Raw genomic sequence first — 136,600 nt, 5'->3', positions numbered from 1 at the left:
TAAGCTTTTAATGCAATGACAACACTACTTTCAATGCAAATATTACCATATTTGATTTCTTAACCAGTGCCTCGGGGGCACCGGTTAACATTTCCCTTATATAAATATTGTTTTTTAATTGAGATATGAATTATAATTTTTAGCAAACTATAAAAATACTCGTACATTCATATGGGTCTGCTGATTTTTGTTTGATAGTTAAGGTAAACAGCTGATTTTTGTTTGATAGTTAAGGTAAACTTGTTTGATAGTTAAGGTAAACATTATAGGTATTTTGTCATGTCTTTTTTTTGTTGTGTCCATGGTTCCATGGTTCGAACCCCAGACCTTTGCATATATTATGCATTGTCCTTACCAATTGAGTTAAGCTCACAGAGATGTATTTTCTCATGTCTAATTATATATAATAATTTTTTTAAAAGTTTATAATAAACATTATTAAGATGTAAGTGAATGTTTTGTGCATTTTCATGTAAAAATTATTCAATCAATAAATTCATTTTATTAAAGCTATTTTCTTGTGTAATCCCACTTTTCCTGACAAAAAAAAAAGATATTTCCCGTGTCTAATTTTTATAATAAATTATACTACAACGACAAATATTTTTTTTGTGTTTTTAATTATCAAACTATTTGTCTCTACAGTGAGAAAAGTTGGAGTTCTTTTTTATGAAGTAAAAATTTGAGTCTTTGAGGCCGTAAATGTTGAAAGAAGAAACCAAAAGGTAGAATGGAATATTGACCATAATTAATTGATGTTGTGAACTCCACCTAATAGAGTGGTCTTCTTTTTGTCAAGTTGTAATAAAAGTCTTGAGGTTCTGCATTTACATTCATGTCTTTCGGTGTTGCTAGTTTACTTGAAAAATTATTTACTTTCAAAGCCCTCTTGTCCCTTATATCAACTTGTTCGTTTTTCTATATTGTGTGGACCCATTTATGGCTTGTTAGAAGTCGATGGAGCTTATCCTGCGGATGTCTTGATCATTTTTGCAGCAACTTGATTTTAAGGGGGGATGAAGTACATGAGTTTCTTGTTTTTTTATCTGGTCAAGACATTAGTTTCTTCTTAATTTTTAACTTTTTAAATTATGTATATACATCGAAAAAAATCAGTAAATTTTATAATTTTTGATTGATTATTTGTCATTTTCTTATAATATTTTAATTATTTATTATAAGAAAAAGACAAAATAATTCGTAGACGCTTAAATGTATTTTTTAGTATAAAATATTTTTTATTTTGTAGTTTCTAAACTTTGATAGCGTTCATGCATTAGAAATGACACCTATATCTTATGGTCTTGTTGTGACTTTTATGTTCACATAAACTGTATTATGAACTTGCTTAAAATAATATGAGTTAACTTGATTTGAGTAAAAATAATTAAAAACTTTTAAAATAATTAAGCCAGTACTTAATCAACAACATAACAACCAAATGAAATTGAAATCTAAATTTTAAATGTTAGGTAATCTCATAGATTGAAATTGTGTTTTTATGGGTTTGTGATTTTTTTTGGGTTTTGGGGTTTAGATGAATTTGATGATAAAGTCCTGAATGTGAGGAGAAAGATGAAGGAAAAATTTAGAGAGAAGGAAAATTTGAAGGAGAATTTATCTGAGTTTTGTGTTTTATGGAATTCAAGGATGAAGTTCAATGTGGTAGGTGATTTTTCTTGGTTTTAATTTTTTTTTTTTAAGAATTTTGGGTTTCGATTTTTATGGTTTTTTTGTATAATTTTTTAAAAAATTAATAATACAAATGACATGTAGAATTAAAAAAATTCAAAAACAATTAAGAAAAGCAAACTCAGCATCCCACATAAACTATTCAGCATCCCACATAAACTATTTTACACAATCACCTGACATGAAAGTTTAAAATGAAAGAATCTTGAAATGGTAAGGAGAAATCTACAAAAAAAAAAAAAATTACAGAGGGTAAACCAAAACTTTCTGAAATGGCAGAGGAGTAAACATTATTTAACCCTAAAAATAATAACCCAGTTAGCCGAATTTGGTAACTGATTCTTCCTTAAGGCCATTAACTCTAAATGTGAGACGTCAAGGATATGTGATGTAAAGCGCGAGAATGAGGGAACTATTTCTTTCTTAAGGTCATTAACTCAAAGCGTGGGACCTCAAAGCTCGAAACTAAGTCAAATACATAGTCGGTCTGAACAATGACATTTTATCTAGGATCCCTGCTTTCAGTGTCGATAACCATTCCGAGGAATGAGGAAAATGACACGTTCTATATATAGTGGAGTTGTGCACAAAAGGACCTCGTCGACGGATCATGCGGAGAAAATGAAGTTGAAGCTGAACGTGGGGCACCACGATCCCACTACTAAGAGATTTATCATGCAACATCCGTGAAAATTAGCCGAATAAGGGTTACGCATTGTAGGCCACAATATAGTTTTACTATAAATACCATGTTCATTCATTGTAATTAACATATTCAATCAATCGAACAAACTTATTTTCGGAATTCAGCTCTTTGTCTTTCTGTTTTTATTTATGCATTCTTTAGTGTAGCTCAAAAACTTAAAACAAACGTATATAATGCTCGACTAGAAACATAGTTCCTCCCTCAACGTTACTTGCTTAAAGCAAGGAAATCACAGTTAAGGAAACTCATTCGACCTTGACTAATTTCAGCTTTAATCAACAATTGTATTATGAAAATGATTCCTTTTTTATATGGGTGTCAACCTAGTTGAGATATCTATCAAACATATCGATTCATGTACATACTCTTAAAAATAAAATTAATTATAGTGTTTTGTAAGAAAAAAATTTAATTATGGCGTAAAATACTCTGATATAATATCCAAAATATTATAAGATATTTATAAAATATTTTACCCTAATAAATGTTCAGATGAAGTACTACAACTACAAGCAACAACAATAGCATCCATCATTGTCTTGAGTGTGTAATTTTTGTTTGAGAAATGATATTTGTGAATCGATTTTGCGATAATTTTTGTGACAACTTTCTCTCTCGTATTCATATTGTGTTTTTACTTGTTTTGGTTTTTGTGTCCATACTTACTTTTATTTGTATATTTTTTGTTGTCACCAAAGTTGTCCTACAAATAGATGTTCAAATAACATTTTTTGTTTGTTTTGGTCATTACTTTTTCCACCTTATGAGAATTTTCTGCAATTCAGATTCTAAAATATGAACTACATAGAGCGTGAGAGATGCTCATCTCAAAAGAAATAATTTTTTGTTTTTAGAATACCTTATCCTACCCCGTGAGCATAGCTCAGTTGGTAGGGATATCGCACTTTATATGCAGGGGCCGGGGTTCGAACCCCGGACATCCACTTCTCCACAATTAAATTGTGTGAGTTCTAGCCACTAGGCTACTTGACCAAAAAAGAATACCTTATCCTATTGAAAGGCTAAGCCCCTCCTTATGGTCTTGCTGTTCTAAAATATATATATTTTGACAAAAAAAAAAACATATTGTTTGTTGTTACCTCAATCATATGAGAGGCACCGACCTGTTACATAATATTCCAAGTATGTTTAATGACAGAAAAAAATGTTCTTATCCTTTTGATTAGGAAAAAAACTCAAAAAATTAATAAAATGAATACCGTAACGATGAAGTTGAAATGAAAGAGACATTTTTGTTTAGTCCTCAGCAAACCGCGAATCTCGGAGATCATATTCTCTCTTATACGGACATTTTTTATCGTACCGTTTTCTAATACTCAGTTTTGTTTCTTTCTGTTTTTTTAATACTCGTTTTGTTTCTTTTTATGTATAGTTTAGGTAGTTTAAATGTCCAATTTGTGTTTTAATTTAACCGTCATTTTGATGTTTAAATGTATAATTTGTTAATTATACTTTTTTTTAGGGAAATTATACTTTTTTTTGATTACTCATACTTAATCTTTTTTTTTTATAGAATTAATTTATCTATTTGAAAATTATAAGTTTGTATTTTTTAATCAAAGTTTGTTTTTTGTATTTTGCAAATTCAATTTTTTTTTAAAATAAAACTTTGTTACCTATAATAATAGTTTCATGAAGAATTGAAATTTTATAAATAAGATGAATAATATTGTTAAAAACTTCGAGTTTAAAATAAAACAACAATTTTGATAGAAAAATAAAAAAGCTACATAAATGTTAAAAAAAAGAGCGTAAGACATTTTGAAAGAGAAATAAAGCATGTGCAAGAGAGTTTAATTTAGCGTTGTTAGGTAAATGGTGTTGGAGAATGTTGGAGGAGAAAGGGAGTTTATGGTATTGGGTGTTGTGTGTCCGTTACGTGGAGGTTAGGGGGCGGTTGTGTGTTGGAGGGGGGAGGGGGTCGGTGTGGTGGAAGACGGTAAATAATATTAGAGAGGGTGTTGGTATGTTAGATGGGGGTTAGTTGACCGACAACATTACCCGAAAGGTGGGGGATGGGACTTCTACGTTGTTTTGGAAAGATCCTTGGTTGGATGGTGGGTCGTTGGAGGTTAGGTTCCATAGGTTATTCGAGCTAGCTAGCTGATAATAAGTTGACGACGGTGGCGGAGATGTTGACTTTGGGGTGGGGATTGAATGGCGAGGCTTGGAAGTGGCGGAGGAGGTTATTTGCGTGGGAGGAGTTGGTGGGGGTGTGTGTGGAACGACTTAATTCCGTTGTTTTGCAGGTGGCTTCTGAGGATAGATGGATTTGGCATTTACACTCATCTCATAGTTACACAGTTAGTAGTGCTTATAATAAACCGACGGAGGGTTTGCAGAACTCTACTCCTTAGAATTCTCAGGTTCTCTGGCTTAAAGTGGTTCCTCTCAAAGGCTCTATTTTTGCTTGACGATTGGGTTTGAATGGTATTCCTACTTAAGACAATTTATTTAAATGGAGGGTCTTAGCGGATGGCGAGCAGGGCTGTTCGGCGAACTGTGGATTGAACGAGGACATGGATCATTTATTTGTTCAATGTGCTTTTTATGGTAAAATTTGGCAGCTTATTGGTAGTTGGCTCGGTTCCTCTACAATTTTTCACGGCAATTTAATGGCTCATCTTATCCAATTTGGTGGTCTAGGGGGTTTTCGATGAAAGTTCGTTATTCCCTTAACATGATTTGCATCGCTGTTGTATGAGTCATATGGAAGGAGCAGAATCGACGCATTTTCCAGAATAAAGAGGAAAATAGTCAGGCACTTTGTTAAAGAGTCAAGCTTCTATCCTTTTGGTGGTTAAAGTAGAAATATGTTGCTTTCGACTATGAATACCAATTTTGGAGGCTTAATCCTATTTTGTGTTTTTTCTACTGTTATTTAGTACTGCCTGTTTTTCTGTTTTTTTGTTGTTTTGTACAATAAACTTGACTGATTGTATGTTTCTGTGATCTTGGTGGGTTGTTTTCTATACATCTTGTGCTGAAACAACTTAACCCTTATTGTTATTATATCATTCTTTGGCCTTTTCAAAAAAAAAAAAAGTATGTGCAAGAAAATAAAAAATTGTTGGATAAAGAATTATTTTTTTTGAATAAATTTGTTGGCTAGAGATAATAACTAACAATTGTTTGTTATGAAAGAAAGATAATATATCAAATTTATTAGAAAGAAATAATGTGTGCAAAAAGGAAAAGAGAATTTATTGATGGATTAAAATGAGAGAGAATATAATTTGAATATCTATTTTAAGGGAGTAAAATTATTTTTTTTTTTGAGGGAGGGGAGTAAAATTATTGTTATTTGTGTAGTTTTTTATATACCAAAGTTACCCTCGAACAGTTTTAACCCTGGACCTTGCATATACTATACATTATCCATATCAATTGAGATAAGCTAACGACGACATTATGATTTGATTATTATAAATATGTTTGTGTACTATTAACAACTCAATTATTTACTTTTTAAAAACTAACTAGAAATTTTAGTTAGTATTTTTCTAAACCAATTTTTCCTGAGTAGTGTAAATATTATAAAATTAAAATGAACAAATTGAATTAAAATCAATATATATATATATGCAGATAGATGACACATTAATACTCTCTCCACTAATAAAAGTATAAACTATATATGCTTTTTGTAAAAAATAAAAAAAAACTTACATACAGTGTTTTAAAAAAATATATCTACTATTCTGACTAAAATAACGATATCAACACACAAGGATTGAGTTTCAGTGAAGTCGAAAAATCAGTACAATCATGCAAAAGACAGGTTTGAAACTATATGATCAAAATAAAATCGGTGATTTGGATGAAGTCCATGAAGATTGAATCAATTCGATGATCATTCTGTGCAAAGATGAATCGATTCAAAATGAATCTAAAACTCTCAGTATTGTGTGAATCTATTGAGACCGTCATTATGACTTTTGAACCAATTCAAATACAAAAAACCTTTTTAAAAGATTTGAAAAAAAACACAACACAAAACATCCATAAACCATCCAAGGATTATTTTCAGCTAGACACAGAAGATTTTATACATGCAAAGAGTTTTAGTGCAAGGTGAGATGGTGCTCTAATCTTAAAGAGACAACTTACACATAATATAAAACTATTCTAGAACATGATACATCACTCAAAACGTAAGATAAAAACACATGAAACTACATAATATTCTTTTGAAATCCTTGCATTAAATTTGTCAAAAGTTAAAAAATTTTTTATTAAATTTCAAGTTTTATTTTCTAATTTCCAATAACACAGTTAGCATACTTATATAAAATGTATAATAGAATAAAATAAATACATTTTACTTTTAGATGAGTGTTATAGACATTCTTTTTCTAACACTCACTCTTAAAGATAAATGGGTTTATGCCCATCTAATTTTCTTTTTATATGTGTATCCAAAATAATGTACACCCTCCGGTCACTATTATAAGCAAAATTTTAGATTTTAGATTCATTCATTAAATGATGTATGTGGTCTTTATTAGACCACATACATCATTTAATGAATGAATCTAAAATGTAAAGTTTTGCTTATAATAGTGACCAGAGGGTGTATATGTTATAAATATGGAAAATGTTAACGAGTGCCCCCGGGCACTGGTTAAGGAACCTAAAGAAGAAAGTGAAAGTCAAAAAAGACACTTTTTAATCTTTTAATGCATTGATTACACAACTTTCAAGGTAAATATTACTATATTTGCTTCCTTAACCAGTGCCCCGGGGCACTGGTTAACAAGACCCTATAAATATATCTATTAGTGGATGTCCATCCATTACCCTTCCACATGTTTGTAACTCCCACTATCCATTACCCTTCCATATGCTTGTAACTTCCACTAATAAGTGGGTTATAATGTGATCTTTCATGTACCTATATGTGTCCTATAAATAGGACCTACATTACAATGTAATGACATACTTGTGAAGAGAATAATACAAAGTGTTTTCATCTTCTTCCTCCTCTTCTTCTTTAACCTTATGTTTTTGTTTATTTCTTAACGGTATAAAAGAAGTTAGAGACCTAGGAAATAATAGTACTTTTTCTTTGTTAGACCAAATCAAAACCAAGTTGTTGTTATCCTTTCTGGTACTAACCAAGTTGTTATTAAATTAGTGTCTCGATTATCCTTTTGTTACGTAGCATTATTTATCGATTGTTCAGTTGATCATTTTGGTCACAATCAATGTCGTACAGTCATAAAAAGAATATCGTACAAGGTACTAAACGTTAAAAAGAAATTACAATTTTTATTTAGTTAATATATGTCTCTTGTCCAAAAAAAAAAATAGTTAATATATGTCAACTATGATGCCACACTCCAAAATAAATGACAACATTTTTTTTTGTTTCGCATGTTTCACACTCGTGTTTTTGTTTGCAAGTTACCTTTTGTCAAATAAAAGTTGAATTGTCCGGGTATAAAATTAGGATGACGCGATCTCGACATTCATGCTAGCGACAATCTGGTACGATGAAAGATGAGCTCTGATATTGCGGAGGTTGTCCCTTGACAGTGTAGAAAGAAACCTACAAAATAGGTAACCGCTCCGACGCACAAGTGTGATGAGTGATCATCCTTGAGCGTGGTGGTGATGCCACGCTTATATAGATGAGCTCGCCGTATCGGCTTCCGTGAATCCCAACGTGAAATGCAAAAGTTAGCTAAAGATAGATTAAAGATAAGGATCATCTTAAAATGGTACTTCTTTACGGTAAGACACACAAGTGATCTTCCCTAAGCATCCTTAAGATGGTGTAACCGGTTCATGGACCTGATAAATTTGACCGTTGTATTGGTCGAAAATCAATCTGGAACAAGAACAACATTGACATCAATAGGGCTATCACCACCCACTACTAAGTCGAGTCAAATGCATGTGCCACCATGGACAGTGGCGATTCCACCCACCAGCTAGCCTGGGCTAGTGCCCAGGCTCAGCTCCAACTTTCCTTTGTAGCCAGCCCAGCCATTACTACAACTTTGAGCTTTTCCTGCGGATTTTTGGGCTAATTTCCTGCAGATTTTGCCAGCCCAGCCATTTCCTGCAGATTTTGCCAAGGATTTAGGTTCCCAGGTGAGGTAATACTAGGATTTTCGGATCCGCAGGAAAGATATATCCACAGGAAATGTGAAATTATCAGCAGGAAATGTGAAATTATCTGCAGGAAATGTGAAATTATTCGCATGAAGAAAGTAACGTATTTTTAGCTCAGGCTCTGTAAATTTTTTGGCTTCGCCACTGACCATGGAACACCCATTTCAATTACTAGATTACCCTGGTTGGATACTCCATGATCACTAGAAGACTTTTTTATTGTTTGAATTTTTGCTTGCCATTGAAAAGTCATGATATGACAAAACAAAAAGCGACAATAGATAGATTTTCAATCAAGTGTACTTTGAGAAGAAAAAAGTCAAATATTATGTTGTTATTTGAGTTTTTTAAGGCTGCTATTATTTACTCTCTCTGTCGCTTCTTAAATGATTTAGTTGACTCTAACATATATATCAATGCATATTTTTTATCTTTAATATCTTTAATTATCTATTCAAAAAATTATGAAAATTTAACATTTTAAAAATATTCATCGAGACGAAACCAACATCTTATATGATATTATTTATCTTTATATATTAATATAAAAATACCGTCAAAGTATGTCAGGTTAAAAGTGTACATTGTCAAACATGTCATCTAACAAGGAACAGAGAGATTATGTTTATTGCTTTCTTTTTTTAATTTAAATCACCTCTCTTTTACATAAAGGGTAATATGGTAAAAAAAGCTGTATTTCTTAATCTATATGTCTTTTACTAAAGTGACTTATGTTGTGAGGCTGAAAAAATATATAACTTTCACTTGTAAATATAAAATATAAATATATAAGACAATATACAAGTATTTTAAGAACGTAGACATAACTAGATTACCAAAGAAAATATGACCATAGTATTTTTATATATCACTCATCATGTCACCACCAAATTATGAGCATAGTATTTTATCACTCATTCTGTCAACACCAAATGTGGGTTGTGGGCCTAGGTACGGATTGCTTCAAACTTTTTTTTAATGGAACACCGTTTACGATAAAACGATAAGATAAATAAATTCAAAAATGAAAGTCTAAATGTGGACAATTGAAACTCATGTTTTAGAAACTGATTGATAGAATTTTTTTTTTGAAGGACTGATTGATAGAATTAGTTGGCTTGGCTCTGCCAATTGAACAGAAAATCAATGAGTTTTTTATTTTATTTTAATCAACAATGTTTCGGATGCTATCATATAAATTAGGGTTAATTACAATCACCTCCCCTAAAGTTTAGTTAAATGTCACATACCTCCCCTCTAGTTTTAAATATACAATAAACTCCCCTCAAGTTAACTCTTTTTACCATTCCATTTAGTTCCAAATACAAATCTGACATGTTTTCATAGCAATCTAATTATTGCAACCAATTAAGCATTCAACCAATTACCTTCAACTTGTTTTGGATTTTATACCAACTATCTGTAACACATATTTTTTTTCTTCCTATTTCTCATCCAAAGGGTCTCCGTTCCCTATTATTATGCCTTTAAACATGCTTTTCATTCTTGACATGGGGTACTTCTTTTTGTTCACTATCCGTTATCATTTTCTCCTGTTCCAAGTTTATAGTTGAAAACATGGGGTCTGTTTGGTAAGCCCATAAAAGAGCTTTTAGCTTATAAGCTCGTTTGATAAAAAAAAGTCCTGTTTGGTAACACTTTTCACCATGAGCTTATAGCTTATTTCACGAGCTTATAAGCTATTTTTCAGAAGCTACTTCAAGTAGCGTTTGAGCTTATAGCTTTTAACTTATCATATTTTGTTCCATTTTTACCCTTAACATTTTAATTAAAACCCACATTACCCTTTATATATAAAAACACTTATTATGTTTTCGCCTTGCCTCCATTTCGTTTCAGAATGGTAACTATTTCAATGCCTTACGCTCTGTTGCTCAACATTTCCATGAAGCAATTTAATAATTAAACCCACATTTGTTCACGTAACAATTTTTATTTCAAAATAAAATTTTATAATTTATTTTTTTTAAAGTATAAAAACTGAAATGGAATAAGTTTAAAATGAATCTTCAACAAAAAAAATAATATTTTTTTAAATAGAAAAAAATTAATAATATGTAAAATATATATATTAAGAACATAATTTAATAATTTTATTAGAATTAAAAATGTCCTTTTATGTCATTTTACATTTATCAGCTGGTTGAACAGCTAATTTTACCAAACACTCTAATTAGCTTATCAGCTATCAGCTATCAGCTAAAAGCCATCAGCTAGCTTATCAGCTAAAAGCTATCAGCTATCCGCTATTTTTACCAAACAGAGCCGTTATCTGTTCCAATTAATTTATTGGGTACATATGTTTTAAGTGATGATGGATCACAGATGGAGGTGAAAATATGTAGAACAAGAATAATAAGTCACTCAATGGAGGAATTAACGTAGTATTGAAATTTAGAATCACTAATTTGACTATTGTGAATTACTAATAGGTGTTGTGAATGTGTTGTCAGTGGTGTAACGTGTAGCGGATGAATGACTTCTAGCAGTGGAATCAGTTTTTTTTTTTTTTTTTATTACTTTAACAGGAGGGTGTTGGAAGAAGAGGGTGGTTTTTGTTTATTTAAATATAACTTAGGGGAGGTTTGTGTCTATTTTAAAATTAGAAGGGGTGTTTCTGCCATTTGAAGAGAATTTAGGGGAGGTAAGTGTAAATTTTCCTATAAATTAATTTCTTAAACTGTTTGATCCTTTATGGATGGTAAAATCTTCTTTTAAGAGATTTAATATTGTTTATACTTTTATGGTTGAATTTGAATTCATTATCCCCAGTTAAATTAAAAGAGATATCTTATCATCTTGTCCAATTGTTTTTGGACTAAAATCGTTCAACTTGTTAATTTATTTAACTATCATTTTATATTTTTTTTGCATTTATTGGAATTATATTTTTCATTTTTACATTTTTATTTTTTATTAGTCAAAAAGACTAAATAGAATTGGCTGGGAGCAAGAATCGACCAGTTTGATAATTTAATTTAATTTAACTTATTTTTATTTTTTGTTTGTATTTATTTATGCGTTGAATACATGGATCGAATACAAATTCAAATATTATACATTCTAATCAATTGAATATAGGAGTTTTTAAAAACAATTACTATTAAGTTTTAAAGGTTCTTAAAAAGTATTGTAAAAAAAAAAAAAAAAGGTTCTTAAAAAGTGTTCCACGGACATTCGTTATCATTTCTCTTTATTTATTTATATATTTCAATTGTATTTATTTTATATTTTTGATTTATTTTTTGTTTTATCTTCATTTATTAGTCATCTAAATTGAACATTATTGAACCTATTGAAGAAGTCACCCCGATTCGATCTCCAATCTAATTTTTTTCTTTGTTTTTAAAAATAAACTAACTTAATAAGTATTTGTACCAATAAAAAATAGAAAGAAATCTTGACCAAAAAAAAAAAAAGAGAAAGAAATGAAGGCTAATAGTTACCTCATAATTGTGTTATTCTTTATGCCTAGTTGGTTTATTGTTTAATTAAAATTTCAATTGACAAACTATAATTTCAAAGTTAAATGTATTTTTTTCCCCTAAAAAAAAAAAGTTAAATGTATTTTAAGATTAAGAAAAAAAGTGACAATTTTTTTATAAATTTTTCTTACAGCTTTAATAACTTCATATATAATTGTCAAAAGTAACTTTATCCATAACGACAAGATCTCTTGAGTCAAAAAATTAACAACTAGACCTCCAATTGATTTTTTAAATTAATACATTAATCTAATTATTTGTCGTATTACTAGGAAGATAAATTAAACATATGATCAACAAATTCCTCATATAAGTTATAATTAATTACTTTCTAAACATAAAATATCTTAATATGTTTAGGGCATGACGTCTTAAATAAAATTAAATACTTACGTTTGGTGTTTTTTTTTTTTTTTTTTTGCCTTTTTATGGAAGTAAACTCGTGTCATTTCACTAGGCAAGGATACAGCCACCCCTAATCTTCAACCTTAAATTTAACACTCTTGTCAACAATTTTTTAATAATTGTTGCCAACAATTTGTTGGTACAATTCAAAAATGACTTGATGAAACTGTCATAGCCTCCGCCTCTATTATGTGTAATCTAGGAGTGATCCACCCTAAACAAGCAAGTATGAAGCTTCCCATCATTACATCATATAATTAGGGGTGGCAATTCCATTCAATAATAATGTTACTCACCATCTATCTAATATATCTTTCGATCATAAATGCATACACCATATACAAAATAGTTAATAGATCAGAGATCCAATTCTTTGATAATAATGATGGACAGTACTGATCGTCCAACTATTGTTTTACAATCTAATTGGTCGTTTTTCTTTTTGATGAAAAATATAATGGATCAATTTTATGTAAAAAAGTTATAATAGAAAGTAATGGAAAATAAAATTTAGGTTTTTTTTTTAAGGAATAAAATTTAGGGTTAAATGCAATTTTGATCCTCCTTTTTTTAAAATTGTTAAACTTTTGATATCTTATTTTCAAAATCAATTTTCTCATCCCCTAGTTAGAAAGTCAACAAGCAAATTTGGTCCCCGACCTCCTATTTAGATGTTGTGGCAAACTTATTAATGACGTGGATCCTATGTGACATTGTCTATGTGGCACATCATTTCAACTTAATTAAAATTTAAATATAATCATAAAATTAAATAAGAAATTAATATTAAATTAAAAAAAGAATTGGGGAATGAAATTAGAAACCCAAACTACTCTTTTATTCCCAAATTAAAGAGAGAAAAATCTCAAAATGAATTAACCACTACTGCAGAAGTTAATTGTAATAAATTGTCCCATGATGAAAACTTTCTCACATGGAGTGTTGAATGCACCAAAGCTTCGAGCAGTACATGTGAAGAAACAAGGTGAATGTTATTGGAGTAATGTTTACCAAATCGATTATCTTCAATCATGATTCAAATGTTATGGTTTGCATTCTCACATTGTTGTTGCCTTTTCTTGTTTATGAATATTCAGAACTCTAAGGATGATTGAGTTTGTCCTCGAAATTTGAATGAAGACTCAAGTCGATAATTCGTCGCAACCATCTGGTAATTCAGAATCAGCACATTGGGCTTTTCTTTCCCTTTATTTTTGATTATATTACGTGTTCTTCAAAATTGAATTCAATTTGGGATTTTTCTTTCTTTAATTAGTTTAGGGTTTCTATTTTTTTTTCCCGATTTTTTTTAATTTTAATATTAATTTACTATTTAATTTTATAATTATATTTAAATTTTAATCAAGTGGAAATGATGTGTCAAAAGATGTGCCACATAGACAATGTCACATATGATCCACGTCATTAATGAGCTTGCCACATCATCCAAAGAGGAGAGGGACCAAAATTTTTTGTTGACTTTCTAATTAGGGGATGAGAAAGTTGATTTTGAACATAGGGGTATTAAAAGTTAACAAGTTTGAAAATAGGGGAATCAAAATTGTATTTAAGCCTAAAAATTAACCAAAACAAAGTTACAGTGTGGTAGGCATGGTTGCCCGCGACGAAAACCACATCAGTTGATGAGGTGAAGCGTGATGGTCAATCTTAATTTACGATGATTTATTTTGCAATCTAAAAAGACTTAACAGTGTAGCTTATTGTCTGCTTACTTTCTACTCATGTAATTTTCTTTATATATTTTTTTAATCTGTAATAAACATGTTCAATCCTAAAAAAAAAAAAATTATTATTATAAAATTTGTTGGAGTTTGTCTAATATAGACCTCCTAAAAAAAATTAAAGATGAATTTTTACCATTTTTGATAAATTTTAACAAAATATTAAAGAATAATTCTGGTTACACCGCAAAAAAAAAAAAAACGCTCACACCTCAAAATGACCAAAATACTCTTACAATAAAATAAATGATTCATTGTATTATTCAATAAACTCAGTCTATGTAAATTTTACACATGTCATGTAAACTGAGTTTAATAGCGTATGTAAATTGAGTTTACGTACTTGTCGTGAACACTTTTTTCTTTTTGTTGTAAAAAAGGTAAACTAGTTCACCGAAATTGACATCGAGAAGAATCGAACAAGCGACCTTGAGAGGAGCACACTTTAAGGTCACATGTCAATACTGTCAGACCAACCCAAGTGGCTTTATGTAAAGTGAGTTTACGGTAGTGCGTGTAAACTGAGTTTACACTATACCTCTAAAATAGGAAAGAAACAAAAAACGTGATTTTTTTGTTTACAGAAAAAAAAATGATTTCGAATAGAATGGAAGAACATTTTTGAAACACAAAGCGACAAAAAGATATTGAAGAAAAAACATAAAAACTTATAAAATGACCATTGAAGAAACATAATTTCATTGATATTGGTCACACATTGATGAATTATGAGAGAGCAAATGAGGATGCAAAGTGAGAAATGAAAAATGGGTTTTTAAATAAATTAGATGCATAATGGCAATTTTGGTATCATCAATAAATTCGAATAAAATTTGGGTGTAAGCTGATAAAAATCATTTTGTTAGAAAAAAATTTATCCAAAAAATAAAATATATCTATATTGGGGAAATATTAGCTTTTGAATAAATCACTTTTTAAGAGAATAGAGAGAGAGAGAGAACAAAGTTTCTGGTGTCTATATTTATTAACCATATTAACGAAAAACTATTTGAAAGTCTCTATAGAATAATCTCCACATTAGTTAGCAAAAATAATTTTTAAAATTTAAAACATATGGGCATGAGTAGAACTACAATAAATTAATCTTTAACAAAATCAGCAGGCAGACATAGCTGATCTAAGGGTAAGTTCCACCAACAAAAATATTTTTATTAGATTTTACAAGAAAAAAGGCCTCGTATATTCAACCTTATTTGAGTCCAACTTACTATTATAAATTATGAGACCGGTACTACACAAAGATTAGACAAAACAAAAGGTAGTATGATATTTGTGAACAACCATGCTCTTGATCCCTTTAGCTTTCTCCGAATAAACGCCGAAGTAGAAGTGTAGAACATGACCCGGTAACTGTTTGAGTAATATTAGTAAGGTAAGGCCTTCACTTACTCAGATATTATATTGCTAATCAAAAGAGACCAAAAGGATCATGCTAATTAAACAAAGCCTAAGATTTACCTTGGAGAAAGCACAAATCGAGAAGAATAAATATATGAAGTTATTCGCACCCTCAAACAAACTGTTAATCATGTCCCATAACTGAGTTTGATCCATCATTTCTTACTTGTAGGTTGTGACGCTTAAGGCTACAAGGACGAGGAGTGATCGCTGAGGCATGCATGTTCAATGGGCAGCTCAAGAATGAACGGACGAATTCACATAAGAATTAATGGGTACTGTCTATACCAAAATAGATGCTTGTTCTTTTTGGTAGTCTATTTTGTAAGAGCAATTTAGTTAAGTGTACTTGACTTGGTTCAATTTTGGAATGGATGATCTTTTAGAAAGTTTTAAGTATGTGAGTGGAGATAAAACACGCTAAAAAGACTCGTGTTGATTTGTGGAAGCATTCAACAATACTTAAAGTAGTCTGAGATGTTAGATAGGACATATATAGTAGAAGAACGTGAAAGTTAATTCATCGCAGTGGTGCAATATGGAGAACGATAAACTCCTTTCTAACATATGAGTTCTTGATTTACCGTGGGAAGACAATTTTAACAGATACACCATAAGAAGTTTTTAAAATTTTGAGGCATAAGTATGTTTTATAAACCATTCTAATCATGCACTTAAGAATCAACTAATGGGTTTTGAATTAACAATGTATACACTTATACGAAATTTTCACTAAGTGCTTACCTTATGGCACTAGTCGAAAGAAAATAAAAACATTACACAACGAAAGTTTACATCAACCGAGCAGATGTAAAAAAGATAAAGTGGAATTTTTAAAAATGTAGGTTAGAATTTTGTAATGGTGAAAATCGTATTTCTAACTCTTTTTAAGGTTTGTTTTACTTGTGATTTTGGTCCTTTTGTTAAGTTTTTAGGATCTCTTTATTTTTGTTTCTTTATTATCATTGCTTATTCATGTTATGTATGATCATGAGTGAGCAATCCCTAGTGTAGTCTTTGGAGGTTTAGGGAAAATCTAATAATTGAATCCTTCTAAACTCATATATTCTCTCTGCTTGTCATAACTTTGAGTTTTCAATTCAATCTTGGTGTTTTCGTTCATTGTAATGAACTGCATATACACCTAAACTTATATATTGATTGATTAGCGAAAGTAAAGATTAATATCCGATTAAGAATCGACACATGATAATAGTTTAGATTCTTTTGAGATGTTTTAGGATGATTGTGTTTAATGGATCTTGAAAATGATTTCACCAAGATAATATGGGGAGTTGTTGAATCAAGATGCTATTTTATATTACCTCAAAAATCATAAGACTATCAATGTTCATCTCATCTTTGAAAACTTGATGTTATAATTAAGAATGAGACTATGAGAGGATTTGGGATATTATTCAATCGTCACGATAGACCCTAAATCCAGAACTGCCTTTATATCATTGCATATTTTCTATTAAAATAAATCTCTTCTCACTATAAAATTGTTGTATTTGCCAATCAACCCTTAGAAGAGTTAATCAATATTCAATATATTCCAAGTATATTTCTTCAAAAAAAAAATATTCCAAGTATATCGATATTTTATTACGACGATAAACTCGTCCACTTGTGAGCGTATCAATTTGTTGTAACGTCAACCAATCTAGAAACTTATTTATTTAGATCAAATTAACTTTTTACATCATTTGTATTTATACCTAATGTAAAGAACAAATGCATATGTATTTTTTAAAACATTTGTACCTAGTTTTAACAATGATTCATTATTTAATTTATGTATGTTTTTCCCATTTATCTCTATTGGTTGCCGACCTATGGTTGGGGTTTCCATATCCATCATAGCAGGTGTTGGTGTGTCCTAGGGTATTGACCTAGTTGACCATTTGGTGGGATCTTCTACTCTTAATGGTGCTCAGGGTCATCCACCTAGGGGTGTGTCTGCTGAGGATCTCACTGTTTAACACAACATTATGTTCCCATAGTGTTGTTAATGAGTGGAACGAGTATAGGGTATTCTTTTGATAGAGTTGATGATATTGTGATTAGGGAGTTGGAGGAGCGCAAGGTCATTGATAGTATGGCCAAAGCTTGCAGGGAGTCTAGAGTAAGTTTGTCATGATTGTAGGTTCTTATAATATTAAAGGTCTAGGTTGGGAAGATTAAAAAAGTGAAGTACATGAGTTTGTTAGTAAGAATCGTTTATAATTCCTTGTTATAGTCTTAATTCCTAAATATTGCCCTCAGTCTATTGGGGAGTTTCGTTCTATCTATCTTCTAGGTTCTCTTTATAAGTTGGTTGCTAAAGTGTTGGCTTCAAGGTTGGCCTCAATGATGGATAAAATTATCTCGTCCAATTAAAGGTAGGCAATTGGTGGATGGAGTGGTGTCGGTCAATAAGATTGTGGATTCACACAAATGATCTAAGAAGAATTGCCTCACTTTCAAGGTGGACTTTGAGAAAGCTTATGATTTGGCGAGCCAGAGTTTTCCTAGATTATATGCTGAAGAGGTTTGGTTTTGATGAGAATCGGTGTGCTTGGATGTGAGGGTGTGTTTTTGTAGAAAATCTCTATGTGCTGGTGAATAATGTCCAACCCAAGAAATCAATATATAGAACCCATAATCAGGGTGATCCTTTATCCCCTTTCCTTTTTTTCTTCTAGTTGCACAAGTGTTATAGTGTGTCGGTTAGGAAGGCAGATACATTGGAATGTTTACAGGTTTTAAAGTTGGCAGTTTTTGGTTGTTTCTGGCGCATCTTCAATATGTTGATGATACTCTCTTTATAGAAAAGACGGAGGTGGTCGGTGGAGAACCTTTATGTCATTAAGACTATTTTAAGGTGTTTTAAGTTTGCCTCAAGTCTCTGGGTTAATTTTACTAAGAGTTGTATCATGGAGATTAATTGTTCTCTAAAAATATATTTAACAGTTAAACACTCAATTCAGTACATTAAAAAATAAATAAAACAAGTCTCGTAATTAACTTCCTCTCAAAAAAGTCTCGTAATCCAATTATCTATTAATTTAATCATTTGATCAAGATTACTATAACGAAAAATTGCAACGAATTGGTCTTTAACGTAGGAGAGTTAGAATCTTCCTTCTATATTGAGTTGAAGTATCCCATATATTCTATATTGAATATATTTCTTTGCTATTAAACAAAAAATAGAAGAAACTCTCTCAAACAGAAGAAAGTACTTTAATCGGGTCAGATTATTATTGGACCGATCGTGAAAAGAGTAAGAATCTTCGTTCTATAATGAGCTGGAGTATCCCATATACTCTCTATTGAATATATTTCTTTGCTATTAAACAAAAAAGCATAGATGAAACTCTGTCAAACAAAAGAAAGTACTTTAATCGGGTCATATTATTATTGGACCGATCGAGGAAAAATCGGATCAGATTATTATTGGACCGATCAAGTAAATGAACACGCCAAAATGAGAAAAACAAACTCCGTAACTTTATATGGTATATGACACAAAAGATAATCAATAATCAGATATGTTATACGCTACATCTATAAATGGCTCCACCGTTTTCATTGACGTATCAACATGTATAACTACATTGTTATGAATGAAATGCTTTAAATATCCTTTAATCAAAAAAATAATCATGTTTGTTATTTATTTGTTATACATATAGTATATATGTCCCAATCAATCACATAATCAATCAATGTTCATTACAATATAAACTAACAAGTGAATTAAAATGAATATTTTTAAAATTAAAAGATCACAAATTAACGTGGAACTAACCTCTAATTAATTTCTCAACACCTGTTTAACACTCTCTTTTTATCACATCATTAACATATCAAATCGACACATCACTCTTTATTTCTTTTTCTCTAGGTGTGCATATAACATTTTCCAAGATAACAAATTAAGCAAATTGTACATGCATGTCTGAACAAAAGATTGTTGAGTTAGCTTGTATTACATGAAACTAATTAAAATGCGTCTCTTAATTAATCATATAGTTAAGTAAATTAAGCAAATGGCATAACTATTTTATCAACGTGTCACATCCACCAAAGTGCATTATAATTTAGAAATTAAAGAGGCCTCTCTTTTTTTGAGTGAATCCAGCTCAAGCAACCTTGAGCTTATAGAGGGTATTACTACAATTGAATCAATTATAGAGCAAAAGGGTAATGAATCTTGTCTCAAAAGAATTAGCTTTTTATCTTTTTATTTGGCAATATCTCCAACAATATTTCCTTGTATTCATATCTTTCCATTTCATCACAAGCTTTAGTGTGATGTTTTTTCCTCTATAGGTCGGTGAAAAAGGACTATATATAGAGACTTTGTGATTCTAAAGAGTACTCAGTTTTTTAGAGTTGGTGAAAGGTTTGTGAGTAAAGAAAAATGACTTCAATGGAATTGAGGCAAGCCTTTGCTGGCCTTCTCACTCTCTCAATGTTCATAATGCTTGGTAATATGATCAAGAAGGACCATTTTGATTATGCAGTTGAAGATGTAAGTCACTCACTCCCATCACCTATGATTATAAGTTTGATTACTTTCTTTTTTAAGTTTTTCATTATGTATGATGAGTTGTCATTGTTTCCTTCTAAACTATATGTGATACTTTGAAATTCCTTTTTTTTTAATGTCAATATATTCTACTATGCATTAGAATATTTTCATTTACTTAAAGTCGGCTTGGAACTGCGTTGAAATTGCCATGACTAGATAAGCCGTGTTTTAGAACTTCGATCCAACAACATGATGAAAGGCAATGAATCGTAGTTCAAAACACGCTATATGCACTAAGACTATCACCTCAAATCTAGTAGTATATAATGGCTTTGTTCAATATCTATGAAAACCATCATTATGAACAAGTTAACATTTCCACATAGATATTGAACAAGTTAACGTCATTATATGCTACTAGAATAGAATGGCAAAATCACTATATGGTTAATCAAATTATAACTTGTCCATGATATAAGCTATTGTGTTCAAAATCTTATTATAATATTGAAAAACTCAAAATATTAAACGTCTAGAATAGAGTTGGTAAAATGAGTTGAATTATTTTGCCACGCCACTCTGATATGTCAAAATAGATGTGTGTTGTTGTTTTTTTATGAAAAATAAATTGAGTTAGCCAACAAAATAATTTGTCCTTATTTTATGATAGGTTTGCTGACAACAAGACTAAAAGAATAAAAAAGGATAGGAAAATAAATTTTAAAATAAACATTAGTTTCTTAAAGAGATGAAAAGAACATGAAAAATGTAATTGGTTTAAGCTTGAGATAATGCCTTTAAAAAGTTGAGATTAGGGAATAAAATGTATCATATATTATATTCATCTAATATGTTCATTTTATTGCATAGCCCTACACTAATTAATAGTTTCTTTATAATATTTTGTTGGATTATGTGATATTAATATAATGGTTATGTAACCCAAAACTAGATACGTACAATTTTTGGATCATTGAACAAAGTTACTTATGAATTTTTTGTTTGCACTAAACCATGTCAAGATTGAAGTTCAAGCTACAGAAGTTTCCCAACAAGACTCTGTAACAGTTACTCAAGAAAACATGGCAACCGTTTCACATCTAACCAAAAAGCCATTGAAGCAAAATGTTAAAGCACTAAAACCATGCTGGAACCCTCCTGCACCACTCAGTAAGTTTTCACCATTCATGATTAATCTTGGTTTTGTTGCTTATTGATCATTGAAGCAGTATGAAGTAGACACAACTAAGGTTTTAACTTTTAAATCATAGTCATAATCATGGTTTTAAATGTGGTTGCGGTCTCGGTTGTATGTGTCAACCGTTGTTTTGTGGCAAAATGCAGGTGACACATTCGAAATTGTGGTTGCAATAATGTTGCGGAGACTTGAAAATCTTTTATATTGTTGCAGTTGTGGACCGCAATTTAAAACCATGATCATAGTATACTAATAGTCGCATCTTTGATGTCGCGGCCACAATCGCATGGTTCATTTTTTAAAATTTTGGCACAAGGCTTTGCTACTCATGACTCTTTTTTATTTAACCTGCAGAGGAAGAAGACCAATCTAAAGGTTTCGTCATATTTTCCTTAACAAATGGCCCTGAGTATCATGTCTCACAGGTTTGTTGCACCACTTTTATTTTCTTTTGGTTAATTTACAAATTTCTAATTTGAATTTTTCCATTATTAAGGTTTTGTTTATTGCTCTTTCATTTTACCATTTCTTGAAATGATTTGCACAGATTGCAGATGCAGTGGTTGTAGCTAGATACCTAGGAGCCACTCTTGTGCTTCCTGACATCAAGAACAGCAAATCAGGAAATAGCATGTGTGTGCTCTATATCACATATAATTTTTTGATTGATATCATTTCAATTTTTATTAATATGTTTAGTAACCAAGAATTTTAATTGATGCATATATGATACGACTCATACATAATAGACATGCTAAAAAATTTCTATATGTTACAAAATAGAAGAAAGGTAAGTGTAATTGAGTAATGATTAATGTGTAAAATTTTAATACACGAAAGAACTACTGTAACGCATCTCGCACATTTAAGTACTAAAATTACTATTTAGCCGAGTTATTTATTTGTTATATATGATGTTTACATATCTGATTTCATTTCAGGAATCTTGGAGATATCTATGATGTTGAGAATGTTTTGAATAAGCTAAATGGATTGGTGAAAGTAACAAAAACACTACCTCCTCAAGTGTCTACTAGAAGCACACCAATTGTGAGGGTACCTAACAAGGTTTCACAAGACTACATTTTCAACAAAATTAAACCAATCTACAAAGCAAAAGGGATTGTTAAGATTGAATCATTCTTTCCCTCAAAGAACACAACAATTTCAAGAAACAATAACAACTTGGACTCACTTTCATGCCAAGCAATGTTTGGAACTCTTCAGTTGCAAAAAGAGATACAAGAAGAAGCTGAGTCAATAGTCCAAAAACTACAAACATGGAGTCAAGAATCAAATGGACTATTTGTTGCTGTGGATTTGAGAACTGAATTTTTTAAAAATGGGTGTGATGGAAAAGATGGAAAGGGAAGAAAACAATGTTATCAAGGACATGAGATTGGTGAGTTTCTCAAGAGAATTGGGTTTGGTCAGGAAACTATTGTTTATGTCACTCAGACTAAATGGAGTCCTGATCTTAATTCACTCAGACATATGTTCCCAAAAACATATACCAAGGTAATTTTTCTATGATCAAATTCTAATTATCTGTCAAGTTTTTTTTTTTTTTTACTCCCTACATTCTAAATCTTAGATAATTTTAACATGTGAAGCACAAACACGACAGTGTCACTATCACATCGACACTAGTAATATTTTGAGAAAATCTAATAACTGAATGTAACTACATGTGTCGGTGTAGTGTTGGACGGTGACATGTGTTAGACACTGGAGACACATTCAATCTAAAGTGTCACTGCTACATAAATTTCAACATTTATTTGTGTTTCAAATCAACTGATGTTTTAGAAATCGAAGATATATTTGACATTTATTTTGTAACTATCTTAGAGTATTTAGAATTTGAAATGCATGCAGTCAGCAATCCCACGCAGTCAAACACATCGGTAGTTGTTGGATCAAGATTGGTCTAACTTGAAATCCAGATCGTCCGATCACGATCCAACGACAACCAGTGTACCAATTGCGCGAGTGCATAGATTGTTGACGGTGTGCAATCCAAATCTAAGTATTTATGCACTCCTCATTAAAAAGTGAGAACTTGTAAAACAATTAACGATAAAGTAAGTTAAGGATATTTTGGTGAAAATATACATCATTTAAATGATTTCTTGTACTATGACCAAAAACCTTAATTTACCAAAGCTGAAATGGAAGGAGTAACTTTGAAATTTTTCCCTTGAAGTTCACTTTTTTCAATGTCATATTTGCTGAGTGAAGTCTGCATATGTTTTGCTGTAATAGGAAAATATAATGTCAGCAACTAAGAAAGAAAAGTTTCTAAGCTCAGAAAGCATTGAATTTGAGAAGGCCATTGATTTCTACATATGTTCAGAGAGTGATGTATTCGTGCCTTCAGTTCCTGGTCCCTTCTATGAAAATGTTGCTGGGATGAGAATTGTGTCAGGGAAAGATCAAGTAATTGTTCCAAGTGAAATAGTAAGTCCAGAAGCTTCGGCATCTGAACACATGTCTCCCTATGTGACCAAGAAGAACCATATTGCTTATAAATGCTTTTGTTGAATTAGCATTGCTCTAGGTTTGGCTATGTATAATATAATATGCTTAAATCAACCAAACTAGAGCTTTATGTTTAAGATGGTAATAATGGTTATTGTTATAATAAGACAGTGGCTACCAATATGTTCTATATTGTTATGAAAACATTAGTACTTAAATGTTTGAAAGTAAATTCACTTGGGGCTATGCGTTCTATAAATCTGTTAATGTGGCTTCCAACAAGCTTCACCACATGACTAATATAAGTTCAAATTGTCATTAGTTGTTGTTCGGTAAAAATCTTTATTATTTATCCCTGTTCTTCTCCCAATCAACTCATTTTCCCCGTGAGTTCAATTCAAGGAAGTTGTTGACATAAAATTTCAATGCTCTGTTGCTTTCTTTGGCCAACATCGTTGCATCCTCTCATGATCTGGTACCTATAAATCATGATGGCATCTTTTCATTCGTACACCTGAGAAAGACGTGTTGCCGTTTACTTGAAAAATCATAATAATAACACGACATTGTGATCGGATCGAGTTTCAGTGTTTAATATGTTAACTAACACTAATACTACATCACCATTAAATTCTGAAGATTTTTTTTATAATCAATGTAGTTAAATCCCTCGTCTTCTTTTGTTCCCTCGCAGGTCGTCTTCTTGCTCCTTCTTCTTCTTCTTCTTCCCGTGCTCTTCAATGGATCTTATCACTCCAAACAATCTTTTGAAAAGATTCACCCTGATTTTCTTATCGTTTGTCGATCAATTCCCCCGGTTCCATTTTCCTCTATAAATCGAGTGTACCGCTATTTCCATGTTCCTCTGTGTTCCGCTGATTCCGTATTTGAGTTTAATGTTGCAACTCTTCATTGCTTTGTTCCTCATATAAAAACCTAACAATTCCTTCTTTCAATTTGTTGTTTGAGTCCAATTTAGATGGATTAGATTCTAGATTTTCCATGGAGTAAGTTTTTGTTTCCAACTTGTATTGGTAATTGTTGTTTTCTGGTACTGATGGGATCTGATATACTAGTTGTGACATTGGCATTTTGTTTGATCATTCTGTTTGTTGGAAATTTCGTGGAAAGACTTATGAGTTACAATTGATGTGTTATTTGTGTACTAGAGACACCTCTTAGGATAAATCAGTATCTTATTCTACCATTTGAAACGGCTTGAAAGAATTTTCATATCAGAATCAAATATGGAGTGGCATTGGATTTGGTGGCTATATGGTAACCTGGAGGAGCTCCATATAAAATTAATTAAAATGATGCTACTGTTTGAAGACATACACTTGTGAACATATTTTGGTTAGACTATTGAAAAAGAAAGAAAGAAAAAAGAGAGATATTTTGGTCAGAGCTAAATTTTGTCAAGCTTTGATGGATGTAGAGAGTACAAAGGGAGGGAGAACCTTATGATATTTAGGAAAAATAGTGAGCATTTGGTTTTTAGGATGTCTTTGTTAAAGATTATCCATGTAATGTAATAATATTTACTCTTCTGCAAGTAACTTCTTTTTTTCATTCTTAAAAAAATCATAGCTTAAAGTGCAGTAGGAATAGTTCAACAATGATATTGTATGTTAGGGAATCATTATGAATAGCATTGAGGGAAAAGTTTGACAATGCTCATGTGGAAAATCATAGCTACTTGTTCGACAATGCCTATGTATACATTTCAATGTATGAAACTTGAAGAACATCAATTTGTGTCTTTCCAGTTATAATATTCTTAAATAATATGCAATCCTTCCAAATAACATGACAATCCATCCAAATGAAAATATCAATATTCTAATACAAGACAAAGCTAAAAAATTGCAAAAGCAGTGACTGAATTATGTCTTTATGATGATAGATGGCTAGCACAAGAAGTGCAAAAAGCCATGAATTACATAACAGTAGCAAGCAAGCGAAAACATAAGGAAAAAAGGCACAGGAGCCACCCATAAAAAACACAACCAGCACAGCAAACAACAGCTGCAATGCTGCAGAGCACTAACAGAAGGCTAAAACAGAAAAACCAAACTGTCATCCTCAAAAACCACCAAAACAGCAGCCTGTCATCTTGTGTCTCTATGGTTAAGAGGTAGGAAACACATGCAGAGAAACTTTTGTTTAAAGAGGTAGATAGTGGTTCCACAAACATGCAGAGACTATGAGACAAAGGCAAAATGGTAAGGCAACAGTTATGATGCAAATATGAAACTCTGCAGCGCGGCAACGAAAACAAAAACCAAGAGACAGTCGCGCAATTTTTGGGTGAGAGAGAGAAAGTCACGCCATTTGTGATTTTTCTTTTAAAACAAAAGATATGCTTTGCAAATTTAATTTAAATTAAAAAAGATGTAACCCACGTGCACGGCACATTAATTCGTGAATCCCGTGGAAATTCCTTCGTTAGAAATAGCCGTGCTGATAATACAAACCATACCTAAAAAAAATCCTTTTGGTTTAGTATGCAGATTCCAGCGCACACCCTTGGCAATTGGATCAAATAATATTAATTGTGACACTAATTATTATTTTTAAAGGAATTTTGACTCTAATTATGATTGTTGTTTTAAGTTAAAATTTAATTTAATTGAACAATTTCTAAATAATTGAATTTACTTTGAAAGCAATTGGTCAAAATAATATACATTTTTCCTTAAATCGAGTAATCGACATCTATATCAAGCGAGCAAACCAACAGAGAATAAGGGTCAATCCCAAATAGTTAGTGCAGCCTGAACAAGAACGTGAACAGCTTCACAGCTTCATTATAGATTCCACTAATAAACTGAACAATTCAATCAACGACAAAAGAAGACAAATCCTTACAATCAAGGATAGCAGGAGCAATCAAAATCCAAACATATAATCAACAAGAAACCGATTTTGAAGTGATATCCAATATCTACTGATTCCGTATCAACAAGCAGGACCCAAATCCGTGAAAGTATTGATGTCAAACAAATACACAATCAACAAAAACCAAAACTCGCTGAATTTCCGTATGTTTGTTAGAGCCTAGGTGTAAAACAATCCAAATTTCTCCTGAAATTAGCATGTTAACTGTTGGCTAGTAGCAAAAGAAACGTGTTTTGTAGTGGTAAACTATTTCCCTTTACAATCCATCAGTAAGAAGAGATATGAATTCAGTAGCACAATGCCTATTGAGAAGCCTCAGGTTGCCTATGTACGAATAACAAGCCTATTGAGAAGGCTCAGGTTGCCTATGTCGTCGAAACTTAAGCTTAGGGAAAACATTGTTGACGGGAGTTGCTGGTACTGGTATCAACTTCCCAACCACAGCAAGAGGCCAACTGAAAAATAGGAAGAAAAAAAAACAAAACAGGAAGGGAAATAATTCAGTTAGCATTTATTTGTGCACAACTAAGCTATGTAGTCTTTGTTAATACATTAGTTTTAATTTCTTTCAAGCACACCACATTCTTGGAACAAATTAAACTATCAATGGAGGCATTTATTGATTTAATAAGATGAAAAATATAGAGAGCACGGTTTGTATAATCGACTGACCCAATGAATCCAATGGCGACAGAAATAAGCCACTGCTTCCAATTAAGCCTAGTGGTTGTAGTGAACTTCCCAAGAAATTCAACTATGATAACCTGAAGAACAGAAGCAGTTATATAGCAACGTTAAAAATATTATACAGTCAAAGCTAAGCAAGAGAAGACCTGAAAAGACTAACCTGAAGTACGACAGTGAATCCCACTATCCCCATGAAGAGGTAGTTTCTAGTAACTCCTTTGAAAATGTTGAATTCATCTGGCTTGCGCGCATTAAATTCATTGAAGATCTGCAGTTTGAAAGTTCTCATCATTGACAAAATAACTTTGAAAGTTCTCATCATTGACAAAATAACTGAGAGAAAACAACAGTGGTAACATCCAACGACATAAGATCATATGGTGCAAAATGAATTGAGCATCATAATATCCCATATCATAACTTTTTCTGACATGAAAAGGGATTTAGCAGAAATAAAAGGAGAAAGATAATAACTTACTTGACAGATAACAAATGCATTGAAGATCAAAGTGTTTTTTACTTTGATTGCATGTTCAGTAGGTTGATGCTCCAGACCCAATATGCTTATACCTCTGAAATTGAGAACCAGCAAGACAGAAACTTGATACATTGCCTGAAAATTTCCAATTATTCTAACTCGTTAGATCCAAAAGAGAATGTTTAGCATCAACAGTTAGTAATAATGAAGCAATACAGTGTTTTTTTTAAATCATTTAGCAGGCGGCCCGTGGAAAAGCCAGCAGACAAGTTCCTCCAATATCCAACAAAATATCAAACAGGAATGAATACTAAAAAAATAAGAAACAGAACCCACCTGAATCAGCAAATTCCTCCACATAATATTTGTTATGAGAGGTTCCCTGAAAACATAGAAGACATGTCAACTACATCTCAAAAAAAAAAAAAACAAGCAAATAACCATCCCATCTTATTTTGATACAACTGAAAAGAAAATAAAAAATTGCCCCCTATTTCCGGTTACATTATGTAACTTCAAATTCACTGTCTAGATCTGCATGCTTCGCAACAAGTGTTTTTCATTTGATCATACCCTCGTGTTCTTATATTCTTTTTAGGTCATCTCTATGGTTTTGCAAAATAGACTCGCCGTCCAATTTATTGTGTTGGTTATAAAGCCAGAAAGAAATTGATCTATAGTTCACAGATGCATTCAGCAAATGCATGCACACACAAATTCAGCCTTCAATAGTTAGCAGCTCTGTGGCTATGGGAAACTATTTCTTTTTTCTGAAGTGTTATTGTGCAGCAACGCCAAATTGATCGTATTTCAAGGGTTATGGTTATACCAGCAGGTTTTCCATTCCCCAGCAAAATATATATTTCTACTGCTAAAATGACCCAAAAGTTTGAAACAGAACAAGAATTGGATTACCACCAATCATATTGAATCACTTCTCCGAATTTCCAAAGCACAGTGTTACCCAAGAATAACAACGATCCAAAGTACTGAGCAATAATACAAAAAATAAAATTCTGACCTTCGACCCACGGGAGTCCGGTCCATCAGGTGGTCAGTTGGCGGTTCAGTTGCCAAAGCTAGTGCTCCTAGAGTATCCATGATAAGATTCACCCAAAGAAGCTGTAAAGAAAGCAACAGTTATTAAAAACCGAGATATTGAATGTCCCATATTTGTCGGCAAGCACAAGCCAGAGAGTGGAAGAGAGAGTAGACCTGCACTGCGTTCAGTGGAACATCACCAGAGGAAATTGCAGCAACAACATTTATAACAAGAGCAGCCACATTGACTGTCAACTGAAACTGGATAAATTTCTGAATATTCGCATAAACAGACCGACCCCACCTGACAACCTAAATTTGCAGAAAGACATGAAAATTGTTGTCAGTTATGCACCAAATATCAATTTATAAACCAATTTAACCAAATATCCAAAACTACGTAAATATGTAATCGCATCAGAGTTCTAAACAATCCCTTCATTTCCAGTTGATATTGAAAAACTATGTTTGTACTTCTAGTAATAACATAAATAGCTTTTGAAGATGCTACGAAGAGCTAACTCATCATTCATTAAGAATGAATTAAATCGCCCAAATGCAAAAGGACTCTACCTTCACAACTGAAGCAAAGTTGTCATCCAAGATAATGATATCGGAACTTTCTTTAGCCACTTCTGTACCAGCAATACCCATCGCAAGACCAATATCCGCCTACATGTCAAATCGTAGATAATTACAAACACAAAAATACAAAATAGCTAACTTCATTGGAACAAAATCGAATTGGAATGTAGTATTTGTTTATGTCATGTACTAACTATTCCAAAAGATCAAGCTGTCAGATGACAGAACAACCTTAAGTCATTTCATTAAGCAAGTACCCTCAACCATTTTCATAAAGCATGTACCCTAAACCAACCGACCGACCTTTGGGAATGTACTGAATTTAATTTTCTATATACAAGAATGGGGCAACTAAGATCCATGCCCACTTGGCCATATATACTTGGAATGGATACCACATCACAAGCCAACTATTTGAAAAGTTTAAGCTCTTGGGAAAAAAAGAACATGGATTGTTCTACTTTAACAATATACTCAAACTACATGAAATTTTGGTGGGTTGGGAGACGGGGTTGATGTAATATGTGATTGCATTCTACAACATAGGATAGAAAGAGCAGTCACATTAAGATAGAAAGAGCAGACACATATACTCGTTTTAATGGTCATTTCGGTTTATATTATTACAATGTGTACTAAAGCTAGAGATAGCAAACAAATAAAAGGCCGAAAGAATAAGTTACACAAACCTCATGAAGTGCAGGGGCGTCATTTGTGCCATCCCCCGTTACAGCTACAACATGGCCCTTCCTCCTTAAGGCTTGTACCAATAACAGTTTATCATTGGGAGATGACCTTCCCATAACCTGTTAGACAATATTCGTTTATAATGTATATCACTGAGAGCACAAGAACAAGTCATAGTAGCTAGACCTACCGATATCGATTCCGCAATTTCTTCTCTCTCGGAATCTGACAAGGCTCGGAAGGTTTTTCCTTCAATGACACTTCTCTCGGTAACATCAGCAAGTGAACTCAGTATTCCACATTCCAGAGCAATGGCTTTTGCAGTTTTGACATTGTCGCCTGTTACCATCTTAACCTAGGATCAGAAATCCAAACAGCTAAGTTAAAAAATGATATGTAAAAAGTGCATAGGAAACTTACTTATATCTGATGAACGATTTGCAAGCTAAAAAAGTTATATATAAAAAGTGCATAAAGAAACATCCCTATTTCTGACGATCAATATGCAAGCTATTGAAAATCAAATGAGTTCAATAATGTGGAGCTGGTTCCTTACAGGGAACATTTTATTTTCAACGTAAGTGGCTAGAGTTATAAAGTCCTGATTTACATTTCACAATTTTAACATGACTTGCATACATCTAAGATTTCTACACCACCATTATGCCAATGATAGCATTTTGAAATGAAAACTGAACATGTATATTAAACATTAAGCACATTTTGGGACACTAAAAACATTCAGAACCAGAGATTATACCTTAACCCCGGCTTTTTGGCAAAGCTGTACTGAATCTTTGACACCAGGTCGACAAGGATCCTGTATTTCAATTTTCAACACAAATGAAATACCAAAAATAGAACGATTCAAAAGCCAAATAAATTCAACCAATGGAAGCATATTCCAGAGACGGATGCTCTCAGAAACTATAATTCATCAGCTACGTTTCTTTGTTAAGTCTAAAGATAAAAACCCTTTCATAAACTATAGATAGAAAATACTACAAGTATATAGTAATGTCAAGCGCAAGGAGAAAGGCACAACAAATAAAATAAACCACAATAAAAATCCCCAGCTGCCTCCCATGTCCCAGGTATATAGAAAGTATTCAACAAGAGTGTAAAAGCCATTCAGGAGCCTCAACTTTTTAAATTAGATAAAAACACAACCATGAGTAATAATATCATACATAAATAGGAAATAATAACAAATATGAAAATAATAGGCATGTTTCTAAAGAAAATACGAACCTTGATACCAACAATAGCTAGTAAAACAAGTTCCTCTTCTGGCAAAGACCAGTGAGCAAGTTGTTCCTCATTATCTGGGACTTTCTCCTTCTCATATGGTCTATACGCAATGGCAACACAACGTAGACTATCATTAGCCATGTCTTCAATCGCTTTCTTGAAAAAAGTCATCTGCACGCCCAGAAAATTACAAAAACAACAAAAATTAACAAAAATAACTGTTGAGCATCAAAAGGTCATCAAAACATCTAATTTTTTGCTTTGTCCTGTTCTATAAATGTCCAACTTTCAAAATCCCTGGTGACATAAAATTATGTATTGATATAATCCATGAAATGGAAAAGATACAAAAAAAAAAAGACATAAAGGGTGATTCTTATTCTGTATTTTGAATCTTATTTTGTGCTAAAATATTGTGTCAGTTAGTGTTTCTAGAAGCATCTGGTACACCAGAGAAAGTGACTAACTAAACAGAAAAACAGATGTACAATGCTGTAAAATACAAACAGAAGCAGTCGCAGTAACTGAATATCAATATTCAATATACAACAATTATATGTTTTAGTTTGTCAAACCTTCTCCTCATCAATCTCCACCAACTGATCATTTGCATCAATATAACCTGTACAGCAGGCTAGAACAATTTCAGCAGCACCCTTCCAATGTATATGAACATCAGAGTCAGCCTGCAAAAAGGTAAAAAACTACATCATTTGGCTGATAGTGTATCATCAAGCAATGTATTAGCTACCTAATATTGTACTAGTCTCTCTTCAGAAGTAAAATATCTACATAATTGAATTCAAATGCCAAAAAGATAGTACCGTCTGTATTGCAACTCCGCCTCTCTTTTTCTCAGAGTTGAATGGGAAGACATGAAGAATTGACGATTCTGACCGAGCAGTCACAAAATTCATCCCAACCTGATATTGATACGACAGTAACAAGTTGGTGTAAGCAAATAAATCACCCTGAAAAAATCGGAAAAAACTGCTTTTCCAAAACAGACCTGCAGGCCCCAATTTAATATAGCCTTTTCTGTTGGTGATCCTGAAACCTCGATGTCATTGGCACCCTGTACAGCACAGTATTATGCAATAAGTAAATGAACCATCTAACTTTTCTGCTGAGAAGAATATTTTTTGGGAAGAGGACAGCCCATGAAAATCAATTCAAGCATACCTCAGGCACATAAACGCTGCCATTAGTGTTCTGTGCAACACCTTCAATGAGTAGAGTGCGTAGCTTAGGAGATCTCTCCAACTGGTGAGGAGGATCAACCTTGCTGCCCCCGGCATAAACCTCAACCACAGTCATCTGTCACAGAATTCGTAAAAATCAAGAATCTGTGAGAACCTTATGTATAAACATAAATATATGCCAACATAAATGAACGATATACACCAAAGTTTTATTGGACAGCACATCATATTGATAGAATAGTTGAAATGTAAACTCTCATTTATTGTGATTTAGATGGCAAGCCACTAAAGAGAAAGACATTTGCAAGAAGTACCCTCCAATAAGTTTTATAAAGTTGTCATAAAAATTTATCATGTGCATCAATGATTCAAATACTGCACCACAACCAACCTGGTTCATCGTTAATGTGCCAGTCTTGTCACTACATATGGTTGAAGCAGAGCCCATTGTCTCACAGGCAGAAAGCCTCCTCACCTATAATTCAATGTGTTATGTTACTCATATAATCATACCAAAAGCCAATCAAAGCACAAACATCAATTGACATACCAAAGCTTTATCCGCCATCATCTTTCGCATTGAGTAGGCCAGTCTATAACAAAATTGAGGGGGCAAATGTGTAAGTATAGATTACAAAGATTTGATAGAGGAAAACTGAGAATAAATAGAAAACAAATATAGAGCATACTTCTAATCTAAGATAAATACAATCACAATTGATAGAAGAATTAAAAAAATAGCATGCTACTGAAGATAGAAAAATGGAATATTAAGCAGCAACCATATATTCTATATATGGGACCCAGTGTTGGGTCATTTTTTACCAAAATATGACCACCGAAAGAATTAACAAAGTAAATTCAAATCATAATGAAGGACAAGAGAAATGAAAAATATATTACAATCTGCAATGGCCCTAATTTTAAAAAACAGAGACTAGTAAGACTTCACAACAACAAAAAAAGTAAGACTAGATGTTTGGACAATAATTAGCATACTTACGTTAGAGTGACTGCAAGTGGGAGCCCCTCGGGCACTGCAACAACTACAATGGTGACCTAAATATTCAATGGATTACAAATTACAATCGCATTATACATATTAAATTTGAAAATGAATCAATTAGTCAAAGTCGGTGTGCAGCTTTAACTGCGCCAATCATGCCCTAGTAATCTAGTATTTATCAAGGCACCTACCGCGACAGTTATTATCTTAATTGCTCCATCAATAGCATGCCCAGCTTTAGTCTTGCCTGCTATAAATTGTTTTGTCCCGTCAGAATTCCTTGTATGCCCAGAGAAATATCTGATCACAAGTTCCCACTTCAGAAGCATGTAAAACAACATTGACGACTCACACTAAGAAAAATATGGCAAACATCTCTAATTACCTGGCCAGTAGCACAGCCAGGACAAGGACAGCAACACTGAGTCCAACGGTACCAATAAAGGTGGCTACGCCATTCAAGCGGACCTATAATGAGAACTTATAAGAGTAATTGAATTATATTAACAGAAGAACACAGTCAGAAATAGCAGCTAAGAAGAAGACCTGCAAAGGTGTTTCTTCACCAGTATCTTCTGAAATGCTAGCCATTAGAAGCCCCCATTCAGTATTAATCCCCACGCCCGTGACCTGCAAAAACATATAAACAAGTGAGGGAAAAGGCACCAACATGCTATTTTTAATCAATAAAACAGATTGGACAAGAAAATAAATACAATCAATTAGATACATTGAACTATTGTGAGAAGTTCAGTGCAAATCAATTCATATTTTACTGACTCTAATTTCATTGCAACTCAATTGTTCTCACATTAGAATTCAAATCTAACTAAAACCCAAACAAAATAATCAGCATCATTTAAACAAAAAAAAAATTGTATTCACATTTAATGAATGAATAAACTGTAATAAATCAAGTTAGAAATACTCCACCAAACTTAGTGCACAAATTTTTTGCCCTACCACCCACACTTCTAGCAAAGCAACTATTACATGCCCTTAACTACCTAAATGATCCTTTCAAAACTGACATAAATTTTTTTTGAAGAGAAAACTCTGACAGCATAAAATTAAAAGAGAAAGTCAGGAAAAACGAAGTCTAAATTACCAGCATAGTCCCACTGCCATCTGCCACCTTACAGCCAGACATCATAAAGGGATCCTTAGAATCCTTATGGACCTGCAAAGGCAAAATTCATTACGATAAAGGAATATTTTAAAATTCTAACAATATTGAAAGAGGTGCTTACAATTTTGCTCTCCCCTGTCATGCTGGACTCATCAATCGAAAGAGAGTGACCAGTGATCACAATTCCATCAGCAGGGACCTAGGAAGAACAGAAAAATCAATAACAAAGAGGAAATGTAATCGTAAGGTGTAAAAAGCAAAACAGCAAATGAAAAGAGCATGTACCTGGTTACCAATATTAAGAGGTATAACATCCCCAACAACAAGATCATATATGGAGATCTCAACCCTTCTACCACCTCTAATAACCTTCTCATGCACAAATTGAGATATAAAGTTAAAATGGGACACGAAAACTGTTAGCAAAATATAATATAAATGCAAAAAAGTCGAATCAAGCATCCAAAACTATAACAATCTCCAAAAATGACAAACCTCCAAGTGTATATTTCTCTTTTCTTCATTTAGGTCTCGAAACTGAAGAGACTGCTTGTAGTCGCTTACAGCTACAAAATGAGGGAGATATGATTAATGAAATTAGAGTGATAAGGTGGCTTGGTGGGGAACATAGGGCTTGGAGTGATAAGGGTCTTGTGTTTAAACCCCCAACCCCCCCCACCCCCCACCCCTCCTCTAACAAAAATAACAACTAACATTTGACAATTCAAAGTAAAAATATTAATGAAATTGGGTGAGGGGCTGTTCGATGGAAAAATTACCAAACATCTAATCTAATTATGACAAAGTGGATAGTGATCGTGTGGCAACACCGAAGATCTCATATCAAATAGGAAGTTATGAAACAGTCTAAATTTGTAAAAGAAAAAATGTGCATTAAGAATTTGGCACCTCTCAAATGATTTATTCACTTTTGAGGGGAAAGAAAAACATCGAAACTGGTGATAAGAAAACCAAATGTTATATTTTCAACACGTCAATGAATTGTTACGTGTTTGTAAATATTGACCATTAAAACTGTCATCAAAAACCGAAATGCGTTATTTTCCCCTCTTACGAGAAGGCTCGTTTTAACTTTTAAGAGATCCAAATCCAAGTGCAATCCATCATAAACCATAGTACAACAAAAAGATAAATTATACCTGTAACGACGATAACAAGAATAACCGCAAAAGCAATGCTACCCCCATCATACCACCCTTCCTTAATACCCTGCAAAAGAAATATTTCCAAACGGTGTGAAGCAGAATTACCAAAATTAATAAAAATATACCACTAATCCTAAATTACAAATTGTAGGACAAAAGTCACTGTTGTCTGCCCCCAACAAAGTGCCCAGCATTCCACTAGAATTGTATTATCCAATCTCACCTCAGATTTGATCCCCAGTGCCAATGAAGCTGCTGCCGCTACCATTAAAATAACCAAGGTCAGATCCTTGCAAGCATCCCACATAAACATCTGTTAAGGCATCAAAAACAAAGAGGTCACAACATTATTCCACCAGTAAAACATAATAAGGGTGCTGCAATGCAAGTTGACTCGCCCCATTCGGCCCAATCAACAACCCATATAAATTTGCATGTTGACATTATTATTTAGAAATAAGTTGGTAATATCAACTATGCTGTTTTGTAATGGGCTGGCCAGTCAACCTGCCGAATAAGTTGGTAAACATCAAATGATTTCAAGAGTCCAAGAACAGTAGAACTTACAAAAAAACTTCTTCCTTTCTTTCGAGGGTAATTGTTGGAACCAAACGCATTCCTCCGTCTTAGTAAGTCGGCATCATCACCATTAATTCCCTTCTCTAAATCAGTTTTCAATAAATTTGATACCCCTGCAACCTGATAGTGATTCAGAAAAAACACATCAAAGTTATGCCTTTCATCGATAATATTATCCAGTTAAAAAAAAGTAACTCCTGGCAAACATACCCCTCCATATTGCTGCAGAGAAGCAGTATCGTGCTCCCTTGAAATCGAAGCAAGTTGCTCTGGTCCAATTGGAAATTCACCAGTAGAGGTTGGAGGAGGTTTTATAGTGTCTAACAGTTAAAAGAATTGATAATTAATATTGAATAAAGTAAAACAAAAAAAGTTATGCAGTTATTGATATTGAATCAGTATAATATACCAGGGAAAAACAGAAAAAGTTATGCAGTTATTGATATTATTATTGAACAAAACACGTCTATTAACAATATTTAATGCAGAAAAAAAGTGCCTCTTGTTTGGACAATTGTTAAAACACGAAGAAATTAATTCATTAAGAAGAAAATGTTAACAAACAAAAGAGATAGTAACATTGGTTACAGAATGACTAAGTTATTCCAAATAGAAAAGCAAAGATACAAATAACAATGAGCATCATCAAATTACTCACCAGTCCCGCTCACTTGCCCTTGCACTTGTCCGTGCCCTTGTCCCCCAGCTGCCTTGAAAAGATATGCTGCCTGTTAAGGCAAAAAGAATAAGTAGTGCACTTCACATAAGCATAACAAAGAAAGTCTAACGAAGGTACTGTACTCTGATGGCTTGAGCATGCGCTCTAATCTTTCTCAGTATTTGTTTTTTCTCTTCTTCCTTCTTCAAGTCCAAGGTATAACGAAATCGACGGGAAGCATTTAGCACAAGCGCCGCTTGCTAAATACATAAAAGGGAAGGGATTGCTCCCATGTCAGTAATAGAAATACAGAAGAGTCAAATAAAACTTGGTATTGTCTGAACGCTAAGAAAACAACATCCGTACAGCTGAGAAAATAAATAAAAATAAATAAAGTTGTACTATTAAGAAAATGCTGGAGGATTCCTGTCAACAACATATTTTGAGAATCTCCTTTTCCTTTCCTTTCCCCACATATTACTTAAAAAAAGTTCAAAGAATCACAACCGGCTGAGGCGATTGTAGAAACCACACTCCAGAATCATGTAATGCAAGAAGTAATTCAATCTCTAAATTATGCAACAAACAAAATGTGAATTAAAACATTTTTCGTAAAAGAAGAAAATATCCAGAAATCATTAACTTGAATTTTTCCACTAAACTTCATCCACTCGACATTAACTCACTCCATCCTCAACAACTACAACAGCAAAAATCCTTATCTAGAAACCAACATTGTTTCATTGATTTCATAGATTGTAAACCAAGAATGGTAAGTACACAACTCCATCGTTTCCTCACAAATCTTCCTACGTGAAACTAAAACTGAAACCCTAAGCAATGAATTTTTAACACGATGAACAAATATTCACTCTTACAAACCCTAAATCTTCCAAAAATAGAAATCACAAAGCAAATACTTCGAAATCAAACATACAAATAAAGATAAAAGATAAACAAAACAAAACATAAATAAACGAAAAACAACAACAAAAACTTATCTAGAAACCAACACTATTTCATTGATTTCATTGACGATTCACAAGTACACTACTCCACTGTTTCCTCACGAAACATCCTCCACGAAACTAAAACTAAACCCTAAGCAACAAAATTCTAACAAAATATACAAACATTCACTCATATAAACCCTAAATTTCCTTAAATAGAAACAACAATCACCGAAGCCAGAGAGAAAACACTTCAAAAACAAACATACACATAGAAACAAACAAAACAAAGCATAAATAAACAAAAAAAACAAAACAACAAAAAACCTTATCTAGAAACCAACACTATTTCATTGATTTCATACATTACAACAAGAGTCACAAATACACTATAAACAACGAAGCTAAAACCCTAAATAACAAATTTCTAACATGATATACAAAAAAATTACTCATATAAACCCTAATTCTTCCGAAAATAGAAATCACTACAAAAATCACCGAAGTCACAGCGAAAACAGTTCAAAATCAAACATACATATAGCGATAAAGTAAACAAAGCAAAAAATCTACAAGTGTGAGAGAGAAAGAAGAGAAAACTCACTCTCCAGCGGCGAAGTCGATCAATGGAAGCATGCTTAGTTCTAACAATATCAAAGACATCACCGTCGTCGTCGACTTCAGAATTCCGGCGAGACAACGGACCAGCTTCAATATCATTCTCCGGCGGCGGTGGAGGATTCCGGTGAGGTGATGAACCGTTCATGAAACTCATCGTGAAAATAACTGTCGCAGGAGAGATGAAACCGGTCACTCACACTATAAAGCTTTCTCGCTCCAAATCATAACAGAGTAATTAAGTAAGCGATTTTTTTAAGCACTTTTTTATTTACCCTATCACACACACTCTCATAAACAACCAACGCTACTCTGTATCTACTTTACTTCTTATATAGTAAGATGAAAAAACCCTGAGGCATGTTTGGAAAGTGTTTAAAGAAAGTGATTATTTCAACTTTGTTTACTTTATTTTTAAATTTTAACCAATCACGGACTAATTGACGTGTGCTGTGATTTTTACGAAACTCACGCGGTTTGTGATTTTTTGGTTAAGAAATTATTTCTTTCTTAAATTTGAAAAAGAAAAAATGGGAAAAAGTGAGAAAGGGAAATAAAATAAAAATATCTCACCGTCACAACAAAAAAAAAATGAGATAAGGGTTTTTTTATTTGACTTATATGACGTGTGATAAGAGAAAGAATCAAGGAGGAACTTACCAGGAAATGAAAAGAAACAAAAAAAACAATGTAGCGTTTTTTTGTCTTCCTTAAAGCCTAAAAACCTGCAAGAGAATAAACATAAACATGTGAGTATAAGTGTGGAAATTCCTTAATTAGTGACTTAAAAACCGCTAGAAATAAACAATATTTATTATTTAATTGATTGATTAAATAATAATATATTTTTTTGGACAAAAAGATTAATTTAATAATGATGTAAGAATACTAGCTAACGCGTGCAAGTTGTTGGAACAATGCGTAATTCAACAATCGAATATATTATTGCCTATGATAAGATTTAAGAATAAAAATTAAGAATATGTACCCTTTATTCTTTCTATAAAAAAAATAAATAATTCGATTACATTGCCTAAGATGAGTTTCAAAAATAAAAAATTAAGAATACTACTCAGTGTTTAACTTGATTCATAAATAAAATAATTATTGATCAAGTTATATTTACCTCGTAAGTAACAAAACTATTCATACTAGCGAGTTTCTTTTCTCCTAAAAATCGAAGAATGGACACCTCAGAAAATAACACAGAAAAGGCAAATGCACGTGTTTGATTTGATTTTGAACATGAGAATAGAAAAGTGAAATAACACACCAACTCAAATTGATTCAGTTGATAAGAAGTTGCATCAAAACAACAATGACTAAGAGTATCACCCTTTTTATCGTGTAGAAACTACGTTGGTGAGTAATCGGTCAATATTCTACAAACTCCGAAACTCAATTCATCTAAATTTTCTTGCATAAAAAGAAAACACAAGAAGAGTGCAATAGCACAAAGAGAGGAGAGTGGGTTTCGTGTCCTCTAAATGGGACAAAGGGTGTGACGTGCTTTAAGATTGCTTCTTTGCGCTGGCTTCCTTCCTTTGTTTCTTTGTGTATGATGATTTTTTGATTATTATATAGTGCTGATTTGCTTTATTCGATGTTTTTATGTGTCACTAGCATATAACGACAGTTGTACACACCCCACATGCAAAGCCTTTCCAACGGTTTTGATATATCTATCCATGTCGACCGTCGACATGAATCGCAGTTTTTGTAGCTAAATGCACAGGAATGTGAATTCTCTTTTTCTTTTTTTTTTGAAAGAAGGAATGTGAATTCTCACTTTTCATTATAATAACTTGACTATAATTATAATTATAAGATAAGATAAGAGAATAGAGATTGCTTTTGTTATAAACAAGTGTCGACGTTAGCTTTTGACAAATTGAAAGAGGGAGGGTATCAATATTCTTGAGATAATTACGAGGGAATGAATCTAATGAACAGGGTGGAGATTCTAGCAAGAGAAAAATGTGAAACTCAATTTAGTGTGTGTGATTTTTCAATGCAAAAATCAATTTTCAATAAATTAATAGTATAAAATTGATTTTAGTTAAAAACGAGTAAAAAGTAATATGTATAATATATTCGAATATATTTTCATAAAAGTGAGTTGAAAAATATTTACGGAAAACTGAGTTGAATAATAAATCAAAAGTTAAAAATACTTGTAAAAATCAGAGGCTCTAAAATTGCTCTTCAAACTATAATCAATTCTAAAAGTAATATTAATTCTAATTAAAATTCTTCAAATATAGTAAAATTGATTTTAAATTTTACATTTTTAAAATCAATTTTAACTCATCTGAAAACGGCATAAACACATAGTAAAAGAAATTTTCAGTATTTGAAATAATAAACAAGATGTTCTTAATCTATAAGTAATTAAATTAAATTAGAGACGTGACAATGTTGAGAATGATAACTTATTTTTCTCACTAATATAAACTTTTTGAGTATGATAACTTATTTTTCTCACTAATATAAACTTTTTTATTGATGAAAAGAAATCTTTTATTTTTCTTCCAAAGGTTTATTTGGATAGGGCATCTATTAAACTAAATATAAAAATAATAGTCCGTAGAAATTACACTTTTGCCCTTAATAAGGGCATTTTCGTAAATTAGTAAATGGAGCTGCCTACCTATATATGTGTTTTTTTTTGTTGATGAAGAAAAGGAAAAAAAAAACAAGAAGGAAAACAGAACACGGGACAGAGAAGAAAAGAGAAAAAAAACAGAACGAGAGAAGGGAGGGAGAGGAGAAGAAGGAAAAGAAGCCGATGGAGGAAGAAGGGAAATTGGAGAAGAAGGCAAGCTTCGATTTTAAGGTGAGTTTCCCTTTTCCTTTCCCTCATGCATGTTGAAATTTGATGAATTTAGGGTTAGGTTTTCATTTGGGGGAAAAGGGAATTTTAGGAAGGGCATTTTCGTAAATTAGTAAATGGAGCTGCCTACCTATATATGTGTTTTTTTTTTTGTTGATGAAGAAAAGGAAAAAAAAACAAGAAGGAAAACAGAACACGGGACAGAGAAGAAAAAAGAAAAAAACAGAACGAGAGAAGGGAGGGAGAGGAGAAGAAGGAAAAGAAGCCGATGGAGGAAGAAGGGAAATTGGAGAAGAAGGCAAGCTTCGATTTTAAGGTGAGTTTCCCTTTTCCTTTCCCTCATGCATGTTGAAATTTGATGAATTTAGGGTTAGGTTTTCATTTGGGGGAAAAGGGAATTTTAGGGTTTTTCATGAATCTAATGCCATGCATGTCTCAGATTGAATGAGTTTTGTGTGTTTTCTGTTTTATTTTTGTTTTTGCTTTTGTGGTTTGGTGATTCTGGGTTTTTTTGGTTGTTGATTCTGTTTTTGGTGTGATTATGTTTTTGTTTGTGATGTTTCTATACAAGTAACTTGTGAAAAAATTGATTCTTTTGAGATGAAATCACACTTGGTATAAATTGCACATAAGGTGTTTGTGAAATTGACTAAAATTGGTGATGCATGAATTGTTTACTTGATGACTTAAAAATTGATGGCATATTTGTAGTCTCAGTGATATATGAATCTGTTCAATATGGATCCTCTCATATGTTACTATCTAAAATGCCATAAAAAATAATTATGAACAAGTTTTAATCTGTTGCAGAAAAGGTTAATGAACTTGCTACATGCCATGGTGAAATCAAGGTCGTAAGGGCAATTGAAGCTAAGAAAGATAAGGCCATAGAAGAGGTATTAATGGTAATTACTAAGCCACCATACTTACAAGGCAATTTTCTGAGGTTTTTTGTGTTTGTATGATGTTGAGTGATTGTTTTTGTATTTTGCATGTGTTGTGACATGTTTTTGGGTATGTTTGGTGGTTTTTTTTTTATGCATGTATGTTGATTTTTTTATTTGGTGTTTGTTTTATAGGAAAATATATGTTTAGTTTGATTATGGTATGGTCTGTTCATTTTGAGTATTATGATTTATAGTTTTTTGGTATGCATGTTTTGGAAATTTTGTTTGGTGTTGAAGGGATTGTAAAAAAAAATTATTGCTGAAAATGTGTGTCTGGATTTTGAAAATACTTTTATGGGTTTTCAATTGGTGAAAATGAAAGTTATAGTCTGTTTGATATGAGTAATTGAAGACTCTTGTGGTTGATATGATTGAATTGTTCTTATTTGGTGAATAATTTACCTGTTAACATCTATTTAGAATATAGTCTGTTTGGTCTCATCATTTTTCTTGAGGATTTGTATATTATGTCTCAATTTCATGTTTAACTTTGAGAGGATTTTGATATAATTTGGTTTGATACATTTAGCTTGGTGTTTTTGATGGTTACAGTTGGTAGCACAAGATTCTAGAGAAAATAGGTTTGCTCTGTCATTTGATGTGCTAAAAAATATTGACTTTTGGCAATAATATTAGATATTTTGAGATTTAGTACTTGATTTTTATCTGGATTGCAGCATTGAACACTATTAAATCTACATATGATGCTTTATTCTCTTATGATGTTCTTGAATTTATGATAGCAGAGATGTATGATAGCAGTAATGTTGGAAAGATAGCAACTGAAGCATGTGCATTTAAATTATGACATTAGAGTCTATTTAGAATATAGTCTGTCTGGTCTCATCATTTTTCTTGGTCTCAATTTCAAAACCTCTAGAACGATCCATCTGAAACAGGTTTAGATTAGTCCCAATGCAAAGAATTTTTTTTACAGAAAAGAGCATTCTGGTAATGTGACAATGATATATCGAATACGCATAAAACAACTTATAACCTTGATATTCCTCCCTGTCTTCCTTATTTTTACGCCAAAGCTCATAAGCAGCACATATAACTTCATGAGTACCAATCATGGAAAGATACATAAATATGAACTTTTATTTGTTGAAGTTGTTTATATATAGGTGTATTGAATCAGCATAAGAGAATAAAGCATCATATTGTATCTTACACTTAAAATATTTTTCTTGCTTCTTTATCACTCCTTAAGAAAAGGAATTTAATATATTAGTAAATTTGAAAGAATTCTCACAAGCTAAATGATCCTTATATGCATCTGTCTGCCATATTGTACTCTTTCATTTGTCAGATTTGATGAAATTAAAATTTTGTAGCTTAAATTTTGAATTGGGTGTTCTTATTGAGGTTCAGTTGTTTGTTAGATTTGATGAAAATAAAAATGGGTTTATGAAATGCACTATTGATAACAGTTCAATGTAAACTGAAAAAGATTTGAGTAGGCAGATTATACAAACTAAATTTTGTTGACAAGTAGTTGTAGATAGTGATCCTATGATAGAGGTGGTTTGGATTTCTGACTATGCTATTGGGTAAGAGTTCATTTTCCAGAGATTTTAAATGCTCAGTTTATCTGTGATTGTAAATTTGTGGTAAGGCCAATTGTTCGTGAGGTCATTCTCAAAGGTTAGGTTTTTCTGTGAAATTGGATATCTGACTTCAGTTACTTTCATCTTGGCAGGGAGAACAAGCTTTATTGGAGCTGATAATCTGTGTTTCAAGGATTTTGTATGTTCTCTTTCTTCACTCTCTTGCTACACTCACATACCTTTGGATCACTTGCAAGGATATGATAGAAGCATATTTATGCACCTCATGGCTTAAATATTACATATAATATTAATATGTATGATTATAATGTAAAATAAGTGGTTCAATGCTTTTAGAAGTTTAGTTTTTGCCTAATCTTTCTAATGGAGAATTGTTTTTAAAGTATTTTTGAAAAACTAGCAATTGGTAGCACAATTCAAGTTCTGAAATTTCTAGAGTTGTGCAACCATGTAACCAGTTGCTTGCCTTAAAACCTTTTCCCCAATATCAATTCCAACACAGCAATCAGGGAAATAATTCTCAATGCAATGGTTATGGCCATCTAGAAGCGATTGCAAGAGCAAAGATCTTGAAATTTATTGTGTGATCTGGTGTTATCACGAAAGTTTTGCAATTTGCAATACACTTTTGCTTCTGCTCATTTTCAACTTTCAGCTTTTTGTCGTGGAATTGAAACTTTAGCATAAAATGTTTTTTGCTACAGGTTCTACATGGTGCATCTGGTATGTACAGAAATTTGAATTCATTGGCCATGCAACTTACAAAAAGAAAATGTGTCGTTGCGTGCTGAACAAAAGGATGGATCAGTGGTGGGGAGTAGAACACAGGTTGGTGAACTTGATGGAGGGAAGGCACGTTCGAAGAAACAAGGGAGGAAGAGGGATGTTGTGGATTTGAGGACCCTTTTGGTTCTGTGTGCACAAGCTGTGTCTGCTAATGACAATAGGACTGCTAATGAATTGTTGAAGCAGAATAGGAAGCATTCTTGTCCTTCAGGTGATGCATCACAGAGAATGGCTCATTACTTTGCGAATGCGATTGAAGCGCGCATGGTTGGTGCTGGTACCAGTACACAAATATTATATATGAGCCAAAAGATGTTTAATGTTGCTGATTTCTTGAAAGCTTACCAAGTTTTTATCTCTGCTTGCCCTTTCAAAAAATTTGCACATTTCTTTGCAAATATTAGCTTTCATTTTTGTGTGTTTAGATTCATTCGAATCAATTTTATTGCTATCAAAGACCAAAATTGCCATGTTTTTTAAAGATGTATGTTTGGATTGGCTGTGAGTGTTTAGATTTGTTTGTAGGAATTCTGACTTTTATAATTGTGTTTGTTCATGAAGGTTGGTGAAGATGATCCTATGATACATCAACTTAGCTTCCATATTTCAATATATTTTTTTTTTATGGCTGAAATATATGTTGTTTTGTAAATAGGAAACTTCTATTTGATTAGGTAGATTTGCTCATTTTTCCCTTAATTTTCTCATCTCTAACTTTTGTTTATTGTGGTACACAGATTCAAGTCAACAGAAGTGACTATGACAATGTAATTGGAGCTTTGCCATATCTGAAAGTAAGCAGAAAAGCTATGTAAATGTTGTGTTTGCAAATCTGAATTATGAATCTTGCATGGTCCTGTCTAAGGATTTGTAAGTCTCCAATATGCTTTTACACCATTTGAAAGTTGTTTTATTTTACAAATGAATTGAGGTGGTTTTTGCCACTTGAAGGTGGTCTCAAGGACAAGGTAAAGCATAGAACACATATAATTGTGTTTGGAATTTTGAACTTCATTGATGGTTGAAGTAGGTATTTATTGAATAAATGGTATGTATATTATCTTGCATATGGACTGTTATAAGTATGTATGTATCTTAGTCACAAATTATTGAGAAATAATGTTGGTTTATGTTATAATAATGAGTGAATAGGATAAAAATTAATTTTTGATTCATTTCATTCTTTTAGTTCCTGATGATTATATTTAGGTTTGTTGTTCCTTAGTGTATGTGAAGACTCACAATTTTTTTCCTTACCCATGGTCAGATTGGTGATAACTTATTTTATGCAGCAGCAATTGCAATGCATTGTTGCAGCCAATGCAAAATATCTTCAATGATTTGTGTATGGAGGAATTTGTTACTTTGTTTCCTACCTGTTCTTCAACTATGAATTTCAGAATTTGGCTTAATTATATACAAGATAAGTTCATTCCCACCATATTTTTGTTTGTTACATACTAGATGGCATTCACCTTTTAGGTAGTCAGCATGGTTAATATTTGAAACACATGTATAATTTATATAGTTAGTATCACTTTTAGGTCATTGCTTTAGGCATTTAACTTCTAATGCAAATCAGGACAAACTAATGGACTTATTGCTCGCTACCAGCCAACAAGCTTGCAGGACTGGAGCCTATTAATTTTATTACGTCTGCAACGCCGCACCTTGGTTGTAGAGGGCATAAGCAGCTAATTCTTTTGGACATGTAGTATATCATGTTTTCTTTTATTAAATTTTGTGTGAGTTGTCTGATGAAACTTTACTGCAAATAATGTAATTTCTGTCTCCTTTACTTTGGCTGATTACTCTGCTACAAGTGATGGTTATTGAGGGTAATTAAATAGGAGTTTGCAACATCATTGTGTAAAAAAATATGCATGTCATACTAATCTGTGTTGGTGAAAGCTTCATGACATGGTTTTGGAATTTCACATACTTTAGGTTCCTTTGTTATGTGGATTTCACTCTTTGGAGAAAACAGCATCTCGTCTTTCGCGGTTTCTTGGTAAAACAGGGAAGCATTTATTTTTATCTGATGGTAAGAATGAAAAACCTCCTCTTCTTCTCCAGATGGTTCGTGACTCCAAAGATATTAAATTCATGTAAGGTTTATTGTTCGTTTAGTTTGATTTTCGCAACTTCCTTATGGTTTAGAAACCAAATCATGAACAAACAACATACAACATATTATATCTCTTTCTCTATAGGTCTGCTTTACGGTCCTTCAAACTCCGCGTTGCCTATGCAAATATTCGTTACGACCGTATTCTTTTGTTTTAGTTCAGATACATTAACCTTTGCATATTCTATTACTATCACAATTAATTTCCACTGTCTGTAAGTTTAAATGAATAACTTGACTCCTAAACATAAGCAAAACTTGAAAATTGTTTTTCGACCACTTTTTATTATTACTTCTTTCACTAACTTTGTCACGTATTTAGCAATGACATATAAAAAATTGTATTTCACTTTTTCCCTTAGTTCCCTTAATTGGTGTTTGATGCAGATGTATAGCGACTATATGAAGAGTTATAGAGAGAATATGGCAAATTTCTTAGAATCTGAGCTACTGATAGACATTGAGGTAGGACTTGGCCCTGCTGGAGAACTTAGATATCTTTCTTTTTCAGAATGCCTAGACTGGGTATTTCTTGGTATTGGAGAATTTAATGTGAGTTTGTGTATTTTTTGTTGTAGAAATTTGTGCACAGTTCCACGTGTATACATATATGTTCATGGTCATTTGTATCCTGCATATTGTTTCAGGGTGCTCATGATGCCGAGATTCTTACATTAAGCTTTACTCATGATGCTGAAAGGTGTAGTTATCAGTCTTATAAGCGTGTACGTGGCAGGTTGACCGAGGTATGATGGAACAATTTCATACGATGACTTGCCATTTTACTAAAATTTGTTATGTAATGTTTAATGTTGGAATATTTATATGAAAATTGGAAATGCAGGGGACAGGCTTCCAGTAGGTGCACCAGCCCTTATGATGTCACCATAAGCGGTGAGTCCAGGATTAGTGAGGCCAGATATCATGCATGAGAGGGACTCCAAATACAAAATTTCCTCAGAGATCCTTAAAAGCTCGAGGATTGAGATTCCAGAGCCAGAATGGCTGACTATTTGAAGCAGGATGGCAAAGGCTTTGTCATTGACTTTGAAGAAACTGATGAAAAAGAGGGCTTCTTTTCCTTGAACATATATATAGATATAGCTATATATATGTAATCTTGAGTGAATAAATCATATTATTATATATGTTTATAGATTAATTAGGGGGACAAGCTTAATAGCAGCCTTACTGGTTCATATTTGACAATTTGTGTATGATAATTTAATCAAAATTGGTGACATTGTATAATCAAAATTGAAGAATCAAACCATAGAAATGAATCAATTAAACAATTACAAATCCATTCTCGACCAGGACTAATATACATTAAATCACTTTTCATGATGTTGAGATATACATGTTTCTCTCATACTCTTTTACTGTTAATGTTGTGTCCTAGATCTAGAAAATTAACTTCTAATAAGTCACTCCTAACTCATTTTTATGTGTTACGATTCACAAATAAGCTGGTGCATGTGCATCACAGTGCATTATAATTGCTCTTCTTTTTCTTCTATTTTTGTTGAGGTATTTTTACCTTCTTTCTCTTTCATTTTTATTCTCCTATTTTTTTGAGATATTTGTTCTACATCTTTGTGACATAACCAAATTTGTCTCTCTGTATTTTGTGATGTAGATTGATTGAATTGAGAAGTGGAAATGACTTTTTCATTTTTAACTCCAATTGTATTAAGACTTGCAAATCTTAACGCCTCACACAACAACAACTTAGACTCATGTTCGTTATGATCCGATAGCACTTTGTATTTTTTCTCTTCATAAGTTACTTCTTTTGGCAATCTGAATGTCTCACTACCTTTATTTGTTTCTCTTCATAGAGTTTGTCCTTTTGGCAGCTTATATTCTTTTGGCAATTGTGGCATAATAATTTGTCATGCCCATGGAAATTATGATTATAAATACATTGCAATTATCGGATTTGATATTGAGTGATATGATTCCTATTTATATGCAACCCCCTCAACTTTGCAGCATATGTGGAAAATAAGGGTTTAATGCTAATTGATTCAAGTTAATTCTATTTTATTATTTTGCATTATGTAGTATATATTTTGTGGATGATAGGTTTATTCTTGAAAGTTTTGATTAGTGAATCCATTAAAAAAAGAGTGCTCACTTGCATAAAAATTTCAATGTCTACTAAATCATCTGGGCATCCTACTATTATGAACATAAGATAAATAACAATTGCGAAGCACGCGACCTTCGTTCTCAAATTTACGAAGAATAGAAATGTTCCGTAATTTGTACATCTCTCCAAGCTGCAGAAATCTTCTTACTCATAATTGCTAAATATGCTTGCTTGATTTTCATATTTATAAACGACAAAAATCTCTAAAAAAAATTGCGGCTATCTCCCTTAATTTACTCATTTTTCCTTTAGAACAATCTCTTTACAAAATACGTTACTGAACCCCATACTTTAGACCATGCATCACAAATATTTGGATTATGCGACCTTCGTTGAAGCTGGAAGACAATATGATATAAATCAGGTAATAGGGTTTTCATTGGTATACGTTAAAGCTTTGGTAATAGGGTTTCATTGGTTTATAGATAGATATCAATTATTAATAGAAAAGTGTTTCTACTGCTGACTAAATATGTTTTCATATGTTTTCGTGATCAAGCCATTTTGGATATTTCATTTTGTAACCCGTAATGCATGAATACTCTAAATATTGTATTATGGTTTATAATTATCTATCATTTCGCGATTTATCATTCCGATATAATATTTTGTCAAAAAAGTAGCTGAACCCCGTGCGAAGCACGGGTTTGTAACTAGTTTTTTCTATAAAATAATCGTGTCTTCACTATAGTGAATAAATGCATTATGACTAATTGTGCAAGTGTTACGAAGTTTCCGACGCGGTGCGGGGTACGTGTGTCGTGCATCCAAAGTGACAAGACGCATGCTTAACTTATAAAAAAAATGTGAATCAATCTGCTGTTGAAAAAACAAAATATGAGTCAATCAATATGTGAACATTCCAAACCAACAAAAACAACCTGATATATATTGAACAACAAATTGTTGCAAAGGAAGTTGAGAGGTCATAGTTTCAAATATATAAAGCTCGTGTCAAACACACTTAAAAAAAAAAAAAAAACTTGTGTTAAACCAAATTAAGCCAATTATTTACTTCAAAATCAAAAATCAAACCAACAATTATTTGTGTTAGTTATTGGATATATCGCCATGTCAAATTCAACAACGGATGAGTCTCCAAAGTCATTAGTAAATGTGACTTTGAGGCACCCCAAACAGAGTTGGTGATCAAATTAAGACTATTGAATGTACATCGAGATTAGGATCTATTTGTTATTAGGGTTTTGGGTCAAGAATCTTAATTTTTCTAATATAAAGGCCAATTTATGACTAACGTTATATATTAACCCTAATTAACACTCATAAATCGGTAGAGTGTCAACACCCTCTATATAAAGAGATCTCTATTTTAATCACTCAACTATCTCTCATGTCGTAGATTTAGATTCGGTAATGGCCATTAGTATTTATTTTACTCAAATTTAAATCCGATTATTTCACCCTTAAAATACTCCTCCAAAATTCTCAACTCACGCTCACCCAACACCCCATTTGTACATACCACATACCGTGAATACAAAAAATTGTAGAGCCTTGTCTAAGTTGTATTAATACAATATGAGAAAACTAAAAACAAAAACAAAAAATCACCTTATTAATTATCAAGATAAGAATTATAACACATGGAAAAGAAAAAACTCGTGAATATGATTGTACTAGTACTACTACTATTTTGGAGTAAAAAACAAAAGGTAGAAGATGTTGATGACTCACCTCTTTCAGTAATGGGGGTTGGAATACTGATCAATCGATTATCAAGTGCACAGCAACTTAAGACCTAATTACCTATATCAATATTCCTGAAATACCCTCTTCAATTCTCAACACATGCTCTTAGAAAGTTTGGTGTGTAGGGCAATTTATAGCATTGTTTTATTCATGTTCAATGGCTATGGGACGGGCACAAAAGAGGCAGTGAAAAGTTTAAATTAGGGTAAATTCATTCACAAAAACAAACAAAAATAAGAAATTATGGTAAATATTCAATTCTGCGAAAATATCTAATTCGAATCATTAAAAAGATGAAGCCATTAATGGTATTTATTTTCATTACAACCACAAATCCATACCTACCTTAAAAATATGTGGTTATAAATAGAGTTAGTTTTTATAATTGTTGGATCATTAAAATATTTAACTTTTTTATATTTACTTTAAAATTTATAGTTGGATCATTAAAATATTTAACTTATTATATATTTACTTTAAAATTTATATTATGATAACCTAAATGAACATTGGAGATTAGTCACACTGAACGATAAACGACGGTAAAAATTTTGTACCGATAATATGATAGTCTAAAAAAATTGTGATTGGTCTGTTGATGATGTAAAAAATTTACATTGTACTTTAAAATTAATTCTATTTTGCAAAAGCAATAAAATTAATTTCAATCTTCTAAAAAAATTAAAAATGTCCATAAAAAAATATATTTATTCTCATAAAACACGGCAAAAGATTTTTTTGTTTTTTTATAGAAACTATTTTTATGTTTCGCAAATAACTTTTTTTTTCATGAGATACGATAAAAAGAAATTATGCTCGAAAGAAGAACACGGCAAAAGATTATGGCAATAAACAAGCAGAATATTTGTGTATCATATCATCTATGGAGTACTTCATCAAAAAAAAAATCATCTATGGAGTAAGGATCCTCTATCGGGATACCAATATTTTTATTTTTACTGTCACCTACTTGAAAATTAAAAAAATCAACAAAAAGAAAATCTACTTGAAGTTTTTTTAACTTGCTGGTTTTTATGGGAATGAGACCTTAGTATTCTGAAGTTCAATTTAAGCAAAGCTTAATCTAAAATTGTTTCACCTAAAAATCTCTTTATTTTTTTTATATTAACTTATATGACATATTTTAAAGTATAAAACTCATGCGTATTACTTTAAGTGCTTTCTCTATAGGTCTTGATTTTTTTTCCTTAAAGGTTTGTAGCCCTTAACTATCCATAATTTTCCCAAATTTATAATTTTTTTCAAAGTTTATGACTATAATTTCAAAAGGAATTTAAAGAAATCATTTGAAAAGCACCTAAGAAAGTACGCTTAAATTTTTTCCATCTCTAAGTAAATTAACAACTCTTATATATTTTTTTATAGCCCTTTGATTTCATATATATATTTAAAATTTTACTTTCTCTCTTCTTATCATATTAACAACATATTACATTTATCAATCACTTTATTTATCTCTATCTCTCAAAATATAGATGATTTTTTTGTGTCAACTAATTTTTTTCCATAAACTAATGTGCTGATGCACCAATTAGGTTGTGCTCATTTTTAATATTTAACATAAAGTACAAAACACACTCGAGTAGTTTATAAAAATTAAATAATACATTAAATTTAGGGGAAAAAAGAAATAATACTAAAGTGTACTAAATCCCTTTTATATACTCATGTCAACATATATATAAATCTCTTTTATGTAATAGAGGGTAGCCTACTTTTTTTTTGACGAAAGAGTGTAGCCTACGCCCTTTTTATAGTTTATAACTTATAAATCTATATGACAAAAAAACTTGTTTAGTAAAAAAAAATCTCATAAGTTTATAACTTATTTTTACTAACTTATAACTTATCATTTTTTCTTTTAATTTTATCATTTTTGATTATCTTACTTGAAGAAAGTTAAATATAAGCTTGTTCAACCATACTGTTTAGAGTAATGATATATGAACAACCATTGGTGACAACTTTCAAGACAACTTCTATTTCCTCTATTTCTATTGGTCAAAAATAATAGAGAGAGAAAAAGAAAGAGAAAGAATAAAAGTATGATGTGAGTATGAGAGAGAAAGTTGTCAAAAAGTTGTTGCAAATTGGTTGTACAAATATCATTTCTCTACTGTTTATCCGTTATACACTACCGATTAAATTATAATTTATTTGTTATAAGTTAGTTTATCATCTAATCACCGTATTTTTTTTATTTTAAAAAAAAAATCCAAAACACACTGGAACACGTATTTTGGCAGTTGTCGTGTTATGTACTTTCTCACCTCAAAAGAAAGGTGTCATTTAGTTTACACCACCAAATAGAATGTCTCAACTTACACCATTAAAATAACACCTTGTAACAACTTTTTCATCATAAAATCCAGACCGTTAGAATAAATTTATAATATATCAATAATTTATATTGAGGTGATGTAAGTTTGAGCAATGTATTTGGTGGTCCAAACTATAATTTGGCCAAAAGAAATTGTATCTAACAAAGTTTTACGTTAGTTCACACGTACCTAGAACCAAGAAATCGTTGTAAAAAAAAAAAAATTAGCATGCGTCGCCAGGACAAATTATTCACACCGAACTTCACCGCACATTGGACAATTAAAATGTTACCACATTGAAGAAAGCTGAACCTATGAAATTTTAAATAGCATAATGAACTTCTTATAGAGAACATATGAGCATTTTCCGGATTAAACAACAAGAATTACTGTTTTTTTTTTTTTTAAGGAAAACAAGAATTACTGTTGAAATTCTACAACAGCATAGTAAAAGATGGATCAAGACTCAAAACAAGAAATATGACTAACCTTTAAATATATGTCTGCAACACCAGGAATTGAGATGCATATTATGAAGATTGATTTCCAATCATGAAACACGTGTGCACATAATTATGATGTGTTAATTGGTGCTAAATAGGATCATACCAAATATCTTGTTATTTTCACTTAAATCTAACCAAATGAATGATGGTTATTGCATGTGATTTGAAGGATGCAGAGATGTAAGTATATATAAGTCGTGAAAACAGAACAAGAATGTGTAATATAGTAGAAAATGTTGGATGGCTTGATTCTTTTCTTAAAGCTGACTTCATCTAAAAGTCGTGTTGATCTTTTGACTATGTGGTAAGTTTCTTTTGAGGGATGACTATGTGGTAAGTGGTAACCCAATAAACCAACAATATATTTGACAGTTTCACATTCATTAAGATAGAAAAGTGTATTGGTAAACCAAAAAATATAAAGAATATACTTAACTATTTCACATGGATTAAGAATAGTGTATAAATTAAAAGGATTATTATTAAATACTACTAATATATAATAAAAGGTATTAAATTGGGAGTTTTGATGGTAATATAATTAGATTATACAATTCAAAAAATATAATTAATATTGTATTCAAAATTGAAAGGATTCACTTTTGTCAAAAAAAAAAAAAAACAAATTGAAAGGATTCACAATTTTATTATATGTTAATTGTGGAACGTGAGTACCATATTTTGACATGAGCAGCAGTTGTTTTTGACTATAATCTAGTGTGATTTTGGTTTAAAAAAATCCATCTCTATGACAAAATTATTCTTTTTTATTTTTGACAAAATTATCCTGCTGAGAGATTTAGTATTTTTAAATGCTTTTAATTATAATATTAGAACATTCTAAAAAGCTCATCCATAAAAAATGTGTTCAAAATTTAAATTATAGATCTAGATTTTAGTTACTTATATATTGAGTTTTTTCTGTTTATTTTGTTTTAGTGTTAAAAAGTTCGAAGTTTTTGTTTTGGAGAACTTTTTATAATATTCTAAATTAAAAAACCATTCAAATATTTAAAAGTTGAAGATAATTAAACATGTTTTGTATCAGAAGAGATTTAAATTGTCTGCAAGATAATTGTTTACCAACCGAATGAATCTCTTCTTAAAAGCACCAACCCTTTTCGAAGAGGCCCCTTCTTTTGGTTCTCTAAAATTCACATCTTGAACCTTTGAATCTCACCCAAAGACACTCAACTCTTACCCTCTAAGTTCCTTAGAAGTTCCTTCATTTGGTTTCCTTGAGATTTTCAAGCTCCCTCAACAATTGGGTCAAATGATGCTAATATAATGTTAAAATCCATGTAAAACCGCGTCACGATTTGCTTATAACGAGCCACGATTTGGAGCTCGTACATAGTACTATACGAAAAACCTGATCCAAAATTGTGCCACAGTTTTTCCAAAACCAAACCTCTAAATTGGTGAACCAAAAAATTTTGCCGCGATTTTTTCAAAAACACAAACATCAAATTTTGAGTCATATGTCAACAAAACTTATTATTCGTGTATATATCCCATAAAAAAAGAAGGGTAAACAACACCTACATTAGTTGCATGATGCAACATCTATGAAGCTCCTTAGATCTAGTGAGAGAAATTTTCTCGCTTGTATTTGATTCAAAAATAGTAAACATTGGACAAAACAATACATGACATTCAAAATCATACAAAATAAATTTTTGTGCTCCACTACTCCACTGTGTTTAAAGCATGCCAAATAACCAATACTCGCACCACTCCACTTCGACTTCGACGGGGAAAATATGAATTGACTGAGTTCGGGTTCGATTAACGGTATTCTTTGATTTCAACAAACGGTGATGAGGTGGGTAATTTGGGCACTGACGCCCACCCTGAACCTGCTCCGCTTGCAAACAAATTTCATTTTTTTACCCCTTTTAAATTAGAATTCCCTAAACAAACCCTTAAAATACATTACTCATTCCGATAACATTTATAAGTAAAAAACAACTTTTTAGGTTCATTCAATACCTAATGATTAGGTATTGAATGAACCTAAAAAGTAGTTTTTTGCTTATAAATGTAACCGGAGAGAGTATATATGTTAGTTTTTTTTTTCAAGAGTAGTCTTAATCAAGTCATTTCCTTGATTTTTTGTTAAAAAAATATCAAATTGCCAAAACATTGTAGTTTTCTTTTTTCTTTTTACTTTTTTTTTAATAAAAGTACAAAAATACGATCTAAGTTCATGCGAAGATGGGACAAAGATACTCAGACCCTATCGGGTACGGGAAAGGGGTTCTATTTTTCATCCTCGTAGGAACTGAGGACGTGTAAGGGAATACTCAAACCCCATCGCGTTCGGGGATATAGAAAGCAAAACTAGTCCCTACTCTACCATGTTGCCATACTTTTGTTAAATGGTTGATGCATAGGACAAATAATTTTGCACTGCATCTTATTTTATATATATAAGAACGTTCTCCCCCCTCCCCCTCCCTCCCTTAGAATGTGTTTTTTACGTGAGAATCGTAAGAATAAATCTCTAATTAAATTAAAATGGCTAAGATTAGAACCTCAAATTAAAGAGGTCACGCGCCTATTCATCTGTTTCTTTCACCTGTGAAATTTTACAACCCTAAAGTTAACCATCCCTCTACAACCTCTTCTTTTCTAGGAACGGGACCATACGCCTTCATCCATACTTCTTTGCCCAAATATAGACTATAAATTCTTATCAAATTAAACAACTTCTTTTTCAATTCTCAATCAACTAACATGTTATTTTAACTATAAAACTAAATGTACAAATGATATAATATATGCATGGGCCAGTTTATAAACTTTGTTCGCTGGCTCCACTGTGCTAGAGGATCAAGCAAGGAATTTACAGCGACTTCTATTGACATGAAAAAACAAAGGAACTTCCCTGTAAGTGCACTCTTCCATTATTATAGTAGGTCTGGTAATGACCATATATGAATATAGTTAGCTTGTTACCCACGGTACGGATATGTAATCTTCTTGGAAGTTAATTGTGTACATATTTTCATACATAGTACGTCATGGCCACACCTATAAAGAGAAAATGGATGTGTGACCATTGAACAACTACGACCAACGCCATTATTGAAGCTTTAAACCAAATTCAAATCCACATCAAAGGGTTTGCTATTACCTTTTTTTTTTTTTTTACAAAATAAAAATTAAGTGAGTTAGACTGCATGGACTTACAAGATAATGTTTACAAATTTATTTTTAGATCACTCATCAAATAGGTTCTCACATCGATCGTAGAAGTTCAATAAATCAACGACTTTGTGGATCGGTCAATACCTTACCTAAATCAACTTTCATTAACATTTTGCAAAGTTTAGAATATATGCCAATCAATATATTGTGTCATCACGCGCAAATGTCGACGTTATTTACTAGTGGCACACGTACATAACTTATACTGGTGATGAAGTTTTGTGCGCACGAAATTTCCTAGAAACTCATATTAACAAGTGTATTTGTGATATCACCCATATCTTTAATATTCTTACCTGATTGATGAATGAGTGGAGTGAACTAAAGCTTATATGCTATGATACTATAACTTCCTATAATCTTCTATTTAAATGCTTTGTCGTGTCCTTTCAAATAGGGCTGGAAATGAGTCGAATCGAGTCAAACTTGTCTGAGCTCGACTCGACTCGATAAAAATTGGTTCGGCTCGAAACTCGACTCGAGTTCAATACGAACCATTTTTTTAACTCGAGTTCGGCTCGTTTAAAGTTCACGAACAACTCGGTTCGGCTCGGCTCGATAGGTTCAACTCGTTTACTTGAGGAACACAATTCAAAAGTTTTTTTTTGTATTTATCAACAAAAAAAAATATCGAATTCGGCTCGTTTAGAATTCACGAACAGCTCAGTTCGACTCAATAGGTTCAACTCGCTTGCTCGAGGAACACAATTCAAAAGTTTTTTTTGTTTTTGTCAAAAAGGTATAACTTGACCTTTTAATTCGTTTAAAAATAACTAAAATTAAACTAATATAAAACTGTAAAGAATGTTGTAGAAAAAGTAGTAGCAACCATATAATTACATCTGTAGGCTATAGACACAAGCTTCTCTTTTATAATGACTCCTCCTCTCTATTGTTTTTAAATTCACCGATGTGGGACTAAGTTTAGTATACATATGTTTGGTTAAAAGCTTGCACAAGTATACATACTATTAGCTTTTTTTTTCTTTCTTTCTCTTGTATTACAATTATTGTTGATTCTTAATTAAATTAATAATAATTCCTCTAAAAAAAAGTACTTAAATAAAGAGGAAGCTTGTAATAAATTAGATATTTTGTCTTTTGATATTTAAGTTTGTACTTTATTAATTTATACAAAACTAGTATATATATTATCGAGTCAGCTCATGAACCAACCGAGTCGAACTATAGACAACTCAAGTTCAGCTCATTTATTTAACGAACTTAATTTTCAACTCAAGTTCAGCTCATTTGGTTCATGAACCAAGTTCAACGAATCAATTGTCGAATCGAGCTCCGAACTATTATCGAGTTGGTTCGGTTCATTGCCAGCCCTACTTTCAAATATGGGATCAATTTAAAGGACGAATTGACATCGAGGAGTTATCACTTTAATTACTTGAAGAGTAAGTTTGAGTTGAATTAACACGTTGTAATCTATCAATGCATGGTCAATATAGAGCCACTTGAATTGATAAAAAGTTTCGTACCATGGGTTGAATTAGTCCTATTAATAATTCATTATAAATCTTGAATTTCTTTGGTAAAAAAATATCTTAAATTTCACCAATCTAATAATGAATAAGAAATTTCTAGCTATGTGTAATATCTCAAAGTAGATATTTACTTAAAAAAAAAATTAATTACTGTACGTCAATTTGAAGTTATTTCATGAAATATCAAATAATTTTAAAATTTTATTAAACTCTGTGTGTATGAAAGAGGTGGAAAAAAGGATTTTATTTCTGTCATTTACGATATTTGTTAAAAGTGGAAAAAATTAGTTTTATTTTATTTTGTACTTGTATGAGATAAATAAAAAGAAAGCAAATAGACATCTCACTCTCCAACAAGCTGACCCTAGATTTTTTTTCTCTAGGTTTTCTCCCTCAGTTTCTTCATTGAGGGGTAGTTTTGGATCAATTTTTGACCTGAAATCACCCCATCTTAATCATTTTCTCTATTTCAATCTAAATAAGTGATTTTCACATAGATTTAGGTTTTTTTTTAGTGATTTCGTCATCTAATTGTGGTGGTGTGTTGTTTGTCATCTTGTGCGACATTGTTTGATTTCCCGTCTTATTACGGTGTTCATTTGATTATCGATTATTCAATCAAAGATTTGGACCTCAACGTTACAGATCCGGAGGCATGTGTATTCCGACCATTTTAATAATATCATATATTTTTGTAGGCATTATGTCGTTATATGATATTAACTTGGATGTTGTGAGTTTGTTTGCATATTGATCTTTTACATTTTTAGCGGTGTTGAATGATGTACTCTATCGATTTGAATAAATGAATATCGTTTTATTTTTGTAATAAAAAAACCAAATAGGACAACCTTTTTTTTATGGATAATAGTACGTACAACTTAAATATAAGATGCTAGGAACCTTATAAATTTAAACAAGTGAAAAAGTTAGCTCAACAAAATCTCAAAAAATATTAATATTTTTTTTATGAATCAATAGATAGGTGAAGCATCAAGGTAAGACTAAGACAGGTTTATTTTGTAATAAATGTTGTATTTAAAAAAAAAATACCATCACTATTACAAAAAGTGTCAACACCACCAAATTGGTTAAAGTGGTAAATGACTAGTTTAGATCCCTTAATGCAAATCAATTTTAGTTTTCAATAGAACTTTAGCCTTTTTTTTCTTCCAATTATATCAACAACCAGTTAATATTACGTGTATCACTCATAAGTTGCTACTCTTCCATTTGCATTTAAGATTATTGAAATATACATATAATTAATTGGGTTTATCTGTCAAAATGATCATTCTCTGTAATATATATTAATAATTTTCCTTCAGTTTAATGGTATTTTTAACCTTTAAATATCGCGAATGTACGATTTTAGTCCCCCGTATTTTTTAGCGATCCTAGCCCTTTTGTGATTTGGTTGTCTGATTCCCAATTTTCATCCAAGTTTATGCAGAGGAAACATCAGTTATTAAATTGACTACCAACTATTACAGTAATAATGACTTTTCTTTAAAATTAAATATTATAAACACACAATCCATGTGAGAGCGAATGAAATTTCTAATTCGAGTGTCAAACTTTTTACTGTTTTTTTTTTTTTTTTTGTGTTTTTAATATTTAATTTCAAAGAAAAGTCATAATAGATATGAGAGTTCGGTGTTACATCAATAAATAATATTTCTTTATGTAAATTTTGAGAAAATTGAGAGACTATCAAATCACAAATGAGGAAAATATAAGGGGTCAAAATTGCTAAAAATATATATATATATATATATATGGGTTTGCTAGGATACACCCACTAGATTTTATTAAGGTGTGTTTTAGCAAAAATATAACTAAAAAGTTGTTAAATACACCTTAAGGTGAATGTTGCTAAAACACACCTTCTAAGAAATAAGTGGGTGTATGTTAGCAACTCCTATAGGCATTTGCTAGGATGCACCCACTTATTTTTTAGAAGGTGTGTTTTAGCAAGTTATAACTAAAAAGTAGTTAAATACACCTTAAGGTGTAACTTGCTAAAACACTCCCACATAAAAACTAGTGGGTGTGTTCTAGCAAATCCTATATATATATATATATATATATATATATATATATATATATATATATATGGGTTATGTTACAAGACACCTTCATAAAAAGTAGTGTGGTGTCTTTTATCAAGTCACACCTCAAGGTGTGATTTTCACTTTTTTAGTTATAACTTTGATAAAAGACACCTTCATAAAAAGTAGTTGGTGTCTTTTAACAAATGCCCATAGAGTAACTTGATAAAAGACACCTTCACAAAAGGTGTCTTCTATCATAACCCTATATATATATATATATAGACCACGAAATTAAGGGATATAATTTTTTTTTGTTTTTTAAGCAAAGTGAGTAGCTAACTCGCCCAAAATATATACTATTTGATACAAAAAGAGAATGAGGACAGGAACAAAACCTTCTCAAGATGAAATGAATATAAAACTAGACATTCATAGTCTATTTTTGACATAAGCTTCTCTGACTTCAAGAGGTGCAGCATTATTGAAAAACAAGGGAGTTCAATGAAAAGCACTACAAGGGAGTTTAAGGGATATAACTAATATTACTTGTAACAACAATTATTATTTGTTTGTAAATTAGTGAACTAAAGTCTACAATTTTAAGCTCACCATGGAAATGGAATCTTAAATGGAATTAGACCACGAGCACTATGCTGCTTTCCAGTGCTCGATTTTTCACAGCAATGACTGAAAAGGCTATTTAGAGAGTGACAATTCATACAGAAACACATTTATACAATCACATTATTAATAGTCAAACTGAAAATAACTTTATACTAACTGCTTTTTGACTTTGAGTGTTGATATAGATGCATTTTCTTGGGTTAATCACTCCAAATATAAGAGACAATCACATGGTAACCTATCTGTTAGAACATACGTGGAAATTGAATAAAAAGACTAAACACAAACTCTCATGTTGGGTAGAACTAGTGTTGTGTGAATTGAAAAAAGTGGAAGTCTCACATCGGATGGAACACACACATTAGTAGTGTTTATATAGTGGGGGTGTACCTCTAATTAATGGGGTACATAATTATGTGAACGAAGTAAACACTATAGAAAATATATAATATATATTATATATATATATATATATATATATATATTTATATATGGGTTATGTTACAAGCCACCCTTTGGTGGTGTCTTTTATCAAGTCACACCTTAAGGTGTGATTTTCACTTTTTAGTTATAACTTTGCTAAAAGACACCTTCATAAAAGTAAGTTGGTGTCTTTTCGCAAATGCTCATAGAGTAACTTGATAAAAGACACCTTCACAAAAGGTGTCTTCTATCATAACCCTTTATATATATATATATATATATATTAATTGATTTTAATTGATATATATTTTATTATTTTGAAATGATAAATTAAATAATTAATTAATTTAATCATTATTAGAAAGTGTTTTCTTAGTCCCCAAGTTTCGCTAAAATATTTTGGAACGCAATCTAGAATATTTTGGAATACAACCTCAAAAAAATTGGTAGGTAATCTAATATATTTTAGTACTTGATCTGAAATATATTTTTGTACTTAATATATATTTTGGTCCTCAATTGAGATATTTTTGTATTAGAACTAATATGTGAATTACTTATAATATATATATAAGTAAACACTATAGAAAATATAATATATATATATATATATATATATATTATAATATATATATATATATATATATATATATTTATATATATAAATATATTGATATATATTTTAGGGTTAATATGTGTTTACCCCCCTGTAATTTGGGCGAGTTTCGGTTTTCCCCCTGTAAAAAATTTTGTTTGAATTACACCCTTGTAAAATTTTTTTTTTCCGGAAAACACCCCTCCCCCCTCCAACTCAGCAGATTCGCTGACGTGGCGCTGACAGGGCGCTGACTTGGCTTTTTTTTTCATTTTTTATTTTTTTTAAAATGCCACGTCATATTTTTTTTTTAAAAAATATTTAAAAATAAATTTTAAAAAACAAAAAAATCCAAAAAATAATAAAAAAATTTAAGTTTTTTTTCCAAAAATTTAAAAAATCGAAAAATAATTTTAGAAAAATAAAAAAAAACATAAAAATATTCATGTTTAAAATTAAAAACATAAGACTTTTTGGAAATAAAAACATAAACATAAACATAAAAATGAATTTAAAATTAAACATAAACATAAAAAAAAACATAAAATTATTTTTCGATTTTTAAAATTTTTTGGAAAAAAAACTGAATATTTTTATGTTTTTTTGGATTTTTCTAAAATTATTTTTCAATTTTTTAAATTTTTGGAAAAAAAACTTAAATTTTTTTATTATTTTTTGGATTTTTTTGTTTTTTAAAATTTATTTTTAAATATTTTTTAAAAAAAATATGACGTGGCATTTTAAAAAAAATAAAAAATGAAAAAAAAAAGCCAAGTCAGCGCCCTGTCAGCGCCACGTCAGCGAATCTGCTGAGTTGGAGGGGGGAGGGGTGTTTTCCGGAAAAAAAAAATTTTACAAGGGTGTAATTCAAACAAAATTTTTTACAGGGGGGAAAACCGGAACTCGCCCAAATTACAGGGGGGTAAACACATATTAACCCTATATTTTAATTGATTTTAATTGATATGTATTTTATTATTTTGAAATGATAAATTAAATAATTAATTAATTTAATCATTATTAGAAAGTGTTTTCTTAGTCCCCAAGTTTCGCTAAAATATTTTGGAACGCAATCTAGAATATTTTGGAATACAACCTCAAAAAAATTGGTAGGCAATCTAATATATTTTAGTACTTGATCTGAAATATATTTTTGTACTTAATATATATTTTGGTCCTCAATTGAGATATTTTTGTATTAGAACTAATATGTGAATTACTTAATCACAAAGTAATATATTACTTGTTCCCAAAGTTTCTCATATTACTTGTTCCCAAAGTTTCTCACTTATTAGTTGTGAATTTTCCCTATAAATAGAGAACTCACATAGTGCATTCTACACACCAAAGAGTTTCATTGAGTTGTCGGGAACTCTTTCTCTCTTCTCCCTTTCTTGACTTGTGTTGACGAGTCTTTCTTTTCTTCATCTCCTTTTTTCTGTCCTTTCGGAATTAAGAGTGTCCTTAAGACCATAGTCCTTTTTCGGTTTAATGTCCCTTCGGAATTAAGAATGGTCTTAAAAACATAGTCCCTTCGGTAATATACGTCCCTTCGAAATAAAGAGTACTTTTAAGATCATAGTCCCTATTTGGAATAACAATGTCCCGTCGGAATCAAGAATGATCTTAACTGTATATAAATATTATAACAATATTTTTTCTATTTGAGGAGAAATGGTGGTAACACCATATTTGAGTGGTCGTAGTACCATATTGATAGTTTGAAGAACTTAAAGGTTAGAAAGGTGGAAACACCATATTTGAGTGGTTTTAGCACCATAATAGAATGGTAATAATACCATATTAAAGTGGTTTCAGTATTAAAGAATGGTCTTAGTACCATATTTGAAGGTGTAATTCTCGAACGGTTTTCTACGGTGCAGTAGTTAGCCGCACAGTTGTAGCTGAGCTTGTTTTATCCTGGAGGCGGCATGGTTGATAGTCTACCTTGCACAATTTTGGGTAGTGCCACGAAACGTCTTAAAGAGAGCGACCTGGTCAACCTAGTTACAACTTCGGTAGATAATAGAATTTGGAAATCCAAATACAACAGTTTGGAAATCCAAAAACAACAATTTTAAGACGTTTCGATCTGCTATGTCTACCGAAGAAGTTACTTACTGAGGTTAAGTTGTCCCTAAATACATTAAGGATAAATCTGGCTATATAGAATTACATCTTTCGACTGAAACGATGAAGTACTTGTTGTTTCAAACAACAAATTAACCGGAGAGTAATATTGATCTTATTTGATATTTGAAGCCACATTCAAACCATTGCATGTCTTGCTTACCTTTCATATTAAATAAGAATGTGACTTACGATGTTGAAGAACTTTTAGGGAATTACTAAAAGCATGACCTCACTGTTGCTATTGAAAAGCTAACATCTGTTACGAACCTCTTGCTAGTTGCTATTAAAGAATGGATGGTAATCTACTAATGATTTCCTGAAATGCAATTAGTTGTGATCGGATGTTAGCTTAGTGAATTGCTCTTGGAATAACCATATGGAAAAATGCGCAAATTCATAAATTTGAGCACTGGTTAATCGTTTAAAGAAATTATATGAGAAATTTGTTCAAAATGTTTGAAACAAATATTAGAAAGAATCTGAATTTCAGATTTCTATTGAATAAGACTGAGTTGACTCAGACTTAAAGAGAGACTTGTGTATCATGCATTCTTGTGGAAAAGACTGCGCATTTGATGGTATGTTCAAAATTAAATTCTCCTTCTATTTTATAAGTTGTGTGATTTTAATGTTTGACATATCAAAATTTATCACGTGAACAAGTATTTATTTTTAAATTTGAGTAACTTGGATTGAATTCCAAAGTTATATGATTAGACAATTTTATTTTTTGCAGTCAAGATAAACGAACCAAAAGGTTTATTTAAATCCATGTTTAGAGAATATGAATCTCTAAACTTAATAAATTATGATATGTGCGAACTTGATGGCATATAAACTAGAAATGATAAAATGATATTTTATCATATTGATGACTGTGAATTTTGGAAAATAAAATTGATATGCTTGATAAGTTCAATTTTTATAATGAAAATTGAAAGTTACATTGGATAGAGTAGCCAAGTCTATGAACAAAAATTCTAATTAACAAATTTTTGAAGAAAAGACAATTCAACTTGTCCTATTATTTTTGAACTTGGGATTGTCTGGACTATATTTTGACTCTGGATCCTAAGAGAGTCGAAACATATAGGTTTATGACCTAAATGTTAAAGTGATCATAGAATTAAAAGATGTTGATTTCTATGAAGTAAGTATCCCTGTAAATTAAAGAATAGTGGGGGCACTAGTGGGGGTAAACTAAATTCCCTTGTATATTAAGAACTAGTGGGGGCACTATATCTGATCATATTTCAGTAATCAGAATTAGTTATGAAAACATTGTACAAGATGTTATAGAACCTCGAAGAGGTAAGAGCAAGAATTGCTAAAGAGTATGGACCTTTTGGTTTATATATTGGAAGAAGATCCATTACGCCTTAAAGAAACTATATCCTCATTGGAAGCAGAATTATGGCAAGAATCAATAAACGATGAAATGGATTATCTAGATTCTAAAGAAACATGACACTTGGTTGACTTGTCTCATAGTTGCAAACTAATCGGTTGAATTTGGATTTCAGGAAAAAGAACTAAAACCTGATGGTATGGTTGATGAATACAAGGCTCTCCTTGTAGTCAAAGGTTTTAGACAAAAAAAAAAATAGACTTCTTCGACACTCATTCACCAATCACAAGAATCATATCCATAAGAGTAGTCCCTTTAGCCGCTGTTCATAACTCGATAGTAGTCCAAATGGATATGAAAGTTGCCTTTTTATAGTGAATAGAAGAAGAAATCTATATTAAACAGCCTGAAGGTTTTGTGATTCATGGACAAGAAAACAAGGTCTGTAAGTTAGATAATTCTTTGTGAGGTCTAAAAAGGATTGACATGAAAAATTTGACATTCTATGCTATTGAACGATTATAAAGTGAATGAAAGTGACAAATAATATTTGCACAATCATATGTCTCTATGAAGACAACTTGCTCATATTTGGTTTAAAGATTCATGTTATGAATTATGTGAAATCATTGTTTATCAACGACATTGATAAGAAAGACCTAGACAAAGGTGAAGTAATTCTTGGTTTCAAGATTACTAGATCAGAAAAGAGAACATTTCTGATGAATCTCACAAAGTTGAGAATATGTAATTATTTGACTGTAAACTTGCAAGCACACCTTATGATCCAAGTGTAAAACTTTTCAAAGAACACTTGAGATGGTGTTAGACAAATAGAATATGCGAGCATCATTGGCAATGTTTTAAGTATGCCATTAAATGTATTAGACTCGACGTTGATTTTTGTTCAAGTTTATTAGTAGACGGATTAGAAGCATTGACATGCTACTGAAAGAGTCATGAGGTGCCTTAAGAAGATTATGACTCTAGGATTACATTATGAGAAGTATCATATTGTACTTGAATGGTACAAGATACAAATGAGAAGTATCATATTGTATATGAATGGTACAAGATACAAATTAAACATCCTTCAGATGAGTCTTAAAGCGCCAGTGACTGCACATAGAGCATCATTGTAGGAGTTATTTGTTGAAACAAATGATATTGACTCAGTCCACTATGGAACGAATCTGAGATGAGAACACTAGAGAAAACTAGTGAAGAAGCAAGTTGATAAGATGCTTGCTAGCTGAGAACCCTTAGTGGGTGAAACCGTTGTCCGAAGTGTTATTTTATTGTGATAGTCTGCAGCTATTACAAAATTGAGAATTCTTACCACAATGGCAAGAGACGATAACTAAGGCACGAACACAGAATAATTAAAGAGCTCTAAAAGGAACGGTTAATGTATATCGTGCACGTACTGATAAAGAATTAATCAATCCTTTGACGAAAAGAATTACTATAAAGAAAGTCCTAAACACATCCAGTAGGATGAGACTAATGCCCAAAGACACAAGTGATGGTAACCCGACCTACATGACTGGAGATCCCAAGAAATAGGTTCAATGGGTAATAACAAGTCATAAGTGATAGAACATGCTATGTTAAAAGTAAGAAAGCATGATTCCTGCAGCGATAGAAGGATGAGATAATAGAAACTCTTAATGAGATCTATACTCTATTTGGAGTGGAGTACATAGCTACAGGAGTACTCTTGATAGACTCACCTATACGAATGTGAAACCAAGGGCCGGTTCCTATGGGATTCAGGGCATAATACCTAGAGCGTTCGTTAAAACTGGGATAGACGTGCTTGGCCATAAACGCACGGGCTTTTAGAATACACCTTAAGAAAAGGTTTGTGTGTGGGTTCTATGTCTGAGATAGAGTTCAATGCTGTAAGCAACTCTTGTTAATCAGAATATTATCCGCTATGCAAAGGTTCAAGTTGTAGGCGACACCTATGTTTACTAGCAAATCTTATGGAGACGTCTTTGACGTTATTTCTGAAACCATTTTTTAAATTCAAGTGGGGGATTGTTGGAACATGTGTGGAAATTGAGTAAAAAGACTAAACATAAACTCCCATGTTGGGTAGAACTAGTGTTGTGTGAATTGAAAAAAGTGGAAGTCCCACATCGGATGGAACACACACATTAGTAGTGTTTATATAGTGGGGGTGTACCTCTAATTAATGGGGGTACATAATTATGTGAACGAAGTAAACACTATAGAAAAAATATATATATTGATATATATTTTATTATTTGGAAATGATAAATTAAATAATTAATTTAATCATTATTAGAAAGTGTTTTCCTAGTCCCCAAGTTTCGCTAAAATATTTTGGAAGGCAATCTATAATATTTTGGAATACAACCTGAAATATTTTGGTAGGCAATCTAATATATTTTAGTACTTGATCTGAAATATATTTTTGTACTTAATATATATTTTGGTCCTCAATTGAGATATTTTTGTATTAGAACTAATATGTGAATTACTTAATCACAAAGTAATATATTACTTGTTCCTAAAGTTTCTCATATTACTTGTTCCCAAAGTTTCTCACTTATTAGTTGTGAATTTTCCCTATAAATAGAGAACTCACATAGTGCATTCAACACACCAAAGAGTTTCATTGAGTTGTCGGGAACTCTTTCTCTCTTCTCCCTTTCTTGACTTGTGTTGACGAGTCTTTCTTTTCTTCATCTCCTTTTTTCTGTCCCTTCGGAATTAAGAGTGTTCTTAAGACCATAGTCCCTTTTCGGTTTAATGTCCCTTCGGAATTAAGAATGGTCTTAAAAACATAGTCCCTTCGGTAATATACGTCCCTTCTGAATAAAGAGTACTTTTAAGATCATAGTCCCTATTTGGAATAACAATGTCCCGTCGGAATCAAGAATGATCTTAACTGTATATAAATATTATAACAATATTTTTTCTATTTGAGAAGAAATGGTGGTAACACCATAATTAAGTGGTCGTAGTACCATATTGATAGTTTGAAGAACTTAAAGGTTAGAAAGGTGGAAACACCATATTTGAGTGTTCTTAGCACCATAATAGAATGGTAATAATACCATATTAAAGTGGTTTCAGTATTAAAGAATGGGGAATTAGTCACTTTGGTCCTTGAATAGGAGAGAAGTAGTCACTTTAGTCCCTGAATACACAGAAATTGCAAAACAGTCCCTGAATGTAGACTCTATGGTCAATTTCAGGGACTAAAGTGACTAACAGAGTCTACATTCAAGGACTCTATTGACTAACGGAGTTTGTATCCAGGGACTAAATTGACTAACTGAGTCTACATTCAGGGACTATTTTGCAATTTATCTGCATTCAAGGACTAAACTGACGACTCCGTTCCTATTCAGGGACTAAAATGACTAATCTTCCATTAAAGAATGGTCTTAGTACCATATTTGAAGGTGTAATTCTCGAACGGTTTTCTACGGTGCAGTAGTTAACCGCACAGTTGTAGCTGGGCTTGTTTTATCCTGGAGGCGGCGTGGTTGATAGTCTACCTTGCACAATTTTGGGTAGTGCCACGAAACGTCTTAAAGAGAGCGACCTGATCGTGACTCAACCTAGTAACAACTTCGGTAGATAATAGAATTTGGAAATCCAAATACAACAGTTTGGAAATCCAAAAACAACACTATGGCACTGTTTGGTAACACCATAGAATTAGCTTATAACTCATAGCTTATAAACTCGTTTGACAAAAAAAAGCTCCGTTTGGTAACACTTTTTCACCATGAGCTTATAACTTATTTCACGAGCTTATAAGCTATTTTTCAGAAGCTATTCCAAATAGCGTTTGAGCTTATAGCTTATAGCTTATTGTTTTTTCTTCCATTTCTACCCTTATTATTTTAGTCAAAACCCACTTTTACCCTTTTATTATTTATTTCATTGCCTTCGTGTAACAGTCCTGTTGCGCAAATCTTTTTCACACCTTCCATTATTTTTTCATAGAGTACATATACATTCCAGTCTTTTTTTCATCACGACAACTTTTAATAAGTTTTTCATTCCATGTCAAAAAAAAAAAAAGTTTTTCAGTCCAGTATTTTTTTTTCAAGAGATATTATTCATTATAAGTATCTATAATTTTTTTTACAAGAGTTGTAAGTATCTATTATTGTTAATAAAACATTCAATAATAATTATTCTAAACAAATGCATATAATAATATATTGGGTTAATATGTGTTTACCCCCCTGTAATTTGGGCGAGTTCCGGTTTTCCCCCCTGTAAAAAATTTTGTTTGAATTACACCCTTGTAAAATTTTTTTTTTCCGGAAAACACCCCTCCCCCCTCCAACTCAGCAGATTCGCTGACGTGGCGCTGACAGGGCGCTGACTTGGCTTTTTTTTTTCATTTTTTATTTTTTTTAAAATGCCACGTCATATTTTTTTTAAAAATATTTAAAAATAAATTTTAAAAAACAAAAAAATCCAAAAAATAATAAAAAATTTTAAGTTTTTTTTCCAAAAATTTAAAAAATTGAAAAATAATTTTAGAAAAATCCAAAAAAACATAAAAATATTCAGTTTTTTTTCCAAAAAATTTTAAAAATCGAAAAATAATTTTATGTTTTTTTTTATGTTTATGTTTAATTTTAAATTCATTTTTATGTTTATGTTTATGTTTTTATTTCCAAAAAGTCTTATGTTTTTAATTTTAAACATGAATATTTTTATGTTTTTTTTTATTTTTCTAAAATTATTTTTCGATTTTTTAAATTTTTGGAAAAAAAACTTAAATTTTTTTATTATTTTTTGGATTTTTTGTTTTTTAAAATTTATTTTTAAATATTTTTTTAAAAAAAAATATGACGTGGCATTTTAAAAAAAATAAAAAATGAAAAAAAAAAGCCAAGTCAGCGCCCTGTCAGTGCCACGTCAGCGAATCTGCTGAGTTGGAGGGGGGAGGGGTGTTTTCCGGAAAAAAAAATTTTTACAAGGGTGTAATTCAAACAAAATTTTTTACAGGGGGGGAAACCGAAACTCGCCCAAATTACAGGGGGGTAAACACATATTAACCCTAATATATTCTTCTTCCTTCAAATAAAAATAATAATATCTTCCGATAACGGCCTATTGTTACGTTTGATTGTTTTATAAAGTACAAACACCTAATTAAAATAAATATAAATTAAATTTTTAGCCAATAAAAAATTAATTAATAAATATAAATTACTTTTAAAAATTAATTAATTACTAAATACTTAAATATTAATGAATGTATATTTTATTATGAATTATAGACGACCTTTTATGTCATTTTACATTTATCGCCTAGTTGAACCGCTAATTTTACCAAACACTTCAATTAGCTTATCAGCTATCAGCTAAAAGCTATCAGTCATCAGCTATAAGTTATCAGCTAGCTTATCAGCTATCCGCTATTTTTACCAAACATAGCTTATATATAGCCAGACCCAACAGAAACACACAAGACAGAGTAATTCAAATATAAAATGATACAAAAAAGTTTATGAGTTCATGTGCAAACTAGCATTATTTAATAGGAAAAATTACTATAGTTTATAAGCACTAATTAAAAGGCTCCTTATTCCAATGACATGCAAGTTATGAAATGATATAATTTTCCTATATATCTTTACACACCTTAATCATCTACACCGCACTGTACCTTACAACCAAGTTTTTGAATCTTTAGGGATATCTAGCTCTTCTACTGTACCACAGTTTCAACAGAACCAAATAGGTTAACTAGAGCAGACCACAAGAGGCTGGCTTGTAAACTAATCATAAAAACTTTTAAACCAATCAAATAAAATCAAAATTAACTGAAATGGTAACAAGAGTGCCCAAATCATGGTTACAGTCTTTTAGCACAAGATTGGCATGGTAATGTTGGTTTACAAGTCAAAAGCAGTGACAATTTTAGATCAAATAACCACTGCAAATTTTGTCCAACCTTCAAAATACTAATAGATATATGTTATAACAGACATCTCATAGAAAAGCAAAACAACACTTAAAAATCGTACTGCCGATGAAGAAAACTAGCCAGTCTTGATTACAAGGTGTTCCAACATACTCTCAAGCCCTTTCAGATGATCCTCAAGAACATCTACTTCATTACCCTGGTTATTCTTATGAAGTAAATCTTTAGCCACAGTTATTGCACGATTGATCTTTTTATTCTTTTGAGAAGAGAGATTTAATTTGACATCCTTATTCTTTAGAGCATTCCTTAACTTGTAAATGCAGTCATCTAATGCATTCATTACCTTGGCCTTCCTTAGGAATTTCTCATCTTCATCATGGTACTCCTTAGCTTCTTGAATCAATTTTTCAATTTCGACTCTGGATAACCTTTCTTTGTCATTGGTTATCGTGATCTCATTCTTACTTCCAGTGGATCTTTCCTCTGCTGAAACAGTTAAGATGCCGTTTTCATCGATAGCAAAGCATACATCCAAGGGATGGCCACGAGGAACACTTGGAAGACCGGAAAGATTAAAAAAACCAAGCACGTTGTTGTCCCTCGCTCTTGCCCTCTCACCCTCATAAACTTCAATCAAGGCACTATATTGGTTATCTTTAAGAGTAAGATATTGGTTTGTCTTCTTGAAAGGTACAGAAGTGTTCCTAGGAATCACCACACTCATGATGCGATCATTATTTGCTGAGATACCAAGTGACAATGGGGTAACGTCTCGCAGCACCAAGTTTGGAACATTCTTAATGCCTTCACTCAACACAGCAGCTTGCACAGCTGCCCCATAAGCAACAGCCTCATCAGGGTTGATGCTCTTGCACAACTCCTTCCCATTGAAGAAGTTACGCAATAGTTCCTGCACTTTTGGAATCCTAGACGAGCCACCGACAAGAACAATATCATGTACACTGCTCTTGTCGATCTTTGAATCCACAAGACAACTTTCAACAATCTTCATACACTCATTAAAAAGGTCCATATTGATTTCTTCAAACTTGACACGAGTGATTGATGTAGAGAAGTCAATGTCCTCGTATAAATAATCAATCTCAATAGTGGTGACCAATTTGAAAGAGAGTGTCCTTTTCGCTTTTTCACAAGAAGTTCTCAGCCTCCTCAAGGCTCTTGGATTCCTAGTGATATCCACTTTGTTCTTCCTATTAAATTCTTGCACAAAGTAGTTCAACATTCTGTTATCAAAGTCCTCTCCCCCGAGGTGAGTGTTTCCAGAAGTGGCTTTAACTTCAAAGACATCACCTTTAATTGTGAGGAGAGACACATCAAAAGTCCCACCACCAAGATCAAAGACAAAAATATTTCTTTCACCATCACAATTACTTCTTTTGTCAAGGCCATATGCAATAGCTGCAGCAGTGGGTTCATTGATTATCCTCACAACGTTAAGGCCAGCAATGGCACCAGCATCCATGGTGGCTTTTCGCTGAGAATCGTTAAAATAAGCAGGAACAGTGACAACTGCATTTTTAACCGGTGATTCCAAATAAGCCTCTGCAATCTCCTTCATGTTTGTGAGGACAATGGATGAGATTTCCTCGGCACAAAGGAGCTTCTCCTCACCCTTGTACTTAACACTAATCGTAGGTTTGTCATTAACACCAGCAATAACCTTGAACGGCCACAACAATATATCTTTTTGAACAACGGGGTCGCTAAATTTCCTACCAATTAACCTCTTAGCATCTGAAGAAAAAAAATATTGATAATAAATTCTCATCATTCACCTGTTTCTTTAACATGGTCATAATCATAGATATAAATAAATGTATGTGACCATAATCTAACTTACGACCTATGAAGCATGGACTCCAACGCAAACACTTGACACGAACACCGCTACATATATATTAATTCATGTATAAAAGATCTAAATCGAGAATCAGAATACATACATGTGCTTCTAACTTGAGCAATTTATTTTATTAAAAAAAGTTCTAAAACAAGATAGATAGTATTTGACCTTTATTTATTTATCCATCTATTATGATCAACTTTAATGTCTATAACCCTCGTTGATCAACGTTTCTTGACACATCTTTAACTTTTGAAACTACAATATGTGGAAGTAGAGAGAAAAAAAATCCAGACATTTGTCTGAATTGTCCAACTCGCCTCTTATGTGTTATACAGTCAGACACCGGTCCAAGAAGTGTCGAAGTAAAGAAAAACAATTTCTTTGGGACAATTGTCTGAGTTGTCAAACACGTGTCATGCGAATGTCATAGGAGTGTCGTACACCCGACACACGTAGTCCTAGAGGTGTCTATGCTTCATAGGTTACGACATTGGGTTTTTTGTGACACCACTGTCACAACATAACTTTATTTAATGCCACATTTGAAAATAAAGAATCACAAAGCGTTTGTAAGACCTAACTCAAATAACAATTTTTAAATTGTTAAATTGGACGCTTCACCCATGTTTGAATCTAGGACGTGCGCGTGTGAGTGTCAGATGGTGTTTATTAAAAACCTAAGCTACAATCAGGGACGGATGCATGTTGGAGCTATATGGGACTATAGCTCCACATGCTTTTCCCTATTTTTTTTAATTTTTAATAGATAAAACACATATAGCATACACGCATGGTAGCAACTGCAAGTGTCGAACGTGTTTTTTTAGCTATGAAAGTTGTGAAGAGTAACCTATGTAATAAAATGGGTAATTAGTGGCTAAGAGATGTTCTATTAATAATTAGCAATGATGTCATTTTATCTCATTTTCAACAAATGGATAGGAGATGATTTTCATTGTAATGTATTGCATCAAACAATAAGGTAATAATATTTGACGATTAAAAAAAAATAGTTTGTATTATTGATCCCTCTGTCCCGGATTAACTGAGCCAAAAGCTCATTTCATATGTATTAAGAAAGTATTAAGAAAAATGTATAAATGAAGGAGAGAAAAATAGTTTTATGTGCACTTGTTAACTATTGGTGTATTTTTCACTATCATAAATATAAAGTGGAATATATTGAATTAGAATGATGAAAGTAATATTAATTAGAGTTATAAAGGGAAAAGTAATTAATATTGTATTGAAAAATGAAATGGTTCAGTTATTTTGGGACATTTTTTTTTTTGCAAATGGTTCAGTTATTATGGGACGGAAGGAGTATTACTTATTTGAAATTTTAGCTCCACATGTACCTAAAGTCTGGATCCGTCCCTGGCTACAATATGAGTGAATATTAAAAGATTGGAGAATAGAAATATACCAAAGACGGTGTTTTGTGCGTTGATAGCAGCTTGATCCTTAGCAGCACCACCGACCAACCTTTGAGCATCAGTGAAAGCAACAAAAGAAGGTGTAATTTTGTTGCCTTCATCGTTGTGGATAATCTCAACTCTGTTTTTTTCTTCCAACCAAACACCAACACATGAATATGTTGTTCCAAGGTCGATTCCCACTGCACGACCTTCATGTTTTTTTGCCATAATCTTTCAGGTATACAAAAAAAAAAAAACAAAAAACATTTCTTAAATAGGAGAAATTGAAAATAAGAGCATAAATGAAATAATAACTAGAATGCATTTGTAATTTCAAAAAATAAAGCATCTCTACCTTTGTTTTCTTGTGCTGGCTCTTGTGATTGAACGAGAGGAAGAATACTCAAGCGTAATCACTGTGTTACAGTGTGTGTGTCTTTCAAGCTTTTTTAAATTTGGTCTATGCTATGGTCTTGCTTAAGTCCGAAGTTTTCGAGGGGTTGTTTGTGACCCAAATTCAACAGCTATCAACTCTCTCTTTTGAATGAATATCAATTGGGTGACATTGTGATTGGGGACAACCATAATGTTGGTTGTCTTCTTTCTTTTGCATAAGGTTTTTTTTATTGTTTTGTTTTACACTTGCGACATTGTGGTTGATCAATGTTACCAACCACAATGTCACTCAAGTGATACTTTTTTGAACACTCTCTCTAATAATATTTTTTTATTAGGTAAAATCAATGTATGTTTCATCACTTTATGTGAGTTCCATTTTCAAAATGTAGGATCCATCAACAAAAGAATAAGGGTGTGTTTGTTTCTAAGGAAGGATAGTGGTGAGTAGAGAAAGTTGATGGAAAGAAACATTTTCTATAGTTTGGAACCCAATAATTTTTTTATTAGGTAAAATCAATGTATGTTTCATCACTTTATGTGAGTTCCATTTTCAAAATGTAGGATCCATCAACAAAAGAATAAGGGTGTGTTTGTTTCTAAGGAATGATAGTGGTGAGTAGAGAAAGTTGATGGAAAGAAACATTTTCTATAGTTTGGAACCCAATAAAAAGACAAAGGAAAGAAAGAATCTAATGGGACCCACCCTAAAAACATTTCCACGCCAATATGGAGAGAAATGGTGAGGAACAACAACATTTTGTTTGAAAAATCCAAAACACCCTTACCTTTATTGTTTTTTTATTTATGTTACTATCTTATGTTTTCTTTTAAGATACGTTACTATTCCTTATGTTTTTTTTACCAGTTTGTCATTTCACACTGTAGCACTTAATTGAACTTACTCACACTTCTTTTACTGCAGCACGTGTGTGTGTGTGTGTGTCTATATATATATATATATATATATATATATATATATATAAGGGTATTTATGTTAAGTATTAAAAATAGATCATTATTTCCTCCAACTTTCTAATCCACTTTCTCTTAAATCAAACAAACAAAACAATCATCTCACTTTCCACTCCCCTTCTTTCCTCATACAATCTTTCTTTTCTCTTTCTTTCCTTTCACTTTCAATCTTCAAAAGAAAGTGAAAGGAAAGAATGAGAAAGGAAAGATTGTCTAAGGAAAGAAAAAAAGTAGAAAATGAGAGGATTATTTGGGTTGTTTGATACAAGACAAACTGGGATAGAAAGTTGGAGGAAAGGAAGACCTACATTTAATAATTGACATAAATACCCTTAAGCAAATATAATAGTAGTAGTATTTTGTTTTATTATATAAACAATAAATAATATTTTTTGAAGAAGAAACAATAAACAATTGTTTACAGTTCGGCGTAAATTTAAAATGTGACGGATCAATCGCATAACAAAAAAGTTAAGAGGTGAAATATTTTTGGCTAAAGTGCAATTTTGACCCCCTATTTTCAAAAAGTTGCGATTTTGACCCCCTAAGTATGAAAACTACAATTTTGGTCCCCCATGTTTAGGGAAATATGCTATTTTAACCCCCTAACTTAAGGGAAATATGTCTATTGACCCCTTATCTTTTCAAAATGTTGCGATTATGTCCCCTTATCTTTTCAAAATGACCCCTTTTTTTGGACACGTGTCGCCTTCTCAGCAGTTTTCAAAGTTAGGGGGCCAAAATTGTAGTTTTCAAAATTAAGGGGCCAAAATCGCAACTTTTTGAAAGATAAGGGGCCAAAGTTGCACTTTAGCCAATATTTTTTTAAAAAAAAAAAGTTATGTCGTGAATTGAAGAAAAAAGAAACATAAAGTATCTTTCAAAAAAAAAAAAGAAACATAAAGTAGGGGCATTTTGGACATTGTAACAAAACACGTGTGTGTTCTAAAATGATACGAAAAGTTTAGGAGTCCATATGCAAACTAGCATTATTTAATTGGACAAAATGAGTGTAGTTTATAAGCACTAATTAAAAGGCTCCTTATTCCAATGCCATGCAAGTTATGAAATGATATACTCCCTCCGTTTCAAAATGAGTGTCGTTTTAGGTGTTTACACACATATTAAGAAATGCAATGATTAAGAGAAAGATAATGATTATTTTAACAAATTATCTCTATTAACTACTCCCTCCGGTTACTATTATAAGCAAATTTCTACTTTTTAGATTCATTCAATAAATAATGTATGTGGCCTACAATATAGACCACATACATCATTTATTGAATGAACCTAAAAAGTCAAAATTTGCTTATAATAGTGACCGGAGGGAGTATTGGTTAGTTTTAAAAATAATACATTGGAAGTGGTGTGCAAAGTATTAATTGGAGGGTACAATTGAAAAGAAAAAGTTATTATTGCATTGGAAACTAAAAGCGACACTCATTTTGAAACAAATTTTTTTGGCTAAAGCGACACTCATTTTGAAACGGAGGGAGTAGTTTCCTATATATCTTTCCACACCTTAATCATCTACACTGCACTGTACCTTACAACCAAGTTTTTGAATCTTTAGGGATATCTAGCTCTTCTACTGTACTACAGTTTCAAGTTCAACAGAACCAAATAGGTTAACTAGAGCAGACCACAAGAGGTTGGCATATTGTAACGCCCCGGATTTTTTAATTCAAGACATCCACTTCAAATAATCTCTTATAAGAAAAGGCAACAACGCTAATTTAAGAAGAACATCGACAACAAAACCAATCTCTCTAATAAAAATAAAAATGAAATTAGATAGCTAACAACAAGTTTTAATGACGGCCATGTTATACAAAACTGATTTTTAGTGATAGACAAGATATTCTACTTAACATAATTTTTTTTAAATATAATCACTTAAATTATTCCTTCATAAATTTAAAGAAAAATCCAATACATTATATGAATGCCAGTTCCTTCCAAAGAATTGCATTAGTTCAGAATAATTTCTTTCCATTATCTGGACTTTATAAAAATATCTCATCATTTTTAACAATCATAAATTCTTTAAGCCAATCAAATAAAATCAAAATTTTGAAAAATAAAATCAAAATTAACTGAAATATTAACGAGAGTGCCCAAATCATGGTTACAGTCTTTTAGCACAAGATTGGCATGGTAATATTGGTTTACAAGTCAAAAGCAGTGACAATTTTAGATCAAATAACCACTGCAAATTTTGTCCAACCTTCAAAATACTAATGGATATAAGTTATAACAGACATCTCATAGAAAAGTAAAACAACACTTAAAAATCGTACTGCGGATGAAGAAAACTAGCCAGTATTGATTACAAGGTGTTCCAACATACTCTCAAGCCCTTTCAGATGATCCTCAAGAACATCTACTTCATTCCCCTGGTCATTCTTATGAAGCAAATCTTTAGCCACAGTTATTGCACGATTGATCTTTTTATTCTTTTGAGAAGAGAGCTTTAATTTGACATCCTTATTCTTTAGAGCATTCCTTAACTTGTAAATGCAGTCATCTAATGCATTCATTACCTTGGCCTTCCTTAAGAATTTCTCATCTTCAGCATGGTACTCCTTAGATTCTTGAATCAATTTTTCAATTTCGACTCTGGATAACCTTTCTTTGTCATTGGTTATCGTGATCTCATTCTTACTTCCAGTGGATCTTTCCTCTGCAGCAACAGTTAAGATGCCGTTTTCATCGATAGCAAAGCATACATCCAAGGGATGGCCATGAGGAACACGTGGAAGACCGGAAAGATTAAAAAAACCAAGCAAGTTGTTGTCTCTCGCTCTTGCCTTCTCACCCTCATAAAATTCATATATAATAACTCACTTTGTATTAGATTGACAAGTATCGTCTATTTCGATGTTAACAACCAATTATTTTGCAAGAAACTCAGTGTCCATTGTATTTTTGAATCTTGTCTTAACAAATTATTCATTATTAAATGCTAACAAAATTCTCTTTGTAGTTGCTAAAGAGATCGACAATGTCAAAATAAAACAAAATAAATCTCTTAAATAAGTAATAATTTTTTGACTTTTTTATTTCTACTAATTTTTTTACAGATAAACTTATTTGAAGCAGCTAAATATATATTACTGAGATTATTAAATATAAGTATACTCATATATTGTTCATAGCTCCGCCCCTGTTTAAGAGCAGTAGACATGTGTATAAATACTCTACCGTATGTGTATTTCAGTAAGTAGTGAAGTAAATAAAATTTTGTGCTTCCTTGACACTCCTCATCTCTCTCAAGAAACGTATAACTCTTGTTCTATGCCATACAATGCAGTAAAATATAACAGAGACGGGATCAAGAAGAATTTCAAGCAACAAGTGTAAATCAACTTACAGTTTTACCTATTACTACTTATGTACATTTATGGGACACAAGGTGCAATGAAAGATCAAATAAACCAAAAAAACAAATCAGTATTTAAAACATACAAAGCAGCTACAAATATTACAGGCAACATGAGGAAATTACTGGCATGACTTAGGAAGAATGACTTTATAGCCACTAAAAAGCTTCCACATTACTATGCCATGCAAGTTATTAAAAAGTGAATATGTCTCAAAATATCTTCTCAGTTCTCACACCTTAGTAGCCATGCACCTCACAGGAGCAGATTGCAAGAATACATTAAGACATATAAGGCAGCCCACAACTCCAACAGCCTGTTATGTATATAGCTTTAGAGCTAACTTTGGAACCAAATTGCCTAAAAAGATAAATTAAGATTTTGAATCATATTTAAAAAAATTAGGGATAGTCATAGTTTTCTAAAATTTGCATAGGTCCAAATCAATGAAATAAAGTCCTTCCTAACAATGAAAAAGTTCCTTGCCACTCAATTAGTACTAATATTTTAATGAAAAATGTATGTGGAAAAACAGTGAATTCCTATTGGGTGTCATTTTCAAAATTTAACATTTATATTTCTCAGTAATATATTTTTCCACTCAAATCATTTTCACAACAATTATGCAGAACCATTTCCTCCGAGAAAACGCTAATACCTCAACACAAACAATCATGCTTGCACCAATAACCAGAAAATACCAACCCTCCCAACACAACAACATTCAGATTTCAGACAAGTCCTTGTAACAATGATCAAAAGCAAGACTACACTGCAGTGAAGTAATGCAGCAGCCAGCACTAGGGCAAAACAGAAACAGCAGAGTTGAATCAGATTGATGACAGCAAAAGGCCCAACTTCCATTGTAACAGACATAAATCAATGCATCATCTACCACACCACCTTCCCATATATGTATTAATTAATGTCTAGTAATTTTTCAGCATTTCATATTTTTATGTATCAATATATCTACGCACACAATAGTTTAGAAACTAATCAGTCATACGCTTTTCACTCATGCTAGAAAGTAACTAAAACTGACTCGAACATGATGTGTTCAGTCGAATACAATTAAAAGAGACCAGATTAACGTTAATTTTTTTTTATTATTAAGGATATAAATATGATGAAAGTAGTCAGCTCTTCAAGATGTCTAGCTCTATTGCGTTTCAACCACATAAAAGCACAAAGTTATTTGATCAACTAAAGCACCAAAAAAGATTAAGTAGAACACAATAGCCAAAGTGGGATCTTGATTTTGAAGCAAGGCTTTCAAAGATTCTACTAAAACTAGAAAACAAGACAAATTAAACAGAAACAATTTAAGTAACAGGTTCGATCCAAACATTATCATCAACTTGAATACTACTAGATAATGACAATCAACCTAAAGGTTTGATCACTTACAAAAGCAAGATATCACTTGAGATTTAATAAAGAAAAATAAAACTAGCCAGTCTTGGCCATAACGTGCTTCAACATGCTCTCCATCTCCTTCAGATGAGACTCAAGAACATCTATTTCATTTTGTTTGTTATTCTTATCAAGCAAACTTGTGGCCACAGTAATTGCATTGTTGATCTTCTCAATTTCTTGAGAGGAGAGCTTTAAATTCACATCTTTCTTTAAAGCATTCTTCATATTGTAAACACAATAATCCAATGCATTCATTACCTTGGCCTTCTGTAAAAATTTCTTATCTTCCACGTGGTATCTCTCAGCTTCTTCAATCATTTTTTTAATTTCCAAGGTTGACAATCTTTCTTTTTCATTGGTTATGGTGATCTTGTTCGTATTTCCTGTAGATATTTCCTTAGCAGAAACAGTTAGGATACCATTTTCATCGACACCAAAGCATACATCTAAGGGTTGGCCCCGAGGAGCACCAGGAAGACAAGAAAGGGTGAAAAAACCAAGCAGATTATTGTCAGTAGCTTTTGCTCTCTCTCCCTCAAAAACATTAATTGAGACTTCACAATTATCTTTAGCGGTGTGAAATCGTTCTGTCTTTGTCACAGGTATGGAAGTGTTCCTAGGAACCACCACACTCATGACACGACCAGCACCAGCTGAAATACCAAGCGACAATGGGGTAACATCTCGCAACACCAAGTTCGGGACATTCTTAAAGCCTTTGCTCAAAATAGCAGCTTGAACAGCTGCACCATAAGCAACAGCTTCGTCCGGGTTGATACTCTTGCATAAATCCTTCCCCTTGAAAAAGTCTTGCAATAGATCCTGCACTTTGGGAATCCTAGACGAGCCACCCACAAGAACAACATCATCAATATCGGCAATTTGCATCTTTGAATCACTAAGACAATTCTCAACAGTTGTCATACACTCGTTGAAAAGATCCATGTTAATTTCCTCAAACTTGGCACGGGTGATTGATGAAGAAAAGTCAATTCCCTGAAATAAAGAATCTACCTCAACATTGGTGACAAAAGCAAAAGAGAGTGTCCTCTTTGCCCTCTCACATGCAGTTCTCAACCTTCTCAAGGCTCTTGGGTTCCCACTTATGTCCACCTTATTCTTCTTTCGAAACTCCTCTACAAAGTAGTTCACCGTTCTGTTATCAAAGTCCTCTCCCCCAAGGTGAGTGTTTCCGGCAGTGGCTTTTACCTCAAAAACATCACCCTTAATTGTAAGGATAGACACATCAAAAGTACCACCGCCAAGGTCAAAGACAAAAATATTCCGTTTACCATCACAATCACTTCTCTTGTCAAGACCATATGCAATAGCTGCAGCAGTAGGTTCGTTGATTATTCTAATGACATTAAGGCCAGCAATGGCACCAGCATCTATGGTGGCTTTTCGCTGCGAATCATTGAAGTAAGCTGGCACGGTAACAACAGCATTCTTGACGGGCGACTCCATAAATGCTTCAGCAACTTCTCGCATCTTTGTAAGGATCATAGATGATATTTCCTCAGCACAAAATTGGCTCTCTTGACCCTTATACATTAGAGTAATGATGGGTTTGTCATTCATTCCAGCAATAACCTTGAATGGCCACAACATAATATCATTTTGAACAACAGGATCACTAAACTTCCTACCAATTAACCTTTTAGCATCTGAAAAAACAACATCAAAAACAAAAATACTGGTAAAATCGTATCATCCATTTGTAATAATCATGACATGACAATAACCGTTATTTAAAGTCGTACTAATAGTAATAATAATAATGGTTTTGCTTACCAGTGCTCTAAGGCATTGGTTAACGAATCCATTAGTAGAAACTTTGTCTTGAAAATATAAGTTTTTACTTATGTCTTGGCAATAATTACACAACTTTTTGTTGCAAAGTTACTGATTTTAGTACTTTAACCAATGCCCAAAAGGCACTCATAAGCATTCTCCTAATAATAATAATAATAATAATAATAATAATAATAATAATAATAATAATAATAATAAGAAATAAATATATACAGATCAACTCAAGGGTAAGGCTACTAAAACCTTGCTTTAGGCCCACCAACAAAAAAAAAAAAATCATAAGATTTTATAAACAAAAAAGCTTCATATGCATACACTTATTTAAAATTTCGTTTTTAGTCCCTAAAAAAAACAAACTGCACTCCCTTTAAAAGAAATTGTGAATATTTTCAATGTAAAAATTTTTTCAGCATTTTTTGTCTTTAAAAATGCTAAAGGCAAATGTTAGAGGACTAAAAAATGTGATGTTTTTAGGGGGACTAAATATAAAAAGTTAACATATTTATAGAGACCAAAAACATATTTAACCCAAAACAAAATCATGCATATTTATAAGAATCATTTACTTAATTAATCCTAAAAAATTTTGGGTTGGCCCTAAATAGGAGAGAATAGAAACATACCAAAGATGGTGTTTTGTGGGTTAGCGGCAACCTGATTCTTAGCAGCATCACCAATCAACCTTTGATCATGAGTGAAAGCAACAAAAGAAGGTGTTGTTCTGTTTCCTTGGTCATTGTGTATGATCTCTACTCTGTTCTGATGTTCCATCCACACACCAACACATGAATAAGTTGTTCCAAGGTCTATTCCCACTGCACGTCCTTCATGTTTTTTTGCCATAATCTTTCAAGTATACAAAAAAAAAAAAAAACATTTCTTAAATAGGATAAATTGAAAATAAGAGCATAAATGAAATAATAACTAGAATGCATTTGTAATTTCAAAAAATAAAGCATCTCTACCTTTGTTTTCTTGTGCTGGCTCTTGTGATTGAACGAGAGGAAGAATACTCAAGCGTAATCACTGTGTTAGTAACATTGTGTGTGTCTTTCAAGCTTTTAAATTTGGTCTATGCTATGGTCTTGCTTAAGTCCGAAGTTTTTTTTTTTTGAGGGATGCTTAAGTCCGAAGTTTTCGAGGGGTTGTTTGTGACCCAAATTCAACCCTTCTAATAGCTATCAACACTCTCTTTTGAATAAATGGATATCAATTGGGTGACATTGTGGCTGGAGACCAGTGTTTTTTGTTTGTTTTGTTTTACATTTATGACATTGTGGTTGATCAATGTCACCAACTACAATGTCGCTAAGTGCTATCCCTTTTGAACATTCTTTCTAATAATCATTTTTTTATTAGGTAAAATCAATGTATATTTCACCAATTTATGTGAATTTCATTTTCAAAATGTAGAATCAATCAACAAAAGAATAAGTGTTAAAGAGAATGTTGCTAGATCTACTCTAGCTTGATACAAGTTTTAAAACTAAATTCAGTGATGAACCAAGATAAAATATGGTTAGAATAATGACAAGACAAGTGAAATTTTTTACTCCATACATCTTAGGTACCGTTTGGCCAGACTTTTTTCTGGTCTAAAAGCTACTTTAAAACAAAGTTAAAATAAAGCTCTTTAAGGAAAAAGTTAAAGATGTTTGTTTTCCTTATTTTTTTTAGTTCTAACGTTATTTTTAAGTTAAAAGTTGTTTGGCAAAATATTATACAAAACATTAAATTTATTATTTTTTTGGTGGTGTCCGGGGTTCGAACCCGCGACCTTGCATATATTTATACATTGCCTATATCAACTGAGCTAAGCTAGAGAATAGTTTTTTTTTCTTCCAATTATACTGTATAACAAATTTTGTTATAAGAATATCATATTTTTTGTGTTATTTAAAAAGATAAGAATTTATATTATATGATATTATATTTGTTACATTGTTGGTGTCATTGAAAAATATATGTTTAGTTTTTTTTAATAAGAAAAAGATATGCATATATAGTTTGTTACAGTATAAATGTGTAAAATAAATATAAGTATATATTTTTTAGGCATTTATACTTGTACTTTTAATTTAAATCAAAATTTTATAAAAATAATAATTGTACGCATTACGCAACACTAAAAAAATTATACGCATTAGCGTAACAAAAAAAACAGACATACGGACATAAAATATTACTCTAAACTCTAGTGTGTGTGTGTGTGTGTGTGTGTGTGTGTGTGTGTCTTTGTGAGGTTGAAGAAAGGGAATAAAAATATTTGGTGTCATTCAATGACAGCATGAATAAAAATATTTGTGAGGTTGTGATAATTAAACGATATTAAAATTAAATATATAAGTGATAAAAAGATAATAAAATTCCTTCAAAAATAGATAATAAAATTAAATTGATCCTCCTTTAAAAAAATTATATGGACCGGTTAAAAAAAATGGAAGACAAAAACAAATTGAAAAATAATATTAAAAAATAAAAGAAAAGGTTGCCTGCGTGAGTTAAAGAGAGGTGCTTGTGAAATAAATTACGGAGAAGTAGTTTTTTTTGAAGTTTTGATAAAGCTCATTCCATTCAATTTTATGCATTCTAAAAAAAGTAATTTTTTTCGAAGGTACTTTATTGATATTGTGTTTGGCCTAGCTTCTCCTTAAAAATGTAGAGAAGCTGAAAAAAAGCCGGGCCAAACGGTACCTTAAACACCTTGAAGTCCTGAAAATACCTTTGTTCTAAATTTTAAAATCTAGGCATATTTTTTAATATTATACAATTTGTCCAACAAAAAATTATCTATAGGCAAAAATAAACATTTTACACATTATAATAAACTTGGAACTAGAACATAAGTGAAGCAATGATAACATAAAAATTTATATCAAAGTATCCTTGCATATATAAAACGTATATCTGAAAAAAAAAATACTAAATAATAAATTTGTCTGCAATGATGACTTGTGTAAGTAATAATATTTAATGTTATAAACACTTTTTTGACATTCCATCTCAATGTTAAATCGTCATGTAAGCAATTGTAACAAACTAATTTATTACAAACATTTAACTTAAACAATTGCACGAGGTGGTGTGGATAGTACAAAATCAATGGGCTAGCAACTTCTCTATTGATATCTAAAAGCCCAATTTCAAAACCCAAAATAGAAAAGCCCATACAACCTTAACAAAACCCTAGTTATATTGCACAAACTCATTTCTCCTTGAAGCGCCGTTCACCTTCACAGAACAGAACCACAACAACAACAACATCGATTCACTGAAATGGCCAAAGAGGAAGTGAAAACCGTTGTTCCTGAATCTGTTTTGAAGAAGCAGAAAAGGAACGAGGAATGGGCATTGGTGAAGAAACAGGATCAGGAATCAGCGAAGAAGAAGAGAGCTGAAACCAGGAAGCTTATCTGGAGTAGAGCCAAACAGTACGCTAAGGAGTACGATGACTCGGTAATCATTATGATTATAATGATTAAGTTAATCTAATTCGATTTAATCATTCATTTATTTATTGATTTGTTTGTTTGTTTAATTTGTGTGTTTCAGCAAAAGGAGTTGATTAGGTTGAAGCGTGAAGCTAAGCTTAAGGGTGGATTTTATGTTGATCCTGAAGCTAAGCTCTTGTTCATTATCAGGATCAGAGGGTATGTCATTTATCTTGTCATGTTTTTACTGTATTTTGTACTAGATTAATTATGTTTTTAGTTATCACCAAAATAAAACATATTTTTTTATATAATTTTGTTCTGTTTTGGAAAAATGATAGAGGAAAAAAATGAATGCATTTAGATTCTAAATTGAATAAAATGTATCCTGTGTGGGTTATTCTTATTTGTTTTGTTAGTAATTAATGAAAACTTTATCATTTTTTATAATTTCAGTATCAATGCAATGGACCCAAAATCAAGGAAGATTTTGCAGCTTCTGCGATTGAGACAGGTAAATCAGATTGGATTGGTTTGTTGCAATTGGTTTTGTTCTTGATGGGTGTTTGGTTAGAAACTTTGTTTTAGTTGATGTATTTGTCGCTGGCTGTATGTGTACCGTTTAAAGTTATAATCAGAATCTTCTTTACTTGTTTTGTTACTTTATTATAATTGAATGTGTTGCAATTCTGATTGCACTTTGCAATTGTTGGGTGCTTGGTTGAGTTTTTCAAAGTGCCTTCAATTAAGGGATCAATAGTTATTATAGGAAGCGTATAGCTACTTGATTAAAATGTGATAATTGAGCTTTCATCTTATGGCTAAGTGTCTCCAACAATTGGTTATTTTCATGTGATAAGCCTGCCAACATAATCACCGCAAAATTACTCCTCTATCTGAATTATTAATACATTAGAGTTTAAAGTTATTTTGCTTTTCACCAAAAAAACTTTTTTTTCCTTTTTTGTATTGTTTAGGCTGTTCATCTATATAAGAATGGTAATTACTGAAATGAATGAATATAAAATATTTTAATACAATGGGTAATATCTTATGCATTGACTGTTTATTCATGTGTACTAATTATTTGATACTGAGCAGGATTTGCCTGTATGATAACCTTTTACTTAACTATTGAAGATTTTCATAGAATTCACCCATTATAACCAACTGGTTTAGTTCTCCATCCTTGTCATTGTCAATTTTCTGAATAAAAAAGTTTTTTTTTTAGTTTAGAGATAAGGTGTGGTGTGCTGACATTTTGACCTAGTATTTCTCTTTAATTTTTGGCTTCTGGCTTTTTTACTTCATCTCACACATACTCGTATCTTCTAGACTCGGTGCAATTTATCAGTGTAGGCTTATTCTTCTATTTGTTTTGGCTGCAGATCTTCAATGGTGTCTTCCTCAAAGTGAACAAAGCAACCGTGAATATGCTCCACAGGGTTGAGCCATATGTCACCTATGGGTATGCAGAATCTCAAATTATATGAAGTCTAGATTATAACTCATTATAACTCTGTATGGGTTATTAATGCATGCTATTTTTTTTTATTAGTTATCCCAATTTGAAGAGTGTCAGAGAATTGATCTACAAGCGTGGTTATGGAAAGGTTGATAGGCAGAGAATTGCTTTGACAGATAACTCTATCATCGAACAGGTCTGTCTTTGATTTGTACACTTTCCCTGCTTTCATTCGATTACACAGTTGTCAATCTGAACTGTCCCGACCTAGATAGGATCTCTCCTCATTCTGACTTTGTATTTTACCCAAATTTTCAAAGTTAGAATCTGAGCTGTTCCAACTTGATGAGACAGTCCAGATTGCGTGACTTTGTCTAATGTGATTTCTTGACCTATGTCCCGTGTATGGTGGTGCTATTATTATTGTTGAAGGTTATGTTGCCAGTTATTTTTTTCTATTTTGCGTCTGACATAATATTCAATTGCAGGTTCTTGGGAAACATGGTATCATTTGCATTGAAGATCTCATTCATGAGATCCTTACTGTTGGACCTCACTTCAGAGAGGCAAACAACTTCCTATGGCCTTTCAAGCTCAAAGCTCCTTTGGGTGGCATGAAGAAGAAGAGAAATCACTATGTTGAAGGTGGTGATGCTGGTAACAGGGAGGACTACATCAATGAACTCATTAGAAGGATGAATTAGGTTTTGGCATGTGTCGTTTAAGGTTGATTATGGAAGTTGAGATATCTGTTTTATTTAATTCCAGTTTTGTTTTTAAAGATTTTCATATGTTTTCAATGTTGCTTAAGCAGATCGAGATATTTAGTTCATTGCCTGCAAGTGCAGTGAAAGTTTTTACTTATTTGTCAATGATGACTTGGTTAATTTTGAGTTTTGTTGTTTGCATTCACGAAAGGTTCTTCTTACATGTACAATTGTTAGAATCTATATGGTTTCTCTGAGTGAAAGTGAAGCAGGGAATGTATGGTGATATATTCTGTGTTAATATTTGTGATGGGAGAATAGTGGTTTCTTAACTAAAATAAGGGAACGATTTAATTGAGAAGTATAACACTTGAACTCAACATAAAGGGAGGAGTAATTTATTAAGGAATCAAAAATTAGTATGTTTGTATTGGATTTAACAATATCTTGATTTTTTAAAGGTTTTTTTTTAGCAAGATTTTTTAAAAGTTTTATTCATCACTGTTTACCATTTCTTAACTGATGTCCAAGGCCCCTCTTTAGGTGGAATTTAGTATGGGAAAGGATAGTTGTTTCCCATCATGGGAAAGTAAATCTTAACCATTAGATCAAAGAGGAACACTGATTTTATCATAGTCTCTCTGCACTAAAATTTTTCCCCTTTGTCTTCAACCTTGCCATCATCAACCAGACACCAATAAACCACCACAGCACCACTGATTTTGATATTAACTCTTCATTGTAATTGCTGGAACAAGTAATTACCACAACAACCACTTTTGTTCTTGTTTCTTTATTTCTTGTCGAGATGATTGAACACAAAACACTAAATGCTTTCTATCAATTATTGTATTAGATAGGAATCATACTGTAATATCATGTAAATTTTAGCCCATTTCCAATCATCTTGAACTTTAACCCATTTCTGTAAAAAATTATGGAAATTGGAAAAAAAAATTGTATTAATAGGTTTGGAATTAGCGTGATGATAACAGTGAAGGACTAAAGATGAACACATCAATCATGGATTAATATAAATGAGGAATAGAGGGATTGGGTGAACAAATGGTCATGGGTTTAAAAAAAATATTGGGGTTTCAAGGAATGAATAATTTTAGTTGAGTTAACAAGTTGTTGATGTTGGTGTTTTATGAGTTTGTAATGTTTATGGTGATGATGGCTGCGTAAGAACAAAGAAGGATGGAAGCAAATGCCTTAGTTTGATGGTGGTGGTGGTGGTGGTGGCGGCTGTAGGTGAATGGGGACATGAAAGAGAGGGTGGAAGGTAGTGTAAAAAATAATCTAGTATAGAGGGAGTATGATAAGAGTGTGTTCTTCATTTAATCTAATGGATGAAATTAACTTTCCCATGGTGGGAAACAACTCTCCTTTCCCATACTAAATCCCACCCCCTCTTTAGCATGTTCTCCTTGTTTGTCCAAAACTCCTTGTTTGTCCAAAAAATAGGAACAATATAATATTTCAACCCCGCACGCTATCTTTTTTCGATGCTTTGAGTGATTTTAGAGCTTAAGTTCATTTTTTTTAGGGTTAATTATGTTTTTGGTCCCTATAAAATGGCGACCTTGTAAGTTTAGTCCTTACTTAATTTTAATAGCATTTTTAATCCCTACAAAAAATTTCTGCACTCAATATTAGTCCTTACTCGATCCAAATTTGTTTAATTTATGCTTAAACTCTTAAGTTTTTCAACAATTTTTTTTACAGGCGTGTTAAGAACGTTATTAAAAGGTCCACCGAAAAAAATATCGCAAAAATTTAATTTCTACGTCCATATTTTTGTTACTTATATCTTAAACTTTTGTCGTTTTAAAAAATTCATATTTAATTTATTTCATGTTAAAAAATTATAGATTTTAGTAAATGAACCGTTCATAGTGTTATAAACTTGTATAAAAAGAATTGTTAAAAAATTTAAGAGTTTAAGGATAATTAAACAAAATTTATTTTAGCAGGGACTAAAATTATAAGTAATTTTTTTTTGTAGGGATTAAAAATGCTATTAAAAGTAAGTAAGGACTAAACTTACAAGGTTGCAATTTTGTAGGGACCAAAAACATAATTAACCCTTTTTTTATGAGAAATTCTTATATGAACTCTTACATAAAAGGTCATTCTTACACCCAACCAATTAAAATCAAACATCTCATTAAAATAATAAAAATAATTAATATCATAATTTTTTCTCATTATTTTTAATATTTCTCTTTCCTTTTTCCACTTTCTTTAACCAATAAAAACCACCCACCACCACTTATTGTTTCCATTTCCTTAATTAAAATCACATTTTTTTAAAGTTAATAACATGTGTCATATTTTTATTGGTTGGGTGTAAGAATAATCTCTTAGCTAAGAGTTCATGAAAGAATATCTCTTTTTTTATTGTCTTACTTTATATTGTGGCTTTGAAATTATAGCCTGCAGAAGTTATATAGCAAAGAAGCAAAGGCTATGCCTCTATTTTTATGCTTGGTAGCATGTAGCAATGTACAATTAGAAACTGATGATTATGGAAGTTCAATTAGTTATTTGACAATATTTTCCAAAGGAAAATAAAGTAAAATCGAGAACATTCCTTTGTTGCTTAGTTTTTAGTTTGAGAATTGCTTTTCTGACCTGGAGAAGTTCACATTGACACATGGAAAGTACTAAAATACCCCTAGCGGTAGTTAACTACCGCTGAGGACCCGGCGATAGTTAACTACCGTTGAGGACCCAGCGGTAGTTAACTACCGCTGAATTCATACAACCTACTCATTTTCATTTTCTCTGTCTTCTTTTCTTCTTCCTTTTCTTACTGAATTCTTCTTTTCTTCTTCCTTTTCTTACTGAATTCATACAACAGATCTGGCATCACTCTTTTTTACTGATCTGGCATCACTCTTCTTTACTGATATGTTCCTTTTCTAGATCTGGCCAAACATATGTTCACAGTCTTGCAATTTTTTATCCTGCACTTTCAACCCTTACGTTTTCTTCTTCCTTTAATGGTGAAAAATTAATGGTACTTATCTTTTTGTTAATTTATATCATTGATTAAATTCATCTTTCTTCCGGTCTTCTCAACAACAATTTGTACAATCTTCTAATGTTTTGATAAAGAATAAATCTATGACTTGAATACACAAAGAGGTTCAAGATTTTAAAGAAAAACAGAATAAACAATAGAAACAAAAAAATGGAATATAATAAATGGCTTTGAGATTTTGATTGGGAGGAATAAAATAACAAATGAAGGTTGGAATTATGAAATGAGATTCAAGATTTTGATTGTGGTGGTTAAGTGGAATTACTGAGAATGAAAATGATGGCAAGAGATTTGGAGGAGAGAGAGAAAGAGAACGAAAAGACTGTGCAGAAAAACAATTTCCAGCGGCAGTTAACTACCGGCGCTTTAAGCAACGGTAGTTAACTACCGCTGGGGGTAATTTGATCATTTCCATGTGTCAATAGGAAGTATTCTATGTTAGAAAAGCAACTCTCTTTTAGTTTTGGAAAAGCAACTCTCTTTTAGTCGTAATTTTAGTGAGATATGATGCGTGTTTGAAAAAATATAGCCAAATACAGAGCACACGCCCTTCAAATTCATTGCTACATGAATTAAAAGCATTGAATTAAAAGCATGAATTGAAAGCATGAATTAAAAGCATGAATTTCACATGAATTAAAAGCATGAATTTCATCATTAAATTTCACAAAAATCACAATTACATAAAAGCACTTAAACCCATAATTGAAAATAAGATATTATAGCTTAATTACTCAAAATGTTTTTGTGAAATGAGTGACTCAACGTAATGACCTAATTTTCTCACAAGTGTTGTGTTTATATAGTCACCACATAATTGGGCTAAGTCTCTAATTGTCTTAATGAATTCAATATTCTTACCAACTAATTCACCAAAGTTGCTACTCACTTTAACCGTCAAAATAACGAATAATCATCGTCTCTAAATAATTACCCTAACTCACTAGTAACTTAGTAAAAATACTTATTCTCACCAAAACACCAAAAATCACCTTCTGATAAAAATGACCATTTTACCCTTGCTCACAAAATGACCAAAACACCCTTGAGTCTAAAATGACTAAAATACTCTTCAAAGCCAAAAATCCACTAATCCCGAATAAAATACACACAAAGACAAATAATCACACACAAGCGCATATAAACACACATAATAAATAATTAAAATAATTATAGCGAAAAACTGACTGTTACAGAAGGAAGTTGCAATAGTGAAGAGAGTTATTCAAAATTAGTTGGTGATGATGAAGGAGATAATGAAGACTTTGAAAACGGTGATGGTGGTCGCGGTGGTTTTACCTTTGTTAAAGAGACAACTGTTGATGATCTAGAAGATATTGCTAAAGTGAATTTTACACAAGTAGGTGTAGATGATTTAATGAAGTTTCACTTTTCGGATGTGTCTGTCGCCTTTATGTTTTATAACTGGTATGCTAGCACTAAATGTTTGCTGATATAAGAAAGATAAGGCTGTTAAAAAATGAATAGGAGATATTATACAAGAGACTTTTGTGTGCCACAAACAAGGTTACAAAATGGAAAATCATAGTAATTTTGTTCGTAAAAGAAAAACTAAGCCAAAATCTAGGCGTGGTTGTGATGCAAGATGTAAGGTTCATGTGGATTCTAATTGTGGAAGGTGGCACCATTAAGTTTCTTTGTGATGTTCATGCCCATTCTTTTGTAGACGAAGTTTTTAGTGGCATGCTTCCAGCACATAGAAAAATGAGTGATTATGACAAATATCAAATGAGCATTATGAGTCTAAAGATGAAAGTTTTTTTCTGGAGAAACGCTATAGACAAAGATGGTAGTCTAGAACACTTGTTTTGGTGTGATGATACTACTCGAAAGGACTGGGCTGTTTTCAGGGATGTGTTGAATTTTGATGCAACTTATAAAAAAAATATTTGTGTCTTGTTGTGGTCTTCTCTGGCGTTAACCACCATAATTAGAGCATTGTGTTTGATGCTGCTATTGTTGGAAATGAGACTAATGAAACATATGTATGGTTGTTAGGTTTTCTTGAAGCAATGGGTGGAAAGAGTTCAATGTCGGTGATTACAGATCCAATCCAAGCGGTTTTCACAAAATGTCATCCAAACACATCCAATAATATTCGGTTTTGTGCGGTTTTTGGTTTTTTTATCGGTTTACGGTTTTAATTTAGATCAGTTTGAATTTGAACAACCCTAGATTTATCAACAACTTCTTGAACATTATATTCCATCATTTTTAAATTAAATAATAAGAACATCCTTCAGCCATTTATCTAAAGGACTAAAAACATGATACACCGATTTCTTTTCAAAAACTTCGGTTAGAGCAAAAAGTCCAACTCACGTATATATTTTGTTTTAAAAGTTTCTATTCAATAAAAATTTGTATCTTTAAGATATAACTATCCTTTTTGGGTTAGTAACAAAGTCATTGGTTTTAGACCAAAAGTAGTTACAAATGCACAATTTATAGATTCCGTTAAAAATGACAAAAATAGTAAACATATTTAATCATATTGATCATAATCAATTGTTACGCCAAAAATAAGTTTTTTTTCCTTCCAAAATCCATGACAACAACTCCTAAGTCTAAATAAATTAACTTAACATTTTTGTTTTACAACTCACATAATTATACTTTGTTAGTGATTGAAAAGTCAAAGTTCAATATGTCCATATATATATATATATATTTTTCTAATGAGCAATGCTATAGTACACGACATTATATGCACCACGAAACACGACATGTATGTGGTATCACTATCCATTGTTTAAATAAAAATTAATTAAAATAAATGAAAAATATCTGAAAAATTAATTAAAATAAATGAAAAAAATCTGAAATTGCGCCCTGGTGGAAATCAAAGTCGTGTGGGTAGCACGTCAAAATTGATGTCGTGCAATTTAGCATTTTTGTTTTCTTATAAAGTTAGCCAAATGTTCATAGTGTTAATGAACCAACCACACTAACAACGTTTGATATATGATGATTTTGCAAAACTTGTAACATTTAAGTACGAAGAAGAGATGAACATGGTGTTCTCATAAACAAAAAGAATAGTGAAGTTTGGATTTATGATCTTTCACACAACTTATAAGCAAGTAGAATCAAGGAAGAAAAGTGAAAGGTTTCTGAATCAATTACATTTCTCAAGTGTCTGAACAAATTTGGTAGAAGAGAGTAAATATGATTTTTGCTAAGTGTAAATTACGAAAGTTTTTGGGCTTGGTTTATATAGAAGTGAAAATTAAAATTGAAGTTAGAGAGTATGTAACATGAGAATAAGATAAGGAGAGACTAGATATTATTTTTTTCTCATCAAGAGCAAACTTACATTATCAAGATGATGAAATTTACGGTGTTTTAAACAGGTATAGACACAAAACATGGCATATTGAATGAATAGAAAATTATCGATAAAGCATATAAACATGTACCTGTCATTGTTGGATCCATTGATTGTTCTTGAACGGTTGATAGAGAAGTCGTAACTGCCCTCTTGCTGATGGAATAACGGCTGAGTGATAACTGACCTGATGGGATAGTCAGGTTATATATATCCACCAGATGAGGGTAGAGACCTCTCAACAGGCTAACGTAAAGAATGGCCCAACCCATCACGGGTCATTCACAATTAAGCCCAATACAAATATTCATTATATTTATTTAACCAAGTGCATTAACAATTAATAATAATTGATATTATATTTTATATATCAACGTAATTAAAGTTATTCATAAAATCCAACAATTCTCCCACTTGGATGACTTTAATTAATCATTAATATATAAAATTATAAAACGAGTATATCAACTATTTTATATCAGCACTAGTCACAAAACAACTTAAGAATGCAAGATTTCACAATGCAGAAATTGAATCCGATAGGGAAAACAAATCATACATGTTAAATACCTACATTCCACATAACAATAATGAATATGGATTAACACAACAATAAGAAATATGTAATCCTTAATGGTCCAAGCATAAAAGATGCTACAAAAGAGATATGTTTATTAAGTGACGTCATTTCAGAAATATCTCATCAAAGTTATATCAAAATATAACAATCAGACTCCCACTAATCCAGAATATCAAAAGACTTAACTAAACCCATATGAGTCACATGCCTTTGAAAAGCTCCAACAGTTAAGCCCTTGGTTAGTGGATCTGCTAACATGTTCTCCGTAGCAAGATGTTCAATTCGAGTCTGAAATTCAAGAATTTTCTCTCTCACAAATAAATATTTAATGTCAAAATGCTTTGACCGAGAAGAGCTTTTAGTGTTTTGAGAGAAATGCACAGCAGCAGTATTATCGCAATATATCACAAGTGGCCTAGATATGCTTTCAACAACTTTGAAACGGGATATCAAATTCTTTAACCACATAGCTTGACAAGTAGCTTCATAGCAAGCGACATACTCTGCCTCCATGGTAGAGGTAGCTGTAAGAGTCTGTTTAACACTCTTCCAAGAAATGGCTCCTCCAGCCATCATAAAAATTAAGCCGGAAGTAGACTTTCGGTCGTCAGGGCAACCTGCAAAATCAGAGTCAGAATAACCAATGACCTCGAGTTGATCAGACTTCTTATAGGTCAACATATAATCTTTGGTTCCCTGCAAATATCGCAAGACCTTCTTAACGGCTTTCCAATGACCCAAACCTGGGTTGCTCAAATATCTCCCTAAAGCATTAACTGCAAAAGCAATATCGGGACGAGTACAAACTTGAGCATACATTAAGCTACCAACAGCGGAAGCATATGGGACTTTTTCCATTTCAACAATTTCTTTATCATTTTGAGGACATAGAGAATTAGAGAGCTTATCACCTTTTTGAACAGGCGTAGTGCATGGGGAGCAAGAATGCATATTAAACCGCTTAAGGATTTTTTCAATATATCCTTTCTGAGACAATCCAAGAATACCACGTGACCTATCACGAAAAATCTGGATGCCTAAAACAACTGAAGCATCACCAAGGTCCTTCATATCAAAGTGGCTACTCAACATTAATCTTGTCTCATTCAAAAGGTTAATGCAACTGCTAGCAAGAAGAATATCGTCGACGTATAGCACAAGAATAATAAAATTGCTCCCACTAGTCTTTAAATAAATGCACTGATCTGAGGCGTTTTCATTAAAACCAAAAGAAGTGACAACTTGGTCAAACTTCAAATACCATTGCCTAGAAGCCTGTTTTAATCCGTAAATGGATTTCTTTAGTCTACACACTAAGTTTTCTTTTCCCGCTTCAACAAAACCTTCAGGTTGAACCATGTAAACATCTTCAACAAGATCTCCATTTAAGAAGGCAGTCTTCACGTCCATCTGGTGAAGTTCCAAATTAAAATGTGCAACCAAAGCCATAACAACTCGAAAAGCATCCTTGGTGGAGACAGGCGAGAAAGTCTCTTTATAATCAATCCCTTCTCTTTGACTGTAGCCTTTTGCTACTAATCTGGCTTTGTATCTTTCAATGTTACCATCTGGATGACGTTTGGTTTTGAAGACCCATTTGCATCCAACAGCCTTGCAACCAACTGGTAACTCTGTTAGATCCCAAACATCATTGTGAGACATAGAAGATAATTCATCATGCATGGCCTTTAACCAATCAGATGCATGAGAGCAAGAGATTGCTTCATTAAAAGTAGTAGGATCATCATCATCATGAAGATCAAACTCGTGCTCTTGAAGATATACAACAAAATCATCTGATATTGAAGACTTACGTACTCTCTGAGATCGTCTCAATGGAACTACTTCAGCTAAATCACCCGGTTCATCAACATCAATAGGCTCTGGAATATCATTATGGTTTTCAACCTGCAGTGGTGGTATAACATCTCCTTGAGTAACTGGAACCACGTTATCTATAGGAAGAGAAAAGACTGGTGTGGGAAGAAAAGAACGATCTTCTTCAAGAGTAACTGGTCGTGGCGTAGAGACCCCACTATCCAAGTTATCCTCAAAGAAAAATGCTCGGTCAGATTCAATAACTCGTGTAGAATGAGAAGGACAATAAAATCTGCAACCTCTGGAACCCACACTATAACCAATAAAGAAACCACTAATAGTCTTCAGATCAAGTTTCTTTTGTTCAGGATTATAAGGTCTAACTTCTGCTTTACAACCCCACACATGAAAATGTTTTAAACTTGGCTTCTTACCCATCAAAAGCTCATAAGGAGTTTTCAGCACAGACTTGCTAGGAACTTGATTAAGAATATAGACAGCAGTCCTTAAGGCATCTCCCCAAAGAAAATCAGGCAATGAAGAATGGCTAAGCATGCACCTTACCATGTCCATAAGAGTGCGGTTACGTCTCTCTGCAACTCCATTTTGTTGAGGAGTGCCTGGCATAGTGTATTGAGCTTCAATCCCACATTCATCTAAAAATCTAGCAAATGGTCCTGGATTTCTTCCAGTCTCGTCATATCTACCATAATATTCTCCTCCTCTGTCAGACTTCACACATTTAACCCTTTTTCCAGTTTTCAATTCGACAGCGGCTTTGAAAGATTTGAATGCACTCAAAGAACTAGACTTATCTTGCAAAAGATCTATCCACCCAAATCTAGAGAAGTCGTCTATGAAAGTGATAAAATACCTGTATCCACCCATAGCAGTAGGTGTAATGGGACCACACATGTCCGTGTGAATCAACTGCAACACATCATCACATCTATTTGCTTTCTTATTCCTAGTCTTGGCGGTGAATTTCCCTTTTAGGCAATCAACACAAGTATCAAAATCAGAGAAGTCAAGATTAGGGAGAATCCCATCCTTAATTAGTCTTTCAATACGAGGCCTAGAAATGTGTCCTAAACGTCTATGCCACAACATCGAAGAACTCTCATCCCTCCTATTACGCTTAGTCCCAACAACAGAATTAACACACATTTCATCGACATTTAGCAAATATAATCCATCACATAAAATTCCAGAACCAACAATATTGGAATTAAAACGAACATCAAGTTTTCCATTACCAAAAGCAAAAGTGTAACCACATTTATCCAATGCCGAAACAGAAATTAAATTCCTTCTCATAGAAGGTACATAAACAGCATCTTTCAAAATTAAATTGTGTCCAGAAGGTAAAAGTAAAGAAACAACTCCTATTTCTACTACGGGTACTCCAGCTCCATCTCCCACTATGACCTTTGCCTCAGCATCACTTGGTTTCCTCAGCCTTGTGAACCCCTGCAAAGAATTCACAACATGAATAGTTGCACCTGAATCTAACCACCAAGTATTGGAAGGGACATCTACAACATTAGATTCAAAGCAAGCTAGAATTAGGGGTGTACCTTGCTTCTCATTTTTCTTTTTCAAAATAAGACAATCAACCATCTTATGACCAAACTTCTTGCAATACTTGCATTCTCCTTTAAAGAAGGTTGACTTAAAAGGTTTCTTATTAGGCTCCAAGTGATGCATTGCTTTCCCCTTTTTCTTGTCATCATGATGATACTTTCCTTTGTGGTGATTTTTCTTGACATCCTTTGTGCCAGAGGTGGAAGCAGCAAGGTTAACACTATGAGATTTACTTTTCTTGAGAGAATCCTCCTCTTGAACTACTATAGCAATCATCTCATCTATAGTCCATTCAGCTTTCTGGGTATTATAAGAGGTCCTCATAACGTCAAACTGTGGAGGCAGAGATTCAAGGACCCTCCAGATCAAAGTACTTTCACCAATCTCGACCTTGAGATCCTTCAGCTTATTGTAGTAGTGCATCAGTTTCATAATATGCTCTCGCACACCGCTTGTACCATCATACTTTGTCTTGTCAAACAATGATAAATACTCACTTTTCTTGGCTTTGTCAAAGCGGGTGAACTTTTCACTTATGGACTTCAGATAATCTTTAGCATTGTCACTTTCTGGAATGCTTTGCCTAATGGACTTCTCCATGGTATAAGTTATGACCTTAAGACACACCCTATTGGAGGTTTCCCACTTTTCATAAAAGGCTTTCTGGGTATCAGTAGATGCATTGGTAAGGGCAGCAGGCTTATCAGTTCTTAAAGATAAGTCAAAGTTATTAATAACTAAGTAAAGATCCAGAGAATCTTTCCAGTCCTCATAGTTAGTCCCATTAAGAGTTTTCACAGAGCTAGGAAAAGAGACTGTCATTGAACAATAAGGAATCATCAAAAAATTATACAAAAAATGATTCCACAAATATGCAGTCAAAATTATCCTAGTGAAAGACTCTACATCATTATGATCTTATATCACAAAGTACAATAATAACCAAAGCTTATAGCACAAAATATTTCAATATCGATAGGATATTTGAATATAATAAGCATAAAATAAACAAGATATTGTACCACAATAATTACACTAATAATAATACATCGATAGGATGTAATTATTATTAATATAATATAGATCATAACTACTAATAAACAAAATTTACATCAATAATAATACACCGATAGGATGTAATTACTACTAACGTAAATAATTAACTTCGTTAATAAATTGAGTCTATAATCAAAAAACAAAATTCACATAGTTGGTCTCACGATAGGTGAGAATACAACTACACAAACGAACAATTTACACAAAATTCATATTAACAATAATACATCGATAGGATGTAATTACTATTACTACGAATAATAAATTGCTACCAAATAATTATCAATTATGTAATTTAATGGCCCAAAATAGCTTAAGCAATAAAATTGATAAAATATTGGGCCAAATAAGTGACATACACATTCCCGTAAAAAAAAAATTGACATACACATGCCAAATAAAAAAAAATAATAATAATAATAAGGTAGCCAATTCTGAGTTAGTCACATACGCGTACGTAAGCGAGTGTCCGCAAGAAAAAAACAATCACGTGATAAAAAAAAAAAAAAAATTGTTCCTTTTTGTTTTTTTTTTTTTAAAAAGGCCATCTTCCTCACCCGGATATCACAAAACGGGTCAAAACGACCCGCGATCATACCCGGATGAAAAATATAGTTTTAGTCATCGAAATTCAATAATCTTTACAGGGTTTTAATGGCGAGACAATAACAAACAGTTTTCCAAAATCAATTTCATGAAAACGTCGAACCAAATTACAAATAAAAAATTAGGTTTTCATTAAATTTGGAAATCAATTTTTGCATCGATGAATTTGGAAATCAATCACTGTCAGGAAGGGTTTATTCATAGTATAAATTAGTATTTGTGAAAAGCATGGTTTTAGAATCATATATCCAAACAAAAACAAAACCGTACGTTAAAAAAGGAACATAAGTTGTATGAACATGAATGGTACAAAATTGCAATCGCATGCATAACAAACAGAATCGTACAATGAAAGATAATGCAATAGTTCCATTCAAAACAATAACCATATGATGTGTCTAATTGGCTCTGATACCAATTGATGAAATTTACGGTGTTTTAAACAGGTATAGACACAAAACATGGCATATTGAATGAATAGAAAATTATCGATAAAGCATATAAACATGTACCTGTCATTGTTGGATCCATTGATTGTTCTTGAACGGTTGATAGAGAAGTCGTAACTGCCCTCTTGCTGATGGAATAACGGCTGAGTGATAACTGACCTGATGGGATAGTCAGGTTATATATATCCACCAGATGAGGGTAGAGACCTCTCAACAGGCTAACGTAAAGAATGGCCCAACCCATCACGGGTCATTCACAATTAAGCCCAATACAAATATTCATTATATTTATTTAACCAAGTGCATTAACAATTAATAATAATTGATATTATATTTTATATATCAACGTAATTAAAGTTATTCATAAAATCCAACACAAGATTCATTTTCAGGAATCATACGTAAACTATTTTTGATCAAGTCATCACTGATTATACTACTTGCTAGGATTAACAAATGATCTCTTGAGTATTGCTCAGCTCCAACAAAAAAAATCTAACCATTGTGCTATTAATGAGTACACTTGCAAAGTTCTCCATCAAGAATATGGATTGATCATGACCATACAATGATACAAATGTCCTATAATAGGATGTTTGTCATATTTGCACCAGTAATAATTCTTATGGCACTACATTTATACACATTTGAGTTTCAAAGGAATGAACACTTTGTTAAGAATGACATGGTAAACGGATTGTCCACATTGGAGGAAATTGAGGAGACTTTCAGATTGTGTGATTGGAAAATAACATAGAGATGTTATTCCCAAAATTGCATCTTGGAGAGCCACTAAGAAATTGGAGCTCATGCAGTCATGCATTTTTGGACCAATTAAATAAACATAAAATGGAGGAAGCATGCACTTCAATACACTTGGTGATGAATTTAGAAGAAAACATGCATATATTATCTCTTGTAAGACAAATCAAGCGCATTTGATGTGTTTAAAGGTTCAAAGCTTTAGTTGAAAATGAGTAGAGATGTCTTAGTGTCAGTAATGAACCCAAGGCCTTTAAATTATATGATCCTACACAGAATAAGGTGATAATAAGTAGAGATGTGGTGTTTGAGAAAACAAAGAGTTGGAATTGGAATGAAAATCCAAAGGAGCAACAACTATAGGCTGACATGAATGAGGAAGATGAGAATAGCATAAATGAAGATTAAACATAAATTTAGCTTCATGAAGATGCTAGTGATGAAGGAAACAATGATGTCACTCAAAAAGACCACTTGTCTAAAGCAAAGACTAAGTTACTAATGGAGAAGCAAAAGAAGAAGAAGACGACTTGCATAATCTAGCTATGTTTAGCCCTAATGACTATCCATGAAGATGTTAAGTTTGAGATTTGGAGGAAAGCTATGAATCAAGATATTGAATTTATTGAAAGTAATGACACATAAAAATTGACTTAGTTGCCAGTAGGAAATAAGAAGATAGGTACAAAATGGTCTACAAAACAAAGTACAATGATAATGGAGAGATTGAGAAGCACTAAGCCTTATTAGTAGCTTAAGGCCACTCTCAACAACATGTAGTTGATTACAATGAGGTATTTAGCATCCAGCGGAATGTGTTAACCGCTTGATAGGAAGAGTGCTTTTCTTCATGGTGAACTGAGTGAAGATGTGTACGTGGATCAACCTCCTTGATATTAAGATCAAGAGAAAATCAAAGTGTACAAGCTTAAAAAAGCATTGTGTGGGCTTATTAAAGCTCCAAGAGCTTGGTACAACAAGATTGATTCCTACTTATGTCAAGAGAAGTTCGAAAAATGCCCTCATGAACATACATTGTTTGTAAAACAAGAAAATGGAGGTAATGTTTGAGACATTCAAGAGTTCAATGAAAAGCAAATTCAAAATGACTGATTTAAGGAAGATGAGGTACTTTCTCTGAGTGGAATTTATGACAACAACTTCATGTGCTTATCATGTTGTATGGCTTAGAAGAATCATTGATCAACTTGGAGAGTCTTAGAAGGAATGCACTGTAATATTATGTGATAATAGTTCATCAATAAAGCTATCAAAGAATCTTGTGATATATGGAAGATGCGAACACATAGATGTTAAATATAATTTTTTTTCAGAGATCTTACAAGAGAATGGGTTGTGGAATTAACACATTGTATAGCTCACAAGATCAACTATCAAACAATATGACTAAACCATTGAAACTTGAATCATTTTGAAAGTAAGAGAGGAATTATGCATTTTTTATTTGTCTAGTTTAGATTGATTTTTTCTGTTGTGTAATTGTAAATCAAACTACTTGGTTGTAGTAGTGTTCAGTTTAAGGGATTGTTTGTTAGACATACGCTTAATTAGTTGCATAATCTAGGTTTAACATACTTGTAATGCAAGTAAGCTGGTCTTGTTATAGCAACTAACTTATAATATACATGCTATTCATCAATAATAAAAATAATAATTAGGGCCCTAAACGCTTAGCACATTACCACTCTCAGTGTTCTCTAAACTCTTCAACAGAGAATGCAGTAAAAATCCGATATTATACGTTGAGGATAAAAGGTTGATTTAGTAGTTAAGGTAAAGAGTTAAATAATAAAATGATAAAAGAAGGTCGATAATTATATCTTTTTTGACATAATGTTAATACATAATTACAACAAAATTATAATTGACTGACTGCTTCAATTTTTCTTTAGTGATACTGTCGATAAGCTAAAATACGAAGGTATTTTTTGTTTTAAAGCTAGCTAAGTTTTGCAGAAGTTTTACATAATCACAACTTCACAAGTATTTGAACACATAATTAGAACACACACATAAAATACACATTCTTTAATCTTTTTAAAAATACACACTATTTTATTTTATTATATTTTTTCTTTCTAACTTTTTTTCTTAAATGTGTGATATTAAGACATAGTCACGTAGACATATATTAAGACCCTCAAGAATCAGTATGAGTCATTCTCTTATTCACTTTTTTTTTTTTTTGATATCAATTGGTTTTGGTTGCATTTGCATGTGTGATTTTTTACCTCCGACAAGAAATTCAGGAAGAGACACGTAGTGTTTCTAGCATTCAAGGACCTGACATGTGTAGCCATATCTTGTTCTTTCACAACCCAACATGTACACTAGGTGTGTAAGCAAGGTCAAAACAAATAAAACGGGACACGTGGCAGCTACCACGTTGCAGTACTTGACACGTGTACATATAATGGTCCATCTAAAAAACAACCTAGCTAGGTTATATATTATAGTGTTTATTTTTAGAGCATACTACATTGATATTGAATTGTGTAACAACCTGTTAAGGTTTATGGAGGCACATAAAGAAAGGAAAGAGCAAGTAGAAAATGAAGAGAAAACCACAAGAGGATCGGGGAAGAAGATTATTAGTAACAAAATCAATGATAATGATGATGGGTGTAAAAGGGAATTAGAGAATGACACAATGACCAAAAGGATCATCCGTGACAACATAATTTCAAATGGTGAAACAGCTCAAGCTCCTAATGATGTATTGGCTTTCTCTCGATCAGTTCATAAAGTTGATTCCTCACTTGAATGATCCATGTATTTTGATAATGTATACAGTAGTATACATTATCAAAATTGTTCTGAAAATTTTCTACCTCTCAAGTGGTTATAGAGACTAATTTGAGCCATAACAGTAGTATACATTATCAAAATATTTGTCACTTTTGGATGTAACGAAATAGTCCCTTGCACAAACGTTAGTCTGAACTAATGTCAGGATTAAATTGTCTCTATGAAATGAAAAAAAATGTAAGGACGGACAAAACAAAGGAGTCCCACTACGGATTTTAATTTTAAGCCATCAACCACATTTTAGATAAGATGTAATTTATAAAGTATATTTTGATAATTTTGAGTTTCACACAACACAACGTATATTCCTTCATTGAAGAGTTACACATAGTGTTTTGTTTTGATAAAATGAAGGAAAGAGGAACCAAGTAACATTGGGATAGTTGGAAGGAAACATAATTCTCTTAACATAATCATAACTTAGTCTCGTACCTGTGCATACACATACACGAGTATGTTACCAACAATTCCTCTTACGCTATCAATCAACCATAATATCATACTAAATTAGTGAATCTCAATACTTACTTCCCCTCCTCTTCCGTTCATTAAAAATCCTCTCATTATTTGAAGCAAACATAGTCTTATGAACCAAATTAATCACCCTTAATAATTTCAACATACATTAACCGATAAACTAGGTAATGATCCAAGATAAATTCAATAAAATAGAATATACTCAAATTGCATTAGATATTTTAGATGACGATGATATAGAACAATAAAATAGAACAGACTCAAATTGTATTAGATATTTTAGATGACAATATATATAAAATAGAACAGACTCAAATTGTATTAGATATTTTAGATGACAATATATAATTTATAATTTATGATTGATCCAATTACGAAGGATTTTGGTTATACAAAATGAGGACCTGAAGAACAAACTAATCTTTTTTATTAAACCTATTCGTTTGTCTAAAAAAACCATCTTTGGATTATTCTTAGTTGATTGTTGAAGTTTTTTTCTTTCACTCAGTTCATCTATTGTTTCTTCTATTGTTTTGAACCTAAATAGAATACTTTAAAAAATCTTATAGTTTTCTATTTTTTTTTTAACATAGTTCGAAACCATTATAGATGACGGGGTCACTCTTTAGTCTATCAGAGAATATGTCGATTTCTAATTTATATTAATAGAAAATTAGTAAATATAATAATTAATCAAGGAAATAATTAGATTTCAGAGCCATAGCTTACGCCATGTTGTTTGGTTGTTTTGTTCCTTAGGGGATTGTTCGCCGTATTTGTTTTGTTCCGGCGGATTAATGTAAGTGGGGTGGATGTTACGCCTATATACGACATCTTTGCTTTGCTTCTTCACCGTCTCTTTGCGCCTTGCAAGCGGTTTTAATAAATTTTTGCCGATTAAAAAAAATAAATGAATAAAGAAGTTATTTTTGAATAATCTTAGTGTAACTTTTGTCTCTTGATACAATTTCACCCCATTGTTGCTGAACATATAAAAAGTTGTTCATTACAAACTATGTTTCAAAGTGATTAAAAACAAAGAATGTCCCAAAGCTGAATTTTTTAATTAGCGATGAAAATCCATGCTTCTCATCTCTAACTAATTTAAAAACAAACAAATATAGAAGTAGCTAAGTTACACCAAATACAACCCAAAGTGATAAACAATACAACTTTATATGAGTTGTTATTAGAATTTGTGTTGAGTCTAATACAATCTCAAAATATTAACTTTTAGGTGAGGTTTTCATTCCGAAGAGACTCTAATAACATATTAGAATTTATAGTTGGCTATAATAAAACCTACAAAATCAACTTATGAGATGGAAATTATATATTTTAAGAACATCTTTCATCAATATGGAACTCTTTAACACTTGTAAAATTTGGTTTTTGCAGAAGTAACCAGTAATTACAAAAAAAGGAAATACAAGACTGGAAGGACATTGACCTGACCTAGTAATTACAAAAATAAAATCCTAATGGGTGATACAAAAAAGAGAATCAACCCTAAACTACCACTGTCATGGGCAATCGAGTGAACCCACGTGTGGGTGCGAAACCAAACTAAAAAAACGCGGAGCGGAGATCTAGAGCATTTACAGCAGAAACAAGTGTCAGTTACACGAGTAGCCATTAAATCCAACAAGTGGTCGTTGTTTAATGATCCATGAGTATCCAAGGTGTTCAACCACGTCCACAAGAGACAAACATACACTTGTTGAAATCACCGAATACGAGAGGGGTAAATCGTTCATGCATAGATGATATAATTAACGTTATCGTTTATTCTTTCTAAAAAAAACGTTATGGTTTATTCATCATTAATAAGGATTGAGTTTATTAAACAAAAGTATAACAACGAATGAGATGTGCAAAAATAAAAGGAAGATAAAAACAGAACCATCAACCACATTTTAGATAAGATATAGGAAAAGGCTGAAGTGGAACCACCTCTGCATGTCTGCCAACATGTAAGCTTCTTGATATTTCTTTTTGATGTTAACCTATGGTTTTATACGCTTTTTTTTTTTTTTTTTTGAAAGAATACGCTTTTTTTCTTATCAAGCAGTCTTATTACAAATTTATTGAACAAATAGAATGTTCGGGATTCAAACGACGGTCCATGTATTATCTTTGCAAACTAAACTAAATTTACAAAAACTATATGCTTTTTCTTTAAAAAAAACTATACAATTTTATTTTTTTATTAATTCTTTTCTCTCCTTAAAATCCAACCAATATTAAAATTGTTTGGTCGTATTTTAAACTCGGATATACCATGTCTTTTGTGTCTAACTATCAATACTCATTTTAATTCATCTAAATATCATAGAGACGAATTCAGAAAACTATATATACAGTTTTAAAAAAAAATAGAATATTAATTATTAATCTGTTGTACTAACTTTGTTTATAAAAACTAAATGTCTAATTATTATCAATTCAAGTGGCAGCCTTATTACGGCTTACAAGTTGGAACTGTACTGAAGGGTCTAAATTACGGAACATTAATTCTACAGTGGATCCAAAACACTCTAGTCATGAGAATGCTTTGAAAATTAAAGCACATATTGGAATAAAAAAATATTTATTATGCTAAATTAGAAGAAGAAGAAAAAGTCTGTGAAAATACTTTGACGTAATATCTATTCTATATATAAAAGTTGTCCCAAGCCAATTTTGAAGCCCTATTTTTAACCTAAACCTAGGGATTAAATTTCCTGTTTTAACCCTAACCTAAAGCTTAATTACCTAAACCTAATTTAAACCTAAACCTAACAAATTTTCCTCTCTTTCTCTCACGCGTTCTTCTTCCTCTTATCATCATCACCACCGCCAACCCTCTCCCCCCATTCCGTATGCAATCATGTATTACCGCACGGTCAGTTCTCTCCCTCCCTCCTTCTCTCTGCGACACTGCTGTTGTGACCATGGCCTTTCTGATTTCTTTTTCTTTCTGCTTCAATCGTTTAAGCCAGTTACTCGCTTGCACACATCAATTTGTTGAACGCACAAATTGATGGATCCAAGACGGCAATGAGGAAGGAAGAAGCGTTGGAGGAAGAAACGGGATTTGAATCCGCCACCACCGCCGCAAACGGTACTTCACCGGCGACGAGGTTTTCGATTCCGGAAGTTCTGATGAAGGAAAACGTGGATGTAGTGAACGTGAAAACGATGGGGTAATTTTCTTTCAATTTCCATTTCATTTTTGTTTTGAATTTTTTGAATCTCTTCTAATGCTAATTGAAATTTTAACATTGACAATGTAAAAAGTAGTCAATAGATCATAACCATAATATGTGTAACTTTAGAAATACTTATGGTTTAAGTAAAAAGTTTATAATGGTTAATTGATAGTGTAAAAAAATTGATAGTATGGCATACTATGATTTTCTCTCAACATCCAAGAGGCTTTCTTTCTTTCCTCTAATCTAATTTTTTATTTTTCACATAAAAAGTGATCCAGCAGAACTGTTATTTTAGATGCTGCTTGGAATCTAAAAAGTGTCTCCAAGAAGCTTTGTTGCTTACTAATCCTGCTATTTTAGATGTTGCTGTCATACCGTAAGCCTTTCATTTACCAATTCTGATTTTTTGGTTGATGTTACATGAATTATAGTATCCTAATTTTAGTTTTGCTTTTGTATGCTATGAGCTAAATCTCTCTAACACTCGACAGAATTCTGGTGTATTTTTTTTTTTTGCAGAGATAATCTGAACAGAGTCTGCACAACTTATATGCTCCAATGCTTGAAGTTTAAATAAGAATTCAATAAAAAGTATATTTTGAAGGTACATCCATGAACTTTGTGTGGCCTTCATTCTTTTGTTTGTTATACATAAGTATATAGCAGAGTATACATACTTTGAATTTATGATTACAATGAAGTTTATTATATGTTGTGTTGTTCTTGAATCCTACTGAGTCATGGTTTTGCTAATCCAATGCTATTTTTGAAATCCTTTTTAATGTGTTATTATTGAGTACACGTTTTGTATGGGTGTATATACTTATCTATTAACAGCTTGGAAGAAGCTACTGGACTGGCTTTTAGGTTTGTTATTGGTAGAACCAATGATAGATAGAAGATGTCTGCGCTTAAGAGATCTCATTCCCAGACGTACATAGACTATGAAGTTCTTTGATCTAATTGAGGTTATTGTTTTTCAGAAACACAACGACAGTTCTGACATAGACTATGAAGTTCTTTGATCTAATTGAGGTTATTATTTTTCAGCTGTACACCGTGAATTTTCATATTTCTTCAAGACTTTAGTTCTATAATTTTCCTTATGTTACTTCTTTGTTTTTTATGCAAAACTTAGATGCATATAGTATCCCTTTTAATTTTGTTCCCCCTAGGGACATCAATGTAATTATATAATCTGGTTAGTCCATGTAAAAATTTGTTCATAAATTTTTTTCTGCTGCAAAATCATATAGTGTGACATTCAAGCTTCAATTAAATGGAATGCAAGAGGAACTTTTGTTTAGTTTGAGCACGATGAGGTTTGAGGTTAGTAGCTAAGTTGTCAAACCTGTTTGATGATTTCTTTTTAAAATAATTCCAATCTCAGGTTAGAGCTATATTAAAAGAAACAAAAAAAATGCAATGTTTGATTCAATGTTAGATAGGTTTCAAAAACAGAAGATTATCTTTTAAAGAATTAATGTTTTGTATGTGAAGTAATTTTCAAATATGCAATTTGTCAAGATTCAGACCAGCTAACTTTACTAAGATGCTTGAGGTTGCAAAGTTTTTAAATCACTTGATTTTGGTGGTAATTTCCTCTCTATTGAAATTCTTGAGTCAATTCGAAGACTACTTTCATGTAATTTACCCTGTTTGGAAATTCATTCACATGTGACTTTCCCCTTACAAATTAGTAATTTGTCCACAATTTAGGTATTAAGGAGACTTATTTCAATATAAACGCTTTGTGTTTAACTATTCCTTTTGGTTCAATTCCTGAACATTTGAAAACTATGTCCTATGAAAATTCTGCTGAAGATGGTTTGATAGGTGATAAAGATGTTGATTCTGATGCTCCATGTTTACCTCCAAAAGATACTACTCTGACTCCTTTGTTATCTGTTGAGGATGGCGAGCATGTCTTGGAAAATGGGAATGAGAGCAATGATTGAAGGTTTGTCAAGAGACATAATCGATCAGTCTGAGACTCAAACAGAAAGCTACAACTATTTATCTGAAGTAAGCATAGCTGATCTTGAACAAAGAATTAGTCGACTTGAGAGAGTACAAAGAAAACTAAAGAAAATGTTAGGCCTCAATTGAAAACATTATTGTCTCATCAAACTAAAACCTTACGGCTTATTTTTCCATTTTCTATTCGTTGTATGTTTGTCTTTCTTATTTTTACCTTTCCATCCATTTTACTCAAGGCATGCTTACATGGTTGCAGACAAGATAAATATGTGGATCTTTTTACTTTTATATGACTTTTCAATGTACATTGTTTGTGCATGATGTAAAGGTTACTTTGTTGCTTGCCTTTCTTATGTCGTATCACTGCCTAACTGGAAACATTTGAACACATATTCCTTTAATGTAATTATTTTTTTGTTGCCGTTTATACATAACAAAAATTTCACTTTCGTTCTTTGATAGGTCCTCTACTCAAAAAACCAGTTTCAGAATATGACAAGGCAATCAACAACCTACAAGTGAAGTATACATCGTCGAGCACTACTTCGAAACTGTGAGTATACTTTCCTTTTCATTGTACTGTATAATATTTATAATGTTGTTTCTAAAATTATAAACAGATAGTTGTTGTGTAAGTTTGTTCTTTGCTGTCTATACCAATTTTGCATACTTTGGTTGAATTTCATATATATCAATTTTGCAGATTTTGAATTTCCAAGTGGTTGGTTGCTTTGGTGCATGAATTCTACCCTAATTGTTTAAAATAGTGTTGTTTTTTGCTTCAATCTATATATCATTAAGATTGATTATTGCTTTTTATTTACTATGATCAAATATGCAATTGACTCTGTTTTTTTAAACAATCTAGAATAGCATTTCGGGATTAATTTTGGTTACTAACCACATGATATTAAATATGACATTCTTTCATTGACACATCAAAGTGATGATGCTTTTTTTTTTTGTGTTCGAAGAGTCTATACGAATGAACCTGTTTGAAGAGTATTTTTTCTGATTGATTAATGTTTGATGCTTACTCAATTTTATTTCGCAACCAAATATGTCAAAAATGTAAATGTTGCAAGGTGTTGGATTTGTTGATGTGTTAGTGGAAGATTAGCATGCTCAGCGCAGGTTTCCGAAGCAAGTGAACTATGATATACTTTAGCTCTAATTATAAGGTACATAATTCAAGTTTTTGGACTCACAATTGTCGCAAATACTTACAATAGATGGTGTTAGGCGAGTTTGAACATGTATTCCCTTGACAATTTCATCACTGCACACAACCATGAAGAGGCCGTGCTATCTTTGCTAAGCTTGAATGGTTGGTTTATGATGTCTTTTTCTGCATGGTAGTCATTGTTTTAATTTCCTGTTTTTAAATTTTGTAACTTAAAGCATTTTTCTTCTCTAATTGACCAATTTTGCATAACCTATTTGTTTCTCAAATTAATAGATCAAGCTGATTAGGGTGTCACATTTGATCGGGCTACGCGAATAGCTTTGATGGGAATGTGTACTTTCGTCATGCGGATTGATATTTTGAACAATGTAAGTCATTTTGTCGTATCAAAAAACATGTTACTATTAGAATAAAGTTAACATTCAGTTTTATGTTATTCAGTTTGAAACCATTGTGCTACTGTTAGCATGAAATAGATAGGTTTATTTTGCTGCAATTCATGTTTATAAATTCAATTTAAGTTAATAAAACAATACCTGCTGCCAAGGCCTCCAAACGAGGATCAAGCTTGGAAGGATGCTCCAAATAATGGAATGATAGAGGTGAAAATTGACAACCAAGAAGCGGTTGAATCATCAATTCATTTTAGATGTTTAAGAAATTAATATATGGATGTCAGTTTTAATTAAATAACTAAATTTGGTTTATACATGAATATTGACATGATGATACAACACACAATTGTTCAGCAGGTAGTCTCTCAAAAGCAAATGAAACTGTCATGATTATAAAATGTTCTATTAGTTTTTTGGGTATATTTTCTATCACGTCCGCATTAAGGTTTTGAATATATAGACACTTAATAAGCAGCATAAATTTGTTGGGAAGCGTTATAAAATCTCTCATATTGTGGACTAGAATGCATATATGCCATCATGTATCCACAAGAATTTTCAAATGCCATTTGTTTATAATTTATTAGGTATAGTTCAAAATATATTGTTGGACTTATTCTTTCTTATTTTGATTGTAAGATGTATCATAGCCTGTTCTAATTACATATAATTTACATGTGTGTAACAGTGGAAGAACCGTATAATATGCAAAAATAAACGGCTATATCCGATATCAATCAGAGTCAAAACACACAACTAAAGTGCTAGGAGAATGGTGAAAAATCTGATGTGCCAGATAATACCTCAGGTATGACATATCCTTCTATCTTTCGTGTTATATAAGGGACATTAGCACATTAAATTTGCTGGAACAATTGCTATTGCAAGTATACCAATTATACATGTTGTTTTGTATACTGACAGCTGATGAAGACAATGAGATTGACAGTAACATATGCTCATCAGCAGGACATGTGTTTTCTATACGACTTTAGATGACGACGATTCAGCAGGTATTTGTTTATCTGGATTAATCAATAAATCTTATAATGACACGTCTGTTGTTATTTTTGCACAGTTTTCATTATGTTCTGTTGATGAATAATGCAGAAAGCCAATCACAACTGGAACCACAGGGTAGTGATGTCTTAAATCTTTCTAAAGGTGTTCATTTCTTGCGTGAGAATGCATATTCTGAGCATAACTTTGGTGAGAATGTTGAAGTTCTTGAGTCGGTGAATTTTTGAGGTAAGGAACAAACGAGATACTTCAGTTTTACTTATTTATATTGACTGTACACCAGTCTTTCCAAGATATTTTGCTATTGACTGTAGCTTACATGGACTGCACCACATTTGTTGACAGGGGAAAATGGTCTAATATACTAAATAAAGTTGATGAAACCATATCTATTCCATTTTTTTGGTGAAGAATGTCTTAGTACACAAATAGAGTGCAACGAGAATGGTGAATAGTCAGATGTTCCCGATAACGATTATGGTATGCCTTGCCACATGTCTTTCTTTTTTATTTAATTAGGCATCCTGTTAATGTGATTATATGGTATAAACGGATTTAAAAGAGATTTTTTATCAACTTAAATTTGAAGAATGCATTGATATTAATGTCAACCTATATTCCACAGATGGTTATGAATCTTCTGAATTGCCATCGGATGAACCTAATTGATCCAAATGCAGCTCTAATTGAACCAAATGAACCTCCCGAAATGTAATTTTTAAGCTCTATGTATGTCTCCTTACGTGGATTGTTTTTAATTCTGAAAAGTAAATTGTGCCTATAAATTAATATTTTCTCAAAATAAGAACCTTTAGAATCTAAAAGATTTTTTAATTTAAAATCTGAAGTTATTTTTTTTATTTATAAATCATCAGTAGAGTACTTTTACAAATTATTCATGTTCACTTTTGTATGACTTTTATAGGATCATTGACCTCTTTGATTAATAGAGACGTGAGCTTGCATGGAAGAAGTTTATTATAATGTGCTATCAACCACATTGGTGTGCAAGCAAACTATTGGAACTTCCTAACATTGTTTATCACGCAGACATATGAATAACATGCTAAACTAAGTAACCATGGTATTTTTTTTCCCAACATGTATCATTGCGTTAGGATAGATTTTTCTACTATGTCGCATAGGATACCACAAAATCTCCACAACTTCAAGCATGGAGGCAAGAGTAGTAACTTCTGATGTATTCATTTGGTATACGTATAGTTGTGCATGAGTCCTTAATTTAAAAAGGGACAACTGTCGCGTAGGGTACCACAAAATCTCCACAATTTCAAGCATGGAGGCAATAGTAGTAACTTTTGATGTATTCATATGAATGTACGTTATCATTTTACTTTTGTCTACTATTTTGCTTTTGTAGTATTGTTATTGCATTTTGGTACTATTTTTATGTCGACGGACATTGGATTTTCTTTTCTTCAATAAACTATGTCATTAAATTTATATGTTATGTTACCGTAACAGGGTCGATGCCATGAAAATTGTTTACTATGGTACATTACAAAGGTTTCTCACAATTTATTTTATGAATTGAATTATACTATTTTTTCCGATTCAAGTAAAATGTTTACTTTTATATTTGCGCTATATTTTTTCTTTTGAATGACCCGTGCGTTAGCACGGGTCAATGATCTAGTGTAGCTAAAATTCCTACACCTCTCTCAATCAAACACATTATCACATTGAATCTCTTCCTTCTCTTTCCTCAATCAAACCAAACCAAGAATGTGTTTGGTTTGAACCACATATATACACCCTTATAATTTCAACATGCATCAACTAAAAAGTATGCTTCAAGGTGATTAAAAAGAGAAAGACCTTAAGCTAAAATTGAAACATAAACTAAAGGCACAAATATTAAAAAAAAAAAACATTGTTTAACAAACCACACTCTAATTTCCCATCCATGTACACAAAATTGAACCAAAAAATAAAAAATAAAGAAAAACAAATACACATAGAAAGAAAAAGAAGATGAAGAAGAAGAAGAAAAACCATGAACATGACTAAATTAATGTCCAACAAAACAACCTAGTAATACTGCAATTCTAACCTTCTAGCACACAAAGTACAAAAAAACTTCCTCTTAATCTTAAAACACATAGGCAAAAAACAAAACCTCCATTGCATTTCAACATCCATAGCTTCAACTTTGCCACCACAATAAGGACAACAACCTGATGCTTTTTGTCTTCCTAATTCCTTCTCTTCTTCATCACAAATATACACAAACCACATTTTTCTCCTGCTAGATTTGTTCTTCGACTTCACTTCTGTTGTTGTCTTGTTCCTTTCTTTAGCTTTAGAAGGAGAAGGGTTATTGCTGATCTTGAAAGAACGACCCATCAATCACAAGTACTACTTATACAAGGTACAAAATGTGGTTGTGGTTGGTGTAGCTAGGTTAAATAATATAGAATATTCCCTTTGATATTGATTATTTTTTCAACTCTTTTTTTTGGGTTCAGTTCACTGCTACTAGTTTTGTTTTTTATGAGCGAAAAGAATATGGGTCAGGTTAACTTGTGTCCTTAGGGCACATGTTAAGCAACCCAAAAATGAAAACATTTTTTTAAATTTTGTGCATTCAATTATTGAAAAGTAAAAAAGTTAAAATCAAATGCATTAATTACAATAAAATATTTCTATTTTGAATCATTAACTTGTACCTTGAGGGCACAAGTTAACATTTCCCAAAGAATATTGATGATGATACATAAATAAAAGGTTAAGTGTCTAAAAACTTTGTACGGAAAATATTATGGAAAATAAGGGAACGCGCCGTAGATTTGGACCTTCTTCCAAGTGTGATGCAATTAAAAATATATAATATAACGACCCAAGTGAAACGTTTTTAAAGTAATAAATTATATATATATATATATATATATATATATATATATATATATATAGGGTTTTGCTAGAAGCCACCTATGAAGGTGTCTTTTAGCAAGCCACATCTCAAGGTATGATTTCCACATTTTAGTTATAACTTTGCTAAAAGACACCTTCATAAAAATTAGTTGGTGTCTTTTAGCAAATGCTCATAGAATAACTTGCTAAAATATGTCTTCTAGCAAAACCCATATATATATATATATATGAGGAGGGATCAAATTACAACGATTAAATATTACACCAATGTTACACCACTCAATATCGTTTTACTCGATGCATATTTTTCAAATTTGACCGTTGGATTGTAAGTTTATATCACATAGATCATGCACATAAATTTTTACGAAAATCTAAAACCATTTGATGTGTTATGAAGATACAACAAGTTTAACGGTGTTATATATAAGTGCATAAACCATTAATCTTAAATAGGATTAACGGTGTTATTTGTATCAATTGGACATATCCCAACTGAAATTGCATATTATATAGGATTATATGGATGGATGAAAAACTCGCCCATAAATTTGTATGAATTTCATTATATTTTTGTTTTCGTAATTTTCGTCACTAATTCAGTTTTCTAACGACGTTATATGTTACTAGTATAGTGGGGATACAAATCTCAAGTGTACTAGCATTTCTTGCTCCTCTATTTCAACAACTAAAAATGAATCTTTTAATTTGTTCCTTTTCAATATACTTTATTTGTTTATTTATCTACATCCATCACACTTTTCTCTCATTTTTTATGTGTGTATTTTTCTCTTTTTATTGGGTAAGTTGATGTGTATGTTTGATTCAACCTTTAGTCTAAAAATACTTTGTGCATGCGTATAAAGTATTGGTAATGACAATAACAAGTGTGGTGAGGGGATCACGTGATTACACGCCAAGCTTTGGAATCGTATGTCCAAATAAGCATTGGAACCACAAGCATCATTTTTTGTTCTTTCACTTTTGAATTCCATAAAGGGATCTATCTGTTGTCAAAATTTGAAGTTTGTATCAACAGATGGAAACAGACCTTGTCTGGAAAATGTTTGCATTAGATATTTTAGATGACGATGATATAGAACAATAAAATAGAATAGACTCAAATTGTATTAGATATTTTAGATGACAATATATAATTTATGATTGATCCAATTACGAAGGATTTTGGTTATACAAAATGAGGACCTGAAGAACAAACTAATCTTTTTTATTAAACCTATTCGTTTGTCTAAAAAAACCATCTTTGGATTATTCTTAATTGATTGTTGAAGTTTTTTTCTTTCACTCAGTTCATCTATTGTTTTGAACCTAAATAGAATACTTTAAAAAATATTCTAGTTTTCTATTTATTTTTTTTAACATAGTTCGAAACCATTATAGATGACGGGTCACTCTTTATTCTATCAGAGAATATGTCGATTTCTAATTTATATTAATAGAAAATTAGTAAATATAATAATTAATCAAGGAAATAATTAGATTTCAGAGCCATAGCTTACGCCATGTTGTTTGGTTGTTTTGTTCCTTAGGGGATTGTTCGCCGTATTTGTTTTGTTCCGGCGGATTAATGTAAGTGGGGTGGATGTTACGCCTATATGCGACATCTTTGCTTTGCTTCTTCACCGTCTCTTTGCGCCTTGCAAGCGGTTTTAATAAATTTTTGCCGATTAAAAAAAATAAATGAATAAAGAAGTTATTTTTGAATAATCTTAGTGTAACTTTTGTCTCTTGATACAATTTCACCCCATTGTTGCCGAACATATAAAAAGTTGTTCATTACAAACTATGTTTCAAAGGGATTAAAAACAAAGAATGTCCCAAAGCTGAATTTTTTAATTTAAAAACAAACAAATATAGAAGTAGCTAAGTGACACCAAATACAACCCAAAGTGATAAACTATACAACTTTATATGAGTTGTTATTAGAATTTATGTTGAGTGAGTCTAATACAATCTCAAAATATTTAACTCGTAGGTTAGGTTTTCATTAGGAGGAGACTTTAATATCATATTAAAATTTATAGTTGGTTCTAACAAAACCCAGAAAATTAACTTGTGAGATATAGACTCTCACTTATAAATATATTTTCAGAACATCTTTCATCAATAAATCTAACAAGTGGTGGTTGTTTAATGATCCATGAGTATCCAAGGTGTTCAACCACGTCCACAAGAGACAAACATACGCTTGTTGAAATCACCGAATACAAAGAGAGGTAAATCGTTCATGCATAGATGATATAATTAACGTTATGGTTTATTCATCATTAATAAGGATTGAGTTTATTAAACAAAAGTATAACAACGAATGAGATGTCCAAAAATAAAAGGAAGAAAAAAACAGAACCAGCAATCGCATTTTAGATAAGATATAGGAAAAGGCTTAAGTGGAACAACCTCTGCATGTCTGCCAACATGTAAGCTTCTTAATATTTCTTTTTGATGTTAACCTATGGTTTTAAGGAGCCTCTAATATGGACCCCAAAAGTAATGGGCCACCGGTGGACCTCATTAAATGACCTGCTACAGCCTTATTAGAAATTTATTGAACAAATAGAATGTTTGGGATTCAAACGACCGTCCATGTATATTATCTTTGCAAACTAAACTAAATTTACAAAAACTATATGCTTTTTCTTTAAAAAAAACTATACAATTTTCTTTTTTTTATTAATTCTTTTCTCTCCTTAAAATCCAACCAATATTAAAATTGTTTGGTCGTATTTTAAACTCGGATATACCATGTCTTTTGTGTCTAACTATCAATACTCATTTTAATTCATCTAAATATCATAGAGACGAATTCAGAAAACTATATATACAGTTTTAAAAAAAAATAGAATATTAATTATTAATTTGTTGTACTAACTTTGTTTATAAAAACTAAATGTCTACACCCTCCGGTCACTAATATAAGCAAAAATCCACTTTTTAAATACATTCAATTAATGATGTATGTGACATATAATAAAGACCACATACATCATTAATTGAATGTATCTAAAAAGTGGATTTTTGCTTATATTAGTGACCGGAGGGTGTAATTATTATCAATTCAAGTGGCAGCCTTATTACGGCTTACAAGTTGGAACTGAAGGGTCTAAATTACGGAACATTAATTCTACAGTGGATCCAAAACACTCTAGTCATGAGAATGCTTTGAAAATTAAAGCACATATTGGAATAAAAAAATATTTATTATGCTAAATTAGAAGAAGAAGAAAAAGTCTGTGAAAATACTTTGACGTAATATGTAGCTAAAATTCCTACACCTCTCTCAATCAAACACATTATCACATTGAATCTCTTCCTTCTCTTTCCTCAATCAAACCAAACCAAGAATGTGTTTGGTTTGAACCACATACATACACCCTTATAATTTCAACATGCATCAACTAAAAAGTATGCTTCAAGGTGATTAAAAAGAGAAAGACCTTAAGCTAAAATTGAAACATAAACTAAAGGCACAAATATTAAAAAAAAAAAACAAACATTGTTTAACAAACCACACTCTAATTTCCCATCCATGTACACAAAATTGAACCAAAAAATAAAATATAAAGAAAAACAAATACACATAGAAAGAAAAAGAAGATGAAGAAGAAGAAGAAAAACCATGAACATGACTAAATTAATGTCCAACAAAACAACCTAGTAATACTGCAATTCTAACCTTCTAGCACACAAAGTACAAAAAAACTTCCTCTTAATCTTAAAACACATAGGCAAAAAACAAAACCTCCATTGCATTTCAACATCCATAGCTTCAACTTTGCCACCACAATAAGGACAACAACCTGATGCTTTTTGTCTTCCTAATTCCTTCTCTTCTTCATCACAAATATACACAAACCACATTTTTCTCCTGCTAGATTTGTTCTTCGAATTCACTTCTGTTGTTGTCTTGTTCCTTTCTTTAGCTTTAGAAGGAGAAGGGTTATTGCTGATCTTGAAAGAACGACCCATCAATCACAAGTACTACTTATACAAGGTACAAAATGTGGTTGTGGTTGGTGTAGCTAGGTTAAATAATATAGAATATTCCCTTTGATATTGATTATTTTTTCAACTCTTTTTTTTTGGTTCAGTTCACTGCTACTAGTTTTGTTTTTTATGAGAGAAAAGAATATTGATGATGATACATAAATAAAGGTTAAGTGTCTAAAAACTTTGTACGGAAAATATTATGGTAATGACGGCTTGAATTTAATATACACAGAAAAATAAGGGAACGCGCCGTAGATTTGGACCTTCCAAGTGTGATGCAATTAAAAATATATAATATAATGACTCAAGTGAAACGTTTTTGAAAATGTTTTTAAAGTAATAAATTATATATATATATATATATATATATATATATATATAGGGTTTTGCTAGAAGCCACCCATGAAGGTGTCTTTTAGCAAGCCACATCTCAAGGTGTGATTTCCACTTTTTAGTTATAATTTTGCTAAAAGACACCTTCATAAAAATTAGTTGGTGTCTTTTAGCAAATGCTCATAGAATAACTTGCTAAAAGGTGTTTTCTAGCAAAACCTATATATATATATATATATATATATATATATATATATGAGGAGGGATCAAATTACAACAATTAGATATTACACCAATGTTACACCACTCAATATCGTTTTACTCGATGCATATTTTTAATATTTGACCGTTGGATTGTAAGTTTATATCACATAGATCATGCACATAAATTTTTACGAAAATCTAAAACCATTTGATGTGTTATGAAGATACAACAAGTTTAACAGTGTTATATATAAGTGCATAAACCATTAATCTTAAATAGGATTAACGGTGTTATTTGTATCAATTGGACATATCCCAACTGAAATTGCATATTATATAGGATTATATGGATGGATGAAAAACTCGCCCATAAATTATTTTATTTTTTTTAGGAAAAAGTGCCTATAGCATTTCATTAATAATTAAAGTTTCAATACAATTGGGTATATGAAAATAAATAGCAGGACTAGCGAGAAATGTGGCCTCTCTTGCTAGAGTGTAAGAGCCACCACATTAGCTCGTCGCCTAAACTCCACCCGTGAGTTGGTAAACTTGAACGAGAGCAAAGATCGGGAAGTAGTGATGATGTTACCGGCTTCAATTATGTTTTTTCGACCCGACTAATTGCGTCTTTTGTGGTTTTAGAGTCAACTTCAAAATCAATATGATCAAGTTGCATATCACTCACCCAATGGAGAGCATGGTAGAGACCCAAAGCTTCCCCAATATAAACTGGATATATACTAAAAAAACTTAATGTTTTAGCCAAAACAAAGACTCCACCTTCATCATGGATGCAAATGCCAATGTCGATTATGTTACGATGACTGGAAAACGCCGCGTCGATGTTACACTTCAATGGCTCATTTTCTTCGGTTATGAGCAGGTGGGAATTGGGATGTGTATCCGCGATGACGCATGTGATTTTGTTCTTACAAAAGCATCTTGGTTTTCTCCTATTTGCGATGTTGACATAGGGGAAGCAGTTGTTTTTCTTACAGCTTTGGAGTGGACATCAGATCTTCAATTTGATAATGTTGATTTTACTCTAGACTCCAAGAAGGTTGTGGATGCTTTAAGAACATGTGTAGAAGATGGTAGTGAATTTAGATGTATTTTAGATGCACGTAGACAATTGTTTCAAAGTAGATTTCAAATCTTTCATGTTGAGTTTAATAGGAGGCAAGCTAATGACATCACTCGTAAGTTAGTTCAGGCAGCCCTACGTAATGCTAGCTCTCACACTTATTTTTTTGGAAAAAGGATAAGTAACCCACCTAAAATAGTATGGTGGAGAATCGAACCTGAAACTTTGAGTAATACAAAATTATAAATTTAATAAATAAAAAGACCATCTATTCTCTTAGTACATGTTTGTTTATGTGGTGGGTTGGACAAGGCGGCACATTTGGCGAGAAGCTCTAATGTCTAGCTTCAACAAATCATAGCCAAATGTGCTTTAGGACGCGAGAATAGCAATTTCACCGCAAATCCAAACAAACCATTAATCTTTTGAAATGGAACTGATAACCTAAGAGTGGGTCCGATCTTTATCATCATTTTTTACCCCTATTTATTTATTTTCAGATCAAACCCGACCCAAGACTTATGATACAAAAGGGGTTAACGGATCATATCATATTTTATACACTCATATTAGACGAAATAATAAATGAATTAATCTGTCCGATTTAACTACACTTAATTGGTTTAAATTTGATAAAACTATTTAAATAAATAATCTAAATCAAATCACATGTTGTTTTAATTGATTAATATTGAAAATCTTTTCACCTTGGAATAACTCAAATCAAAACAAATAACACATGAAGTTAGGTAATTCAACTAGCTTAAACTAAGAAAAAACAAGTTCGAGGTTTGAGTTCAAACCTAGAAGAAAAAATATATTATTTAACAAACTAACAAGTAATATTTATCATTCTTTAAAAAAAAAAAGTAATATTTATCATTGGAAAATAAAAAACATAAATTCCTTCTATAAAAACTCCATCCAATAGCATACAAATCCTTTCCACCAAGTCGACAGACACATAAGGATCTATCAACCTCTTTCAATTTTTGTAAAAGAACACACAAATTTACCTTGTTTTGCTTTTAGTGTCAGTCGCCAAAGTGTACATGCTTGTTAGCCATCACTGCCACTTGCGAAGAAGAGTAATCAAAACAAAATTTTATACTCACTTGGCCAAATGGATTTTTTTTTCATCACCAACCCATCTCCACATAAAACTTCTATGGGTTTACACAATCATAACTTTAAGAGCATTATAAATATTTTTATTTTAATAAATTTTAAAGGTACAATAATATATATGAAAACTATTTAAAATACCAAATTCAATAGAATCAATCTTCTACCAAAAGACAAAAGAAGTTTATCCACAAATATAGTTTAAAATAATAAAAGGTTTAAATATTTTTTTATCCTTAACTTTTAAAAAGTTGCGATTTTGTCCCCTAACAAAAAAAATTCCGTCTTTTATCTTTAAGAAAATATGCTCTTTTGACCCTCTATCTTTAGAAAAAATATGTTTTTTTAATCCCTTATCTTCAAAAAAAACTTATCTCTTTTCAATCATTATCAATAACCAATTTTTTTTTTTGAAAACATAAAAATGAGATATATTAACACTGGTGGCGAGAACTTCTTAGTACAAGGTGTACCAAAAAGACCGCCTCGAAAAACAGAGTATCATACAAAGTATTTACAAGAAGAAATCAGGTCAGTCGATACCCAAACAAGACATAGGGTCCGACCACCAATTATGTAAACCATACACAAAATTGGCCTTATTAGCCTTCAACCACCACAATGAATGGAATTTCACTTTATCTAATAGCTGAAACATTGGAGTTTCAACGTTTTTGAAAATTCTGTTATTACGTTCACTCCATATCAGCCAAACACAAAGAAGCCACAATAGTTGAAGAAAAGAACGCCGAGCTTTTGAGAAACCTGTGCAATGAATGAATTGTATGAAATGATCATTAATGGTAAAAGGGTCAACGCCCTCCACTCCAATCCAAGGCTTTACTTGTTGCCACAACGAACCAAAAACACCGCAATGCATAAACAAATGCTCCGCTGATTCCTCAACCCCACACCCCGCAACACACATATTCCCCGCTGCTTGCATAATGCCGCGCCTGACAAGATTGTTCCTAGTTGGAAGTCTGTCTTTTAACAACCGCCAAGCAACAATTGATACCTTTAAGGGAACCTGCTTATGCCAAATGAGATCATTGTTTGTGTCACGAATGGGTTCCACCGTAGTAGACAAAATTTGATAAGCACCTCGCACAGTATATCCATCATGAATGTCAGGATCCCACTGCCACCTGTCAAGAATATTAGCCTGCACAGATACACCATCAAGTAATAGCCTACACTCTGCTAACATTTCTTCTTCCCACACCCACAACCTTCTCCTCCAACTCCACGCATCTCCACCCTCCTCCCAACCTCTATCACTCATGTCCGCCACCGTACTAAACTTATTCGTCGCTAAATCAAACAAACGACCAAACCTTCTATATAAAGGTACATCTCCTACCCATTTATCAAACCAAAAGAACGTATGTTGGCCATCACCTACCACATTCGACACCCTATTCCCAAACCAACCACTATCAATCCCCGCCTCCCCATCCCTAATCTTCACTAACTCCCTCCACCAAAAAGAACCACTCCGGCCCCCTACCTCCAACCTCCCAGCCACCTCACCATATCTTGCCGCCAACACCTTATACCAAAACCCTCCCCTATCCACCAACATCCGCCAACACCATTTCCCTAACAAGGCTACATTAAACTCCCTCAACTGCCTCACCCCCAACCCTCCATACTCCTTACCTAAACAAAGAGAGCTCCAAGCAATCCAGGAAATTTTCCTGTTATCCTCACTCCCTCCCCAAAAGAAATTATTAAATAAAGATTCAATGGAAGAGATTATACCTGACGGAGCTTTGAAGAAGGAAAGAGCATAGACAGGAAGCGAGGTCAGGACAGACTTGAGGAGAATCAACCGGCCCCCGAAAGAAAGGAAACGACTCTGCCACTTAGACAGTCTGGATTTTATAGTAGACATCATAGGTTCCCAAAACGACAACCGTCGAGGATCACCACCAATGGAGAGACCAAGATACAAAAACGGAATTTTCCCCACTTTACAATTCAAGATAGATGCCGCCTCAGACAACCACGAATTCCCAACATTAATGCCAACCAGAAGACTCTTTTGAAAATTCACTTTTAACCCTGACATATCAACAAACAAAGTCAACACCGCTCGTAATGCTCGAACATTGGCCCAACTTTTGGCACCCAGAAGAAGTGTATCATCGGCGAACTGCAAATGGGAAACCACCACTGGGTTCGTAGCGCCCACCTCATACCCCTGATACAAATTATTATCCACAACCGACCTCATCAAAATATTTAAACCTTCAGCTGCAAGTAGGAACAGAAAATGAGATAGAGGATCCCCCTGTCGAAGGCCCCTTTGCAAAGAAAATTCACCAGTCGGACTTCCATTGACCAAAATTGAAGCAGTTGCAGTTGTCACACACTCTCTGATCCATTTTCTCCAAAGTACCGGAAAGGCCATTTTATTCATAACCACATCCAAATACCTCCAATCCACCGAGTCATATGCTTTTTCAAAATCAACCTTGAACAGTAACAACTCCTTCTTTGATTTACGAGCCTCATCAACCACCTCGTTTGCAATTAAAACACCATCCAATATTTGCCGATCCTTCACAAAAGCTGACTGAGTCTCTGATATCAACCCTCCAATAACCATTCGCAACCGATTTTCCAACACCTTAGATAAAATTTTATATAGGCACCCCACTAAAGAAATCGGTCGAAAATCATTCAATCTCTGAGGACTATCTATTTTTGGTATAAGTGCTATAAAAGTAGAATTAATACCTCGTGTCAACTTGCCATTTCGATGAAACTCCGTTAAGAAACGCATGACGTCCACTTTCATTATGTCCCAAAAATCCTTTATAAAACCAAAGTTAACCCCATCGGGTCCGGGACTTTTATAACTGTCACAATCCCATATTGCAGCTTTAACCTCTTGTTCAGAAAACGGCTTTATTAAACCACCACCTTCGGCATAAGATAAAGTCTTGAAAGCTAAATTTTGAGCCCCCGGTCTAGTAACGTTTGGATTCGCAAAATGGTCTCTAAAGTGATTAAAAACAGCCTCCCGAATAGGTTGCACCCCTTCCACAAAATTACCATTTACCATGAGGGAAACAATTGCATTTCTTCGCCGCCGGCTTGAAATAGCGGAGTGAAAATATTTTGAATTAGCGTCACCTTCTTTCAACCAATGAAGTCTTGACTGTTGCCAACTGATGCTAGCACTGACACGTGACAGTGAATGAATTTTATGCGTAATTCCCCTCAATTCTTCTACTTCCTCTTGCGCCAACTCACCTTCTTCCCCAACGTCATCCAATTCGGACATCCGATTTTTTAAAGCCTCAATCTTGCCTGGAATATTCCCCACATGAGTAGCATGCCAATCCTTCAGAGCTAATTTTATCAATTTTAATTTTTCCCGTAGCACATACCCTCCCCATCCTGTGATATCAAAAGAGTGCCATTTTTCCAACACAAATTGCTTATAACCTGGTACCTCTTGCCAACATCTCAGCATTCTTGTCGGCCGGGGACCCCAATTTTCCTCATCAGCAGACAACTGAAGTGGACAATGATCAGAAAGACCTCTAAGAAGGGCCACCTGCATACAATGAGGCCATTGCAGACACCAGTCTTCAGAGAGCAGAAATCGGTCAAGTCGACTCATAGAAGTACCATCTCCTTTAAACCAAGTAAACCGCCGGCCACACAAAGGTAAATCAATCAAACCATTGTTAACAATAAAATCATTAAAAAATGGAGTCTCTTGCGCTACCCCTACTCCCCTAGAAGACTTTCTTTCAACGAGATTACGAGTTGCATTAAAATCCCCACAAACACACACCTTCTCCCCCGTCAACAACTGTAATTTTTCTGACAATGATACCCATAATTGTTGTTTTGCCGTAGATTCACAAGGAGCATAAATGTTAAATAAATAAAACACCTCGTTTGTCCGTATGAACTTTCCATGAATAATGAGCACATGTTCTTGGCTAACTGTCGACCACACCTCCACTTCTACAGTATCCCACATCACTAACAAACCTCCTGAAGCCCCCCTTGACGGTCGATAAGAATAGGCATGCTTCGGATCCCCCCACATTGACAAACACAAATTATCATCACAAATAGCTAACTTTGTCTCTTGTAAACACAAAATGAACGGCTTTTTTTCCACCACCAAATGCTTCACTTCCCTCCGTTTTTCAAAACTCCCTAATCCCCGCACATTCCATGAAACCAATTTCATCAAAAAACCCCACCCCGCGCACCTCCACCACCACAACACTACCCCTACGCTGCCCCTTCCTCCTCGCCCGTTACAACCTCCACCGGCGACAAGACTGGCCCTACTCCCACATGTTTCGACCGAGACAAAATGCTAAATTTATTATTATTATTTCCAGGAAAAGAGATGCCAATAGAATTACCTATTCCTTGGATGTCAGCCGCCTTTGTCTCTTCCGTACCTCGTAAAACCACCCAATTTGTCCAATCATTAGAAACTGAAGGCACAGAATCTGGTTGAGACTTTGAGTTTTGAGAAATCGTCTCTAAGGACCGAACAACCTTCTCCCTTTGACGCCTTCGAGAGCAAATTTTTTGATTCAGAGCTTTCATCGCCTTAGAGCCACGTAACGCCTTCAAAGCCTCTTCTCTATCTTTACTTGGTAACCTCGCCACCTTTTTCAAAGTGGCCACCGGATGACGAAGAGCACCACCCACCTTTTTTCTAGTAAGTTGCTGCCTTTTACCTTCACACTTCCGCCTTGATTCCTTCCCCGCCTTCCTCACACGTTTAGATTTAGATGATATGAGGCCAATGTCACTCTTTCGAATATTTCGAAGCCATTCCACGCTCCACGGTCCCGAACTCAAAGATTGTTGCTCCTTCACATAACTTCTTGATGGATGCTGATTTTTTAAAAGAATACTCACCTCCCCATCAGATTTGTTAGAAACCACTGCTGAATGCGATTCGACCCTTTCAGCCATATGACCATCAGGCTCGGCCAATCTTGGCTTCTCCAACTGAACCGGCCTCGCAGAAGTATCTGAAACCGCATGATTCAGCTGCTGTTCATAAAACTCAGTCAATTTATTAACTGAAACGGGACTGTCAGATTGTTCCTCGAAAGCAGCAGCCTTTAAATGACTTTCGCTGGGAGCTGAACACTCGAAGACTTCCTTGTTATTCCCATCCGTAGCCTCATGCATACTGTTTTCAGCTTGTACCAACTCATTCACAATTTTATCAGTCAATATCTCTACATTATTCCCATCATCAAAACCTTCATCAACAACGTCGTTCCTTTGAGAAGAAACTTCTGAACTTTCCTCCGCATCATATAGACAAACATCATCCCCTATATTAAAACCGTATTCCTCGAGAATTTTAATTTCCACATTCAGTCCATCAATGATAATATTTTCAGACAAATCTACCACCGACAAAGATGACGTAGCTATCAAAATACGTGCGTAATCAAAACGTTCTCTATTCAACGAGCAATTGTCTGTTTTCAAAAACCTTCCGACATCCATCACACATAATTTAAAGAAATCCTCGTTCCAAGCATGTAATGGAATTCCATACAAGCGAACCCATGTTCCTCTCTGAAAGGGCAGCACCTCTTTTGTCCAACCAACCAACGAAGAAAAAATCAAATTAAAAAATTGTTTCGCCGATTGCACAACATCCGATACATTTAAATCATTCGTTGAACGGACAAACACCTTATCAGCTCCAAGAGGGATAATATCAATATCTTTAAACCCCGCATCTAACACTCTACTTTGAATTAAAGGTATTGGTGCCCCATCCATCACCGTTCCAATCAAACCACAAGTTGCCCATTTAAGGTCTTCTTCACAAGACGTATACTTCCTCACAATCCTTGTCTTTATAATATCCTTACCCATCCTTTCTTGCCTAACCACCTTACCGACAACCCGATCAGCGTGCCTCACGCCTCCACCTACACCTCCTCCACTCTTCGTCGAGCCTCCCACCCTCACCAACACCGAACCCACCCTCACCCCACCCTCACCCATCTCCTCCTTCCTCTTCGCCCCTTCATCCCTACCCTTGAACCCAACCTTACTTTTTTCTCCCTCTACCTCCGTCTCCCTCACCTTTACCACCTCCCCTCCGTTCACACCACCTACCTTCCCTCCTACACCCTCACCCTCCCTTACAACAACCTCCTGCCTCTCCCTCTTCCTATCAAACCTAGCAAGCACTGCTCGAACACGGTATTGTCCGAAACTAACATTATTCAACGCTTTCAATAACTTATCAACATCCCGCACCTTAGCAAAACGGACAAAACCATAAACCTCTCCGTTCCTATTTCTGTTATTGGCAACAAAGACATCTTCCAAAATTCCACAAACCTCAAAACCTTTTCTTAAGAAGAATGTATTAGCTTGAGGAGGAAACTGAGTTATATAGAAAGTTACAAACCTCTTAAGATTGGTTGGTGAGTCTGTTCTGTCCATTTCTTTTCCCACAACACAACCATGCTGATCGCTTGCAGTAGCCGCAATAGCCTTTCCATACTCTTGCACTGCTGGCGGGCGCTTTGAGTACTTCAACCTTTCCTGCCATCGTGATCGATCAGAGTTCACTGCCCAATCCTCATCCGCATCACAATCAGCCCACCGCGACACCTTTCTGTCTGCATAGTCCGAATCCGTATCAAAATCCCCATCGTAGTAGTCCCCTCGCGATGAATACCTAACCCTAGCCTGACGAAGCTTGAAGTCGTTCCAATTCCGATGCCGTTGACCTTCCTGGAGCCTGTCCTGACCATGAATATCCTGTCGCAACGCTTTCCTCCGTCGCGGTCTCACGTCGATCCAATCTCCCTCAAACCCACCCCTTTGTGGCACCCTGCCTGGAACCCTAACCCCCCCGATGTCCCTCACATCCGGTGAAACATACCGGCGCGGTGATCCGTGGCGAAGCCAATGACCATCGCGGTTCTCTCGCACATCCCCTCTCATCGCTCAGAGCTCTCTTCAGTAATAATTTTAACCATTATCAATAACCAATTATCTCTTATTCACTTACATAACACGTAGACAATATTAAGATATAATGGATGGACACATTGGATGAAAACATCACACATCACCAAAAATATAAATATTAAATTGAGGTTCAATTAAAGACTAAAATGTCCTAATTTATTGTTGTGAGATATTAAAAGTTGCATTTTTTATTCGAGAGACCAAAACCGATAGTTACATTTTTTATTCGAGGGACCAAAACGGATCACAATATTTTTTGTCGAGAACCAAAATATATTTGAGCAATGATATTTATAAAATTATGTGATACAGTTTTTGTGACAATCTTTCTTTTCTTTTCTTATTGATCAAAAATAATTGTCAAAAATATGAAAAATAATTGTCAAAAATTATCTTGTAATAAATTTACAATGCGCCAGCGCCCCTTGTAATGTTTTTGTTTGTGTAAGTGGAAGAGTGAATGTGTAACAATCCTTCTGTGACACCATTTCCATGCACCGATCATTGTTGGTTCTGATTTCTGAGTTCTGAACAACAAGAGTACTCTGATGTGGTCCGTGACCGAATGCCAGTGCTAGCTGCTTTTCAATTCATCGTTCTTGTTTGTTTTATATGTTAGATTTTTTATTAAAGAAAATATACTTTTATATTTATTGGTACAGGTTAGAGTTGTAGCATAAAATAATTTGAGTCTCTGTTGAAAACAACTCAAGTTACAATTATCTTTGTAAAAAAATAAAATAACAATTCTCGATTTACATGTCAATTTTGTAATTACTAGTTAGATTCAATATAAAAATACTTTCAAAATATCCTTGAAACAATAATTAAAATAGATTAAAAGTATTTTTTCACCCATCAAAGAAATTACAACGATAAGAATTAAGTCACTCTCTTATGTTTTGTAGCATTGTCCGAAATCATGCGAACAAATTATCAACCACAACGTTCTTATGCAAAACATCACAACTATAATTGTATCGGGTTGTACGGTAGGGTTTTTAGAATACAATTTTAAATATGGCACAAATTAACTGAAAGTGGAAATTTTCCAAATGGACCAAGTTCGAAGGGACATAAAGAAAGAAGCAGAAATGGCTCAACCGTGCGTCGAGCATAAAAATGGATGAAAGAGAGAAAACTCGCAAATGGATAGAGTCAGGGCCGTCTTAACAAATTTGTTGGCCCTGTTTTAGTTTTTAAGGATGGAAAAAAAAAATTAAATTTTGGGCCCCAAAAGACTAAATAAGGCACTAAAATAAAAATTATTGATAAAAAGTACTCTAGTGGGAGTTGAACCCACTCCCAAACACTCAATCAAAGGCAGGCGCGCCACTGAAGCACTGTTTGAAATATTTGCGCATTAACTCTATATAAATATTAATTAAGTGCCTTACATATAAAAAAAAAATATGTTTTGGGCCCCAAAAAAATCGAGGCCCGGTGTCATAGCCCAGCCTCGACGGGCTATGGGCCGGCCCTGGATAGAGTTTTAAAGTGGTTTTGAAATGAGGCCAAGAAATTCTTATATAGACGAGAAACTGAAACAGGTGACTCGAGTCGAATGACCATTGAAAAACGGAGAATCATATCTTGTCTCGTTAAAGTCTCATTAAGAGCTCACACAAGAGTGAGTTGGAATGTGGGGGGCGGACATGAGCGTGTGCCGGATGCACGTTGACATATGCAAAAAAATGTCTACAAGAACAAAAAATTCATAAAATAATTAACAATTTAATGTTATGGGTTCTTAAATATTAATACAAATATAACCCAAGTTCAACCTTGTCGTGGCTGAGTTGAGCCGGATGAACGACCAATGATGGCGCGTGCACGTTTGTAACGGTAATGTTGATTGCCCCATCCTCCGTTTATAAATCTAGGTATCCCTTAGGGCACGCCTTAAGGAAGCAAACCAAATATAATTACTAGTATTGTGTGTAGTCTTTTTTATGCGGGACTTCTAGGAATTTGTCAATTCAAACACAAATACATTGTGTTTCAAAAATCCTCCACTTGAATTTAAAATTAACTAAGAAGTTTCTTTTAAGATTGTGCATAAGTAGAGCCGTCTTTCAACTTAAACTATTGAGGAATATCTCTTACATCAAAACATACAACTTTTTCTTAGGTGCATTCTTAAAATATTGTATGCATTAAAGACCTTACACATGAATCTCCCGGTTTAGTGCTATAGGAATTTTTCCTAATTCCATAGGATGCGGGGCCCACTTTCACATTCACATAGGCAAGTCTACCAAAAGTACTCTTGTAGTCTTATTCACTGTTTTATAAACTTTCTCTCTAAGTAATGCTTTGGTCAAAAGCATCAACTAAATCTACATCAATGCATACATTATTCATTATAACATCTTCATATAATATCTATTGTCTTCTATTTATGTAATAATGGTTCTCAATTTTTACAATAGTTGTGTACTATCACAATGGACTAATAGAACTAGGCTTTTATATGTGTTTAGTCCCTGCAAATAGGGGTCGTTTAAAATTTGGTCCTTGTATTCATTAATCCTGACAATTTATCCATGCAAAATTTAATCATTTAAAATTTGGTCTCTCAGTCAAAATTTAATATGTTTCATCTAGTCAAGCAATCATTTGTTAGAATCCTATTTCTAAAAAGCCTCTTCACAAATGGAGTTACCTTCAAGGGAGCTAGTTTATTCCAAATAAGAGTTTTAAGTTCATCTTGCAACACACGAGCTAAGACATGATAAACCCATCTGATAGAGTATCTTTCACCATGATCAAGTTTTCAAACCCACTGATATGAAGCGTTGACTTGCAAAAAATTGCTTTCTAGCAAAGAACAATACTCTACCACCTGATCTTTCTCCTACGAAAAGAATCCATCAACACCCCCAACATAGCCTACACATCTCCACAACTGACATAAATCGATTATCAGATAACTACAAAAATCTTTTAAATCAATGACATAAAGGGTCACCCTCCAACCATAGGTCATACCAAATGCCAAAATAATGAACGATCACCATTGTCTAAGTTTTTTGGAAAATGTTTTTGTTGTAAAAAGCTTAAAGCATAATAGATACTAGCATGTTGAAATGGACTAGTCCATATGGATTACATTATCGTATTTTCGCCTCATTTGCTCTTACACAATCACAACAAACCAAACATCCATTCATCTTTACTATTCTCTCTTTTCTCCTTTTCTATAATCATGATCAAGATGCCTTCTCAACAAACCATTCACGACACCAATTTTATTTTAGCTATCAAAATGAACTAGTTCATATGGTCTGGCCCGTCAACCTGGATAAACCGTAAGGATTAAGTGCATATAATTAAAAGAAATAAATAAATTTAATTTAAAAAGTTTAAGTTTTTATGAGTTGTAAAACTTTAATAGATCGTATTAAGATATATAGATAGAAGCCGTAAACTTGAATATGATTGCGTGACTCCAGCATTCATGTTATTTTTTAATAATATTTTTTGGATAAACAAAAAATAAGCATTATAAGAAATTTTTGGGACATTTTATAATATATTATAAAAGAATGAAAATAAATAAGTGCCAATCCGTTTAAAGGAGTGAAGACAAAAGATCATTGGTGATTGATCAAGCTCAAACGACTCTTTTTGATGTGCTGGCAATTTCACAACGTCTCTTTCACACCTCTATTTAAAGGAGTGAAGACTTAGAGATTGGTAGAGACTCAACAACAATTTACAAGTGCCAAAACTCTGCTGAAATTGTTCTGCATTCAAAGTTCACTTAGAATTTCTGTTTTCAAGTTCATATCTTAGAAATTCTAGAGTCTTAAGAGTCTATATATGATTTGTATTGTGAGCACCTCTGATTGTATATCAAGTGTTCAACCTCAAACATTTTTCTTTGTAATCTTGTTTGATTAGAAGTCTCATGCAGTTGTGCTTGAGCATTAGAAGTCTCTTGATTGTGTTCAGGAGCATAGGAAGTCTCTTGCTAAGTTTAGCAGTGAGCAATTGTAATCAGATATTACATTTTAGTGAACTCTCCTTGGAAGTGCAAGGGGGACTGGACTACTTCTGGATTGTGGAAGAAACCAGTATAATTGCTTTGTGTCTTTCTTCTTTCTCTCTCTCTGTTTTTATCCGCTGCATTTTAGTCCTGAATTTCACTTCAGAAGCAGTTCTCACTTTGCTTTTGATTAGTGTTTTCAGCTTAGGAGAAAACGAAGAAAAAGCTAACACAATTCAACCCCCCTTCTTGTGTTTTTCTCACCTTCAGTTTTATCATCTCATACAACATAGCGGATTGAGCCGATGTTGTTTGTTTTTAGGTGAGGAATGTCTCCTCTTTATAAACTTTTCTCAAGAGTCCTATCTATCCGTTATGGGACTAAATCCACCCCCTCAAAGCGAACACAATGAAGGTGTTGGAAGCTGCAATGAAGGCAAACCAAAGGCTGCAATTTAGCCGACTAGAGACGGACCACAATAAATACGAAATTTCCAACAATTATTATATTTTTCTCTCATTCGCTCTTACAATATCACAACAAACCAAACATATCGCTTCCTCTTTACTATCGTCTCTTTTCTCTTTTTCTAGAATCATGATGATCACGATGCCCTCTTTATTTTCTAAACCTCTCAAAAAAGACTTGATCAGAAACTAAAATAATGAAATCAAAAGCCATATGAACAACATTATCTCTCAAATTCGTTCATCTTCCGTGGATGCAACGCTAATGAGATAAAATGAAATTGAACATGGATATCTATAAAACTTAAATAAAAATATTTGAAGAGAAAACAATGCCTCCAATGTCAAAGGGATAAAATCTCGAAACTCATCTTAGATCCAATAGAGACACCATCATCTCTAAGATTTGATGAACGTAATGTGAGTGAGACTTGTAAAAAATTAGGGATTCATTCAAAGAAATTAGCAGCTGAAGAAGATGATAAACATGCCACTTTTCCAAAGATGTTAGTATGAGATAAAAAGCTAGCCGTGATTTAGAGAAATTTGGATTTTTTTTTTCCATTATTTTCAAGGTTTGTTGAATTTTGGACGAGTTTTTGGATTTTCTATGTATAAAGGGCAACAGTGTTAACATTACAGAACATAAAAGATCAATCCCAAAAAAAAAAGGGATTAAAGACCGAATCACTACTTGAAAACTATTGAAGCAAAAGATATACCTAAAATAGAGCTAGAAAAATGTCAAAATACAAAAAGAACAAAAAAAGAAAAAAACAAAAGCAAGAAGATGAGGACTTGAAATAGACAAGATACGATGAGGGGTTAATCCACCAAGAATTCAACACAAAAGGCCAATTCAAATTCTTCACTTTTAACCACCACAAAACGATGAATTTCACTTCATCAAACAATTACGTCATCATCATTTCCTTGTGACAAAAATGCGAGAGTTTTCAAGTGATCTGAATGCAAGTCAACAAAATCAATTGAAGACTAGAATGAACATTTTTGAAAACACATGAGAACCACCAAATTGAAGAGCATGGTCGAAAAATGTTCATGGAAGAACACAGGAGATTCCTAACCAATTAAGAGCATGATGCCAAATATTTTCAAAATAGTTACAATAAAAAAACATATGATTAACATTTTCCTCTTTCCCTCTACCTCATAATCATAAAAGAGAGTCAAAATTTAATATGCTTCGTCTGGTAAAGCAATCATTTGTTGGAATCCTATTTCTAAAAAGCATCTTCACAAACAAAGTTACCTTGAAGGGAGCTAGTTTATTCCAAATAAGAGTTGTAAGCCCATCTTGCAACACACGAGCTAACACATGATAAACCCATTTGATAGAGTATCTTTCACCATGATCAAGTTTTCAAATAAGAGTTGAAATGGACTAGTCTATATGGATTACATTATCGTATTTTCGCCTCATTCGCTCTTACACAATCACAACAAACCAAACATCCATTCATCTTTACTATTCTCTCTTTTCTTTTTTTCTATAATCATGATCAAGACGCCTTCTCAACAAACAATTCACAACACCCATTTTATTTTAGCTATCAAAATGAACTAGTCCATATGGTCTGGCTCGTCAACCTGGATAAACCGTAGGGATTAAGTGCATATAATTAAAAGAAATAAATAAATAAATTCAATTTTTTTAAAAGAAAAAGTTTAATTTTTTATGAGTTGTAAAACTTTAATAGATCGTATTAAGATATATAGATAGAAGCCGTAAACTTGAATATGATTGCGTGACTCCAACATTCATGTTTTATTTTCTTTTCCCTTTTGTATTTTTTAATAATATTTTTTGGATAAACAAAAAATAAGCATTATAAGAAATTTTGGGGACATTTTATAATATATTATAAAAGAATGAAAATAAATAAGTGCCAACCCGTTTAGCCGCGGTCCGTGAAGGGTCAGCTAAAGAAGAAAGTCTTGCTTAGAGACAAATTCAAATGCAAAATGTTTGAGCACGCTCACATAAATGTTTATTTTTTAAAAATAATTTGGTTTAATGATGTTGAATGATGTGATTAATTGATTTATCATTTAATTTTCTTCATTGTTGTGTGTGTCCAAATAAATTTATTTGTGATTGTATATATGTAAAATTTTCTTCGGCTAAATTACTAAATTTAGAGCTCTATTTGAACAGGATTTTTGTCCTGACCCGTTTTGATACCTCCACATTTTCTAAATTTTGAGCCCTATATTTAAACAGGCTAAGGTGATGAATGACTGCTAGCTAGCTACTTGTTTAATTTAGGCGACCACCATGTCAACGACTACAACGTCAGCAGTACCATGTCTGCCATAGACATCATCCTTAATCTTCATGTGTATCACGTTTTTATAAGTGAAACAAGAGATAGCATACATAGTACACCCTCCGGTCATTATTATAAGCAAAAAACAACATTTTGGATTCATTCATTTAATGATGTATGTGGTCTATAATAAAGACCAAATACATCATTAAATGAATGAATCTAAAATGTTGTTTTTTGCTTATAATAGTGACCGGAGGGTGTAGTTGCTTGGCAGTTTCCTTCAACTATATAGTCAAAAACAATCATTTTGGTAGCAGAATACTGTAACGAAAATAAAAATTCATGATTGCTGCATGGGATTCAAATGAAGAAATTGTAAAATTTCATGAGTGGAAATAAGATACTCCCTCCGTCCCAATTTATTT

The 136,600-nt window shown here is 32.5% G+C and overlaps 9 protein-coding genes and 2 long non-coding RNA genes across 39 annotated transcripts; 5 read left to right on the top strand and 6 right to left on the bottom strand.

Moving 5' to 3' along the window:
• Nucleotides 1-19,916: 19,916 nt before the first annotated feature.
• LOC146945790 (protein MANNAN SYNTHESIS-RELATED) lies at nt 19,917-24,130 on the top strand. The gene is made up of 6 exons (XM_085744070.1): nt 19,917-20,133; nt 21,156-21,303; nt 21,686-21,756; nt 21,879-21,964; nt 22,273-22,849; nt 23,597-24,130. The coding sequence occupies exons 1-6, from the start codon at nt 20,023-20,025 to the stop codon at nt 23,873-23,875; spliced, it is 1,272 nt and encodes a 423-aa protein (XP_085600196.1). The 5' UTR covers nt 19,917-20,022; the 3' UTR covers nt 23,876-24,130.
• Nucleotides 24,131-26,738: 2,608 nt separating this feature from the next.
• LOC146945787 (calcium-transporting ATPase 8, plasma membrane-type-like) lies at nt 26,739-53,888 on the bottom strand. Of its 6 annotated transcripts, none has more exons than XM_085744069.1 (36): nt 53,712-53,888; nt 50,866-51,041; nt 39,411-39,475; nt 38,737-38,918; nt 37,326-37,442; nt 37,183-37,252; nt 36,735-36,844; nt 36,513-36,644; nt 36,169-36,258; nt 35,940-36,009; nt 35,275-35,345; nt 35,065-35,148; nt 34,901-34,978; nt 34,759-34,830; nt 34,197-34,280; nt 34,036-34,118; nt 33,842-33,950; nt 33,648-33,703; nt 33,195-33,237; nt 33,036-33,119; nt 32,625-32,759; nt 32,452-32,517; nt 32,267-32,365; nt 32,018-32,128; nt 31,443-31,613; nt 30,952-31,011; nt 30,382-30,546; nt 30,194-30,310; nt 29,493-29,591; nt 29,094-29,231; nt 28,900-29,000; nt 28,215-28,260; nt 27,879-28,013; nt 27,561-27,668; nt 27,386-27,477; nt 26,739-27,168 (listed from the first exon to the last, which is right to left on the bottom strand). In XM_085744069.1, exons 4-36 carry the CDS (start codon nt 38,905-38,907, stop codon nt 27,057-27,059), a joined length of 3,279 nt encoding a protein of 1,092 aa, XP_085600195.1. In that variant the 5' UTR covers nt 38,908-38,918; nt 39,411-39,475; nt 50,866-51,041; nt 53,712-53,888; the 3' UTR covers nt 26,739-27,056. The 6 variants fall into 6 exon arrangements, with proteins under 6 accessions (XP_085600195.1, XP_085600192.1, XP_085600194.1 ...); XM_085744066.1 differs by lacking the exons at nt 50,866-51,041; nt 53,712-53,888 and adding exons at nt 39,877-39,920; nt 40,024-40,297; XM_085744068.1 differs by lacking the exons at nt 50,866-51,041; nt 53,712-53,888 and adding exons at nt 39,877-39,920; nt 40,086-40,297.
• On the top strand, nt 41,480-41,899 carry LOC146945789 (uncharacterized). The gene is made up of 2 exons (XR_015026501.1): nt 41,480-41,586; nt 41,746-41,899. It is a non-coding gene; the product is annotated as an uncharacterized LOC146945789 (long non-coding RNA).
• On the top strand, nt 44,920-48,317 carry LOC146945788 (beta-amylase 6-like). Of its 9 annotated transcripts, none has more exons than XR_015026500.1 (7): nt 44,935-45,164; nt 45,625-45,681; nt 46,835-46,995; nt 47,101-47,156; nt 47,403-47,480; nt 47,663-47,761; nt 47,860-48,317. XR_015026500.1 is itself a non-coding variant. In XM_085744076.1 (7 exons), the coding sequence occupies exons 3-7, from the start codon at nt 46,767-46,769 to the stop codon at nt 47,875-47,877; spliced, it is 567 nt and encodes a 188-aa protein (XP_085600202.1). In that variant the 5' UTR covers nt 44,944-45,154; nt 45,625-45,681; nt 46,155-46,766; the 3' UTR covers nt 47,878-48,317. The 9 variants fall into 9 exon arrangements, 8 of the variants coding, with proteins under 8 accessions (XP_085600198.1, XP_085600204.1, XP_085600202.1 ...); XM_085744076.1 differs by having other exon boundaries at nt 44,944-45,154; nt 46,155-46,995; nt 47,403-47,567; XM_085744072.1 differs by having other exon boundaries at nt 44,920-45,098; nt 46,155-47,156; nt 47,403-47,567.
• Nucleotides 53,889-71,414: 17,526 nt separating the features above from the next.
• LOC146945786 (heat shock cognate 70 kDa protein-like) lies at nt 71,415-75,257 on the bottom strand. The gene is made up of 3 exons (XM_085744062.1): nt 75,190-75,257; nt 74,843-75,065; nt 71,415-73,304 (listed from the first exon to the last, which is right to left on the bottom strand). The coding sequence occupies exons 2-3, from the start codon at nt 75,060-75,062 to the stop codon at nt 71,665-71,667; spliced, it is 1,860 nt and encodes a 619-aa protein (XP_085600188.1). The 5' UTR covers nt 75,063-75,065; nt 75,190-75,257; the 3' UTR covers nt 71,415-71,664.
• Nucleotides 75,258-80,846: 5,589 nt separating this feature from the next.
• Nucleotides 80,847-83,858, bottom strand: LOC146945785 (heat shock cognate 70 kDa protein-like). Its single transcript, XM_085744063.1, has 3 exons — nt 83,791-83,858; nt 83,449-83,671; nt 80,847-82,677 (listed from the first exon to the last, which is right to left on the bottom strand). Exons 2-3 carry the CDS (start codon nt 83,666-83,668, stop codon nt 81,044-81,046), a joined length of 1,854 nt encoding a protein of 617 aa, XP_085600189.1. The 5' UTR covers nt 83,669-83,671; nt 83,791-83,858; the 3' UTR covers nt 80,847-81,043.
• A 2,184-nt stretch (nt 83,859-86,042) lies between these two features.
• Nucleotides 86,043-88,614, top strand: LOC146945784 (large ribosomal subunit protein uL30y). Its single transcript, XM_085744061.1, has 6 exons — nt 86,043-86,281; nt 86,378-86,475; nt 86,713-86,770; nt 87,645-87,724; nt 87,815-87,917; nt 88,210-88,614. The coding sequence occupies exons 1-6, from the start codon at nt 86,102-86,104 to the stop codon at nt 88,423-88,425; spliced, it is 735 nt and encodes a 244-aa protein (XP_085600187.1). The 5' UTR covers nt 86,043-86,101; the 3' UTR covers nt 88,426-88,614.
• Nucleotides 88,615-98,452: 9,838 nt separating this feature from the next.
• On the bottom strand, nt 98,453-101,281 carry LOC146945783 (uncharacterized). Its single transcript, XM_085744059.1, has 3 exons — nt 100,983-101,281; nt 98,802-99,623; nt 98,453-98,694 (listed from the first exon to the last, which is right to left on the bottom strand). Exons 1-3 carry the CDS (start codon nt 101,161-101,163, stop codon nt 98,666-98,668), a joined length of 1,032 nt encoding a protein of 343 aa, XP_085600185.1. The 5' UTR covers nt 101,164-101,281; the 3' UTR covers nt 98,453-98,665.
• A 6,723-nt stretch (nt 101,282-108,004) lies between these two features.
• On the top strand, nt 108,005-114,129 carry LOC146945782 (uncharacterized). 16 transcript variants are annotated; one of them, XR_015026497.1, is made up of 15 exons: nt 108,009-108,172; nt 108,452-108,557; nt 108,701-108,785; nt 109,165-109,216; nt 109,438-109,510; nt 110,095-110,206; nt 110,624-110,714; nt 111,394-111,488; nt 111,621-111,715; nt 112,431-112,550; nt 112,667-112,755; nt 112,853-112,990; nt 113,108-113,242; nt 113,388-113,473; nt 113,688-114,129. It is a non-coding gene; the product is annotated as an uncharacterized LOC146945782 (long non-coding RNA). The 16 variants fall into 16 exon arrangements; XR_015026489.1 differs by lacking the exon at nt 111,394-111,488 and adding an exon at nt 111,271-111,342; XR_015026494.1 differs by lacking the exon at nt 111,394-111,488 and adding an exon at nt 111,271-111,342 and having other exon boundaries at nt 113,388-113,491.
• Nucleotides 114,130-114,769: 640 nt separating this feature from the next.
• LOC146945781 (uncharacterized) lies at nt 114,770-115,179 on the bottom strand. The gene has a single exon (XM_085744057.1). It carries the CDS (start codon nt 115,127-115,129, stop codon nt 114,815-114,817), a length of 315 nt encoding a protein of 104 aa, XP_085600183.1. The 5' UTR covers nt 115,130-115,179; the 3' UTR covers nt 114,770-114,814.
• Nucleotides 115,180-118,881: 3,702 nt separating this feature from the next.
• LOC146945780 (uncharacterized) lies at nt 118,882-119,759 on the bottom strand. The gene has a single exon (XM_085744060.1). The coding sequence runs from the start codon at nt 119,642-119,644 to the stop codon at nt 119,330-119,332; it is 315 nt and encodes a 104-aa protein (XP_085600186.1). The 5' UTR covers nt 119,645-119,759; the 3' UTR covers nt 118,882-119,329.
• Nucleotides 119,760-136,600: the final 16,841 nt, after the last annotated feature.

The sequence above is a fragment of the Medicago sativa genome, chromosome 2, assembly GCF_051527215.1.
Source record: "Medicago sativa cultivar Bolivia chromosome 2, Bolivia_mono, whole genome shotgun sequence".
NCBI lineage: Eukaryota > Viridiplantae > Streptophyta > Magnoliopsida > Fabales > Fabaceae > Medicago > Medicago sativa.
The sequence above is the reverse complement of the archived record's forward strand: the minus strand, read 5'-3'. Positions and strand labels throughout refer to the sequence as shown.

What these genes read in the sequence shown, in the direction of transcription:
- LOC146945785 (XM_085744063.1), bottom strand. Translation starts at nt 83,668, where the DNA reads ATGGCAAAAAAACATGAAGGACGTGCAGTGGGAATAGACCTTGGAACA. An exon ending in CCCACAAAACACCATCTTTG is followed by an intron (nt 82,678 to 83,448) that starts GTATGTTTCTAT and finishes TTGTTTTTTCAG; the next exon opens with ATGCTAAAAGGTTAATTGGT.
- LOC146945786 (XM_085744062.1), bottom strand. Translation starts at nt 75,062, where the DNA reads ATGGCAAAAAAACATGAAGGTCGTGCAGTGGGAATCGACCTTGGAACA. An exon ending in CGCACAAAACACCGTCTTTG is followed by an intron (nt 73,305 to 74,842) that starts GTATATTTCTAT and finishes TTTTTTCTTCAG; the next exon opens with ATGCTAAGAGGTTAATTGGT.
- LOC146945781 (XM_085744057.1), bottom strand. Translation starts at nt 115,129, where the DNA reads ATGGGTCGTTCTTTCAAGATCAGCAATAACCCTTCTCCTTCTAAAGCT.
- LOC146945783 (XM_085744059.1), bottom strand. Translation starts at nt 101,163, where the DNA reads ATGGGTTGGGCCATTCTTTACGTTAGCCTGTTGAGAGGTCTCTACCCT. An exon ending in AATGGATCCAACAATGACAG is followed by an intron (nt 99,624 to 100,982) that starts GTACATGTTTAT and finishes GTTCAATGACAG; the next exon opens with TCTCTTTTCCTAGCTCTGTG. An exon ending in AAAGAAAAATGAGAAGCAAG is followed by an intron (nt 98,695 to 98,801) that starts GTACACCCCTAA and finishes AATTCTTTGCAG; the next exon opens with GGGTTCACAAGGCTGAGGAA.
- LOC146945780 (XM_085744060.1), bottom strand. Translation starts at nt 119,644, where the DNA reads ATGGGTCGTTCTTTCAAGATCAGCAATAACCCTTCTCCTTCTAAAGCT.
- LOC146945784 (XM_085744061.1), top strand. Translation starts at nt 86,102, where the DNA reads ATGGCCAAAGAGGAAGTGAAAACCGTTGTTCCTGAATCTGTTTTGAAG. An exon ending in CTAAGGAGTACGATGACTCG is followed by an intron (nt 86,282 to 86,377) that starts GTAATCATTATG and finishes TGTGTGTTTCAG; the next exon opens with CAAAAGGAGTTGATTAGGTT. An exon ending in TTCATTATCAGGATCAGAGG is followed by an intron (nt 86,476 to 86,712) that starts GTATGTCATTTA and finishes TTATAATTTCAG; the next exon opens with TATCAATGCAATGGACCCAA.
- LOC146945788 (XM_085744072.1), top strand. Translation starts at nt 46,767, where the DNA reads ATGCATGTCATACTAATCTGTGTTGGTGAAAGCTTCATGACATGGTTT. An exon ending in TGCAAATATTCGTTACGACC is followed by an intron (nt 47,157 to 47,402) that starts GTATTCTTTTGT and finishes TGTTTGATGCAG; the next exon opens with ATGTATAGCGACTATATGAA. An exon ending in TTGGTATTGGAGAATTTAAT is followed by an intron (nt 47,568 to 47,662) that starts GTGAGTTTGTGT and finishes ATATTGTTTCAG; the next exon opens with GGTGCTCATGATGCCGAGAT.
- LOC146945790 (XM_085744070.1), top strand. Translation starts at nt 20,023, where the DNA reads ATGACTTCAATGGAATTGAGGCAAGCCTTTGCTGGCCTTCTCACTCTC. An exon ending in GAACCCTCCTGCACCACTCA is followed by an intron (nt 21,304 to 21,685) that starts GTAAGTTTTCAC and finishes TTTAACCTGCAG; the next exon opens with AGGAAGAAGACCAATCTAAA. An exon ending in AGCAAATCAGGAAATAGCAT is followed by an intron (nt 21,965 to 22,272) that starts GTGTGTGCTCTA and finishes ATTTCATTTCAG; the next exon opens with GAATCTTGGAGATATCTATG.
- LOC146945787 (XM_085744069.1), bottom strand. Translation starts at nt 38,907, where the DNA reads ATGAGTTTCATGAACGGTTCATCACCTCACCGGAATCCTCCACCGCCG. An exon ending in AGGGCAAGTGAGCGGGACTG is followed by an intron (nt 36,845 to 37,182) that starts GTGAGTAATTTG and finishes TTTAACTGTTAG; the next exon opens with ACACTATAAAACCTCCTCCA. An exon ending in GCGGAGTTGCAATACAGACG is followed by an intron (nt 32,129 to 32,266) that starts GTACTATCTTTT and finishes ACCTTTTTGCAG; the next exon opens with GCTGACTCTGATGTTCATAT.